Source organism: Canis lupus, chromosome 31, assembly GCF_011100685.1.
Source record: "Canis lupus familiaris isolate Mischka breed German Shepherd chromosome 31, alternate assembly UU_Cfam_GSD_1.0, whole genome shotgun sequence".
Classification (NCBI taxonomy): domain Eukaryota; kingdom Metazoa; phylum Chordata; class Mammalia; order Carnivora; family Canidae; genus Canis; species Canis lupus.
In genome coordinates, this window is record NC_049252.1 from 20,456,086 (window position 1) to 20,600,264 (window position 144,179).

The 144,179-nt window shown below is 35.3% G+C and overlaps 2 long non-coding RNA genes across 13 annotated transcripts; one reads left to right on the top strand and one right to left on the bottom strand.

Moving 5' to 3' along the window:
- Positions 1-29,446: 29,446 nt before the first annotated feature.
- Positions 29,447-47,404, bottom strand: LOC102156356. The gene is made up of 3 exons (XR_005382212.1): positions 47,285-47,404; positions 32,606-32,715; positions 29,447-29,582 (listed from the first exon to the last, which is right to left on the bottom strand). It is a non-coding gene; the product is annotated as an uncharacterized LOC102156356 (long non-coding RNA).
- On the top strand, positions 47,369-95,601 carry LOC102156405. 12 transcript variants are annotated; one of them, XR_005382209.1, is made up of 8 exons: positions 47,369-47,501; positions 63,448-63,554; positions 74,466-74,590; positions 76,196-76,271; positions 76,702-76,772; positions 89,143-89,278; positions 89,622-89,701; positions 95,395-95,442. It is a non-coding gene; the product is annotated as an uncharacterized LOC102156405 (long non-coding RNA). The 12 variants fall into 12 exon arrangements; XR_005382200.1 differs by lacking the exon at positions 76,196-76,271 and adding an exon at positions 86,173-86,421; XR_005382199.1 differs by lacking the exon at positions 76,196-76,271.
- The last annotated feature ends 48,578 nt before the right edge of the window (positions 95,602-144,179 follow it).

The following is a 144,179-nucleotide window of genomic DNA, read 5'->3' on the forward strand; positions in this document are numbered from 1 at the left end:
AGATTCTTTGGATCACCTATTGTTGCTATAGATTGCTCATAAGTTTCTGATGCAAGAAACTGCCATTCTTGACTGCATATTACCCAACATGAGATAAGTAATTGCTGGATACATACATAGATCTTATTAAAATCAATACTTTCACAGGCACTGAACCTTGGACCTTTATATAGAGCTGCCCATTGTGAATTAGGTCAGGAAGAAGCACTCCATAAGGCATGGTCACTTGCTAAATGCAAATAGTACTAATATGAAAGAACCAATCCTGGGTCTCCTGGCATATCCCAAATGCAGGAGGAGGTGGACTCCTCATCTTAGTCCCTTGCCAGACATCATGATGCTGAATGAAGTCATCTCTCTACCACATCCCTTGGGCACATGAGAGTCCATTGGTATCCACTGACTGAATTTCAAAGAAAATTCATGTACTTTATAAATGGCAGCACTACAGTTACATGTTCTAGAACCTCCAGGGGAGTTGCTGTCTTCTGCTCCTTAACCATGGTAGCTCTTATCAAGGACAAGAAAGATGAATCAACACAATTGACCAGACTTTCGGTAGCAATTCTTCACATAGATGCCCTGACCAACAATAGCCCCATCTGCACATTTTTGTAGACTCTTGCACCATTACCAATAGTATGGTCATCTGGTCAGACCAGTCACCAAAGCAAGAATTTCTTTTTCAAGTCGGCCTCATCCAAAATAACACTAGAAATCTCTTCCATCACAGATATCCAAAATTAAAAGCACAATATAGGGATGTCTGAGTGGCTCAGCAGTTGAGCATCTGCCTTTGGCTCAGGGCATGATACCGGAGTTCCAGGATTGAGTCCCACATCAGGTTCCCTGTGAGGAGTCTGCTTCTCCTCTGCCTGTGTCTGCCTCTCTCTGTGTGTCTTTCATGAATGAATAAATAAAATCATTAAAAATAAAATAAAATAAAATAAAATAAAATAAAATAAAATAAAATAAAAGCCAAAAAAGTCTCATTAAGACACTCATCCCTTTTGGAGCTTAAGATATTATTGACAGTAAACAAGGCCCATATTTCGTTTCTCAGGAGCTGGGCTCTTGACAAGACATTCACTGGAACTTTCACTTCCATTATTGGCCTCAGCCTACCAGCCTCTAGTTAATGAAAAAGTGAAAATGAAAGATTTAACTTGAAACTACAATGAATTTTAGGAATTGGAAAGGAAATTTAAAATGTTTTGTTTTTTTTTTTAATTTTTATTTATTTATGATAGTCACAGAGAGAGAGAGAGAGAGGCAGAGACACAGGCAGAGGGAGAAGCAGGCTCCATGCACCGGGAGCCCGACATGGGATTCGATCCTGGGTCTCCAGGATCGCGCCCTGGGCCAAAGGCAGGCGCCAAACTGCTGCGCCACCCAGGGATCCTAAAATGTTTTAAACATTGTAGTTGTATGTAAACAAAGAATATCCACAATAATACAAATAAGATTATATCTAATGGATATCAATGGAGTTTGAATTATTCCTCATCTATCCATCACATGGCAATATTATTTTCAACACTGAAAAAAATTATGCTTTTAAAGATTTATTTATTTATTTATTTGAGAGAGAGAGAGAGAGAGAGAGAACATGCATGGGGAGAAGGGCAGAGGGAGAGAATCTTCAAGCAGACTCCCCACTGTGTGCCCAGCTCTGTGTGGGTTTGATCACATCACCCATGAGATCATAACCTGAGGTAAACCAAGAGTCAAATGCTTAACCTACTGAGCCATCCAGGCGCCTCGTCAACACTGAAAAATTTAAAAGTTAAGGCAAACTAAAGTACTTTTGTGTGACTCAGGAAAAAAATAATTTAATAAAACACTAAAAGTGCACATTTTCAATGTGCTTTATGCAGATTACACTTTTTATATACTATAAAATTATGATTGAATGTCACTAACATATTATGGATTTAATATCTTCAAGTGTTTAGATTCAAAGTCAGAGTTCACAGGTAATATCTTCGCCTGTGCTCAATAATTTCTATGTCCCTCCATTTCTCCATCCATAAAACAAGGATAACAAAAACACTTGCAAAAGGTTTCCTATAAGGAACAAAAGATAATAAAAGTGAAAATGACTTTCACAGTGTCTGACTTACATATGGTATTCAATAAATTTTTTGGCATGATTTAGGAATGCTCTTAAAAATAGAAAATATTTAAAATATATATGTGTGCTTCAGTGCTCCCTAATGAAATATCCTAGAAATGGGTCCTGCCTCGTAAACATCGCCATGAATTTAGACTATTAATTAAATGGTCACGAGTTTAGGACTAACCAGAAGGGCAGCATGATGAATTTGGTAAGACAGGAGTCAGTGAATTCTTAAGAATGAATAATATCAGGATTTCAGTACTTTATGCAAGGTCTCAGGAACACAAATTTATTTATGGGAGTGGGAGGAGTGACCAAAGATTGGCTCCTAGTTCTGGTGAAATTTATGCAAGTTGCCATGAGAGTATTAAAGCCTGAGCTCATGTCAGACTTCCTGACATCTTGGCTTGATTCCATGTCATCTCTGATTCATGTTTCACCACACTACTCCTACCCTTAACATTTTTTATGTATCTGTCTTTCCACAGCGATTTGTAGCTTCCACCTGATTTCTATAAACTGATTAAGATTTCAAGCAGAAAAGAATGGGAATTCTAAGTCTCCCTAGGGCAGAGGTCACCTCCAGCGGAGGCAGCTGTGGAGCTTCTAAGGAAAGATGACCAGGTGGTCAAACAGAATGAGGTCTGTGGGGTCAGCTGCAGTGAGAAACAGCAGCCCTAGTGCGCAGTCTTTGTGGAGATCATCATTGCCTTGAGGGCAGATGCCCCTGCAAATTCCTGCCTAATCTGAATACATTTAAAATTGAACTCCAGTGCTTTTTGAGGCCCACTGGGAAATGCTTCCATTGAATAGGCTTAAAGAGATGCTGACTTATATTGATCTTCATTCCTGTCCTCAGCTCTATCCTGGCATAAGACATTTGGGCATTGCGAAAGAAAGAAGAGAGGTTGTTTGTAGCTTTCATGTGAAACTTTACCTTTATTCCCTAAGGCCTGGCTTAAAACCTTTTTTTTTTGTCATTTCTGCCCCTGTAGTTTAGCCACGGTTCCCGACTCCCAAGTGGAATTTTTAAAGTGTCTAAAAAGGAATGTGATTCGGAAGGCTATGGGGAAAATAATTGACTATACTATAATCTGTAAAAGAGAAAACTATGGGTGTTATGGAATTCATTTATTCTCTCTCTCCATTCATTGTCCCATTCCTCCATCTATCATCTCTTTAACTCCCCATCTATCCTTCTATTTGCTTAGATGATGCTAACATATTTAGTCTATTTTCAGTTCTAGTAGTAAAACACAGAAAGAGACCTCACTCATTTAGAATAGATAAAATTAACTACAGATAAAAAGGAGACTCATAAATGCTTTAAGTTAGAAAGAACTAATAAATTGTTTCTCTTTGGAAAGTGGGTAACATCATTCTAAGAAAATTTCTCTGAAAATTTAAGATCCTTATAAATTCTTTCAGGGAGGTTCTCAGTGTTGTAAGAAGGATTCCCTTCAAAGAGGGAAACAGCCTAATGCATCTAAAAATGTTAGTCATATCTACTTGTAGTTTCTTCTTTTTGTGTACTAAATGAGTATTTTTTTCTTGGGTAGAAATAATATTATTAAATGTTGGAATTAGCCTCCAGAAAAATGGCCTCCGAAATTTCATATTAATTTTTTATCTAACTAGACATTTTTAAATGCTTCATATATTACTAGTATTATTAATTCATGTTTTTCAATAAAGTTGAATATACAATGCAATATATTAACATATTATATTATCATTGCTTTAAATATCTATAACTGATAATTGTCATTGGTTTAAATATTGATAATTGATAATTGTAAAGGAAATACTGGTAATTATTTTAGATCTTGACACACCAAAATATATAGTTTGTTAGGTACATATTTTTTTTAACAAAATGCAATTAATCAAACATAATTTGAAGGCTTTAAAATATTTTTTGTCAAAAGGATAGAATCTAACAGAAGATCCAGGCTTTGATGATGTCATTAGTGCAAAATGAAGACTTTCAGTGACTGGTGAGTGAAAATTAAGAGCCCTTGAGCATGGCTGATTCTAGAAAAATATTTGCCCATAACTAGTGAATTGGCTTGAAAAAGAACATTTCTAGTAAAAAAGAGAAAAGGCACAGTACTAAAATGATTAAAAATTACTGATCATAACTATCAAATCTATCATCATCATTGGTGGGAAAAGGCTGCAAGGCATGCACCTTCTTAGTACTCTCACTTAGTATAGGTTTTCTGAATTTTTCAGTCCTTAAAATGCTTAAATGTGAAATCTGTGAACAGATTATCAAAAGATAGCTATTTCTCCATGCCCTACATGCATATTTTAAATAATAACTGGCTGAAAAGCCTTGACTGAAATGCCTTAGCAGATGCTTCTGCTCTCTCTTTTGTAATTAAATATGCAAAGCTTGTTTCTTTTGGCCTCTATGTTTCTTTATTATTTACCGTTTTGTGAAGTTTTTAAAACAGTCTGTCAAATTGAAAAGACCTGCTCTGCCCTTGGTAAAACAATACAGAGAAATGTTTATATTTTCAAGCTTGATAAAAATGACTTGAAATTAATGAAATTTGTTCCAAAAGAAGTCAATAGATCACAAGCCACAGAAGTTAATTTAATTGATTCTAGGAGTTTATTGTTACTGAGACTTCTAATGTCTCCCCATCGCCCAATTAATGATATTTCCCCCCTCTAGGTTATATGGTTATCTTAAAATCCAAATTTCTTATGTGATCTGAGTTTTACCCTGCACTGATCCAAGATATTAGCTTCATTTCAAACGATCAGAGCTTATGACAGTGTCCTTCAGTATAACACACCTTTTAATACATATTTCCTTTAACCGCTTGAGAGACATATAATGTACTCAATTTGTGTGCGTTTATAAGATCATATCCATTTATGAAAAGCTTATTTGGATTTATAGTAACCACAAACACCCATTTTTTCTTTACACAACATAGATTTGGTAGTTAAATGATTTCTCTGCTCAAACATAGCAGACTAACAAGTTGTTATGTTTGAATAATATATTTGAAAGAGACGAGCTCTAATACACTCTCTCAGGTACGATATTTTTTTTTTAGCTTCACAATTTTAGAAAGCAGTCAGTCTGGCTGATTTCACTACCAATTAGTGTCAACATCCAGTTACTTTCTCGTCTGTCTCATTGTAAAATTTAAACCAAATTTCACTGATTTTACTCCATGGAGCTGTTATTTCAGCCATAGATACATCATTAATGCATTTCAAAATGTTCAGTGCTGGACTCAGACTTTTTTTTCTCTCTCTCCAGTACTTTAGCATGGAATTTGTTTTTCTGTGCCTGTATTTGAAAATTCATTTGTAAACAGATTTCTGTCTTTTAAAGAAAATTAGAAATTTTATAATCAATTATAAAAGTAACATTTGGTTGAATTTTACATATGAAGGTTTTTTTAGCTATAATCTCAAATTTATTACAGATTGGATTTATATAAATTTATCATTTTATCTGGTTTGTCAAGAAAAAAATTATTAATCATTTACCAATATGCAAATAGTTTTGCTTCTTCACAGCTGCCATTAAAAATATCTTAAACTTGTATAATTTTTCCAGTTATTTTCATGTAAATCATCTGTTCACATACTGTGTTGAAAAAATACATAGTTACTTAACATATTCTCAACTCTGTTATAAAGGTAAGTAAATAAAGTATCATTGTTCCACTTTTTAGATGGAATGTCTCTGAAAAACAAGAATTTTCAAAACAATTTACAGATAATATGTATCATATCAGGATATAGAACCTTAATTCAGTATACTTTCCAGTAGACCAGGGTGTAATGTAATTCAACTGCCCTTAGAAACTGTTTTTTTTTTTTTCTTTTAGTGGCAGAAGATATTGGTTTTAAAATGCATTATTTTTATTAGAATTTTTAAAAATAGTGAGCTACACTTTTGGCTCTTTTTACAGTAAAAACCAAGATGTTTGTAACTGATTTTTCTTAATTTCAGTTTAAGAATCAAGAAAATTTTTAGTTAATCAAGAAAATTATCAGGAAGATATTACCCAACAGTGCATTTGAACCCAGAAAAATATTAGATATGTGATTTGATTAAAGCCTATTAAATTTTTTTCTAATAAGTATTAGAAAATAAGTAATAAGCATTAACATTTTTTTTATAAAAGACATTTATAAGCACCTGTTACTGAAACTAGCAGCTTCTCCTTACACGTATTCCCATACCCAGAGGTTTGTTTAATCCTTTCTACATGTAGTTCTTCTAATTACTTCCTCCATAAATATAAATGTGACCAATGTTAACTAGATATAAAAACCCTAAAAAATATAAGCAAATATAATCTGTCTGTACATGTTTTTATATCATATGTAGATATGATATACATGTATATACTGTACTTATCTTAAATTCATATACACTTGAGAAAATATATCATGAATGTAAGGTTGGTTTGATTTTCAAACATCAGTGTACTTTGCTGCATTAACATTAATGAAGAAAATTATTTCAAGGATGCAAAACGTTGTCTCTTTAGTTTTGTAGATGTGTAGGTGGTGAGGACTTCTGCCCCAAGAGCTCCACATAATGGATTCTACTTATAAGTCTGCTGTACAGATTTAACTGATTTAGATGATATAATTTAGATTTTAGAAATGATACCGAGGGAAAAAAAAAAAAAAGAAATGATACTGAGATGGCCTTTAGACTTTGAACTAATGTTGGAATGGGATGGTATTTGGCAGCTTGAGGAGTCGTAAGTGTATTTTGCTTTTGGAAAGGACCAGAGTCACTGTGGGCCAGAATGTGGACTGCATTGGACAGAATCCTAAGATGTCTTCCATATCATATGCTCCTGGAGTACACACCTTGCATAATCCTTGGGACTATGACCCTAATGAGTTTTACTTTCATTTGATAGGTTATATGTTACAATTGACCTTAATACAAGGAGATTATCTAGGTAAGACTGACATAATCACAGGAGCCCTCTAGAAAGAGAATTTTATCAGGCTAGTTCCAAGAGAAAAAATCAGATTCAAAGCAAAAGGAAGAAGTGAAATGAATTGCTGACTTGAAGATGGAGTGAGCCAAGTGCTAAAGAATCTGGCCTTGGGATCCCTGGGTGGCGCAGCAGTTTGGCGCCTGCCTTTGGCCCAGGGCGCGATCCTGGAGACCCAGGATCGAATCCCACATCGGGCTCCTGGTGCATGGAGCCTGCTTCTCCCTCTGCCTGTGTCTCTGCACCTCTCTCTCTCTCTGTGACTATCATAAATAAATAAAAATTACAAAAAAATTTTTTTAAAAGAATCTGGCCTCTATTAGCTGAGTGGCTTCTGTTGGTTAGCAATAAGAGAACTGGAATCTCAATCTTAAAAATATAAAGAACTGAATTCTGCCAATAAGAATGAGCCCCTAAAGGAGCCCCTGGGTGGTTCAGTTGGTTGAGTCATCAACTGTTGATTATGGCTCAGGTCATGATCTCTAGATCATGATCTCAGGGTCCTGAGATCAAGCGCCCTTGTGGAGCCCCACAAAGGGCTCCACACTCCACAGACAGTCTGCTTAAGATTCTCTCTGTCTCCCTTGCCCCTCCCCCACATGTTCTCTCTTATTAAAATCAATAAATCTTAAAAAAAAAAAAAAAAAGTAAGCCTCTAGATAAAAACTCAGTCAAGTCTGCCAGGATGATTTCAGCCTTAGGACATGAGCAGAGAACTCAGCCACACCTTTTTAAACTTCTGATATGTGCAAGAGAGCTAATGAATGGATGGATATTGTTTTAAGCCAATTAATGTGTGGTAATTTGTTAGGAAACAACAGAAGTCCTCTAACAAAGAGGACTATTACTATTTTTCTCTAGTAAACTGATAGAATGGGAGTGGATTACTTAAACCCAATCAGCGAAAGGGAAGAATAGCAACCAGTTTTGTAGTTCTATCATTGCAGAGTCCAGGGCACAGTCCTGCAGTGATTCTAAACCTGAGTTTTAACTGTTGACCATGGCCTCTTCTTTTCACAGTTTCAAAATTCTAAAATCCATCATCTCAGTAACATATAATTGCCCAGAACTCCTCATTGCTTCGATAATTAGCCTCCTGCCATATGCAGACTCAGAATTCAGCAAATGTCTTGAGGGGAGCTAGCAGAGTTTAGCAGAGTCCCCTTTAATATGTCTATCTTTGGCCTCTTGTCCTGGCCCAAGAATAAGCCAAATTCTTGAAGGATAATGTAGGTGAAAATACCAGTTCACTGCTCCATGTGGTTTGCCTTTTTTTGAAATTATTTTCTCAAATCTTCTTTGCATTAGTATTCTTCAGTTGCCTTGACAAGTTTTTTTCCCCCATAGTTTCAACATAGGTATTCATTGTTCTATGGCAAGATACTGCATCACAATTTAATGTATAATTTTTGTATAAAATCTATTCATTTAACCAAAAAAAAATCACATGATAATTTCATAATGATAAGGAGAAATAAAATTTTGGTTAATATGCATATTGATTGGGGATCCCTGGGTGGCTCCATGGTTTAACACCTGTCTTCGGCCCAGTGGGTGATCCTGGAGTGCCAGGATCAAGTCCTACATCAGGCTCCCTGCATGGAGCCTGCTTTTCCCTCTGCCTCTGTCTCTGCCTCTCTCTCTCTCTCTTTCTGTGTGTTTCTCATGAATAAATAAATAAAATATTTAAAAATAAATAAATAAAAGGCAGAAAATTGTCTTTAAATAAATGCATATTGATTGCATCTGAAGACATGATGTAGTCAATGTGTAATTCTTAGAAATTTTCTCTACTTCTAAACAAAAAGCATGCTTAAACAATTAGGAGCTTGGAGGCAGTTGTTTTATAGTTGAACTCAGAATCTGTAAATTATTTTTTTAAAGATTTATTTACTTATTTTAGAGAGAAAGAAAAAACATGGGCAGAGGGAGGGGCAGGACAGGGAGGGAAAGAATTCGAAGCAGCCTCCCTAATGAGTGAGGAGCCCAATACGAGTGAGGCCTGATCCCACAACCTCAAGATCACAACCTGATCCAAAACCAAGAGTTGGGAAGCTTTACTGACTGAACCACCCAGGTGCCCCTGTTTAAGCTATTTTTATAGAATTATAAATGCTATTGATGGAGAAGACTCTCAGCACCTCACACCCAATTCTGAGTCACTTGGCAACAGAACTGTGACTTTGGGCCCCTTGTGAAACTTATTCTTCCATAAACTGCATTTGGAATCATTTTCTTTCTTTCTTCTTAATGTGACATTCTTATTTTTTAAGAAAATGTCCATATATTAAATAATAATAAAGAGAAACAAGAGTCAAAAATGTGGAGAAATAGGAACATTTGTGTACTATTAGTAGGAATGAAAAATGGAGAGTCCCTGGATGGCTCAGTCAGTTAAGCGTCTGCCTTCAGCTCAGCTCATGATCCTGGAGTCTGGGGATCCAGTCCCGCATCAAGCTCCCTGCTCAGCAGGGAGTCTGCTTCTCCTTCTCCCACTGCCTGCCACTTTGCCACTTGTGTTCTCTCTCTCATTCTCTGTCAAATAAATAGATAATCTTTTAAAAAAGGAAAGCAAAATGATGCAGCTGCTATGGAAAAGAGTGTAAAGGTTTCTCAAAACATTAGACATAGAACTACCATATAATCTAGAAATCCTGCTTCTGGGTATTTAGTCAAAAGAACTGAAGTTAGAATACTGCAGAGGCATATCTTATGTACTCTTTGCCGCGCTATCCACAGTAGCCAAGACATAGAAATAAACAAAATATCCATTGATGGATGAATGGATAAAGAAAATGTGCTATGTACATACAATTGAATAGAATTCACAGTGTTAAAAAGGAAAATCTGCAATATGTGACAATATTGATGAACTAGAGGATGATGAACATGATGCTGAGTGAAATAAATTAGTCACAGAAGGGCAAATACCACTATGAAGTATCTAACACAGCCAAGTTCTGAGAAGCAAAGACCTAGTTGCCAGGAGCAGAAGTTAATGAAAATGAAAGTCAATTGTTCAATGGCTAAAGTTTTCATTATGCATAAAAAATAAGTTCTAGAGATTTGCTATACAACTTTGTGCCTATAATTAGTGATATTGTATTATACTTTAAATGATATGTTGTGAGAATAGATGTTAAGTGTTCGTAATATAATAAAATAAAAACAAAATTTAAAAATAATACATTGTACTTAAAAATTTATGACTTTTCATACTTTTTATTGACCAATGTCAAAATGTCACTTCTCATTAAATCAAGAAACTATAACACATCTTGCCTTGTAATTTTGGTGTCTGAAACCTCACTATTTTGTAAAATTTATTGTTATACCACCCTTAAAATTATTAGGTGATATTTTTTTCAGTTTTTAACATGAATTAAATATTTGCCTTATATTATACATCACCAACAATTTTATTGCCATATCCTGATCTAATTGCTATATGAATGTGGTACAGTAACACAGAAACTATTAAAACATTTTAAGTCATAATAAATTACAAATGCTCTTTTCAACTTCTATTTGTGCCGAAAATATAGTAAACGATGTAGAGAAAGTCAGTGCATGTGTTTTCTTAGGTCAACTTGTATATGCTTATCTTTTTTCTCCTTTCACAGACTCTCTGAGAAATCTCTAAGCCTTTTAGGACCAAGAAAAACTATTTCCACACAGGAACAGGGGTAGAATGAAGGAGCCCAGGACAGAAGGGAGATGAGGTAATTCTAGAAAGAAAGAGCAGAGATGTTTGCTCATGAATCCAGTTATCAAAAATAATCTCATCAATTTACAACACCCTCTTTACACCATTTATAAGCAATAACTTTAGGGCAAGAACTTACTTCTCTATTTCTTTAATGGAGAGTGAGACATTAATTTAATGTATTCATAATAGAGTTTTATTTAAATTTTATTTCAAGCTAAGGAACAAATTATGACCACAATAAGTGCAATTATAATAGTGATAAAAAAGCAATACTTATTAATGTTTATTAATTATACGGAACTTTGCTTAGACTTTACTTGCATTTACTCAGAAAACTATCAACACCAATAATTTAAAGCCTTTTCATAAGTAATGTAACTGAAGCCTAGACCAATTAAATAACTTTCCTAAGGTCACTCTGAAACCAGCCCCATTCAAGTTATGAAATTGAAATCAGCAGAAAATTTTAAGGTTGTTTTTTAGAGAAGGATTTCTCCCAAATCAGCTATTATGATTTTTTAGACCCCACTGACAAATCCACCAGCTGTCTCTGCAGCAGCCTCTGAACAAGCAAAGCCCTGCATTCCTTCCCCAAAGTAATGACCCCATCCAGTTTATACAGACTCTTGGATTATGACCAGAGCCCCTTCTCTTTGTCCTAAGAGATCTCTTGAAGTCAGGGCTGAATTTTGCCTCGTTCTGGTATTAAGTTTCCATCTCAAAATGAACATGAGATGAATGTTGCTCATATGTCTGCTCAAAGTACGTGTTCCATCTTTCCTCATGAATAGTCATAACTCTCCTCGTCCTTTTTATCAATATGTATGTAATCTCCCATCCTGACTTCCCCGTTTAAAATCTTACTTCTCAACCTAGAACCTTCAAGAGGGTCTTTGGAAATCAGTCTGCCATTGCCCCAGGTTGGTGGCCTCCTAAACACAGTGAACTTTCCTTTCTACCAACATTTGTCTCTGGAGTACTGGCATTTGAGCCATGAGCAGCTGCACTTGGGCTTCGATAACAAATCAAGTTGCAGGCAGTATTGAAGAGTTCGGTAGACACTCTTCTCTAAGAGCATAGTCACTATCATACACTGCATCTTCACCACAATTTGCTAATATGGAAACCTAACAATAAGAATAAAATGGACATTATCTCTTTGAAATATGAATATCATGCAAGAGAATTTCAACATTGCAGCGCATTGGACTTTGGAACTCAGTGAAGATCTTTAGAGACTTCTAGTGTGGTGAAAAATGCCAATAATGAATACAAAATCAAAATAATTGTCTTCCTTGTGGGAGTAAATATAATGTTAAATATGTCTTCATTTCTGGGATATTTTTTACCATGTTGAAAAGTACCCCATCAGTAATACACTGGGCTTTTTTTCCGCCTAAGGATGTAGAGAACTTGCAGATTTCAAAGGGGCAAATAGAAAATAAATGAGTTGTAAAATTGGGAAATAGTCACAGTCAACATCAAAGTTAGAAGTCTGCAGCTCTTTCCAAAACTGAGTAAATTGCAAGAATACATAGTACTAGAAAGTGTGCACTTCATTTTTTTTCTTAAAAAAAAATAAATTCCCTACAGTGATGCTTTTGGTTTCTAAGCATCAGAAAGACAAAGGGAATTGTGGTTTTGATTTGCATTTCCCTGATGATCAGTGACTTTGTTTTTTTTTCTTTTTTTAAGATTTTATTTATTTATTCATGATAGACACACAGAGAGAGAGGCAGAGGCAGAGACACAGGCAGAGGAAGAAGCAGGCTCCATGCAGGGAGCCCAATGTGGGACTCGATCCCGGGTCTCCAGGATCACTCCCTAGGCTGAAAGTGGAGCCAAACCACCCAGGCTGCCCGATGATCAGTGACTTTGAACATCTTTCCTGTGCCTGTTGATATCTATATGTCTTCTTTGGGAAAATATCTATTCAAGTCATTTGCTCATTTTTTAATCAGTTTTTTAAATAATAAGCTGTGTAAGTTCTCTTCCTTCCTTCCTTCCTTCCTTCCGTCCTGTTTTCTTCTTTCTTTTTTCTTTGTCTTTATTAGGAGGGATTGATTCTCTTTCGGTGGTAGGTTTCGGTGGGGAGGTGCGGCTTGAGGGCTGGAGTGATTTGGCGGTCGTGGGGGAGGGAGGATTTCTGGGTTATGTTCTGTTCTGCTTTTCTTTCTTCAGGCTTTTGTCTCGTCTTCTTTTTCTGTTCCTCTTCTTTCTTTCTTTCTTTCTTTCTTTCTTTCTTTCTTTCTTTCTTTCTTTTTGTTCATTCTTTCATTCTTTCTGTCTTTCTGTCTTCTTTTTGGTTTCTTTATTCTTCTTGAATAAGATATCACCTCATGCCCATTAGATTGGCTATTAGCCAAAAGACCAAAAAAAAAAAAAAAAAAAAAAACGTGTCGGTGAGGATGTGGAGAAAAGGAAATCCTTGTGCACTGTTGGTGGGAGTGCAAATTGGTGCAGCCACTATGGAAAATACTATGGAGGCCCCTCAAAAAATTAAAAATTACCACATGATCCAGCAATTTCACTTTAGTGTGGATTTATCTGAAGAAAATGAAAACACTAATTCAAAGAGATATTTTCATCTCCATGTTCATTGGAGCATTATTGACAATAGCCAAGATATAAAAGCAATCTAAATGTTCATGAATGGATAAATATATCATAAACACATGCACACACACACACACATACACACACATGCACACACATGATAGAATATTACTCAGCCATAAAAATGAATGAAAATCTGGGGCACCTAGGTGATTCAGCCACTTATATGTCTTCCTTCTGCTCAAGTCATGATCCCCAGGGCCCTGTAATCAAACCCCTGCTTCCGCCTCTCCTCTGCTCCTCCTCCCCTGCTTCTGCACTCTCTTTCTTTCTCTCTCTCTCAAATAAATAAATAAAATATTTAAAAAAATGAAATTCTGTCACTTGTGACAACATGGTGGACTTAAAGGATGTTATGCTAAGTGAAAAAGTCAGACAGAGGAAGACACATACCATATGATTTCACTTGCATATGGAATCAAAGCAAACCAGAAACAGACTCACTAAATACAAGAAACAAAATGATCATTACCAGGAAAGGGAGAGACTGAGAGCAGCTGAACTAGGTGAAGAGTATTAAGATGTACAAATTTCCTGTTATAAAATAAATCAGGCATGTAATGACCAATGTAGGGACTACAGTCAATAATATTACAATAACTTTGTATGATGACAGATGGTAACTAGACTTACCATGAGAATCACTTTGTAACATATAGAAATATTGAATCACTGTGGGAGAGCTTGTCAGTTTGAGTGATTGATTATGCTATTCAAGGTCAAGAAGAGACAACACAGTACTAGTTGATAACAGCTCTGAGTCTATAGCTAGATTTGCTCACAAAGAGTTGAATTCCTGGTCTCAGGCTAAAATAAGCATATCTCTAAAAGAATATTTTGATTTTTGAATAACTTCATGTTCTTTATTAAAATGAGCACACATTGCATTGTTTTGTTGTTCATTGCAAATACAGGCAAAGTGGTCCATTATTAAAACTTTAGTATAGTAGATTGCTTTTTTTTAATTAAAAAAATGTCAACATCTTTGTTGGGGTGTAGTTAGTACACAGAAAATACAAACATGTTAACACATACAATTTAATGAATTTGGATATATGTACACACCCATGAAACTATTATTACAATCGAAGCAATAGACACAGCCATCATCTCGAAAAGTTGTGATCCTATTTTTTGCAGTAACATGCTTTACATGACATATTACTTTTCAACAAATTTGTAAATTCACAATACAATATTGTTAACTATAGGTGCTATGTTGTAAAACAGATAGCTAGAATTTATTCATCTTGTGCTACAGGGACTTTATACCTATTGAACAACAACTCTTCATTTCAGCCATTTCCCACTCCCTGGCAACCACCATTCTCTTTTCTCCTACTAAGAGTAACTATTTTAGATACCTCATGTAACTGGAATTATGCACTATCTATCTTGCTATGGCTGGTGTTTTTTTTCACTTAGCATATGATGCCTTCTAACTTCAAACATGTTATGGCAAATGGCAGGATTTCCTTGTTCTTTTAAGACTGAATAATAGACCTTCGTGTGTGTGTGTGTGTGTGTGTGTGTGTGTGTATCACATTTTTTTTTGTCCATTTAACCATCCATCAATGGACATTTGAGTTATTTTAATGTCTTACCTAGTGTAAATAATGTAATGAACATGGGATACAGATATCTCTTTGAGATCATGATTTCAATTATTTTGTATATATACCCTGAAGTGGGTAGATTACTTTTTTATTTTTAATCTCTGCAACAGTATCTTTAGAATGCTTGATAGAACAAGCAACACTAACAGGGAAAGAAATTCTAGAAACTTCAGACGAATCTGGTTATGTTTAGCTACATAGGTGATCTTCCTTTAGTTTGTTGTGTATGTTTGTGTTGAACACATATTCAATTAGTGTGTTTTATAAATTTATATAATGGCTAATTAAATTAAAAAACATTACATTTATATATTTGAACATTTGGCTCATTGTCTTCTTGGCCTGACTACCAGGACAAATAATATTTTAAATAAAAAACACATAATGGAATATTACTCAGCCACTAGAAACGACAAATACCCACCATTTGCTTCGACGTGGATGGAACTGGAGGGTATTATGCTGAGTGAAGTAAGTCAATTGGAGAAGGACAAACATTATATGGTCTCATTCATTTGGGGAATATAAATAATAGTGAAAGGGAATAGAAGGGAAGGGAGAAGAAATGGGTAGGAAATATCAGAAAGAGAGACAGAACATGAAGACTCCTAACTCTGGGAAACGAACTAGGGATGGTGGAAGGGGAGGAGGGCAGGGGATGGGAGTGACTGGGTGACGGGCACTGAGGGGGGCACTTGACGGGATGAGCACTGGGTGTTATTCTGTATGTTGGCAAATTGAACACCAATAAAAAATAAATTTATTATTAAAAAACATAAATATCAACATATGTTGATTTATAAATATATTAATATATTTCAAATATAATATATAATAAATATATAACATAAGCATACTCTATAAATATGTTATAAATGATATATATAATTTGCATATAGTAGATAACATAATTATTTTATTGTATTATACATAAACATAAATATGAATAACAAAATTTAACAATGATGATCTATGTGCTGCTCATTAAATTAATTAAAAAGGATTATTCACTGAAATACCAAGAATTTAAATAAAAAGTAGAGTGGAAAAATTAACAATTTAATTATTCAAATTAAATAAGTCCCTTGGATTTTCCTTTTGTGTGTGTGTGTGTGGAACCATTTCTCACACCTGCCCGTATTAAGAGCACTTCCAACCCAGATGAGTGAATTGAAAAAACAAGGCTTAACTGCAGGAGAGCAAATCCTGTGTCTCTTCAGTTCATTTTTGCATTACTAGCTCACAGAACAGTCCCTATTACAAGGTAGGTGCTCAACCCATATTTGGTGAATATACTGAATGAATGAAGTTTCTCATATGCTTTGGGTTCTTATAAAACGATATTTCTTTTTTTTTTTTAATCTAAGGTGAAGAAGTTAAATCCTCAGGTAGATATTGGATAACTTAGAAGTAGAGACATGCTCAATAAAACAGAGTGACAGAACTAAAAGTGAAGTTATTTTTCATCAGGGAACCTCAATGAGGTTTTGGAAGAATTTTTGCAAGGCTACAATTTGGGTGAATATATACACAGAGGCAACAAAAAGGTACGTATGCATTTTTAAGGAATTTGAAAAATCAATTGGCAATGGACTGAAATTAGAATACACATGATAGATATAATCTGTCAGAGGCTCCAATTTTTACTTTCCCAGTTTGATCTGGCGCTCCAGTGCTGGCACAGCATTTCAAAGAAAGTGTTACAACAATTAACTTTAAACAATCTGTGTACCTTCATTAATATTTCCCACAAGCTATATGGATGCTATTGTTAAAGAGGTCAGTTTCAAACCCATGCAGAACTCCTGTCTTCAAAGATAGGAGAATGCCACCATGACTTCACACTATCAGCTCATTGACTGACTCTTTACAAATGTGCCAGCTAAGTAAGGAATTGAGAAGAGAACAGGGTAACAGTGGGTAGATATTTCAGTTTCTTTCTTCAAATTGTTAGATTACAGAAACAAGAAAAAAATCCACTTTATTCTCAGGTGCTGTTAATAGATTTCCTCATCTCCATATTCAGCACTGTTTCATAATAGAATAATGCCTTTAAAAACTTCTGCTAATCAGGAAATGGGTTTATGTATCAGATTTAGCAAAACAGCAACCTGCCAGCATATAGAAAGGATATTGAGGAAAAGACAGGTTTTCTAAAAATCATCAGGTTTGGGGGCACCAGGGTGGCTCAGTCAGTTAAGTGTCCAACTCTTGATTTGGGCTCAGGTGATGATTTCAGGGTCATGGGATGGAGTCCTGTATTGAGCTCCACAAAACTGGGGACTCTGCTTGAGATTTTCTCTCTCCGTCTCCCTCCACCACTTTCCCCACTCACACTAAATCAATCAATCAATCAATCTTAAAAATGAAAACAAAACATCAGATCTGTAAATTAATCTATCCTTTCTCTTCTTCCATTCAGTTCTTCCTCAAACTGAGTTTCCTATTTGGCCCAGACACAAGACATTATCTGTCACCTAGGCCTGCATGAGAATATTCTTTAAAGTTAAGTGTGCATGTGTGGCTTTTAGAGTTTCTTCAAGTCCTCTGCCTACTTCATGAGGAATTTTGATCCACAAGTAAAATTATTTTCAATATATTTTAGATACTTGATTCCTGAATGTTGTGGAAATAAAAGTAATGTTGTTTAACTTAGTTTAATTTCATATTTACTGTGATGATTTCTAGCAATAATCAACTGAAGTGTTTATTTAACCTTCTAGAATGTCTCTAACTTTGTCATTATGAAGAACCTTTCATGAGAAAGTACTTATATTTAAGAGATTGGGGGGAATAAAATCACTCTTAATATTTGACTTTTGATTTATGATGACTCATTATTAACACGAGTTAAATTATTTTAAGTGACTTTAATTGGAAATACTTCAATAGACATTAAATGTATCTAACAAACATTATGGGATTTCAAATAAAATACTCCATTAATTGATTTAACATATGTGTAGTAGGCACCAATTACGTCAATATTTATGTTATAATCACCATTATATTAATTATTATGTATTAGTCACGGTGGCCATTATTAGGGCACAACAAAGAATGAGAGATGATTTTTGCACACAAAATATTTAAACTCTAAGGAGTTCCACTTCATTTTATTGTTGATTAGACTCTGTAAAAAAAAAAATAAAAAAACATAAATAGAAAATATGTGGGTTAATATTGAAACTCTTCCCAGAAATATTATTAAATTTCAGCTGAGAAGCAATGCATCCCTAATCTGCCATTAGTATTATTATTGTAATCATTTTAAAATATAAATGAAATGTGCAAATAACGGTAGTAACAGTCACTAGTAGCTATTGCAATATTTACAGTATTGTGCTTTATGTTATTCTTTAAAAAAAAAAGTCCCAATTTCTGACCCTGGTTAACCTTTTTTTTTCTAATCCTTCTCTAGAGGAAGATATTATAGATATTACTAGATATTATAGAGAATTACAGATCTCTATATGTACAGTCAACTCTTAATTGTTTTCACGTAAGTATTTAAATTATAATGAATAATCCGTTGACTTTCCCAGACTTCCTCATTTTTCCAATGGATTGTGTACCACTGGAGTAGGAGGTGGATTAAAATTGAAAAAGTTAATAGCAATGGCTGAGTAAAATTCTGCATTAAGGAAACTGGTAAGGATCGAAGTGGGACAGACTTTCTTTCTTTTAGTACTGTCTCCTCAGTTCTTTGTTGTCTGAGACACACTACATTCTTTTCAAGGTTATACATTTTTACACATATATTTTAAGTTCCCAAATAATCTCTAAATCATGGTACAAGATTTTTATCAAAGGATTATATTGCTTTTTAAAATGTCAGGTTTTTTTTTTAAGATTTTATTTATTCAAGAGAGACACAGAAAAAGAAATGCAGAGGCAGAGGCAGAGGGAGAAGCAGGCTCCCTGCGGGGAGCCCAATGTGGGACTCGATCCCAGGATCCTGGGATCATATCCTGAGCCAAAGGCAGATACTCAACTGCTGAGCCACCCAGGTGTCCCACACGAAAGATTCTTTAGTGTTAGGCCAGTAGTGGGTAATACTTTCTAGAATATTATGTGTTTGACACTGTTTTGATGAATTCATTTACATAATATCTTCACTCATTTTATCCTTACAATTATTCTATGAGGGAGACTCTATTATTATACCCATTTTAGAGATGAAGAAACAAAGAGGGGAGCTTAAAATAGCTTTTCCAAAATCAAATTAGTGAATAATAGTGAATACTACTTCACTTATTATTCAATAAGTGAATAAATTGGTGAATAATAATAATAATAATGGCCATAAACCAAGAATACCCATTGCACTGTCTGTCAGAAATGATGGAAATGTCAAGAGGGGTTAACCATAGTCAGGAATTCCAATACTACATCTTCCATTAATTATCGATATGACTTTAGTCAGTGTACTGGCCTCTCTGGGTCTCAAAAAATATTCTCAATGGTAACACTGATCTAGAGGCACACATTTCTACTTAATACACAATATTTACCTGGTCAAGCCAGTGTATTCAGTGGACATTCTTCATGCATGCCTTCAAATATGTTATAGTTTTCATTCAAATAAAAATAATTGTTACATGGCATTGCAAATGGGTAAAAAGCAGTAACGAATGCAAAATTAGGACAATTCCTGGCCAGAAGGAATACTTCATAAATCATAACTAGTATAACCATTATTGTTTTTACTATTAAAACTTTCATTCCTATTACTCCTATTATTGCTTGTATTAATAATACTACAAATAAAATTAAACAGATTTTTTTAGGGACACCTGGATGGCTCAGTGATTGAATATCTGAAATAAAATCTTTAAAAATAAATAAAGAATCTATTGTGGAGATTGCTTTAAATAAGTACAGGGCTAATCAATATCCAGAATCATTTACTGGGTATTTGCCTGAAATAGATTAGTGCCTTTGTTTATAAACCTATCTGATAGCCTTAGATATTTAATATATTTTAGACAAGAAGTAGGAATGGAGTACAGCAAATCTGTCTTCTACTTTCAGTTTTGGTATCAAATAGAAGTGAAGTACAAGTAAAAATCAGAAATGATGCATTTAGAAAATTTTATTACATTCTACTAACCTGATGTAGATTTAAGATTTTAGTAGCAAATATATTACCTAGCAAAGGTGATGCTACAAAAAGCAGCTGTTGGCTCTTGTCAAATTATCAGTTATTGATGTGCAAACTAAAATATCCAGAAGAAAGAGGGTGAGATGCATATGAGTTAACCTCAGGCAACAGACATGTATGACTTGCTGTGAATTCTTGTCACATAGATTGAGAGGATTCCTCAAATGATACATATGGTGTTCCACCTGAGTAAGGGAAACAGCACTGCTAAAATACAGAGAAGGCACCTTTGTCTTCCTTATACAGCTGTTCTTGTTAGGCATTACTTCTATATTAGAACAGATGGGTTTTTTTATGGAAAGAAATTAAAGAATCTTTTTCAGGATCTCCAACGTAAAAACACAATTTCTTTCTTCAAGTAAAGAGGATTTTTTCAGCAATTATCTCAATTATTTAAGCAATTTTTTTTCCTTCTAGATGGTTAGGGAACTATCAAAACATTTTTAATACATCTAACTGATAATTTTGCACCTTATGATCCTGTATGGGCCTTACATTTTTATGACAAACAAGAAATCATTTTTTAAAGATTTATTTATTTGAGAGAAAGAGAGAGAGAGAGAGGAAAGTACATGCAAGCAAGGGTGAGGGGCAGAGGAGTGATAGGACTAGACTCCTCTCTGACTGCTTAGCCTCCCATGAGGTTTGATCCCATGATCCTGAGATCATTACCTGAGCCAAAATCAAGAGTCAGAATCCATAGACTAAGTCACTCAGATGAAGCAAAAGTAATTTTAACTTTCAAAGTTTCAAAAAATCATATTGCACTTTTGGAGATTCAGTTAGGGACAAAAATCATTCAACATCCACATGATGTTTTGAGATTAGAGAATCATACCTTGCTAGATATCTGTAGAATTTACAGGAAAAGGAGGAATATATGCCCAGTATATATTTAATATTCAGGTTTGAAATCCCCAACCAAAGAATGAAATTATAAGTTATAACATATATTATAAGACTAATCAACATCTTACTTTAACTTAATAAATGTTAAACTTGCATCCAAAACTTAGCTAATTAGTCATTTTTGGGGGGAGGGGAAATGGAATATTTGATCTAGATCTTGTGCTTGGGAATGTGGGCAAAGGGTTTTTCACTTTAGTTTTCTGAACATTTTTGAAGTTCAATTTCAGTTTCCATCTGAATTATATCCAAAGGTTCCAGAATCACTGCTTTCAAGTGCATTTATCTTAAGCAACCTGCACTAGCTGGTTTGCTCCAGTTGCCAATTCTCTTCTAGGAGAGGGCTATGTATTACAGATAAATCAATATAGGATAAATTCTCTTTTCTCAAGGAATATACCATCTAATTGGGAAATCAAAAACATAAGAAAAAGAAAACATCTTTTGAAGAATACAATATATATTTATACAAAATGATATTGTGTAGAACAGGAAAAAAAGTCAATACTAATGAAGAACGAATTCTTGGAGAAAGAGGTATCCGAAAAGAGAGAAAGCATTCAGGTGTAAATAGGATAGTTTTTAATATTTAAGCACCAAAACCTTAGAAGTACTTATTTCTCAAATCATCCTTTCTCACAATTTTATTATTCAAATAATTTAAGCCAAAGTGTTATAGTGTCTCATTAGAAGTGTCTTATTTTCCATAGTTATTTGATTGATGGAATATCTCCAATGCATTATATTAAATATAATATATGCCTAGTACCAGATATCTAGGTAATACATATTTTGTAAAATTTCTAATTCCTTTGTAGCTATTTTGTAGCCATATGGAAGGTAAGTATTTTTTTTATTTTTATTTTTTAAAGATTTTATTTATTTATTCATGAGAGACAAAAAGGCAGAGATACAGGCAGAGGGAGAAACAGGCTCCATGCAGGGAGCCTGATGTGGGACACGATCCCGGGACTCCAGGATCACGCCTTGAGCTGAAGGCAGATGCTCAACCGCTGAGCCACCCAGGCGTCCCAGAAAGTAAACATTGGTTCATATATTAAAATTTTAAGAGGATTTCTGGATGAATGTTTTAAAATAAAAGTTTTATTTATTCTATTATGACTAATCAAGTTTCCACCAACATTTTACAAATGGTAAGTATTACATACTTGGTGATACTGCTGGGTACATACATACACACATATATATATACACATATATACATACACACAGAGGTATATATATACATATATATACCTATACACACACACACATATATATAGACTATATGTATATACAAAGACATTATTTTCTTTGTACATTGTTCATCTTAGAACATGAGTGTGTGTGTGTGTGTGTGTGTGTGTGTGGAAAGAGGATGAAAAGCTATTTTTCTGGCTTTGGAAAATCATGGAGAAAACTTTTAAATATTTGAGTACTGTAAAATAACCTTGAATGATTTTATTACTTTAGGATATAAAATATTCTCAATCACATCTGCCTAGGGAATATTCTCCATTAACTTCTGATTTTCTTCAAACCATTATTTATGAATGCCCATTTTTAATGCAGAAAGAATTGGAAGAGAACTCAATATTTTTTTAGAAGATTTGTTACCCATACTAACTTATATAGTTGGTTCTAGAAAGCTTAAAAAGTAGGTAGAAGAGTATGTTATGTGGCTACTATGCAGGAAATTTAAATTTTGATTGTTCAGGGTCTCTTTATTATGTCACTGGAGGTTCTATTAGGCTTCCACTGAGTACTTTCAATACTTCTTTCTACACTGTTTTGTTAAAGATGCTTGAATCTTAAGGTTAGTAGTTTTCTACCTACTGCCATTAGGACTTGGAAAATTCCTAAACTAGTTTTCTTTAAGAAGCACACATCCAATTTACAATTCATTGGGTCTTCCGGGAGAAAGTTGCAACAACAGAAATAACTACTTACTCAAGAGGCTGATATTCACTAATTGCCTCATATATATTGAGGCTACTTTGGAGAATAGAGAATAGCAAAATAGAATAGATCGATAAACATGTAGCCCAGTGTCATTAAAATAGAAGGTATTGAATCAAAAATTCCGAGTTCTAATTTTCCTTTTACTCTAAGTTTAATTCTTTATTTTTCATTAATAAATGGATTTTAAAATCTAATGCTCCTTTGAGAATCTATGAATAACAGAAAAGCTACAAAAACATTGAAAATGCTATAAATACTATTGTCATGATAACAAATATGGTCTTATTATGGAATGCACTTCACAGTATGTAACTAAATTGCTAAACATCTGAGAGTATCTAGAAAGTTTGTTTTGTAGAGAATATTTGGGACTGTAGCTAATTCAAGCATTTAGTGAAAATACTAAAAATAGTTGATTTTTTTTTTCTATTTAAACTGCTCATCTTAGAATACTTCTCTCTTTATAAAATTCTCTTGTGAGAGTGTCCTGTGATTTTTTAGCTGGAAAAGATTGGGTTACAGCCTCAACTGCTTGCTCTTCTTGACAAAATGGAGCATGTGGCAAGAGACTTCACTCTTCTACATTAACAAGACAAAGTTTAAATAAAGTGTTTTGTATATTTGAGGAACAATTTACATTGCAAACAGATGTAATGTTTCACTTGTGGTTGTAATTTTTAAAACTTACACTGCTGTCTAGATTTTTACTGATTGGTTTTTATTTTTAAATAAACCTATGAAACAAAAATTCTGTAAAATTACTGCTCTGAAGTGCTATATATTCATATATATATTTATAGTGGTGAATCTGTAAAATTGATTATCTATGCACCAACCCTTTGCTCAAAGAGGAAAAAAAAGTGTGTAAAGTACATGAATGTGTGTGTGTGTGTGTGTGTGTGGGTATAGGTATAAAATTCCAAATTGGGGTTTTAAAAGAAAAATCAATTGATAAAATCTGAAGAGTGAGTCAGGAGCTTGTTGTATCAGACTAGAGAGAAACATTCCAGGTAGAGAGTGTTAAAGTTACCAAACTCTGTGTATACATGAAGGGACTCAGAGGTGGACTTATCAATTACAGTACCAACTACAACAAGATATGCTTGCACTGAATCAAGAAGCTTTGCACAAATTTTGTGGATGGTAACATGCTATTCTCTATTGAAAATGTTAGCATTTGGGGCACCTGGGTCGTTCAGTTGGTTAAGTGTCTGTCTTTGGTTCAGGTCATGATCCCAGGATCCTGAGATGGAGCCCTGTGTTAGGCTCCCTGCTCAGTAGGGAGTCTACTTCTCCCTTTGACTCTTCCTCTGGGGAAGAGTTCCCTCTCTCTCTTTCTCTCAAATAAATAATTTTAAAAAATGTTAGTATTTGATAAAATGCCCAAATTTTAATACCCCATAATTTGCTTAATTTTTCAACCATAATCTATAAATTTATATTAAAAATATGCTAACTAAAATATTATTGGGATTTCTATCTCATCTATAAGGAAATTAGAAAGACCTTAAATTCAAACATCAAAAAGGCAAATTAAACTAACATGCTCACAATTAGCAAGAATAATTAGCCAGAAGCATTTTAATTATAAGTAATATAATTCCACCCTGAAATCATAATTACTTTGTAAAGAATTGTTTTGCCAAAGCAATAGCAAAATAAACTTTGGATACTTAAAAATAATAAAAGTCTTTGGTTTAAAATATAAGTGTAATTAAATCATGTCAAGAAGACACTCATGGTTTCCTTCTCACTGTAATTTCATTATATTTCTTATTATTTAAATAATTTCTTGAGGATTTAATTCATTCTCATTATTTGCTTTCTAAAAAATTTTGAAAATAGAAATGTGAAATATATCACAAGAGAAAATAGCCACACAAAATTTATTGTCATTTATCCTCCAATTTTCTCCCTTCAGTTGAGGTAATAGAGCACTGACTTATTCTAAATATTATACTCAGATAGAGTCTTAAATATTTAAACACAAATATGGACTAGCTCTATGAAAACAGAAAAGTTGATACCATGGCATAGTTAAAAACCAAGAAAAAAAGTACATAAAATAAATTTCCATAGGTCTATTTTGCTGTAATGAGTATTTTAAAGAAATGTAGTTCCTACTTAGAATGAAACCAATGATAATTAAGAGCAGTTACAGATAAATTCAAAATTAATTGTTAATGATGGAAACCTCTAATTCATGTAGTCAGGAGAGTTGATCTCATCTGAAAACTAATTCAAGGTGGTCAACAAAAGCACTTCTCAAATTTTGTTATATTCTGAGTTGAAAACCCTATATTAGTTATGAAAATCAAAGTGACAATTTTATTTTTTTTTACCTTTAAAAATATTTCTAACTAGACAAACCCTATCCTTGCAAGTCATCCATTTGTTCTAGACCTAAGGAGGCTAATATACATCATATGGAGAAATTCTCATATAGTAATTGCAAAGATACTGAGAATTAAACATGATTGTCAACATGTAAAATTGATATGTATCATTTTATCCAAAAATAATTTAAGTAAGATTAAGTAAGACTGAACTAACACTTCCAAAACTCAAATTTATTTATTCTCCCATTTATTAAACAATATGAAGCCCTTAATTGTCTTGCTCCTTTCTTCTCATTGGATGCATAAACAGCATGATAAGGCCAGTTCATACAGGTTTGTGACAGCTGAATGTGTGCATTTCTTTTCAACTCCATGTTTAGTGCTTCTACATCTGTAGCTTGCCATTGGCCATGCTATGAATATTTACACCATGGGAATTGGCAATTCTGAGCCTTTTTTCTTTCATTAGAGAACAAGTTTTTCAATGTTTCCTAGCATATCACTATATACACAGTAGCGAGTAAGACGAGGACATGGACATAGCTATTCTGATATCACTATATACACAGTAGCAAGTAAGACAAGGACATGGACATAGCTATTCTGAAGCCTAATTAATTAATTAGGTTAATTAATTAATTAGTATTAATTAATTTGAATTTGAATTTAATCAAATACATGTGACTAGTCCTACGGTATTGGACAGCACAGCTTTAGGCAATGAAGGATAATAGGGGGATCCCTGGGTGGCTCAGCAGCTTAGCACCTGCCTTTGGCCCAGGAAATGATCTTGGAGTCCCAGGATCAAATCCCACATCAGGCTCCCTGCATGGAGCCTGATTCTTCCTCTGCCTGTGTCTCTGCCTCTCTCTTTCTCTGTGTCTCTCATGAATAAATAAATAAATTTAAAAAAGAAGGATAACAGAAAAATATTCCAGAAAGGAATATGAATGGCAAACACTCTATGGCTGGAATTATATTGAAATATTCTAGAAAAGTTAAGATAAATGTGGCAGAAGCTTAGTGGTGGGGGAGAATGGTTTGAGATTAGAGCAGTTGACTGGGCAATATGAAGGCTCATTTACGACAGGCATAATTGTTTGCTTCTGACAGGTATATATTAAAAGTTATGTTTAATAATTACAAAACTTTTATTTATTATTTACTTGGCACTACTAAGAATTCATTTTGTTTTACTATATTGTCATAGAAAATGTATAGGAAAAAGAAGATATTCCAACATGCAGAAACTTAAAATAATTTTTTATTGTGTATAATGCTAATAGTGAAAATTGCATTAAACTGTCATTTACTGACCACAAACTATGACACTCTGTCTTTGTCATTAAATGAAAATTTAATTTTGAAAATTATAATTTTCACTTTATAAATAAGACTACAGTTTAAAGAACTTAATAGTTCATGAACATTCAAGAAACTGGGGAAAGATATATTTCTATCAAGCGTTCTGGAATTCCAAATGTATGGATATAATGGAGAAGAAGGAGAAAGTATAATTACAAATATGATTACAGATCAATCATTATAAGCTAAAAATAAATATAAAATAAATATTAGCTTAATTTTAATTTTAAGAAAATTTATAATATTTACAGAATTCTCTGGGTACTCATGGTTTTCCTCAATAATCTGGAATTTTAGACTGTTTACGTATATAAGAATGTATTTACTTAGTTACTCCTCCATCCCTCTCCCTGCCTTTCTTGACTGATGGATGGTACAGATACATGAGGGATGATAGACAGATGGATATTTCTGCCATAGTACAGACAGATATTTAGACTGTGATGTTATATTAATAATTATATGAGGGGTGCCTCGGTGGCACTGTTGGTTAAGCATCCGACTCTTGGTTTCAGCTCAGGTTTGATCTCAGGGTGGTGAGATCAAACCCCATGTGGGGCGTTTCAAGTCCACTTGAGTTTCTTTCTCCCTCTCCCTTTGCCCCTCCATGCTGCACCTTAGATCAGCTTATGGAAGTAATTAATAGTCAACTTCTGGCTTACCAAGAAAGCTAGTAACAAATTTGTTATGTGGGAAAAGTAGGTAAAAACACACTATTAATGCCAATTAGTTCTTACAAAAAATGAACATGAAGTTCAATAATTAGAGCCTATTGAAAGATTAGAGTCTGCATGAAATACGAAAACACAGAATACCAACAGAAGAACAAAAAAGGGAGGTAATAGAATACTTAGCATGGAAAAAATAGATGTGGATTACATGTACAATTCCTTTGGCTATGAAAATAATTATAATGGAAATTTGGATAAGGAGAACTTAGAAAATTGAAGAAATTATTTTAGTACTTTTTCTAAAGATATATTAATAAATTTTGAGATCAGGTGATAAAAATGTATGGGATTCTAATTTGAAGTTTTAATTTTCCAAAGACCCAAACATAGATGGCATATAATGGGAAATGACTAATGCATTATCAGATATTTCCTTTAAAAAAAAGGAGGGAAAATTTTTTTAAAAAGCAACTGCATTTGAAATCACTTTGATATCTGAGCTAATTTGAACATTGTCATGTTATGGTTGGCTTAAAATAGGACTAACTACTATGAAATAAAAATTATAACACTAATGAAATCAAATAAGTATAATCTGCTTTACAGATGAATTCCTAGAGGTTCTATTAGTTAAAAGTAAATGGAAATTTTATTATTTATAAGGCTTTCTTCTAATGTCAGTGAAATTAAGGCCAACTTGTATAAAAATATATAAAAGTATCTTAAGTAGTCATCCTTTTTAGGGACATCTGGGTGGCTCAACGATTGGGCGCCGGCCTTTGGCTCAGGTTGTGATCTCAGGATCCAGGATCAAGTCCTGCATTGGGCTCCCTGCAGGGAGCCTACTTCTCCCTCTGCCTGTGTCTCTGCGTCTCTGTCTCAGTCTGTGTCTCTCCTGAATAAATAAATAAATCAAACCAAACAAAATGATAAGGCTGTGCACCATACATTTAAAAAATTATTTCTCCAAAACAAAAAGAAAGACAAAACAAAAAAATTATTTTTCCCAGGGGTGTTTGGGTGGCTGAGTCAGTTAAACTGATTCTTGGTTTCTGCTAGTCATGATCTCAGGGTGGTGAGATCCAGCTATGCCTCCAACTTCATGCTGGGCACATAGTCTGCTTGACATTCTTTCCTCCTTCCACCTCTTCACATACCTGTGCTCTCTCTCTTTCTAAAATAAATTAAAAAAAAAAAAAAAATATATATATATATATATAAGTGTTTTGTTGGAGGGCCTAGATGGCTCTGTCAGTTCAGTGTTGAGTCTTGATCTCATCTCAGGTCTTGATCTCAGAGTCAATAGTTAAAGCCCCATGTTGGGCTCCACACTGGGCATGGAATCTACTTTAAAAAGAATATTTTATATGGTTTAAGCCAAGATATTCAATAGTGGCTTTCCATCAAGATATTAAAGATATTTAAAAAATACATAAATAAGTTACTACTTATAGTCCTCATCTAATTCCAACTAGGAATTAGATGATTCTCAAAATAAAATGACAGGCAAGAATGGTTAAAGATAAGCCCTCAGATGAACATGGGGGGACAAATTAGTAATAGTGCTTGCTTAGTTGCTTGTGAATGAGGATTATTGTTTTAATAAAGGTATTTTCTTATAGAAAAAAATTCTCTTATATTCTTTCTTCTTTAGAGCTAATGTGGCTAATCCTTTCAAATATGGGCTGTCAGATAAATTTGGCATATTCAAGACCATTTTTCAGTCCATTGAAGGCACTTTCTTGCATTTTGTTAAGTTACTGTCAATTCACTGATTTGAAATTAATACAAGTTGGCAGATGATGGAAGTAATACAAAATTTCCTCATAATAAAAAGTACTTTGGAAATACCAAATTGCTTATATTTTAATATAAGCTATTTAATTTTCTTATATCTCTAATTCATTGTGCTTTTGTTTTTGAGACTTTTTTAAAATAGTTAAAAATTACTGAAAAAGAAACAGAATTCTGTTATTAGTAATAATAAATTAGAAAATTTTTACTATAAATATATTGTAGTATACAAAAATGTCAAGAATTTTCCAGTTAATATGATGAATAGCCTTTTATGACAATGAAGAGCAGGGCATTGCTTGTCTTTAGTAAGTGCAAGTTTCATGCCTGAAAAAAAAAAAAGGGGGGCAATGACAAAGGTATATTAATGCAATATGATAAAGCCATGGACATTGTTATGAGTATGAAACATGTCATTTTGACCAAATGCAGATGACATGTTGCCTGGCCATGTTCTGTGCTTTACTTTATGTGAGAATATATTCCAATAACTCATTTGGCCCCAATCCAACTTCTATTCCAGCATACTCACAACCTGCTTTCCAAAAATTTTTGTCAAGGCATTGAGCTATCTTTTATTCTCATTGATGTTCTAAAGCCCTTACTGTGGACAGGAACTATCTTTGCTTGAAAGTTAGGACCTGATGGAAGTCTACAAAACATGAGGAAGCAATGGACAGAAAAGAATTCTTCAAGAGAGAAAGACAGTGGAATGGGGAGTGGTCCATAACATGAACAAGTAAAAAACAAAAACAAATAAACAAAACTAAGCTCTCAAGAATGAGGAAACAACAATTTAGCAGAATCAACTTCACTCTCTATGAATATTTTAGATCGAGGACTAGATCTAACTGAGATCTCATAGGCAGTGACTATTAGTACACATGGAGCAGTAAATCAAGGTTTTTCCCCATAATGAAATATATGAAGAACTTTGGGAAGGAACAAAAGTATCAACATCATTACAAACCACTTTAAATACATGTAAAACATCTTAAATCTGAAGTCCAGAATTTCAATTTGACATTATGGATTAAGAAAGCTTTTATCAATTCTTGAAATAATTATTTTTGGAGCTACTAAATATTCAGAGATCATTTTACAATAATATTGTACAATGTGGCTATATCTTGGATTCTGGTTCTGAATCTAAAAAGATTAAAATGTTTATGGTTTGGTTATTTAAATCCCTCCTAAAGATTCTCTGTGGGTCTCATTTTTTAAAAATTTATTTCATGTAAGTTTACATGTGATCTACTCAATGTGGAAAATTTAAAATGAGTTTTATAATTTTCAAGTTACCAATGTTTTCAAAATATTGTCACAGCACATAAAACATTAGAATTCTGAACACCTTATAAAAACAGTCAAAATCCATGACTACATTAACTGTTTTATCATTGTATTCACCTATGTGTACCCAAGCAACCTGGAACATGTTTTCTTTTAATCTAATCTAAAATGTTACTTTCTTGGTCAAGTTTTACAGTATCCACAGTTCATATAACATGCCGTCACTACAGTAAATTAAATAATGTTTTACTGATCACTAGAATTTTATTCAGTTTGAAAATTCTAATTCACACTCTGTGAACAAAAGAAAATAGTGTAATGTACTATCTGCTCAGTTGTAATTTTATTCAATTAAAAAATTAATCTGAAATACAATTTTTCTAGGATATATAGAATTAAAGATTACAGGTCAATAATTTTGAAATAACTGATATCGAATTTCAACTGAAGTCATTGAAGCACAACAAAACTTTCAGCCAAAGGAATGTCTGCATTACCCTTTTCAGCTACCAGTAGATGACAAATCAGTGCTTTTTTCTCAAATCTTCAGTTATGTTATGTGACTAATAGTTGACAGGAGAGTTAATGGTGCTTAGAATTTCATGTATATCAAATCTACAATCCCAGTAGCTATAGCTATTATTCTCTTCATCCGCATGCATATGATTGGCATTCTGTACTTAGGAAGCGCCAAAGAACAGTATGAAAACAGAGCACTCTTTAGGCTCTGTATTCCTAGCAACCACCCAGTATGTGGAAATGGAAAGCACTTAATCAATTTACAAGTAGATGAATAAATAAATGGATGATTATGGATCATATTAGTGCCATTAGTTTCATGAGGTTCACATCTGTAATGGTCCATAGCAATAGACTTACTGGAATAGTAAATTTTAAATTCAGACTGCAATTAATAAAAATTATCTTCTCAGTTACATTGATTAAACACAATCAATTATTTTATGACTTTATAAACATTTCTAGAGAGTAAATTTCAAATTCAGATTCAAATAATAAATGTTACTCATATTGATGAAACGTAATTATAAAATCACTTTATGTAAGGTGTCCTAAAATGTTACTTATCACATTTAACTTATGTAAATTTCTTCTACTGCTGTTTCTAGGAAGGCCAGGTAATGCATGTTTGATACTGCATATATAAGCAATTAATGCGATTTTTTGAATTGCATATAAGGACTAATAAAGACTAAATAATTGCAAGAGAAAGAAAAAAAATGAAGCCTGTTCTATCCAATCACATTAGCAATAACTATATATAGAGTTTTTACACAATGACAGAATAGAAGTAAAACAGAAATGTGGTTTCCACACAAGAATAAGTAAGGAGAATGGAAATAACATATTGGTTATGAAAATAAAATCTTTAAAATGATTGATTTACTTCTTCAATCATTAAAAACACAGATCTAAGTAAAACATGACCTATCTTCTGCAAAGACAAAAACTAACCAAAGTAACTTTTTATCTCTCAAGTTAACCATTCAACTACTGTTCAGTGCTTTATATCTCCCAAGTGTTCATGATAATCTAAAAGAACTAGTGACTTTTAGACAGCCAGGAGGACAGAATTAACAAAAATTATTGTGTTTTTTCTCATTCCTTATTGCTTCATAAGGTATGCTGGTGGATATTATTTACTGAAAGTTTCATTTTGGTGAAAGGGAATTGGCATCAGTGAATGTTTTCCAAAGTTTTTAAGTTTTTCACTCACATCCCACAAAAATTAGAGCGTGAAAGCTTAATCTTTGGATAAAGCTGCAATTATTGGTGTTTTACTCTTATTTCACTTACCAATTGCTTCAGAATAATCTACTCCAAAATTCAATGGCTTAAGACAACATCATCGCATCTTATTGTGGGTCCAGTGATGATAGCTCATTTCTGCTTTACATAATGTCTACTGGGTTACCATATTAAATATGATTATTCTTATATGTCTATTTTCTTATCTAGGGTAGCTGAAATGCCAGGGGGCAGGGGTGGTAGATAGAATGTTTTTATTTAGGTCATATGTTTGGAACCTTTCCCATTACCTGTTCGGTTCTTCTCCAGGTGGTCTTTCCATGCAGCTGTTTGGGCTTCTTACCGCATGGCAACTGAATTCCACCAGGCAGGAAGTGGAGCTTGTATACTACCATAATGCCTGCATTCAGAAATTCCAAATGATCACTTCTGGTGCATTTCATTGGCCAAAGCTAGCCACAAGAATGGTGAACACTTAACAAGAGGGAAAAATAAGCTTTATCTCTCAGAATGAGGTACAAAGTACATCATAGAGAAGAATTGGTATTGGACAGATTCTTTGAGGGTTAATTTGCAAAACCAAAACAAATTTTCCATCTAGTCTTCACTTGTTTTGATTATGTGGAAATCTGAAAGTCATTTAAATGGCTTAATATCATTAATATATAGTATCTAACTTGCATTGCACAAGCTATTTTAACCTTTGAGAATTTGGCATAGAGGAGAAAAATTTTAAGTAAAAGTTTTAATGCATTATGTGTATATGTATAAAATTATGGCTGGTTCTAATTATTACTTTTGAAATGTTTAAATCACTTTCAAATAAAATAAAGTTTAACTGTTATGAATGTTAAAAGTGTAATTTGGAAAAAATCCACAAAATTAAAAGCAAAATTTTAAAAATTAAGAACATTTTAATTGCTTCAGGTCAGGAACAATTAAATTTACCTCTTTTCATGTCTATTCAATATTCACTTTTCCTTTTATTTTTATAGAGCTCTTTAAAAATATTGCTCTTATGGTCTTATAAGCATATAAAGACATATTCATATAGAGGTCTTTTGCCCTTCAAACATTTTTGCTCATGATGAAATCATTTTGCTTGGCTCTAATGAAGTAAATGAACCATAAACTTTAAAGCAACTGACCAACTGAAGAATTCTTGCTGCTGTATTCAGTAGTAGTACCTACGGTTTTGTGTTTAATTCACTCACTACATTTTACTAGTTCATAAACCATGAAAACATAGATTTTATTCAATATTTTTTGGCACACGGACTAAGTTTCTAATGAATAAGACATATGGTTGAGAGACATATCTATGCTATGAATATACTTTCTCACATGAACATAATTCTATAAAATTGCCTGTAAGTTTTTATTTCTAGACACATACGGATATATGCTTATTGCACACAATGTCAATGCTCTTAAATCTCCATATCTCTTGAAATAAAATGAATGACAGAGGGAATATTAGTAAAGCTCTTTTGCCTTTTGCAAAAGAAAATAATTTTAGGTGAATTTTTAAAATAATGATTCAGAGAAGACTTAATTGTTGGGAGTAAAATGATTCCTGTCATGCATAGTCTTTAAAAATACAAACCCTCAGCTCAGTCCTTTTGGATAAGTTGCTTCCTCCACTATGTTTCCTGACATTTGTCTCCTTTTATGTTCCAACATGCTTAGATCCTGAGTGTATGGCAAACACTAGAGTATCAGTAGTTGATTATGGATGAAATTCAGAGGCACCATAAATTTGGCAGCAGGGGCCAAAAATAAAAAAATAAAAAAATACTAGTCTCTAATTGAAATTTCACATTTCCTAAGGGAAGTAGGCAACAGATTATACAAATGTTAAGATTAAATACTACTTTTCACCAGTATAAATCACATGTTTTCATATAAACATACAGCTTTTACAGATATCTCAAAGTAATTAACTACTACACTTTGATATTATGGTAGGTTTTAGAAATGCTACTATTTCTTATTATTTAATGTGTTAATGAATAACTACATATATTGATATATATTAAATTTTGATAAGACTAGTAGATTTCCTAGAAATGTATTTTGTTTCATGAATTTACAAATCTGCTCTAAAAAAAAGGTGCATCGATCAAAAATGATTAAGAATCCCTGTGATTTTCAGCATAGTATGATTGATAATATTCATCAGTTCTTCTCCCCATAGATTTTTCATGTTAGCTAAAACAAATACTTTTCTTAATGGGGTTACGTGGGTTTTAATTTTTGAATTGCCTTGCCCTTGGCAGGACATGTTTGGTAAAATTGCCCTTTAAATGTAATTTAACATGAAAACACATCCTATCTCCAACCTATAGGCAAAATGTATGAGATTTACTTTTAAAAAAATACACTGGACTGTTCTATCCATTTTGTATTTTCCAATATAGCATATTACCTAGTAACTATTCCAATTGTTACAACATCTATTGTGAATTTTTATTATCTCTGTCATACTAGGCATTAAGATTTTGCACATTATCCCTGCTTCTCAACATCTTCAATGTTATCACTTCAGTCCAAGACACTATCATCTCTTACCTACTTATTGCAATGGAAGCCAAGCTGACCTTTCTACTTTCAACTCCTCTAGTTTATATACTATCCTGAAATTAGAGATTTCCTTCATCCACATGATTTAGATCATGTTTCTGTATTTCTAAGAACACTCCAATGTACACCCATCTCATTCACATCTAATAGTCAACATCTTTATAATGACCAGGAATGTTTTACCTAATCTCATTTTATGACTTCAATCTGGGAAGGCTAAACTGGTTATTCTGCCTATGATCCCACAAAGATGAGATCAAAGTGTTGGTCAGGCTGAGTTCTAATCTGGAGGCTTTAGGAAGAATTTGCTTCCAAACTCATTCAGGCAGTTGGCAAAACTTAGCTCCTGTGGTTATAAAGGTTTCCATTTCTTAGTTGGCTGTCTGAAGGAAATCACTATCATTACCTATAGACCACATGGACCCTTGACACATGACACCCTTTCATCTTCAAGCCAGTGCTGTGACATCAGATTCTCCTCATACTTACAATGACTTTGACTTCCTTATCTTCTAGTAGCTATTACAAACACAACCAATAATAATAAAAAAAAAAGCCCACAACTGTACTTTGAAAGAACAGACTAAATTAAGCCCATTCAATTTTCCTTTCAATAGTTTACTAATCAAAGCCAACAAAGTAGTGATCTTTTTTACATTTTCAAAATCTCTTTGCAATGCAACTCAGTATAATCATGGGCTAAGTATCTAACCATATTCACAGTCCTGAAGACCAGGGCTAGAAATCTTAACATAGTCATTTTCAAATTTCCCTTACTACATATGGGAAATACTTGGGAAAGAAGGTGTGTTGAGATTTTTAATTATTATTATTGCATAACAATATTGTCACAAACTTAGCTTATAGCACTCATTTATTATGTCCTAGTGTCTAAGGGTTGGGAGCCCAATATGGTTTACATAGGTCTTTTGCAAGGCTGCAATCAACATGTCCACCATGGCCATATTATAAATCTGGAAACTTGACTGAAAAGAAGACTCTGCTTTAAGTTTATGGCATTATGGATAGAACTCGATGTGTTATGATTATAGCAATAATGCCCTGTTTTCTTGCCGTCTCTTGGCTGGAGGTCACTCTCAGTTCCCAAATCCTACTATCAATGTTTTGTATCTTGTGTCCCCAACATATCTGTTTCCTTCATTAAATGAGCAAGGGAGACTCTCTTCCCATTATGGGCATTACAATCTTATATAATGTAATCCTGTACATGTAATCTCTACATTCCATCATTTTGTCTCATTCAATTGCTTAGAAGCAAGTCAATCTTCAGGAAAGGAGTATGACACAAAGAAGAAATACTAGGTAGAAGAAAACATGGGGGGGGGGGTATTGTTACCTTAAGAAGATTTTCATGACAGGAATATTGAAAAGCAAAAGTAAAAGCAGAGAGGAACATGTGTGTGTGTGTGTTATGAGGTCTCTGTGTGTGTGTGAGAGAGCGAGGGGTAAGTATATCTTGGTGTATGTGAGGTAGGGCATGAGACTAATGATATTTGAACCACATTGATATGTATATAAATTCCTTGTGTTGCTTTATTTCATGGCCATTAAACTGTAGGTCTTTCATTTTGTTTTGTTTCAAATAATACAGGTTGAGTTTGGTTTCTGTCCCTAGCAACTTTTACCAATTGAGAAAGAGTCCCATATAAATAAAGTGTTTTAAATAGTAACTGAACAGTAACCAGCAGCTACATCATTATTATTCTTAGAAATAGAAAATGAATCACAAAAGTACTAGTTAAATTGCCATAAAAGATTAAGAATAGAAGTTCAAATTCACAGTCTTTATGTCCCTTCCATTCAAAAAGTCATTTTAGAAATGTTAATTTTGCCATAAGAAAGAATTTATATCTTTTAGTCAATAACATTTTTAAATTGCTTTTTCTACATCCAACATTATTCTTGAAACTGAAGACAATCCTGAATATGATTATAGGAAATAGAAGGAAACAGATATAAAAACTTGAAACCATGATATTGTAAGTGGTACCTCAGAGAGCAAAAGGAATGATCAAGGTAAGATTTCTCAAAGCTTGTTATACTTAGAAGTTGGATGTGAGTAGGGCAAGAGGTGAAGAATGAATCAAAAGGAAGAGATTTTAATTATGAATGGTGCAAATTTTAAGGGTTTTCAAGATATTCTATTCTGAAATAGTTGGGACATACATAGAATTACTTTTAAAAAGGAATCCAAAGTTAGTTTTCGAATCAGAAACACTGGAGTTGTGACAATATAAAATGATTAGCCCTGGGTAATAAGGCATAGGGAGGCCAGTTAAAAGTTAACTGCAGTGTACCAAAATAAATAATGAAAGTATGCATTTCAGGAATGATAAAGATGGGGAAATGCCTTGTGGACTATTTAAAAGGAGTTATTTATAGAAAGTGACAGGAAACTTTAAAAGGTGGTCAAGTTGAGGGGAGCCTGAGTGGCTCAGTCAGTTAAGCATCTGCCTTATGCTCTGGTCATGATCCCAATATCCTAGGATTGAACCCTGTGTTGAGCTTCCTGCTCAGTGGGGAGCCTGCTTCTCCCTCTCCCTCTGTGGCTCCCCCTGCTTGTGCTCTCTGTCTCAAATAAATAAGTAAAATCTTTTTTTTTCTTTAAGATTTTATTTATTCATTCATAGAGACACAGAGAGAGAGAGAGAGAGAGAGAGGCAGAGACACAGGCAGAGGGAGGAGCAGGCTCCATGCAGAGAGCCTGACTTTGGACGTGATCCAGGGTCTCCAGTATCATGCCCTGGGCTGCAGGAGGCGCTAACCGCTGCGCCACCGGGGCTGCCCAATAAAATCTTTTATAAAAAGTGGTCAAGTCAAGGACTACTTATTGATGTGGAACAATAAGAATTAAGCAAATTGTGCTGAAAACATTTGCAACGGAAATAAAAGAGATAAAGTTTGGTGAGGGCTGTAGATCCAGGCACAACATTCAGCTTTGGATACTTTATGTGTTTGATATTGAGAAACCATCAATGTGCAGAAGATAGCTGAAGCCAAATGAATGAAGACATAGGCAGAGGGAGAAGCAGGCTCCATGCACCGGGAGCCGGATGTGGGATTCGATCTCGGGTGTCCAGGATCACGCCCTGGGCCAAAGGCAGGCGCCAAACCGCTGCGCCACCCAGGGATTCCAAATGTCTTTTTTAAAGGAAGACCTGATATTCAATGACCATTTTTAGAATTCCAGAGAAAGCCACTGGGAAGTCATTATCAAAATGTGAGGAGGAGAACAAAGAAATATCCAAGTAGTGGAGGCCAAGGGAGTTTCAAGAAGGAAGCGGTCTTTAGCCTGTCACATATGCATTTCAGAAGAAAAAAAAAAATCAAGCACTGAAAAATACAAAAAAAAAAATCTATTGAATTTTATATGTAAGAGTCAATATGTTATTTTTAAAAGACCATTTTGGGAAAATTTTTGAAGGCAGAAGTAGTTTTCAAAGTAAATGTGAATAGTCCACATTTAAGTAGGGCAGTAATGATATTTAACATTGTGAATAATTAGATGGGGAGAGAAGGAACAGCATATTCATAGGGGCACCCAGTATGATCCTAAGAAATCATAAATAGGTAATGTAAATGAGATTGAGGAAATTCTTTTGTGTTACTGTTTTACTTACATGTTTTCTAAAATCTTTCCAAAGTGTGCTGTGCAGAATAGCAACACTGACCTCACCTGAAAATCCCAGGACTTTACCCAGACATGTTGATCAGAGTCTGCATTTTAGCAGCCACTCTAGGCTGCATTTTTCTTTTTTTTTTTTTTAATTTTTTTATTTATTTATTTATGATAGTCACAGAGAGAGAAAGATAGAGGCAGAGACATAGGCAGAGGGAGAAGCAGGCTCCATGCACCGGGGCCCGATGTGGGATTCGATCCCGGGTCTCCAGGATCGCGCCCTGGGCCAAAGGCAGGCGCCAAACCGCGGCACCACCCAGGGATCCCTAGGCTGCATTTTTCTAAACTGCACTGGTGTACACATGCCCGAACACTTTGAGGAGGCATTTTCTGTCAGTGGCTTGTAACTATTTATATTAATAATCAAATAATGAGTTTATGATCTGAAGTGATTCAATGTCAAGTTGATATGAAGGCAATTTACTGCTAAGAAAATAATCTTCAAAGAGCACCTCACTGGATATAACAGATATGAGACAAACTTGAGTTTTCTCTTAGAGTAAATACAGTTTAATTCTTACATCTTAAAAATGAAGCAAATTTTTAACCAAAGTCCTGGGAAGGGAAATGTAGTTAAAAGCTGCCATCAGATTATGTATTAAGAGTATTATAAATACAAACCTTTCTGTAAGCAACAGGCAGTTAGATTAGAAATTATGGTTCCTTTGTGAGTAGAACTATTATGCATGCATGCAAGTATTCCCAAAATAGTATGGCCGCAAAATCCCAAACCACCCTGTATGCCAATGAGCAATTATCACACTGGAACCATATGAGACCTCCTTATGAGCTCACAAAAGATGCCATATAATTGCACTCTCCTCTTGATTCCTTACTAATGAAATGTAAACTTAATCTGCTGTTAAAATAAACAAAATATATATGATGCCATCTGAAGTATAAAAAATTACCTTATTCTATATGAGTTAAAAACATAAATATTTAGTGGCACCAGCATGGTGCCATTGGTTAAGCGTGAGACTCTTGATTTCAGCTCAAGTCATGATCTTGGGGATGTGAGATGGAGCCCAGTGTTGGGCTTTACACTCAGCATGGAATCTGCTTGGGACTCTCTCTCCCTCTGCCCCCACCCCTCTAAAATAAATAAATAAATCCTGTAAAAAATAATTTGAATATTTAAGATAATATTATGTCAAACAAGTAAATGTAAAATGGAATAGTTGTCAATACCTACATAAGAAAAAATACTTAAGAAACTTCATGCAACTTTTATAACATAAAAATTTAAACATACATTACAAATCATAACAAAAAATCTGAAAGGTCTAGGACATTCCCCAAACTGCTTCTAGGAAATAATAACATTAGTCAATGGTATATTTCTTTTTTTCACAAGTATTTTAATATTTCCTGACCATGTGCTTTGAAATAGGCAACACACTATTCAACTGAGATATATCAGAAATTGTGAAAGAGAAACTTTGCCTGCATGGAGCTTGACATTTAGGAGATGCATTAAATTGGGGAACTGTTTTTCAATTAAAGGAAGGGTATTACACGGAAAAAAATTCCTTTCAATGTGGAAGTAACTATTACAACTCATTACTAGAAAAAGGATTGAAGGGGCTCCTGAGTGGCTCAGTTGGTTAAGTGTCTGCCTTCAGCTCAGGTCATGATCCCAGGGTGCTGGAATCAAGTACCACATAGGGCTCCCTGCTCAGTGTGGAGCCTGCCTCTCCTTCTCCCTCTGCCCCTCCCCTCACTGTGTTCACTTGCTCTATTTCTCTCTCTCAAATGAATAAATAAATTTTAAAAATCTTTTAAAAAAGGACAGAAAATGAATTAAAAAGGATATGTATAAGGTATAAAAATGAAGTAGTTTTTCTTTTTTCTTTTTTTTTAAGAAATTAAGTTATTTAATATATACTAGGGAGAGTGTTTGAAAACGATTTACTACTAATAAAATCCATGCCCGAAATCATCTTGTAGCAACACTCTCAAATTTTAATATGCATGTAATTTAAATGAAGATTCGAATACAGATTTGATGGATCTGTACAGATTTGATGGATCTGTAGAGATGCCCAAGATCGTGGATCAAGTTTTCAGGTTATACCAATGCTGCTGGATCACCCCTTAAATGATTGACAAGGTGGTATTATAGACTAATCACTATTAGTTAAGTTTTTTCATGAAGTTACTTTTCCTAAAACATAAATATTCTGTCCAGATACCTTTAAAAAATTGCTGAATGTCTCTTTCTATTAAATGTATAAGTATCTGGGGTGAAGGCTTTTGCTCTTGGCTTTCAAGGAGCTCATTTCCCCAGATCTCTTACTGAAGTATGAGGAATGTCCTCTGTCCTTGCCTCACCAGGAAGCTGCTCTATCACTGCCTAGGGTAGTTACTATGTGAGCAGGTGCATGCAATGCCTACACTGGAATTAAAAGCAAGATCAAGAAAATTAAATCCAGATTTCCTGTCCTTTACTGAAGCACCTGACACAGTTAAGAGGGACAAAAGAAATATCAAACACTCTGACATTTTATTTGTGTCGAGAATAATTTACTTCTAAAAGAACCACTTGTCTGTAGAAAAGATAAAATACAGCTAAAATCTTCACAGCACAGCACACTGAAATTGAGTGTGATTGTGTTGATGAAATATCCTTCATCACAACAGACTCACAGTTCTGTAAATAGGCTTTATTGTTAAATATAAAGGAAATATTTTTACTTGAGGCAGCCCATGTTGCTGTACTCTTTGACTGAAATACGTAATATGTATTTTTTTAAAAAGTTGGCATTTTGTATTAAAAAGAGACTCTTTAAGTATTCTTAAATCCCATTAAAAATATAAATTAGGGGCCTCCTGGGTGGCTCGGTCAGTTAAGCATCTGCCTCTGCTCAGGTCATGAGCTCAGGGTCCTGGGATAAAGCAGGCTTCTGGTTACCTGCTCAGTGGGGAGTTTGCTTCTCCTTCTCCTTCTGCCTGCCACCCTGCCTACCTCACATGCTCTTTCTGTCTTTCTGTCACATAAAAATATAAAGTTTTTTAAAAAATGCAAATTAGAACTGTAAGTATGATGGACAAGAGTTAAGAAGATCCAGTTTGGATCTGCACTCTTCTGTTTATTTATTTATTTTTAAAGATTTTATATATTTATTCATGAGAGACAAAGAGAGGTAGAGACATAGGCAGAGGGAGAAGCAGGCTCCCTCTTGAGGAGCCTGATATAGGACTCGATACTCGATCCCAGGACCTCGGAATCATGATCTGAGCCAAAGGTAGATGCTCAACCACTGATCCACTCAGGTGCCCCATACTCTTCTGTTTAAAATCATGATAAATCAGGGACACCTGGGTGGTGCAGCGGTGGAGTGTCTATCTTTGGCTCAAGTCATGATTCTGGGACTTGGGATCAAGTCTCGCATCAGGCACCTGTGAAGAGTCGGCTTCCCCCTCTGCCTATGTCTCTGCCTCTCTTTCTGTGTCTCTCATGAATAAATTTAAAAATCTTTTTTAAAAAATCATGATATGGGTAGCCCGGTGGCTCAGCGGTTTGGCACCACCTTCAGCCCAGGGCATGATCTGGAGGACCAGGGATCGAGTCCCGCGTCGGGCTACCTGCATGGAGCCTGCTTCTCCCTCTGCCTGTGTCTCTGCCTCTCTCTCTCTGTGTGTGTCTCATGAATAAATAAATAAAATCTTTAAAAAAATAATAAAAAATAAAATTAAAAATTAAAAAAATCATGATAAATCATGAAAGGCACATATTTTCTGAGTCTCAGTTTGATCTTTAAAAATTTTGGAGATAAAAATGTGATTTTCTCTCTTTGAGATTATGAAAGTTAAATTAAAAATAAAGGAAAAGTGTTTTATAAATTATAAATAATCATATAAGTGAAAAGCATTATTACTATTATTGTAATATTTGAAACTGGAGAAAATAAAACAAAGCCTAAGTTCAACAACAGCTAATTGCAAAATGTTCTATCAAGATGGCTTCTAAGTGTTATTGATTCACTCTGCAGGGAATTTTCTTTTTTAATGTTCATATGTTGCCTTCTGGAATAATACATTTCACCGTAAAACTAAATATTGTGAAATTAAGGTTTTCCTTTTAAATTCATTGGTTTTATTGCCATAGCTTGGTATTTTAATGTTTAGCAATAAACTAATATTTTCCATTCCCTTATACAGCATTAAAATGAGATATAACTTTTTCATAAAAATGTATCACTTTAATATCTCTTAAAAAAGAAGCTTTATAATTGAAAATAATTTTAATTGGGAAAATTATTTTGATGAATAGGATCCACATAAAAATATTTTCTACCTTAGTATTATGTAATGGAATATTTTATTTTAGATTCAGAAGGAGAAAAAAATAATAAATTCAGTTACTGATTTCAAGAATATTTACACAATCTGAAAAAGAAAAATCCTTCCCCCCTAAAAAAAACCATCCCCTAAAACTACTAGGGCTGGACAAAATACAACAAACATTTTTTTGTTTTGTTTTGTTTTGGAAGCTTGCAATAAAATCAAGGAAGATCTCAGAAACCAAAAGCAAAGAAAGAACCAGAGAAAAGTTGTCAGAAACAACTTGAAATGGGGACTCTCCAAAGAAGTTTGCTGATTCCATAGTCCTAACAGCAGCCCAGAGTAAGGGAGACAAAGCATTATGATCTCCTAAGTCCTTTACGACAGTATCATAAGGTGAGAAGTCAGAACGATGGCTCTTCAGAAATCATCGACTTCAAAGGGATACAAGCTCAATGAAAGGGTAAAGCTTTAAAAATCCACCCACTACTAAAAGGATAAAATGAGATCTTTATTAGTCTTAGCTGAGGGGGAAGGAGATTATCCTCTGAAGAGAATATGAAACTATATCTGTGCTCTCACTCATATTTAGATTTTGAACTTCTAATGGAAAATGTAGGTCAACGAACAGCTTTAAAGTGTTTCCATGTTGGTGGGAACCTGTGAGCGACTCAAAATGGAGCAATGATGGCTAAGAGGGTTTTTTTTTTTTTTTTCGAAAGTTATTTTTAAATGGACCAGAGATGCCATTAGAGAAGTGGAACTTATGCATGTCTTTATATCAAATTCTAGAAATCATTGCTGAACTCAGCCAAAGCCAAGGGGTCTGCTGCACGTTAGAATGGACATAAATGGACTTGCTGCCTAGCACTGGCCCTGGCAACCAATCACACAGAGAGTAGGATAACTGTGTCCTAGTACACAGGACCAATCACACTTCATTCAAAACATAAATTCCCTCTGTCCTCTTTAAAAACTCTACCTCTGTGAGGCGCCTGAGTGGCTCAGTGATTAAGCCACTGACTTTTGATTTCAGCTCAGGTCATGATCTCAGGGTTGTGAGAGGGAGCCTCTCTCAAAGCCCTGCCTGGAGCCCCTGTTGGGCTCCACATGGGGCTCCCTGCTAGGCAAGGAGCCTGTTTAAGATTCTCTCTTTCCCTCTGCTGTTCCCACACTCCTTTCCCTCCCTCTCTAAAACAAACAAACAAACAAAAAAGCCAAAAAAACAAAAACAAAAACCAACCAAACAAACAAACAAAAACAAATGAATAACTCTAACCTCCTCTATCTCTCTGGAGCACACTTTGATTTCTGTCAGTTCTGTGTCTTGCAGATTGCAATCCCTAAGACCCCAAAGAAATGCACACACTTTATTTTGCAGCATGCAGTTTTGTATTTTGTTGGTTGACACACTACAGCAGCTGGCAGCAGCAAAACCTATCTACCCAGATCCCAGGAATTCCTACTGATTAAGATCATCCAAATATCTGATGGCCAGCCCCAATTTCAAAACATGAGACAAAGTCATAATTGAGCGTCTATAAAAATATAATTGGGGCACCTGGGTGGCTCAGTAAGTTATGTATCTGATTCTTGGTTTTGGCTCAGGTCTTGATCTCATGGCTTGGAGATGAATCCCAGGCTGGCTTCTGGGCTCAATAGGAATCTGCTTAGATATTGCCCTCTGCCCCTTACCCCCAGCTCATGCTTGCTCTATCTCAAATAAATACATAACTATATATTATATATAATAATTATATAAATTGAATTAATTATATAATATACATTTATATATAAATATATAATATATATAATTTCAAAAGTGAGTCTTTGAAATTTAAATTAGCATACACAAGCTATAAAATATAATTAAATATTATTTTTTTTAAATATTAAAAGTTAAATACAGAATTGATAATGTGAGCAAGGAACAAGAAACCATAAAATATTATAAGACTGTTTTAAAATTAACTGAATAGAATTTGTAGAAATGAAAAACATATCCACTGAATTTAAAAGTTCAATCAGTAGTTAAATCTGAAGACTATGCATAACTAGCTGAAAGAAAATCAGTGTATTGGAAAACAGATCTCAGCACATTACTCCACATGTAAAAGAAAGGTAAGAGATGAAAATTCTGAAAGCTGAAATGAGTTCAGAGTTAGAGAACTGAATGGGGTCTAAGGTACTTCCACTAACATTCTGAAAAAATACAATTCGGAAAAAGAAAGAGGGAAGAAGTATTATTTATGTAGCATTTATCAGCATAAAGGCTGATAAGTCAGAAACTGAATAAAAGCATGAATCTTATTTTTAGGATTCATACTGTATAATGATGATGCCAGTTCTATCACGTATTTTTTATCCACACCACCAAGGAATTCTCTGAAACCAGCAGCATGTCCTACAATGCAATTCTGACACTATCTGCTTGGAGATGACATCAAATCCCAATAGGTTAAGGGATCAGGATCAATCTCACAAGTTAGCCTCCCCTTCCCACTTCAAAAATTGATTGCAAGTCTAGGTTATCACCTGGGCTTCTGATTTACCAGCTATAGACTGGAGGCTTCAAAAGCCCCCTCCTTGGGTTCCATTAATTTGCTAGAATGGCTCACAGAATTTAGAAATAAACAGATGGAAGAGATACAATGGTAAAGATATATGGAAATAGGCACAGGAAATCTACTCCCTCTCCTTACACCATTCTCCTGGAATTTCCAAGTACTCACCAACCCAGAAGCTCTTTTAGTCTCATCCTTCTGGCTTTTTATGGAAGCTTCCCTACTTAGGCACAATTGATTAAATCACTAGCTATTTGCCTTAGATTCTACCTCCAGCCTCTCTCCTCTCTCTGGAGAGAAGTCTCAATCAACATCATCGTTGCTTCCCCTGGCAATCAATACCCATCCTTAGGTTACCTAGGGTATCCCAAAAGTCACTCATTAACATAAAAAAAAAAAACACTTTTATCTCTTACCCCTTAGGAAATTCCAAGGGTTTTACTCTGAGCCAGGAACAAGGACAAGGTCCAAAATATATTTCTTATAAATGATAATGTCATGTAGTAAAACCAAGAAAAACAAGCAAATAAATAAAACAAACAAAAGAAAAACTTTACCCAAATTGTAGTGAAAATTTATAATACCAAAGGAGATAGAAAAGCTATTCATATTAGGCAGAGGGGAAAGGCAGTCTACTTATAAAGAAGCAAAAATTCTCCCTCTGCCTGTGTCTCTGCCTCTCTCTCTCTCTCTGTGACTATCATAAATAAATAAAAATTAAAAAAAAAAAAAGGGATCCCTGGGTGGCGCAGCGGTTTGGCGCCTGCCTTTGGCCCAGGGCGTGATCCTGGAGACCCGGGATCGAATCCCACATCAGGCTCGCGGTGCATGGAGCCTGCTTCTCCCTCTGCCTGTATCTCTGCCTCTCTCTCTCTCTCTGTGACTATCATAAATAAATAAAAATTAAAAAAAAAGAAGCAAAAAAAAAAATTAAACAAATATACAAAAAGATACTTCAAAGGTACTGATTAGATATATTCAGAAATGAATAGAGATTGTAAAGTAAATGTTCAAAACATCCACTAATTTGGGGTGAGGAAAGATGTGAATGTGATCTGTAAGAATTTCTGGGGATTTTATTTATAAGGCTAATATTATTTATCCTAAGTAGTGTGATGAATTTCTGCTATCTTACTTTTTAATTTTTGCTATGTCTAAATTATTTAATAAAGTATTTAAAAATCCTGCAGTACTAATTGAAGTATTACCAATTGGTTGGGAAAAAGGTATATTTGGATAGACACTTGTAGCAGTTAGTGTCTGATTCTAAAATTGGTGTCATCTCTCATTTTCTGTGCCAGGCCCTTTTCAAAGAGACATGAATCCATTAACTCAATAAGTTACATTTTATTATTTCCCATTGTACTGATAAGGACAATAACAGTAAGAAACAGTACAATTGCCCATAGTATACTATTACATGGCTAAGACTTTTTTAACCCAAACAGTAAGCGGTGTTCAGGAAACCTATCTTTTATTATTAATCTATATTAACATTCTAACCAACATTTCATATAAATTGCTATAAACTTAGCTAATCATGTACTCATAATAGTAATATTCTGTACTAGGAATGATAATTTAGTGTTTTAGAGTAAAGGCTCTCAAGATTTAGAATGCATTGGAATAACCTAAGGTCTTATTAAAACAAACATTGATTGTCCCACATTCCAGAGTTACTTTTTCAGGTAATCTGGGGTAGGATCTAATAATTTACATTTCCAAAATTCTCCAGGTGATGGTGATGCTCCTGGTCCAGAGAACAAACTTTGACAATAGCTGTTCTAAAACATAGTGAGGAACACTGTATTATGCTACAAGAATTAAATACTCACTAGCTGGCCAATTAACAGGTGTTTTACAGACAGCAGCTCCTCCTCTAGGTTACCCATAATTTTATTTACCATGGTCAACCTGGGTCAGGAAGCAGATGATCCTCCTTCTGATATATTGTTAGGTCAATATCTAAGATGACATCACAATGCTTCACAGTGTCTTTGTGGTGGACCTCCTAGATATTTTATCATCTCAGATCATCATCATAAGAACTAGGTAAATAGAGTGTATTAAAATTTTCTGAGAGAAGGAGCTCACATCCACATAACTTTTATTAGAGTATATTATTATAATTGTTCTATTTTATTAACAGTTATTGTTGGGAAGGACATATTTTTCCTCTACCCTTCAAAATTATTTTGGCTGACCTAAGAATTAAATTGACTTGAGACAGATTAATAGGAGACAGACAAATTTAATTATATATGGGGAATCCACATAAATATGAGAGATGGTAAAGGCTATCAGGCATGAGGTATATGTATTATCACGAACTAAGGAGAACTGAGAAGGGTTCTGGACTTCAAAGGGAGATAAAGCAATTCATAGGGAGATGAAAAAGAGTAGATAGTAAACAAATAGTTACTAGGTCACATAGAAACAATGGAGCAAAGAGGAATTTTTTTTAAAAAACTGATTTTGCTAGGTTTCCCTCTGTCTGCCACACCTTGTTCATATTACACTGTAGTTATCTATGGTGGTAACTTCCTTCCTAAAATAGGAAGAGGAATTCTTTTCGGTGGTTAAGGGGAAGGTAAAAAAAATTCCTGGGTCTTCTGTTTCTTAAAAATAATTAGCCTAAAATTATTCACATGTCAAAGAGACATTTTGGGTGTCAAAATTTGCTCCCATACATTATTATTGTTAATCTCTTCCTTTGCCCAATTTATAAATTAAACCTATCATAGTAATTAATATACATATAGAAAAAAAGTATATGTAGGAGTCAGTACTATTAACATTTTCAGGCATCTGCTGGAGGTCTTAGAATGTATAGTCTGCATATAAGGAGTGACTACTATACATCCATTATGATATTGTATTTTAGGTATTGCAAGAGTTGTTGATTAAGTTTGTTTTTATTTTACCAGAGATTTGGGGAAAGAAGGTACTAAGAGAAAGAATCATCACTATTCTCATAGGAATCCATTTTAACTAATTCTTATTGATATTGCATTTATAATTATTGAATTATATTTTATGCTATTTATATAAAATTCAAAACAAAATATTCTCCCTATTACATAATATATAAATTCTGTACCTCTTTAACCTATTTCCTGATTTCATCTTTTCTGATATTTAAGCTTTATAGTACATTTGCTTCACCTCATCCCAAAATATAAAATGTAATCAATGAGAAGATTTTATTGTCCTTATAATTTAAAGATTTTACTGTTTTGCATTTATGATACTCTCCTGAAGTGCTAGATTCTGGTGTTTTTGGGACATTGCACTGTAGGACCTCTTCTTCATAGTTATTACTTTCAAGAGCAGAAGACCCAGTTGATATTTTAATATGCAGAAATAAGCATGGAGAGGCAGACAAAATGAGGAGACAGAAAAATTTATCCCAGATGAAAGAACAGAACAAGGCCACAATCAAAGATAGAAGTGAAATAGATATAAATAATATGCCTGATAGAGAATTTAAAGCAATAATCATAAGGATACTACTTGAACTTGAGAAAGGAGTGAAAGACCTAAGTGAGACCCTTAACATAGAGATAAGGAATAACACAGCAGAGATAAAAGCTCAATAAATAAAATGAGAAACCTGCTTGATGGAACTAACAGCAGGAGAGAAGAAGCAGTAGAACAAATTAGAGATCTAGAAGACAGAGTAATGGAACATAATCAAGCTGAACAAAAGAAAGAGAAAATAATTATGCAATATAAGAATAGACTTAGAAAACTCAATGATTTCATCAAACATAATAGCATTCATATTATAGGAGTCTCAGGAGATAAGAGAGATAAGGGAGCAGAAATTTTATTTGAGGAAATAGTAGCTGAAAATTTGGCTAATCTAGAGAAGGAAACAGATAACCAGATCTAAGAGGCACAGAGATCTCTCATGAAAATCAACAAAAGCAGACCCCCACCAAGACATATTGCAGTTAAATTGGAAAAATATCATGATAAATAAAAAATCTTAAAATCAGCAAGACTTAAAGAAGTCATTAATTTACAAGGGGAAACTCATTAAAGTAGCAGGAGATTTTCCAACAGAAACTTTGCAAGCCAGAAGAGTGTGGCATGATATAGTCAATGTGCTGAATGGAAAGGATCTGCAGCCAAGAATATTCTATTGAGCAAGGCTATCATTCGGAATAAAAGGAGATAAGAGTTTCCCAGATAAATAAAAACTAAAGGAGTTCATAACCACTAAACTAGCCTTGAAAGAAATATTAAAGGATACTCCTTGAGCGGAAGGGACAGACTAAAGTGACAGTACACAGATAGGAAACACAAGAGCAGTAAAATGAACATTTCTGAAAAATATCAGTAAAGGAACTAACAAAAACGGGGTATTAAAATATAATAACATATACCTAAAATGTAAGGACTAATATACACCTAAAAAGAAAAGAATGAATTCAAACTTAAACAACCATTAAATTAATATAGCTGCTATGCACAGAAGAGGTTATATACAAGCTTAATGGTAACTATATATCAAAACTAATAAATATGAAAAGAATAAAGAGAAAGAAGTCTGAATATATCACTAATGAAAATTAGCAAAACATAAAAGAGAAAGACAAGGAAAGATAAAAGAAAATCTTCAAAAACAAGCACAAAACAAGTAATAGCATGGCAATAAAAACATATCTGTCAATAATTACTGTGAATGTAAAAGGAATTAAGGATCCAATAAAAAACATAAAGTGACAGAATGGATAAAAAAAAATCACCTAATTACATGCTGCCTACAAGAGACTGATTTTATTTTATTTTTTAAAGATCTATTTGTTTATCTTGAGAGAGAGATAGAGAGAGAGTGTGTGCATGCAGTGCATGCAAGGGAGGAGTAAGCAGGGGTAGAGGGAGAGAAATTCAAACAAACTCTGTTCTGAGCACCAAGCCCTACCTGGGGCTTGATCCCAGTACCCTGAGATCATGACCTGAGCTGAAATCAAGAGTCAGATACTTAATCAACTCAGCCACTAAGGTGCCCCAAGAGACTCATTTTAGTCCTAAAGACACCTGCAGATTGAAAATGAGAGGATGGAGAAACACCTGTGTGGCAAATGAATTTAAAAAGAATAGCAATACTTATATCAGACAAAAAAGACTTTAATTTTTTTCTTTTTTTTTTTAAGATTTTATTTATTCATGAGAGAGAGAGAGAGGCAGAGACACAGGCAGAGGGAGAAGCAGACTCCATGCAGGGAACCGGATATGGGACTCGATCCGGGGTCTCCAGGATCACACCCCGGGCTGCAGGTGGCGCTAAACCGCTGCACCACCGGGGCTGCCCCAAGAAAGACTTTAAAACAAAGACTGTAACAAAAGACAAGAATGACACTATATAATAATAAAAGGAATGATCCAACAAGAAGATATAACAATTGTAAATATTCATGAAACCATCATAGGAGTACTTCAATACATAAAACAGTTAATAACACACATAAATGAATTAATCAATCAATGATAATACAATAATAGTAGGGGATTAATGTCCCTCTTATATCAACAGACAGATCATATAAACAGAAAAATCAACAAGGAAGGAAAAGCTTTGAATGACACACTGGATCAGAGAGATTTAACAGATATATTCAAAATATTCCATCCTAAAACAGCAGAATGCACATTCTTTTCAAGTGCACACAGAACATTCTCCAGAATAGCTCACAAAACAAACCTCTACAAATTCAAGAAGATCAAAGTCATACCATGCATATTTTCTGACCACAATGCTATGACACTGGAAGCCAACTACAAGAATAATTCTGGAAAGACCACAAATACATCGATGTTAAATGACATACTACTAAACAATAAATGGGCCAACCAGAAAATAAAAGAAGAAATAAGAAACTACATGGAAACAAATGAAAATGAAATCACAATGGTTTAAAACCTCTCAGATGCAGCAAAAGTGGTCTAAAATGGGAAATTTATACCAATCCAGGTCTACCTCAAGAAGCAAGAAAAATTTCAAAGAAATAATCTACCCTTACACCTAAAAGAGCTATAAAAACAAAACCTAAAACCAGCAGAAGGAAGGAAATAATAAAGATTAGAGTATAAATAAATAATATAGAAACTAAAAAAATAATAATACAACACATCAGTGAAACCAGGAGCTGGTTCTTTGAAAAAAAAAGAATCAATAAAATTTATATACCTCTAGACAAACATATCAAGAAAAAAAGAGAAAATACCCAAATAAATAAAATCACAAATAAGAGAGGAGAAATAACAACCAACACCACAGAAATACAAACAAATATAATAGAATATTATGAATATTGTTATCATAAGAGAATATATGCCAAAAGATTGGACAACCTAGAAGAAGTAGATAAATTCCTAGAAAGATAAACCTGCCAATACTGAAACAGGAAGAAATAGAAATTTTGAACAGACTGATTACCAGTAATCAAAAAACTCCCCACAAACAAAAGTTCAAGACCAGATAGCTTCACAGGTAGAATATATCAATTTAAAGAGTTAGTATCTATTCTACTCAAACCATTCCAAAAAACAGAAAAGGAAGGAAAACTTCCAAATTCATTCTATTACACTGACACCAGAACCAGATAAAAACACTACACAAAAAAAGAACTATAGGCCTATATCTCTTGAACTTATATGTAAAAATTCTTAACAAAATACTAGCAAACCAAATCAAACAAAACATAAAAAAAAAAGAAAAAAACCACTCACCAAGATCAAGTGGCATTTATTCCTGGGTTGCAAAGATGGCTCAGTATCCTCAAATCAATCAATGTGATACATCACATCAATAAGAGAAAGGGTAAGAACCATATGATCATTTCAATAGAAGCAGAAAAAGCATTTGACAACACACAACATCCTTTCATGATAAAAGCCCTCCACAAAGTGTGTTTAGAGAAAATATATCTCACCATGATAAAAGCCATATATGAAAAATCCACAGCTAACAATATCCTCAGTGGGAAAAAAACTGAGAGCATTTCCCATAAAGTCAAGAACAAGACAAGGATGTCCACTCTCACCACTTTCATTCAACATAGTACTGGAAGTCCTTGCCACAGCAATCAGACAATAAAAAGCAATAAAAGACATCCAAATCAGTAAGAAAGAAGTAAATCTTTCACTGTCTGCAGATGATATGATACTATATATTGAAAACCTGAAAGACTCCTCCAAAAAACTGCTAGAACTATACATGAATTCGGTAGAGACACAAGGTACAAAATCAATGTAGAGAAATCTGCTGTATCTCTATACACTGGTAATGAAGCAGCAGAAAGAGAAATTAAGGAATAAATCCTATTTACAATTGCATCAAAAATAGTAAGATACCCAGGAATAAACCTAGCCAAAGAGGTGAAACACCTATACTCTGAAAACTATAAAACATTGATGTAAGAAATTAAAAAGGACACAAAGAAATGGAAAGACATTCCATGCTCACGGATTGGAAGAACAAATATTGTTAAAATGTTTATACTACCCAAAGCAGTCCACACATTTAATGCATTCTGTGTCACAATACCAACAGCATTTTTCACAGAACTAGAACAAACAATCCTAAAATGTGTATGTCAAAAGACAACCCTTAATAGCCAAAGCAACCTTAAAAAAAAACCTAGAAAATCCAAGCTGAAGCCATCACAATTCTGAACTTCAAGTTATATTACAAAGCTGTAGTAATCAAATCAGTATGGTACTGACACAAAAACAGACATATATCAATGGAATAGAACAGAAAACCCAGAAATAAACCCACTACTATATGATCAATTCATCTTAGTGGAAAGAATATTCAATAAGAAAGACAAACTCTTCAACAAATGATGTGGGAAAACTGGACACTTTCTTACACCATATGCAAAAATAAATTCAAAATGGAATAAAGATGTAAATGTGAGACAGGAGACAAATAAAAGTCCTAAGAAAGAGGATAGGCAGTAATTTTTCTAACATTGACTATAGCAACTTTTTTCTAGATAAATCCCATGAGGCAAGGAAGACAAAAACAAAAATTAACTATTGGGACTACATCAAAATAAAAGTTCCTTTAAAAAAATAGATTTTATGTATTTATTCGAGAGAAAGCAAGCATAAGCAAGGGGAGGGAGGGGCAGAGGAAGAGGAAGAAGCAAACTCCTCACTGAGCGAGGAACCTGACATCTGGCTGGATCCTAAGACCTGAGTTCATGATCTGAGCCGAAGGCAGCCATTTAATTAACTGAGCCACTCAGGCATCCCAAAATGAATGTTTCTGCACAGTGAAAGCAACAATCAACAAAACTAAAAGGCAACCTACTGAATGAGTGAAGATATTTGCAAATGATGCATCCCATATAGGGTTAATATTCATAATATATAAAATACTTATAAAACTCAATACCTAAAAAACAATCCAATCAAAAAATGACAGAAGATATGAACAGACATTTCTCCAAAGAAGACATACAAATGGCCTACAGACACACGAAAAGATGCTCAAAATTACTGATCATCAGGAAAATACAAAATAAAACTACAATAAAATATCATCTCACACCTGTCATCATGGATAAAATCAACAACAGAAAGAAACAGTAGGTATTAGTGAGGATGCGGAGAAAAAGATACCCTTGTGCAATGTTGGTGGGAATGCAAACTGGTGCAGCTACTGTGGATAGCAGTATGGAGGTTCCTCAAAAGTTAAAAAATAGAACTACCCCATAATCCTATCAATCTCACTACTGAGTATTACCCAAACAATATAAAAACACTAATTCAAAGGGATACATGCACCTCCATGTTTATTGCAGCATTATTATAATAGCTAAAATATGGAAGTAGCCCAAATGTCTATTTATGAATAGATAAAGAAGATGTGGTAAATGTGAACATGGAACACTATTCAGCCATAAAAGAAATGAAACCTTGCCATATGCAATGACATGGATGGACCTGCAGAGGATAATGCTAAGCGAAATAAGTTAGTCAGAGAAAGACAAATACCATATGATTTCACTTGTATGCAGAATTTAAGAAACAAAACAAATGAACAAAGGGAAAAAATGAGAGAGAGAATCAAACTAAAACAGTTTCTTAACTAAAGAGAACAAGCTGACAGTTACCAGAGGGGAGGTGGATGGGGTAATGCGTTAAATAGGCAAGGGGGATTAAGGAGTGCACTTGGGATGTTGAGCCCCAGGTGGTTAAAATAAAAACTTTTAAAAATGTTTTAAATTAAAATATATATGCTTACCATTCAGCAATGCAATTGGAAATCTTGATTAATTATAACATAGTAAACTAAAAAGTTCATTTTGTGCTCTTACGTTTATAGTTTTTGAAGTAATTGCATGCTTTAAAATTTAATCATAAAGCATCATGGAAGTCAATATAATTCAATAATTTTTAAAGTGTATACATTTATACCATATGAAAACATATATTAATATAAATCGAATTTGTGCTTAAAATATTAAGGATTATGCTGATAAGTATTCATGTCACATAAGTATAATTGTGCTTTATGAAAATCACTAAAATGATAAAATGATGTTACATGATTTTTGAAATACAAAATATATTTAAATTACTTTAGGGATATTTATATTAAGAAGTAGTATATAGCAAGAAAATTATGGCAATCTCAAAACATATTCAAAATAGCATATATTTTAACTTAATAGCAAAGGTCAATACAAATGAGTATAAATCAATGTTCTTAATATAAAATAATCTTCTTACAGCATTTTACACTCTATAAAAGAGTTTGGCAATAAATCATTTCAAAAGTAAAGAGTCATTGAATCAGACCAAAACTTAACCAATTGTTCACATTTTATTAATTAAAACTTTGTTTTCGGGATGCCTGGCTGTCTCGGTGGTTGAGCGTCTGCCTTTGGCTCAGGACATGATCCCGGGATCCTGGATCAAGTCCTAAATTGGGCTCCCCACAGGGAGCCTACTTCTCCCTCTGCCTATGTCTCTGCTTCTCTCTCTCTCTCTGTGTCTCTCATGAATAAATAAATAAAATCTTAAAAAAAAACTTTAAAAAATATTTAAAAACCCTTTGTTTTCTGTTTCATAATTTCATTTTTCTCTATGTAATGAATATAGAACTTTTTAAGAACCAATGATATTTAATAATCTCTTTTTTCTTTATAGCTAATTTGTATATTTGCCAATTCCCAGAGATTATGCTGTAATGTTATTTTAATGTCTCATTGAAATCTGTACTTGTTATGAATTTCTTTAAAAGTTGATAAGATACTATGAACAATTGGTCATGCTTATTACATATTCTGTAATTAAAACAAACTTGCTGGCATGAGATTTTCACCACCTTGATCATTTAGGAAAATATCACTTTAAGAGCTCATTATTAAGGAAAGGCACTGCCACTCTTCCAGGTGTCCCTAGAGGAGCTCTCTAAGCCTTTTAAAATCCAAGAATAAATTGGTGCCTTGTCTTTGCTTCTTTAAATAATTATTAGACATGCTTCAAATCATTGTTTTACATCTTTACTCCAAACCTATGATTCCAAGCACCCTTGACCATAGGCATGAGATTATAAACAATTTAGTTCAAACTTCTTATTTTACAACTGAAAATGATGACAAGTAGAGAAAAGTATTTGTACAGGGTTATACATAATTTGATCATGGGACACAGATAAGTTCTCTTCCACTGTTTTGATTTGGTTTGATTTCTGCTACCAGACTTAGTTTACTCTTTTTTTTTTTTCTTTAAGATTTTATTTATTTATTCATGAAAGACACAGAGAGAGAGAGGCAGAGACACAGGCAGAGGGAGAAGCAGGCTCCATGCAGGGAGCCCGATGTGGGTTTCAATCCCGGGACTCCAGGATCATGCACTGGGCCAAAGGCAGGGGCTAAACCGCTAAGCCACCCAGGGATCCCCGACTTAGTTTACTCTTATATGTTGTTTGGTCTAATATCAATAATCTAATCCCATGACTCCATCAAACTCATTTCTTCGTATAGTCACAGCAGAATCTTAAATCTCAGGATGTTTTTTATCCATCTAAATCTAGGACCTCCAGTTACACTTTTATTCCAACAAATGGACAGTGTCCACTAACTCTTGTCATTTCTGAATATATATTGAACTAATGAATGAGTGCATTTCAATCACCAAATTGACTTAAAGGTTTGCTAAGTAGTAGCTTAGAAAGAGAAATTTTAAGACACCAGGAAATAACTATCAGAGCTGGAGAGTACTAAAATATATGAACACACAAAATTATAGTTGTGCAATTTTAAGTTAATTAAAATATCTATTTCTTTGTAATGTGTTTTTCTATAGATGCTTTAACATGCGTAAAATTATTCCAAATGCTATAATTTTCATTTATCACGACCTCAAGGCTTTGAATTTATAACCTCAGACCTAGTCATAAAGTGTTTTTATTTATACTATATTTTACAAAATATATTTTATTTAGTTATCCATGTGAAGTTATATGATTTTGGTGTAGTTTGAAATGTTATGCTACAATTAGCTTTATACATTTTACCTTTGGCACATGCCTTAGGATTTCTTGCATCTGCTAGGCACAACTGCATTATACTCAATGAATAACAATGACTGCAAAATATTCAAAAAGGTAAACTCCTTCATATAAATTAGAAATGGTAAGGCTTGATAAGTTTACTTTAAGCCAATGTATCTTTATAATCTCTCTACAATTCTATAAAAACTAATATCTGAAAAGTAATCTTAGGAGAAAATCAGCGCCTCAAATAAGATACTCCTTACCACTTATAAACAGGTGTTTTATAAGAGAATTTCAAGCCCAGAAAGTAGCGATTTTCAAGTTATTTATAAAACATTTTCATCTCTCATAGAATATGATCTCAACATAAACTGCATCAAATGAGACAAAATATGTGAAAAAATGTAAAAGTATAAATTATTTCAGCAATATATTGTTACTATAGCTTTTATTATGCTATTGTTTTTCTTATCTTTACAGATTAGCAGTAATCATAGATAATATAAAGTATGTGTGTTACTCTGCAGTCTTTGAAGCAATGACTGTTCAAATTCTCTTTTTCAGAAAAGAAACTATCGTATTTCAAACAGTGCAACATCATGGCAGTAATAGTGCATTCATTCACTGAAATCTAAAATAAAAGCTATAGATGCCATTAACTTTTATATCATTTCTTATTTCTTATTTTTTTAAATAGCCAAGTAAAATGAGATGATCCCCAGATTTTATGGATAATATTCCCTTTATTATTTTTGTTTGCTTAAAATGTGAGAAAAGGCCTAAAATTAGAAGTCTTTATAGAATTAAAAAAATGTAGGAGATGCAAGAGCTTGAAATGGTGCAAGTCGACTGGGATAATAAAGGGATATTATGAGCAACATTGTGACAACAAATTTCAAAATTTAGCTGAAATGGACCAATTTTTTGAAGAACAGAAACTTCCAAAACTCACACAAGGGGAAATAAATCATGAATAAGTCTATATCTATTAAGGATTACTTTTTTAAAGATTTTATTTTATTTATTTATCACACACACACACACACACATACACACACAGAGATATAGGCAGAGGGAGATGCAGGCTCCCAGCAGAGATCCCAATGTGGGACTCAATCTGGGGACCCCAGGATCGTGCCCTGAGCCAAAGGCAGATAGATGCTCAACTACTGAGCCACCCAGGCATCTGTCTATTAAGGATTCTTAAGCAGTAGTTAATAACCTTCTAAAAAGAAAGCCCCGAGTACTGAAGAATTCACTGGTAAATTCTACCAAACATCTACAAAAGAAATGAGAGTTTGTATTCTTCACAAACTATTTCACAAAATATAAGCAATGAACACTTCCTACTACATTTGATAAGGCTGGAATTACCATCATAACAAAATCAGATAAAAACATTCTAGTAAAAGAAAATTATATATCTTATATCTTGTGATCATAGATGCAGTAATGCTCAACAAAATATTGAGTCAAATCTAACATTATATTAAAAGAATTATGCTCCAAGTGGGAAATATTCTAATAGGCAAGGATAGTTCAATAAATATTCATTCCAAGATCTTTCAAGGTAACCTCTCATTTTAATAGGCTAAAGAAGAAAATTTATATGATCATATTAATTGATATTTTTATTTTTTTTAATTTTACTTATTAATGATAGGCACACAGTGAGAGAGAGAGAGAGAGGCAGAGACACAGGCAGAGGGAGAAGCAGGCTCCATGCACTGGGAGCCCGACGTGGGATTTGATCCCGGGTCTCCAGGATCGCACCCTGGGCCAAAGGCAGGCGCTAAACCGCTGCGCCACCCACCCAGGGATCCCTAAATTGATATTTTTTAAAAAGCATTTGACAAAATGCAACACCCAGTCATGATGAAAACTCTACTTAAACTAGAAACAGAGGGACACTTCCTCAACATGACAAAGAACATTTACAACCAATCTGTATCTAATATCAACTGGATGGTGAGGAAATAGACAATTTCCTTATAAGCCTGAAAACAAGACAATAATGTTCTCTCACTACTCCTATTCAACATCGTATTGGCAGTCCTAGTTAGTATGACAAGAAAAGGAAATAAAAGGTATACATATTAGGAGGATGAAAAAAGGTCTTTGTTTGAAGGGCATTATTATATCTATGTAGAAAACCCCAAAGGAAAAAAAAAAAAAAAGAAAACCCCAAAGAGTCCATCAAAATCTTCTGGAAACTAACTAGTTAGTATAGCAATGTCACAGGGTACATAGTATACATACATAGGAACCATGTCACAGGATACATAGGGTTGATTTTTTCCCCTAAAAATTATGTTGAAATCCTAACTCAGCTGTCTCTGAATGTGACCTGTTTGGAAATTGGGTTTTTACAGACGTAATTCAATGAAAAATAAGACCTTTAGGGTGGGCTCTAATTCAATATGACTAGTGTTCTTATCAGAAGAGGAAATTTGGACAAAGGCAATCAGGAAGATATCATATGACAACAGAGGCAAAGAATGAAGCAATGCATCTGTAAGCCAAGGAACATCAAAGATGAAAATCTAATACTTGAAGTTGGAAATAATCAAGGAAGTTCTACATAGACTCTCAGAAAGAGCATGGCTCTGCTGATACCTTGAATCTTGACTTCTAGCATTCAGAACTGTGAAAGAATAAATTTCTGTTATTTTAAACCACTCATCCAGCTCATAGAACTTTGTTAGTGCAGCAGCCTTAGGAAACAAATACACATGGTTTAGATTAAAAAGTTAATCATTGGGGCACCTGGGATGCTCAGTGGTTGAGCATTTGCCTTTGACATGATCCTGGGCCTGGGGATTGAGTCCTGCATCAGGCTCCCTACAGAGAACCTCCTTTTCCCTCTGCCTATGTCTCTGCCTCTCTCTCTCTGTGTGCTTCATGAATAAATAAGATAAAATATTTTTAAAAGTTTATCATTTTTCTCCATAAAAGCAGTGAATAATTGGATTTGAAATTGAAAATCAAAACCATTTATAATAGTACCAAAATGAAATATTTAAGTATAAACCAAACAAAGTATGTGCAAGATCTATATGCAAAAAATTACAAAACTCTGATGAAACAAATGAAAGAGAATCTAAACAAATAGATGAATATCAAATGTTTATACATAAGACTAAATATTTTTAAGATGACAATTCTCTCCAACTGGATCTCTGGATTCAATGCTACCCCAACCCAAATCCCATTGAGCTGTTTTATTCTTATCGACAAACTGATTCCAATATTTACATGGAAAATAGATCCACACAAATATATAGTCAACTGACCTTGTCAATAGAGCAAAGGTAATTGAATAAAAAGAAGACTCTTTGTTTAAAATGGTACTAAACATTTTAATGTGCCTATGTAAACACAGAAAACAAATACCTAAACATATACTTTACACATTTCAAATAAATTAACTGAAAATAGATCAGAGACTTAAGTGTAAAACACAGAACTGAAAAACTTCTAGAAGGGCTCACATGAGTATATATAGCTAATCTTTTTTGGCAATTAACTTTCAGACACATTACCAAAAAAATGATCCAAGAAAGAAAAAATAGGTAAATTTGACTTTCTTAAAATTAAAACTTCTGCTTTATGAAAGATAATGTGATGACAATAAAATGGCAATCCATGACTCAAATAAAATCCTCGCAAAAAAACACAGCTGAAAAGGACTTGTATCTAAAATATACAAAAGCCCCTTAAAATCCAACAATAAGAAAAAAGAACTCAATTAAAATTGAGCAAAAGTGAGAGTGGCTGTGAGTATAAAGAGGCATAGTATATATGGGAACTGTCTGTACTTTCCACTCAGTTTTGCTGTGAATCTAAAATTGTGGACCCAAAATCCACAAAATAAAATCTATTTAAAAAAACAATATCGACAACAAAGAATTGGCAAACGATCTGAACAAACATCTCACCAAAGAAAAAAAGTTGGCAAAAAGGCAAAAGATTCCCAACATCACAATAACAATGTGATACTGTTATGCATCTTATAGGAAAGCTAAAATTAAACAAACAGAAAACACTGACAATTGCCAGTGAGGATAGAAGCAGTAGGAACTCTCATTCCTAGTGGGAATGCACAATGAAACAACAACTTTGCAAGACAGCTTGTCAGTTTCTTTCAAAGCTAAACACAGCCTTACCACATGATCCAGTGTTGTGCTGCTATGCATTTATCACCTGGGTTGAAAACTGTGTGTATACAAAAACCCACATTTAGAAATGTATATGTCTTTATACAGAATCATCAAAACTACTAGAAGCAACCAAGATTTCTTTCAATAGGTAAATGTATATACAAACTGTGGTTACTCATGCGATGGAATACGATTCAGAGATAAAAAGAAATTCACTATCAAGCATAAAATGTTATGAGTGCATCTTAAATGCATGTTGTAAAGTGAAGAAAGACAGTCTACAGAGGAATACTGTGTGACTCCAATTATATCACATTCTGGAAAAGGCTAACTATAGAAACACTAAAAGATGAGTGCCTACCAGAGGTGTAGGTGCAGGGAGAGAGAGTTGAATATGTGAAACATAGGAAATATTTTATGTGATTATATTCTGTATGATGCTGTAATTGTGTATTATATGAGACACTATGCATTTGTCAAAACATACAAATTCAAAGCACAAGGAAAGAGCAAATCTTAATGTATGCAAATTAAAAACATTATTACAACATGATGATTTGAGACACTTCTATGCACCTTAAATTTCTACAGTGTTACATGCCAATTATAGCTCAAACAAACTGGAAAAAAATAACTTTAACAAAACATATTCTTTACAAGGTTAGGGAAATCATGAGATTACGTGCAAAATGTTATAAAATAAACCAATAGTATTGCAAATGTATAAAATGTCACTGAAGGAGGCAAAAGAAAAAAGTTACTTGATCTAAGTAACTTTGGAAATGAGTGGAGTCTGCACAGCTAAAGGGCAAGAAGCTGTATGAAGCACTCCTCTTTCATGTTAAAGTTGTGTTCCATGGAAGCAGGGTTAACAACTCTAATACTGCTATAGATGTATACATACTAGAATGAAGTAAATGGATGCCAGATGGTAGGAGCCATGTTTTTCACTGAAGGGGAATTTACAAACAGGAGGTATGGTAAATGATCTGTGTGGTAATGGATTAAAATCACATATATCAATATGAATTGATGTTTAATCTAATATAGATACCAATGGTCACACATATCAATATTTATAGAGATTGGGATACCCATTGGCTAGTATACATGCATATATTTTCTTGCTTTGTCGGCTAAGAGAGCTTAGAAGAAAGATACCCTAGTGGCTACAAATATACCTAGCGCCCAATTCTTGGTTTCTAACAATTAAAAGAAATCAGGAATCTTTGGAGAAATAGTAGGAAGTATACAAGATGAGTCTGAAGCATCAACTATTGGGTATGCCAAAGAGACATAGGAACCAACAGAAAGAGCTCCTGATGGCCAAATCGGAAAAAAACTTTGGCAACAAATAAAGTAATATTGGATCATAATCCAAAAAATAACATATATCCAGGATTTTATGTTGATTATCAACTGATTATTGAATAAATAAATATATAAGAAGAAAGAGAAAATCCCTTATGCAGGAAATGGCCAAATACTTTTTATAGATATTTTGTTCTCAAAGAGGTGGATAGATCCCCACTCCCTAAGTGTGGGTTGTGCATAGTGACTTCCTTCCAAAGAGTATAGAATGAAGAGCTGAAAAAAGTTTAACTTTACAGTGAATGGACCTCACAAACCCTATCGTAGGCAGGTGATTAAAGTTATCATCAACAACAATGTCATATGGAAACCATGTGTCCTTCATAAGATGTGAGTAAAATGGCCCTTCATCTTTATAGGTTTTCTCTCAAATATCCATAACTCCAGCCTAATCACAAGAAAAACAAATGCTAGTGGTGGGACAGTCTGCTAATTATCTGACCAATGCCCTTCACAAGTATGATGGTCTTCAGAAACAACCACTGTCTGAGAACCTACCACAGACAACAGTAGTCTAAAGAAATCAGACAACTCAGTGCAATGTAGTATCCCAGATTAAATCCTGGAAGAGAAAAGTACACTCAGTAAAAACTAAGGAATTCCGAATAAAGTATGTACTTTACTCAATGATAAGTTATCAATATTGGGTTTATTACTTATAACAAATGTACTACACTAATGTTAGATATTAATGAGAGGAAACTGACTATAGGGTACATGAGAACTCTCTATTCGACCATTGAAAACAATCCATAAATAAATCTAAAACTGTTCAAATAATAAAATGTGTTAAAATGTTTTTAGTGATTAAAATACCATGTATTTATATGGATATTTGGGAAACATTTCTATGCTGTAGTTTTACTGAGATACACAGAAATGGGTTATAAATTAAGGTACTCACAAGGTAGTAACATCTAGTCTACTTTCTCTTCTTTTACAGTAGAAATGACATAAAGTGATGTAATTTCCTGCCAGAGATCTGAAGTTTCAAACACGGTGTATCATTTGAGAAGTATAACTAAAACTATTCAAATAATGCAAAACAAGGTAGGAAATGAAGATTTAAAAAGAGCAAATAGAAAACTTATAAAATGTTATACTCAGTTGATACTTTATCAGTGACCATATAAATTATGAATGGACCAAACACTAATAAGCAGAGATTTATTAATCTCTATTTACTTGATAAATTCAAATTTAATGGTTACTTTCCCTCTTACAATGGCTTATTTTAAATGTTTATTCAGGGAAGGAAAAAATTGATTCTCTAAGTATACAGCATGTACCAGTGTATAAATTATCTAAAATACATTTAATTTGATCTTTTCAAAGATTTTATTCATTTATTTGAGAGACAGAGAGAGAGAGAGTACAGAAGAGAGTGAGAAAGAAGCAGACTCCAGCCTAACATAGGGCTCAATTCCAGGCCCTGAGATCATGACCCCAGCAGGGAACAGATGCTTAACCCCCTGAGCCACGCAAGCACCCCCAATTAATTTGATTTTAAATCATAAATGTTTCACATCAAGGGGATATTTTAAATATATATATATATTTGCAAAATGCCACCATTATTAAGAATGAAAATAATTTAGTAATATATCTGATAACCATTTTTTAAATATGCTTTTTTAAAGTTGAGGGGCGCCTGGGTGGCAGTGATGAGAAGCATGGGACTCTTGGTTTAGGCTCAGGGAGTGATCTCAGGGTCCTGAGATCCCACTGACTGGGGCTTCCCTGCTTAGTGCGGTGCCTGGTTAAGACTGTCTTTCCATCTCCCTCCTCCCCTCCCTGTGGAAAGTTCATGCTTATTATCTCTCTTTCAAATAATAAATAAATAAATAAATAAATAAATAAATTCTTTAAAAAAAAATCGGTTGAAGTCTACTTACCATCTAGGAGACTTAATTAATTTATTTTTATTAATTCAGATCCAGAAATTGTCAACAATATATAAATTTTTAATTGAACATATAAATGTAATCTCTATTTGTGTATCAATATAAAAAATAAGTCAAAATGTTGAGGTTTTTGAATTAGGTGTGTTTGAAATCTGCACTCTGAAGAAGGTTGCTTGAGTATACAAACACACACACATGCATGCATCTTTATGTGTGTATGTGTTTAAGATATTTGTTTCAGGATATTTTGGAAGGAAGGAATCTATCATTTGGTTATTTAAAAAGCTGTTTAACTTTTCCAAATGAAAAGTGGCAGAGTCATTTGGCCTTGAGATGACTGACAACATCCACTGTAAACTGTAATGAACTATATTTATGAAAAGCTCTATTTAAATTTACCTTAATGAAACCACAAATTGAAGCTATTACATGACCTAAGTAATTAATGTTTCAAATATTTTCAGAATTTTTTTAATATTTTGTATCTAATTTCTGATATTCAAAATTAATATAATTAAATGATTTCATTTAGAATGAAATACAAAAATGTGACTTTAATAAATATATAGTTTGTTAACTAACCGAGAGTAAAATAAAAACTTAAAAATATTTTTCATGTTAATATCTATTTTATTTGCAGGAATTTAAAAAATAATGATTATTTATAAAATTTGACAATATAAGAAATATATTAAGTATATATCTGAGGTTATACTATTTCTATTGGCCTCATGATGGTAAAAATGACCCTCCCAACTTATATATTTTTTTAAGATTTTATTTATTTATTCATGAGAGACACAGAGAGAAGACAGAGACATAGGCAGAGGGAGAAGCAGGCTCCTTGCAGGGAGCCTGTTGTGGGACTCGATCCCGGGACTCCAGGATCATGCCCTGAGCCAAAGGCAGATGCTCACCCAGGAGTCCCTCAACTTAATATTCTTAAATTCTGGATAAATGAGGGCAATGTTGGAGCCTAAAAGTGATTCACTTTTTATGTTACAAAGTTTAGATTATTCCTTTGTTTTGGTAAATTTTGATAAATTTGTATGCTCAGGTCTTCAGTAGTGTTTAAGCAATAATATAATATCAATGAACTCTTCACTCAGAAGTTGCCTGATAGGACTTGCTGCATATTGCAGAGCTGCATTAAACGCACAAACAAACCAAATTTGCTAATTAAAAACAAAAACAAAAAATAAAACTAACACAGAATTCAGCTCTGAGCACCACAGATGCCACAGTGTAGCTTGATTAAGAAACCTAGCAACTTAACAAATGTAGATTCCTTAGACATGAGTCAGCAGGGGATTTCAGAATGTTTACAAGTTTGTTTTCTTTGTTTTTAATGAATATTCTTGCCTGTAAACATAAATATTGGAAATAAAGCTATTTCAACTCACATTTCTTAATGTAAGTACTCAGACAGAGATAAATTAACACCATCAACAGAATTATTAAACATTGAAATGTTTAAAATTCAGGTTCAAACATTATTACTTTGCCCTTGGACTATATCTAAGAAGCCACTTCTGAAACAGTTTTTGAAGACCCAAGAGATAGAAGAGTGAACTGTGCATACCAATTAGAATTTTTATTTCTTTAGTTTTGGGTAATTCAAGTTTTTTATTGCAAAATGGCTATTATTTGCTATTTTTCATATTTAGACTTCCTATTATGATATAATTATCTTATTTTTTGAATATCAAATATTTTTAGAAAAGTACCCAATATGATTTTATCGCCTATTTTTCCTGAAGATTGTAAAATGTTGTGTATATTTTTTCCTAATGAAAGTGCTTCCTAATTAAACTTTTCCATTTGGTGATTTTCAGATACCATAGGCTCATATCTCACATTTGGCTGTTCTATCCACATTATATAATGGATCTAACGCTTCTCCAGCCACATAGATATAAAGACAAAGACCAGTGAATGGTCAGTACTGGGTTACTTGGAGAGAGGCATCACTGAGGCTTTTGTAGAACACAGAGAATTTTGAAGAATCTCCTGCAACATCTTAAAATTCATGTGAAAACTGTTCTACACTATTTTATTCCTCTGCCTGCTTTTATATAAAAATTGGTTGCATTTCTCCAATTTTCTCCCAAAACTGATTTTAAATAAGAGGCACCAACTTAATTTTGCATCATCTAGCACCTCTTGCTAGGTAGGACATGTATGCACCTGAGCTTATATCAAGCCCTTTTTAGGAGCAAAACTCAGAGGATACAGATTATTAGCTTCTGATCAATAATCATAATTAGAAATATTAATCTCTATTGGAAAGCAGACTGTAGAAGACAGAATTCTAAGATGCTTACGAAATTCCTACCTCTGATATATACAATGGAGGTGATCCTTTCCCCTTCAGTGTGAGCAGAAACTCTGAGAATGATGAGATGTCACTCTCTGATTATGTTACATTGTATGATAAAATGATTTTGCAGAGGTAATTAAGTCCCACAAACAAAGAGCAGATTGCCATTGATGGGCCTCACCTAATCAAGCAAAACCTTTAAAATAGGACCTAAGGGGGAGAGACTGGAAGCAACAGACACTCCCTCCCTGCCATTACCCACCTCTCTATTTCTCATCCTCACTCACTTGTGTGTTTTTTGCTGACTTTGAAGAAACCCATCTCCATGTGTTCTACCACTGTGAGGAAATAAATTTTGCTAATGACCATAGGAAGAGCACCTCAAACCCTCATGAGACCACAGCTCCTGCTGACACCCTAATTGCAATCTTGTGAGACCCTGAGCAGAGGATCCATATAAACCATATCTGAAATTACGACCCATGCAAATGTTAGGAGAACAAATGTATGTTGTTTTTAAGTGCTAATTTTGTGGTAACTGTTATGAAGCAATAGAAAAACAACACATAAGCACCTACCGTATTTAAAAACTATTAAAATAATATTATAGGGCAGCCCGGGTGGCTCAGTGGTTTAGTGCCACCTTCAGCCCAGGCGTGATCCCGGAGACCCAGGATCGAGTCCCACGTTGGGCTCCTTGCATGGAGCCTGCTTCTCCCTCTGCCTGTGTCTGTGCCTCTCTCTCTCTCTCTCTCTCTCTCTCTCTCTCTCTGTGTGTGTGTGTGTGTCTCATGAATAAATAAATACAATATTTAAAAAAATACTATCATAAATCTTAGTTTTCTCTCTATGTTTTTCTTGTCTCTTATTCTTTCCAGGAAGCCTCATCCAGAATAGTGTATTATCTTATAGTACAGTGTATTTTCCAGTTCTGCACAGCATAGGGAGTCATGCAAGAGGCTAGAATTCTGGGCCGTGTGGTGGAGTGCTAGTGGATGGCTTCGCATTTGGAGCTTTTCTGCTCTGCTCCCTGTACTTCCAATACAACAAGTCTATGTTTATCTTTACAAGTCTTATTCTTTCACAAACATTTTTTTTCTAAAGGTTTTATTTATTTATTCATGAGAGACACACAGAAAGAGAGGGAGAGACATAGGCAGAAAGAGAAGCAGGTTCCGTGCAGGGAGCCTGATGTGGGACTCGATCCTGGGACTCTAGGATCACTCCCTGGGCCGAAGGCAGGCGCTCAACCACTGAGCCACCTAGGCATCCCACAAACATTTTTTTTAATAAAGCAGTTTCACCATTAACTATTAACCAAAATCCTGTTACAGGACACTTGATATAAAAGCACAGATTTTATATTAATATTCCCTGTCCTATCAACCTGTGTCCTATTTTACCACAATGCTGTTTTTTTTTTTAAATCTCAATCTGTAGAATAGAGATAAATCCTAATTCTTAGCTATGCTTAAAATTAAGTGGTTCCAACAGGTATTGTCCTTAGATGAATTTGAAAAATTAAGTAAGAAAGTAAGTAAAAGGTTAATCCATAATTGGATTCACCGTTAAGTATTTCAGGGACAATGTTGATTTCTAATACCTCATATATCATTATAAATAAAACATAATCTTTCTCTTCTTTGTAAATGAAAATAATTTAAACAAAGTTATAGTGCCATATGTTTATAGAAATGGTAAATAATATTTTATGTAAGCATGGTACAAATAATATAATTAATTTCAATATAGTTTTATTGTTTCTTACATTCTCTCTCTTTTTTGTTTTAAAGATTTTACTTATTCATCCATGAGAGTCATGGAGAAAGAAGCAGACACATAGGCAGAGGGAGGAGCAGGCTCCCCATGGGGAGCCTGATGCAGGACCCAATCCCAGGACCCTGGGACCATGACCTGTGCTAAAGGCAGATGCTCAACCGCTGAGCCACCCACGTGTCCTACCTAGACTAGACCCTCTTTAATATTCAGTGAAGTATTGCTTTTCTTCTATCATGGTGTGGAAGTTCCAGCAGACTCAAGAATTTTTTGATCATTCTTAGGTGAGACAAAACCTCACAGTTGCTTTAAACTTGGTAACATGGGCTGAGTTTAGAAATTAAAATGCTCATCCAAATACATTTATCAGAAATTTTATCTTAATTAAAAATAAGGTGCCCCTCCCCTACCTTTGATGAGAAAGGGTAGGGCAGCAGATGACCCTCTCAACCTTCAATCTCCCTTAACCTCTTCACATAGCTACTGTGTTCAAACTCACGGGATTTAAGTATGAGGTGGACAGCACAATGTTAAACTCCTCTGCTTTAACAAGAGGAGGCTACACTTTCATGAGTATATTCACGGCTTCTTCACAGCCTTCCACCTGTGCCCTTGCATTGTTGACTCCTCTTCATGATGATCTCTTGACTTCACAGGGGCTGTTCTATGTTTCTTTCAATTTGTGATTTTCAGACTTTGTTTTTTTTTTTTAAGTTTTTTTTTTTTAATTTTTATTTATTTATGATAGTCACAGAGAGAGAGAGAGAGGCGCAGAGACACAGGCAGAGGGAGAAGCAGGCTCCATGCACCGGGAGCCCGATGTGGGATTCGACCCCGGGTCTCCAGGATCGCGCCCTGGGCCAAAGGCAGGTGCCAAACCGCTGCGCCACCCAGGGATCCCTGTTTTCTTTTTTTAAAAAAAATATTTTATTTATTTATTCATGAGAGACACGGAGAGAAAGGCAGAGAGAGAGGCTCCTCACAGGGAACCTGATGCTGGACTTGATCCCTGGACTGCAGGGATCATGTTCTGAGCCAAAGGCAGATGCTCAACCACTGAGCCACCCAGGTGTCCCTGATTTTCAGAATTTTTAACCCATGTGACATCTCACTGTTTTGTTGAATTTTTATCTAGCACATCTTCTTAAGGGGGTGCTAATTTTAAGTGACTCAGACTTACTTTGCTGCTGTGAGTCCCTATCTGGTTACTGGGGTTCCTGGATGGAGGCATCTGCAGTTATTTACACAGACAGCACCAACTGTCCCTCAGACTCAAGCTCTCCCTCTATCCTTCCCTTTCAACTGCTCCATCTGATAGATAACCACAGACTCTCAAGTATTCTATCTCAGCAATTCAGTAGAAACTCCCAAATTAACAGCCTGCCATGCATCTCCATTTTTCTGTTCCCCACCATAAGAGAAAGTGAACACAGGAGAGTTTGATATTATTTGCACATAAATTGGAACCAGAAGAGTTTTTGCCCATACTCCTTACTACTAAATTTAACTGAAGGAAACAAATGAACAAAATAGAATCTTACTTACTGTTGAAGGAGATCATGGAGAGGATGTGATCTGCTGGTTGACCCATGAGCTGGAACTGGGTATTCTGAGGTTCCTCACATACTCCCTGGTCCTTGGGATGACCATCCTGCCTGCCATTCCCACAGTGAGAAACATTTTCAAGAATACATCCTTGAGAGAGCAATGTGTTGTTGAGACCATATGGATGGTGTCAGTTAAAGCCACTGTATAAGCTTTTAAGATTTGGCAGGTGGGTGCAGTGATCTACTCAACTCACCACCTACAAATCTGGAGTGGCCTGACTCTCTCTTCCATCTCGTCCTGTCATCCTGGATCTGGGGGCTGGTTGCAAATTTCACATGGGAAGCTTCTAGATATTGCAAAGAGCCAACAACTGGTAGCCTGTCAGTAGTCAGAAAAAAATGGGTCTCGAGAAAGAAGCAACCTTGAGGGCAATGCATAAATGGCCATCCAATTTGGTGTGGGGAAGTGTGGGGAGGGTTGGCCCATTTGCTGGATGCTCATGAACCCCCGCCTGAGTAGGATGCCTTGAGCACACCAGCTGCTCTGATGCACTTGTTGGGAATACTGCACACAGCACACGGCGGCCAAACTGGGAAGCAGGGGCTGCTGCGGTGGGCTGGACTCTACAGTGGTCATTCAGCTGCACACTGATTACCAACTAGAGGCTGAAGCCTGAGTTAAAAAGCTGGAAGCAGAGCTGAGATTACAGAAGGACATGTGGTTGTTCATAACTTTGCGGCTTCCAGGTGGGCAGACAGGGTAGAAGAGCAAGATAATTAGCTGGAGAGCTCAGTGTGCAGTTCTGCAAGGTCGGAGGGCAGATTTAAGGCCTTGAGCCCTGAGCACTTGTGATTGGGATGATAAGAGGTGAAAACCCTGGGAAGGCGTTAAGAACTCCGAGGAGTATGGTACAGTAATTGACAGTGGAATGGACAAAATGCCCGGTGTCTGACCCCTACTGCAAAAGAAAGCAGAAGCACAGCAACAATAATTCCAGACAGCAGGGCAGTGCCCTATTCAAGGAATGTTCATGATGAGAGAATACACTCCCACTGAGCTTGTTGGTATAGCTGCTGGGTCCCAACCAAGGCCACGGAAAGTATCCAGGCATGGATGGAGTGGTGTGGGATATGGGAGTGATGACATTTCTCTGACTAGGCAGGAGGCAGAGAAAATAAATATCACCACATATCCTGTCCCACAACACCTGAGTGGCATTCCAGGGATTCAAGGCATTCACTGTCTTGTAGATTGGATTACTCCATCCTGCTTGGAGGCTTGGCCAAATGAGAGGTACCTCCCTGGGCATGTGGGACCTTGGAAATCTACAGAGGAAGACAACAAATTCTTAAGAAGTTGCAGCCCAGGTGGCTCAGCAGTTTAGCGCTGCCTTCAGTCCAGGGCATGATCCTGGAGACCCGGGATCAAGTCCCACGTTGGGCTCCCTGCATGGAACCTGCTTCTCCCTCTGTCTGTCTGTCTGTCTCTCTGTGTGTGTGTGTGTGTGTGTGTCTCATGAATAAATAAATAAAATCTTTAAAAGAAAAAAAAAAGAATAAGGAATAAGACAGGCCATCTAGAACCCCGTTTCTGAAGGCTCTGATCAGGTCACATTCAATGCAGAAATGAAAGCCAAGGCACTCCAGTACACCCCTCAGCACCCAGTGTGGGACACTGATATTCATGCTGAATCCAGTTGTAGGACAAGAAATTTATGATATTAGGCAAGCCATTGCTGATGTGGGGGAAAGTGACAAATCCTGAGAATGGGTACAAGCTTTGGGAAAGCCCTAAGATGGAGAAGGAACTCAAAAAGTCAAAAGGCTATTCCCAGATGGATGTAAAATACTCAATAAAAGTAACCTGAAAGCAAATGTGATTTGATCACCTCGCTGCCAGGAACCCAACTGGAAAGACATAATGGCCACCTCACACGGTACTGGTAAGCCTAAGAAAAACCTCAAAAGGCTGGACAAGAGTTCAGACTTGCCCCACCTGCCCCTACCAACCCTGATGGTCCACCTGCTCCAGCAGAGATCTCCGAGATACAGTCCTAGTCCGGGTAGTCTGGGTGGGTACCTCCCATGCCCTGGGTATAAGACCTATAGGTCAAGACTGCCTACCAACTGGGAATCCATAAGCCTGCCACCTCTGTGAAAACTGGTAACTCTCAAACAATATAAGTTGCTGGGCAGGGGGGTAGAAGGAGATAGGAGAAACTATCCAAGAACTGCACTGAGTGGATATTGCATATCCTGCCCATAGTGCTTTCAACAGCTCAATAAAAAAGCTAAATGGAGGGACGCCTGGGTGGCTCAGTGGTTGAGTGTCTGCCTTTGGCTCAAGACATGATCCTGGGATCCAAGATCAAGTCCTACATTGGGCTCCTTGCATGGAGCCTGTTTCTCCATCTGCCTGTGTCTCTGCCTCTCTCTCTCTCTCTCTGTCTCTAATGAATAAATAAATAATATCTTTAAAAAAATAAAAAAGCTAAATGGACTGCAGAGAATTGAACAAGATAGTAACTCCCATCCATGTGGCTATGCCCAACATAGCCTCCATCTTGGATGCCTCTGCCAGAGTCCTAGGAGTATCCCATGCTGTTCTGGAGTTAGCAAAAGCCTTTCCCTGGCCACTTAGTCAAAAGATCAATTTGCCTTCATGTGTGAAGGACAATATCAGATCTTTCAAGTGCCTCCCTAAGGTTACCTGCATAGCCTCCCCATATGTCATGAGATGACATCGTCCCCATGGCTGGGGGTCTGTCCCTGTTATCCTTCCCCACATCAGTAAAATGAGCCTTACACTGATGATACAGTGTTAACATGTGAAGATTTGCCTCTGCTGTAGGATGCTATTCAGGCTTTGCTGGAACATCTATGAGGAAATGGAAGTGGTGAGGCCATAGAAAATTGAAGGTCCAGACACTACCATAACATTCTGGGAGTCATTTGTTCAGGATAAATGTATGTTGTCCCAAAAATTAAGACTGATAGGATGCAAGCTTATTTAACTCCTAAAAATGTGAAAGAGGTATAAGACTTTGTATGGATTTGGGGATTTGGAGGATTTTTCTTCCCCACTTGGCACAGTGCCTCCATCTCTTATCCCACCTCCAAGATAAGGGCCTGTGTGGGACAGATAAGAGAAGCAAGCCACCTTTGCAAAGGCAAAAATAGTATCGAGGCAGATGAAAGTTCTGGGCATCAACCAAGCAGAGCCACCATTGAGTCAGATGTGTCTGAGACCCCAGAAGTTATGGGTTGAGCACTGTGATAGAGACAACAAAAAGGAGAGTGCTGCTAGGATTTTGGCTCTAGCTCTGGAAGGGGACAGAAACAAGATCTACCCACATAGAGCAACAGCCCCCTCATAGTGTACACAGGAGTCCTCCAGATAGAGCCTTTCATGAAGGAACCATGGCAGCTAATGGGCTCAACTTAGAATGGTTTAGCTGGTCATCACTCATGAGCCCTGGCTGGTAACTCTGAGCTGACAGTTGGGCTGTTCCAAAGGGATTAGCTGTATGGCTTAGAAAATGGGAAGTAGAGAGATAGAGAGATGATCATAAGTAGGTCCTGTGGGACAGGATATGTGGTAAGACATTTGGGTTCAACTTTAAGACCCATTGTCTCAAACTTCACTGTTTTTCATGCCTTAGCTCATAAGTTGTTGACACCCCCTGACAATCAGCAAGCTGATGCCCTAGCTGGGGTGTGAGCCCTAGCAACTGACCTTTTAGTATATACAGCAGATTGGGTGCATAGAAAAAGGGGCCATTGTGGCACCTGGGGGGAATGGCACATTGCTAAGGATGCTGATTGCCTTTGAAATACAAGAACTTGGTTAATGCAGTAACAACATGCCTCATGTGTCCTAAGCAATGCTCAAGGCAACTGCCAAAGTAGTCTAGGGCCATCATTAAGAGTTCCCAACCAGTAAAGGATTGGCACATTGGTTACATTGTATATGTGACCGCCCAGTGAAGGCCTCTATATAAACTTTTAAGATTCTGGTGGGTGACCTTAGGGAGATATTCATTTTGTAGCCTCCTAAAATAAGCCTTGTGTGTAAGTTTCCTTGCTTATTAAAACTGTCACTCAGCACCCTGGAGTGCCCTGTCTCTTTCTCCAGTTGTCTTTGCCCTCCAGGTATAGGGCCACTTTCAGATTTTATCCAGGAAACCCCCAAAGTTGCAACCAGCACTTACTATATTATAGATTTATGGATGAATGTTATATTTTCCTTATATAATCTATATTATTTAAGCTAAATACAATGATAATGTAGTAAACTCAAATTAGAAATCAGAACACAATATTTTTTAAAAGACAAACAATTTTAAAGGAAAAGAAGAGATTTCTGATTATGCCTTTCAGAGCTTCTATCATTATTCTTCATTTATTTTTTCAGGTTATCACCTCAATTTCACAAATGTTCTTCATGGAAGCCTAGGAAGTAAACCTGGGTCATGGAGGACATGGTTCCAATGCTCAGTTTCTTTTGAAAAATTTTCATCCAAACATGAATTCACAGAGGTATATGCTGGTGTTATACTCTGCTCCTTTGTCCAAATACTAAAGTTATAACACTTGTAAGCTTCAAACAGAAGTTTTCTTTTAACTCTTATTTTTGAAACATGGCAAATATGCCTAGCTAACTACATTTGTTAAGGTTGGTATTTTAAAATGCTATCAAACCTGCAGAGTGTAAAAAAAAAAAAAAAAAAAAAAAAAAAAAACCTGCAGAGTGTAAAGGATTTTCTTGCACAGCACACAGAAGTATACAAAGAAAATATATTTGTTTCTGATCAATTAGTGTAGTTAGTTATCCTACAAAATACAGAATTCCTTCAAGGCAGTGTTTGCTTATTAAAAAGTCATTTTTGATAAGGGTGAAATGCCACAATTCTGAGTTTCTTCTGCATATATTTAATATGTGACAAATGAGCATCCTCAAAGATCTACTCAATTAGAAAAATGGAAGTGTGGCATTAATTTAGCCTCATAAGTATCAAGTGTGTGAAGAACGGTTCATGAGTTTACTCTTGTTTGGTGGCCCAGATGTCTGCCTCATCTAAGGGAGATTAAATTGTAAACTGAAGAATGAGTAGAGAATATTTAATTTTGGTAGATGTGTGAGCATGCGTGGGTCCGAAGGGTAGTAAAGGCTTAGCACCAAAGCAGGGCATACTTGCTGCAACTGGTGTCATGCATCCAGGGAACTGAAAGAAGCCAGTGTGGTTGGGAGGAGAGAATATGGCCCTGATGCAAGTTTAAAATTGACAAATTCATATAGCCAGATATCAAAGGCTTTTTCAAAGTTGATAGTAAAAATGATTAATCTTCAAAGAAGAGAAAATCATTATATGTTGCAACACTTTTCTCAAGAAACAATATTTTGTGTATCTGCCTCATCTGAATGTTGTAAAATCCTCCCTTTTTTCTTTCCAAAAGGCAATTATTGGAGAGATGCTTTGTGTTACAACTGTCTATAAAAGTCTCTAATTTCAATATGTAAAACAATCGTGATGCCATACCAAACTGAGTTTGAGATTTCTTTTTTTACATGCATGCATATTTTCATTAAAATGAAAAAAAAAAGAAAAAAGGGCAGAGTTTAAAACAAAAATCATAGTAGAACAAAAGGGATACCCACACAATAAGAAGGACTCTTGCAATGGGTTATTGAAAATACATATGAGTTGCCTATTAGACATGAATTTAATGGTGTCAATGGACATTGACAAAGTCTCTTTTTTTTAAGATTTTATTCATTTATTCATAAGAGACACAGAGAGAGGAAGAGGCAGAGCCGGAGGGAGAAGTAGGCTCCTCTCAGGGATGTGGGACTTGATCCCAGGATCCTGGGGTCATGCCCTGACCTGAAGGCAGACACTCAACTACTGAGCCACCCAGGCATCCCCAGAGTCTCTCTCTTCTGATAGAGTGGTGATTTGGGCCTAGTTCTTAGGATTCTGCACTCCACACATTCTAGATTTCAGGTGATCTCCTTGTGCTAATTCTCCAGACATCATCTCTCACTACTTAGTTTTCTTCTCAAAGCATGAGGAACAGCATCTTACTCCGCACTCTTTGTTGGCCCTTGGGGAACTGATTCTGATTTGAATCCCTTTGTTTCAGAAGAACTGCTTAGCGACATTTAGGGTGTCTGAAGACACTGGAACCTACCGTTCTTTCGCAAAACAGCTGCATCTAGGTTTGAGCTGGATCTCTTTCCTTATGTTCTATCATAATTTATTCACCTTCAAAGTCAGAGCCACCTGAAAAATTATAGTATCTTTATGGTACATTGGAGTGAACTCCTATCTAACTCTCAAAGGCATTCTCATTTCAGAAGACAGATTCCTCTTCTAAAACTAAAAAAAATTAATGACTCAGTTGCCTACTTCATGTGATCAAGGAGGCAGTACCTTTCAGGTAGATTCATAAAACAGGTTGCAAATATTATTGAAGAAATAAAAACTCTTAATTTGCTACCAGCATGAGGCTACACAGCTATATATTGATTAACTCTCACCATCAGTTGTCCCTAATATGAACCAAATCCACTCAGCCTCTCATTTCTTTATTTATTTTGCTACATTTCTGCAATTATAACCAAGTTACAGTGACCTTTTCCTTTCCAGTGGAAAGTGCACAATCTATGAAGTCTACTTAAACAGAGGTTGTTCAACATTTTACTGCAAAAGGCCAGACTGTAAGTATATTAGGATTGTAGGCCATATGGTCTTTTCTTAACTATTAAAACCTGTCATTGTGGGGTGCCTGGCTGGCTCAGTCAGTTAAGTGTTTGCCTTTCCACTCTGGTCACGAACCTGGGGTCCTGGGGTGGAGCTATGTGTCGGGCTCCCTGCTCCTCCTAGCTCGTGCTCTCCCTCTCACTATCTCTCTCTCAAATAAGTAAATAAAATATTTAAACAAAACAAAATAAAACCTGCCATTGTAATCCAAAGCAATCATAGACTATTTACAAATGACTGAGCAGGTATGTTTTCCAATTAAACTTTATTTCCAACAATAGAGAGAAAACTAGACTTTGCCTGCAGGGTTTTTGTTTGTTTGTGTGTGGGGGGTTGTTTTTTGTTTAGTTTTGCTTTTTACACAGAAGCATTTTAGTCTTGCAAAATATAATTTGAGAGAATCTCTTTCTTCTCTACCTCAGCAATGTGCCAGTATTATATTTCAGGCATATGATTAACCCTCAGTTTTAAATTATCCTGTTAAGTTTTTTACCCCACATTTTGAAAATTCAAAACAAACAATGCCTAGTTTTAGTGTAATGTAGCCTCTACCGAGAGTCACCTGAAAAATACAGGAATTTGTATTCCTCCATACATGTCAACCCACTCATGGTTCATGTGTAGCTGAGGTGCTTCAACATATGCAAGTATCCAACAGCTAGGCGTACCCACATGAGACCTGAGGAGAGAAATGAGTTATAAGAGACAATAATTTCAACTATGCAAATGGAATCAGTCAGCAAAGGCAATGGTTTTCCTTGGGAGCAGCAGTGACACAAGTTTTAGAACTTCCTTTTGAGGCAGATCAGTTCTCACTACAAATGGCATCAAGATTGTGCTTCTCAAGAACAGCCCCCTGATTTACTTTCTCTGAAACAGGAGAGAAGTCTAAATGAACATTTAAAAATCTATTTCATGGAATAGAGATCTTTTCCAATATGGAAATTTAACCTCCTTAAAGGATATTTTAAAGCATAGGTCACGAAGAAGACTATTGATTCTAGAAGAACGATATGAGTGTTAAAAAAAGAAAGCAAAATTTTAGTATACTTATACATATACAAATGAGGCATTAAAGTTGTAAAGACTAAAACTGAGGAAAAAACTGTGGCAGTGGCCTTTGAATTAATTTAGAATGATGGTTTGGTTTCCTCATATAGCTTCCTGGAATGGCCATGCTGTTGCATAACTATCATGTTAAAATTTGCTATATTTACATTCCAAGAAATTTCTACATGACCATTAAATACAAGTAATTTTCTAATAAAAAGTTTTGCTTTAGCAATGAAAAGACATAAACTTTGATCATTCTTGCCAAAATGATTATGTCTCTTGTAAAAACTATAGAGTATCATCAGTCCATGTGGTATTTTCTAGTCTTTGAAGTAAGAACCTTCATAAATTGTATTTGTGTCATTTGGTGCCAGATGTTTTGGCTCAATTTTTCTTATTGCACAGATTTTTTTTAAGTTAGAGGTACAACTGACCTCATTATTTTATTAATTTATTCACTTATGCATGCATTTAGTGAACTACTTCCTTTATGAATACTAGGTTGCAAACAGTGTGCCTGCAGGACCAAATGTTTAAAATGGAAGGAAACCAGGGCACCTGGGTGGCTAAGTTGGTTGGGAATCTGACTCTTGATTTATGCTCAGGTCTTAAGGGGCTGGGATTGAGCCAGCCTCAGGCTCCATGCTCAGCCAGGAGCCTGCTTGAGGAATCTTTCTCTCTTTCTTTACTGGTTAGCATTCTCTGTTTCCAATCAATAAATAATCTTTAAAATACAATAAAATATGTATCTTAAAAAATATACAGTCCCAGCATACATATAAACACATCACTGTCATTTTGTGGAGCAAGGAGCCACTGATCTCTCCTTAAACCTCACAGGTGAGATTTTTCTCTCTTTGAGGTTTTGAGGGTCAGAGATCCAACAGGCTGTATTATGTATTCCATTCCAGTGACTGAAATAGAGAATAATAGAGAAAGAGGAGTTGACAAGTACTTTAACATAAAGCTATTCTCCTAAATCTTAGGTTTCCACTATAAAAACTAAAGATGGTCCTTCTTGTCTTCACTGTTTCAGATAACTATATTAGTTAAGGCAAACTTTAAGTGCTCTTTGTTGTAAAATAAATACTTGCTATGTGGCATTCTAATGAAACATGGTCTGCAAGTTATTTGAGAGAATGCAATTACTTTTGCCTATTAAATTTCAGAATTGCAGCAATTTATCATTCTTATCAAAATGATTTTTTTATGGTTCACATGGCTCATGAAACCAAGGGCAAAATAATCAGAATAGTTTAATAAAAAAATTAAACATTAAGAATTATGTATTTTCCATCTTGTATTTTTTTAAAGTTAAATTTTCTTTACTATCAGTTTCTCAAAACAATTTACAGTTAAATTATCTACTATTGATATGGGAGAGCTTGGTTCTTGTCTCATGGAGTCAAAGAAGGAATCTCACAGACAACAGAGAGTAAGCAAAGCAATAGAAGTTTATTAAGCAAAGAAACAGAGAAATCTCTCAAAAGTGAGAGGGGTCTTCACAGGGTTGTCACTGAGGGCTTTTTTAAATCTCTTTTATAGGAAACTGACCAGGGAACTTGGTAAATTTCTCGTCAATATCAGGGTGGATTTGTAAATATCATGTCTATATTTAGAACAAACAGGGTGGCCTTGGAACAAGATGGTTCTTTATAAATAACATGAGCACAAACAAGGTGTTCCCTTTTCTCTGATTAATATCTCCTCCATAATATTCCTCTACATCTGGGGTTTCTGTGACCCTAGTAGCTATGAAAGGGGATACTCCCTAATGTTTTGGAGCTAGGGAGCCAGGTTTATTTTTCTGTTTTTTACTGTCTTACCTCTGTTTTTTTTGGGATGGGGAGGACCCTGACTCTGGGACTCTTCCCTTATCTTTCCCTTCCTAGTGCCACCTACCCCTAACTTGTCCCTACATCACTATCACATAATTATATGCACAATTGTGATCAGTGGTATTTCCCTGATGACATATCAGTATTATAAACATGAAAATTGAACTCGAGTCACAAATGTTTAATTACTAAGAATGTATTTTAGGGGTATCTGGGTGGTTGAAATGGTTAAGCATCTGCCCTCAGCTCAGGTCAGGATCTTGGGGTCCTGAGATTGGGGCACACAGCAGGCTTCCTACTCAGTGCGAAGTCTGCTTCTCCTTCTTCCTCTTCTTCTGCCACTGCCCCTGCTTGTGCCTTCTCTTTCTCTCTCTGTCAAATAAATAAAATCTTTTAAAAATAATATATTTTATTTTAGAGACAAACTTAAACTTTATCAACCTTGCAGGGTCTTTGAATATTCTGGAACATATGGATTTAGGTTTCAAAAATATGACAGTTTCAGTGTTAGGATGGAATTTTGAAGGATTGAATAACAATGCGACTTTGCTTAGAGGAGGGAAACATATAAGCTATAATAATTTTGTTCTTAGTCCCTTTTTGTCATTTCAATTTTTCTTTCCACTTTTATTCTATCTTCAAAATACACTCACCCTGACAACTAGAAGTATAAGTAAAAATTAAGGAAAATCCACACAAGAGCTGCATTTGCCTTTCCCTTGCTCCCATGCCTAGAAAGGTTGTTAGCATTCTCCCCCTCTCTCTTAGTTGCTCCTTCATTCCTCATAAACTTGAGTGGTTTGAAACAAGTTCAGCAGAAGGATCAGTTTCAGGGCCAGGTGACCCAAGCAGCACATATAACCTCTTTACTCTGCGGATTAACTTAGAAAATACTGAAATATCATTTACTGACATTCAAAGGTCATCCATCTATCTCCTAAAAGTCACATTGCAGGGGTGCCTGGATGGCTTAGTCCATTGAGTGGATGACTCTTGATTTTGGCTCAGCTCATGATCTCAGGGTCCTGGGATGAAGCCCCACATCAGGAATCCTCACTCAACAGAGAGCTCTCTCCCTCTCCCTCTGCCCCTCCCCCATGTGTGTGCAACCCCCCCAATAAATAAATAAATAAATAAACCTTAAATATAAGTCACCTTGCAAATGGTCACCTTGTACAGGTGAGGATAGAAGATGCTTTGTTTTCATCCCTGACATAACTTCAGAGCTCTCATCTATATTACAGTTTTTTGGTTTTTTGTTTTGTTTGTTTGTTTGTTTGTTTGTTTTGTATTTTTTTGGCTATGTAGGGAGGTGACAGGAGATACATATTTGTTTATTTCGGAACTAAAGTTGTGACATAATAACTCCCACTTGGCAGATCTAACCACAGTGGAATTCCAGGTCCTCAGCCACAAGATGCCACAACAACAAATAGCTACCACCTGCTTTACAAAAGAGTATGAGTTATTTTTCCCAGGTGCATTTAAAATTTGGCTAGCTACACTGGTTTTCTTTGCCATAGTATTCATGAAGGTAATATTATAGCAAATAATCATATATATTACATTTAATGGGATAGTCTTATTTGCTATAATAATACTAGTTGTGTTCTTAAAAATACTAAATTGTCCAGAAACACATTATTAAAAAAAAGGGGGGGGGGGGTTAGAAGCTGGTGAGAGTCACACTTACAAAGCAAGGTATTTGCCTTATAACAAAAGTAAAAATATTTTTTCAGTAGCTATGTTTGGATTTTATGAAACAAGAAGTTGGTTCTTTATAATTAACAAGATTAATGTTATTGAGAGGTCTCCTTTAAATCTCAGTTAACACCTGGACCTCTTCCCTTTCAGCAAGCTACAATGTTGCTGGTGTCACAGAGCCAAATCTCTATACCTAAAAAAAGAAACAAGAAAAAAAAAAAAGAAAAGAAAACAAGCTGAAGATGTTTTATTCCTTGGTGTAGTCCCCAAGTCTATTTTTTTTCTCTTCCTCAGGTGCTGATCAGGAGCCAGTTATATCAAGTAATAATGTGAGACATTGCAAATTGCAGGTCTCATTTGATAGCTTATTTAAATACAACATTAAATCTCTTATACTTGTAGCTTATCATGTAAAGTTCATTTCATCACCCATTGCCATTGGTTGCCCAATACAGTCAGCTTTGAATTAAAAAAAAAAAAAATGTGTCATTGAGAGAAGAGCATATCATTTTATTAGAGTAATTTCTCTCAACTGTTTTCTCCTATATAGTCTATTTAATAAACAAAAACATTGTCAAGAGCTTTCTTAATCATTCTATATTTATCTACCTATAGGCTTCAAACTACTCTGTGCATACAAACCTCACGGAACTCTCAATCCTTATAAGTTTTCTGTGGTTGTTATAACAAATTACCAGACATTTCCTGACTTAAAAATATACAAATGTATTATCTTATGGTTTTATGGGGTCACTCTGGGTTAAACATCAAGGTATTGGGGGAACTGTATTTTTTTTTCTTAGAGATTCTAGAGAAAAATGCACTTCTTTTGTTTTCCAGCTCCTATAGGCTTCCAACATTCTGTGTCTCATGGCTTTCTTATTCCAACTTCAAAGCCAGCAGAGTTGTATTTCTCTGACCATCTCTTTGTGGTCTCATTTCCATTTGACTCTCCTCTTCTGCCATCTGATTCTACTTTCAAGGATTGGTGTGATTACAGAGTGCTCATCTGGATAATCCATACTGCTCTCTCTGCTTAAGTCTAGCCCATTGATACCCTTCATTCCATTTGCAACTTTAATTTACCTTACATAATTTATAGGCTCTGGAGATCAGGATTTGGACATTTTGAGGGAACATTATTCTTCTGACCACTCCTAACAAATGAACTCCTTATATGCATTTGTGGTTAACTACAACTTGCAGAATGATCATAAATGCAGTCTGGGGCATGTGGATGGCCCATTGGGTTGAGCCTCCACCTCTTGATTTTGGCTCAAGTCATAAACTCAGGGTCCTAAGATCAAACCCTTTGTGGGGGTTCCCACTCTGTGCAGAAACTGCTTGAAAGCCTCTCCCTCCACCCCTTCTCCCACAAGCACACATAAGGCTCTCTCTCTCTCTCTTTCTCTCTCTCTCTCCCTCTCAAACAAATAAAATAAATCTTTTTAATGTAATCAGATACTTTTTCTCCGTACCAAATCCTAACAGGTGATAAAGAGAAAACAATAGAGAATTCCCTCACTTCATCATCACTCATGGAAAATAATAGACAATTCAATACTTTGAATAGACAATTCAATACTTGAAAGAATCTCTAAGTAAATAGATTACTTACTTATTGTTTCTCTTCCATCTCTTTTAGACACAATTAAATAAATTTCTCTTGCTACATTTGATAGTATTAATTTAATATCATCATGTATATGTTAAAGTGCATTTCATCACATTTGTTTATATTCAATTATAACATAAGTATTAACCCAAATATTGAAAGATTTAACCCAAATACTTTCAATGTTGTGTTTCACATTTGACCTTAGGTTGCTTGAAATAAGTACTGTAACTTATCCACCTCCATGTTCATCATGACTCTCATATTACAATGTTGCATATTACAGACGTTTGCTGACTGATTGAGGGGATGAATTTAGGAATGATTGCCAAACAATAAAATTCTTTCCTAGCCATTTTGTCCAATAGGAAGCTTTTAAAATATTTTGTAAATATTTATCCTGTCACTGGATACAATTTCCTTTTTTCCCACTTATCTTATAAATATTTGAAATTGAATTCATTTTAGAATAATTTAAAACATGTTAAACCATCACTTTACCTTGAATTCCTAGTTTATATTCTAAGTGAAAAAAAGAGCAAATTTTAAAAAAATGCTGTCTTTCATGGGGCAGTTGCAATATGAATATTTTTTGTACCATGTATTTTATTTCACTTGCTAGGTAATCATCTTATGTTCCCAATCATTTATATAACCTTAAAGTCGAAGGACCAAAGTCACATTTAGAAATGATAAAGATGAGCGATAGCTGCCACATTCTAAATTAAAACCAAGTTACTTCTGGGGCCCAGCTTGCAGCATTCTTTATTATAGCATATCCTATTGACAAGGGAAACGTTTTTTGAGTTTCTTAAACCTTGAGAGTTATAAAGCCCGGAATGCCTATCTCAAGCTGGAGTGTCATTACATTTCTATGTGTTAGGCATTGGATTTCAACAAGAACTCATTTTCAAACCAATAGCTGCTTTTTGAAAAGGGATGTGGCTAGTAGCTTTATCAAATCCAAGTACAAAACCCCAAAAGCAACATCTCCTGCTGCTACCTTTTGCACACCGCTTCCCTTTTTTATGGTAAGTATCCAGAAACATAGCAATTTTTTCCCTGACTACTAGACCTCAGAAATTACAGGTACTTGCATTAAACCATAACTCATTTGCTGTTTTAAGTGACAAAGGAGCTTGTCCCATAATGTACTTCTCTAATTGCATCTTTCTTCTGTTGAGATGTTGGGATGGTCCCTTCTGGCGCTTATGAGATGGGAAATTTACAAGCAAAGAACACATCAATTCAAATGTACATACAATTGGCAAATAACATATATTAAGTAGAAGCAATGAAACTATACAATAAAACATTGTAACTTTTTATGTTTTGCTTTAGGCCTTAGCAATGAAAGTCACTGCTTCAAGAGTTAAGTTATAGCTGCCCAGAGATCCTGTTATCTCCGGGCCAGAGCTTAGAGAATAAATAGGTGGAATTGAAGTGGCAAATGCTAGGTGAGGGATAGCTAATGCAGGCAAAGACTTTCTCTCTCTCTCCGTTGATTCCTTGCCCCACAGTTTGTTTTCATCTGTGTAGCATCCACATCTCAGCATCTGTAATGCCCAGGCTTGAGGGATCATAGATTTGCTCCCTCATATCCAACCTTACATTTCTTGATACCTCAGCTATCTTTGCACCCAGCATCCACAAGAGGGTGGGCATTTGAGTGCTTGTACCAAATAGAGCTATAAATGTGGGACCCAGGAAATTTAACAAAAATCCCCTACCCCTGGACAAGCAGAGCAGGACTGATTCCATTTTGTGCTACACTGATTCCCACCTCTCGTATGACCCTCACATGACCTGCTTATTGCTTAAGGCGCTGCCCCACCCTAGTCAAGCCGCTGGGCACATCCTAATCAGAAATCGGCTCATAACAATGTAACCCTGCTTTGTGCCCGCCAAAACTGCACGCTAATTCTGACCAAAGTAATAGGGCAGCTCAAATGGATACTATAGGGTAAGGTGTAATTCAATTGGCCACCTGCGTGTGGACCGACATGACTGTGCAACTTTCTGTGTATCCCATTGGCCACTGGCCCCTATAAAGCTGCTACACCTCTTAGTCTCGGGGTCCAAGTCCCTGCTCCGCTGTGTCGGGTGCACTTGGACCCAAGCTCGAGCTTGTAAATAAACCCTCGTGTGTTTGCATTGGTGTCGGCTCCTCGGTGGTTTCTTGGATTCGCAATCTTGGGCACAACAATAAAAAGTCAAACCCTTCTCTCCTTGAAGTTCCCAAGCATATTCAGTTGAGCTACACTTAGGTGAAGTCTTGACCCCAACTCGAATCTTTACAGCAGCTGAAATCTTGGTAGAATAGTGGCCAGTGATCTGGGAAACATAGAGAAAGTAATCTTTGTACCAGTAAATGATACACATTTCCTTCAGGCTCTAGAAGAGTAACAGCTGCTCTAGCCCAAAGCCTTGCCCCAGTTCCAGAAATCAATGAGCCATTTCCCTTTCCTTAGGAGGGCATGAGCAAAAACAGAAGCCAACAATCAAGTTGCCTATGGCCTCCTTCCCTGCACCCTGCTAGCAACCATTTCCTGATTCTTCCTTAAAACAAAAGGCAGAAATGGGGCATAGAAAACTCATGTTAAGATCTTCTATAAATAAATAATCTTTTGGCCTCTGATCCATGAACCTAGTTTTTGCTGTCAGAATACAATAAATTAATATAGACATAAAAAGTATCCATTTAATGGTGAGGGTGGAATCCTGTAAGAAATGGGATTTATGAGAAAAGAAAGACAAGGGCCCCACTAGCTGGTTGAAATTGATAGTAAACCTATTGACCAAACTTCTCCTACTTTCTGTAATTTCATAGCTTTAAACTTAGGTAAGTTGCTTAAACATTAAATGTTTTTATTTCTATTAAAAAAGAATATGAAGAGAGCAGTTCACATAGAGCCTAGTATATAATAAGCTCTTAAGAAATGCTACTGATTGTGATTATAAATAATTTTAGATTTTTTAAAGGTGATGATGATACATGAAAAATTTATATAAAACACTTGTTGGTACCGGTACATAACAAGAGCATTTAAGTTATGCATATTTTGAATTATTCATTGACTATAGCAGAGTCATCATAATGTACTAAGAATATAAGAGTAATAGTTTATTTTATTTTATTTTTTAAAGAGTAATGGTTTAAAGTGATGCATGGAAAGTGCTGTTCAGAAAGAAAGATAACATATACAAAGGACATATGCCTAGAGATTATAAAGAACATGAAAGGGGAGCACCTGGGTGGCTCAGATGTTTAAGTTTCTGCCTTCAGCTGAGGTCATGATCTCCATCCAGGTCCTGGAATGGAGCCCCACGTCGGGGGGCTACCCCTGCCATTGGGGAGCCTGCTTTTCCTTCTCCCTCTGCCACATCCCCACTTTTGTGAGTATGCACATGCTCTCTCTCTGTAAAATAAATAAATAAAAATCTTTTAAAAATGGAGAGGAAATTAGAGGACAGGCCACAAAGGGACTAATGGTCATTTTTAAGGATGTGCACTTTTATTTTTTTAATTTTATTTTTTAAAAAGATTTTATTTAAATTCAATTAGCCAACACATAGTACATCATTAGTTTCAGATGTAGTTTTCAATAATTCATCAGTTGCATATAACATCCAGTGCTCATCACATCCTGTACCTTCCTTAATGCCTAATTCCCAGTTACTCCATCCACCCCCCAACCCCACCTCCCCTTCAGCAACCTTCACTGAGGGATGTGCGCTTTTAAATTGATTATTTGCAAACTCAAATACTTTCAAAGAATGGGCAAGAGCTATGACTGTGTGAAGAACCTAAGCAGAAGGTGATAGAAGTTATGGCATTTAGATGGGGCACCACTTAGATAATTTATATTCAAGGACTAGAGTTGCCAACTTCCACATCCCAATTCAAGGATCAATCATGAGGATAAACCCGTGGCTATCCACTTGATTTGTTAGGGGAAAAAAGAAAAAAATTCCAAGGAATCATCCCCTCAGTTAAAAATAATGACTACCTATCAAAGTTTCTATTAAAAAAGTATCATTAATTTGTAGCAATAAAGAGTAATAGATCTCCCTACATCATTAATATTGAAGTCACCCCCATGAGGCTTACTGATACTTATCATTGCCAAATCCATATTAATTGTTAACTGAAATTGAAAAGGGTAACATTGACATGAGATTTCACTATATTTTATGCTTAATATCAAGATTTGTCAGTGAAAAAAAAGCTATTGTGTTACTTAGAACTTTTAGTCCTTAAAGATTCTGTTGTGATACATTATCATTTGCATAAACATGACCATTTAAACAAGTAAACAAAATCAAAATGGAAGCATTATACTCCTTCTTCAACTAAAATCAGGAAGACTTCAGTACAGTATACTTTACCTAAAATTCAAAAAATCATTGTACTCATATCAAATCATATCATATCATATCAAATAAAGTTGCCCTGTATTAGGAAGTGCTTCACATTTAAAGTATCTCTTTAAAAACTAATTGGCGATCATCTATAATGATAAACTTTTTCTAAACTAAAATGACACCTCCTGTGTTTTAGAATAACCCCAGGGGACAGCCACACTGAACATAATCAAGTGGAATATTTAGCAAGTCAGTAAATGCCATGTTCCTGGGTACCAGGAGAAAAACTTCACCTATAGAGATGCGTACTTTATGCATCTTAATGTGCAGAACTGGAAGCATGAAACCTAAGGATGGTCAACAAGAAGTATCAAACAAGCCTGAAAATCATGGGAAAACTAAGGCCTTCTGAGAAATGAGTATTTGGGGCAAGAGTAAATAAATAAACCCTTTACCAGTAGAAACCCAGTGCCCTGAGAAAAAGGATACTTCTGACAGCAAAAGCCCCAGAAAGAAATAGCTAGAGGAAGTCATAGAAAGTGAGTTACAGAAAGTGACTCGTAGATTTAGATCAGTGAAAACCCCTTACTAATTCACAACTATTTCTTTCCCCTTTGGAATGATTAAGGGCAGAAGTAACCTAAGAAGCACGTTTTGAATAGCACACACTCTGATGTTGAGGGTCATGGGTTTCAAAGCTTTGAAGAAATAAAGATATGAGAAAATTTGCCTACTATTATTCTGGCCACTTTGAGCTCACATATTCCATTATTTCAAAGTGGAACTAAAACAAAACATAATTTTTTAAAGTGGCCATTTCCAATCTGAGAGAAAAAATTAAGGATATCAACTTATGGTTTATGATACCTCATAAAAGTTTAGGAGAAAGATAAATGGGTATACCTTTCAAGCAATTAGCAAGTAAACAGGAGAATGGTTTTCTATTACTGACAGATTATTGTTTTTAGTGTGACAGTTTAATTTTGTCTGGATGTACAATGGCTTAGTTTTATTAAGTTTGTTGAAATAGTTATTGAAACAACAGGTCTTATTGCTTTTATTTATATTAAAATCTATTTCACAAAGTGGACCATTAAAATGAAAAATATGTTCCCCCCCCTTTTTTTAAAGATGTGAATTGAATCTTAGACTCTGAGTTGTGTGATATTTCAATTTGAAAGCATATTCTACTGATATATCTTTATAATCAAGTTATTGCTAGCAGTTATTTTATTTTAAACTATTTTTCTTTAAATAATCTTCTGTTAGATGTGATAGCCTGAGCATTTCATGCGGAGAACAATGCTGTCTTTACCACAGTGTGAATGAATGTACAAAATTACGCATTTGTGTGGTCATCTACACTGTGACAAATATATCATTGTGCCATGCCTGAAATGATCAGGGTATTGCATGAGATTGTAAAAATTGTTATAGGTGGTATTTGCTACAATAGCTGTGTTATTATAAAGAAAGTCATGGCGATTACAATGGTAGCATAATAAACTTTATTGAGCACTAATGTAAAATATAATTAATTTAAAGTACCCTGATGACTGTTGTTAATACATTTGGAAGTGGATATAACCTGAACAAAAACCCAAAAATTACAAATGCTTCCACCAGACATAATTTTTAGAGTTTGCGATAAAATGTGTCAATAAAAATATATGCTACATCCGCATGTTGAGCTGATAAACACCATCATCAACTGGTTGGTCACTATGGTATATGTTTACGGCTTCTATTCAGACAGATTAACAACTTGTGGAGATAATGATCACATGCTTTACTTGCATCTTTATGGTACTACAAGACCCCATTCTCTGAACAAGAAGCACAGCAAAAACACTGAAGGAAAATAATGTTGGTTTAATGCAAATTTCAGGTAAGACAGCCAGCCAGACACAGACATAATGGAATTTTTAAATAGTGAGCATGAATATGAGTTTCCCCTGGATCCTACAGTCTACTCAGGTGTAAGATCAAATATACTAGTGTAGGGTATTTTTTGTCTTTCCATGTAATTTCCATGATGTTCAGAATCAGCGTCAATAATGCCTGGGGCATCAGCAATGTCAACAACAGCATGACTGAAACAAAATGTGTGTGAGCAAGATGGCTGAGAAGAAAGGATTGGGGCTTGTAGGTGATGCAAGCATTTGGAATTAGCCTAACTTACAAATGCTTTAAACCACTGTGTGGCATAATTAAGGTCACTTTCTCAACAGTGTGGAAGATGAATGTGAAAGAGTCGAGGAAAGAAACTGAGCCATGGTGGACCAGCAGGGTTGGAGGAAAAGTGCCAAACGTGAGAACTATTTAAGAGACATGATGTAGTGACTTATCAAGTCTTTTTTTTTTTTTTTTTTTGACTTATCAAGTCTTGTAGAAGAAAACAAGAAACTATCAATTCCTGTCTGACAATTTGGTGGCTGATGTAGCCATCATCTTATGAGAGTGTTTAAGAGGAGAAGAATATTTCCTCTCTCATGTATTTTTATGAAACATTTTACCCTGAGTGTTCTCAAAGGCAATTTCATGTTCGTAATCTAAATCTTAGTAGAGATAAATGGGAGGTGCTATCGTGTATCACCTGGTACAACATCTCATCCTGTTATTGTTCTAATTACATGAGTGAACAGCTTAATGTACCATAAACTCCCAGCACATAGAGAGAAACATCACCAGTTTGCTATTCAAATAGGATTTTTAGAATGGTTTTACCTATGACTTTTAAATTAAAAACCTAATGTGCTTTCATCTTCAATTAAGTTCAATTGCCAAGTATAATTGACCATGGTAATGTAACTAGCAATTTGAGGACATTCAAACACACACATGCTGTACACATTTTTAAATGGGTTTAGCTTATTTCATGGAGCTTTAAGCCTAGAAATCACTTCATGAAAGAACCTAGTTCAATCCTTTTTATGACAAAAGGAGACAGAATTATGAAATGCAGAGAGATAATCAGGAAGTATATGGTACAACGAAGGGGAAAGACTAAGTCTAGCCCTTACATGTATCAAGGTCATGTGTAAGCATTGTCCATTGGACTTTGTCTCCAGAATTCACATTAACTAGCAACCCCCTTCTTCTCCCTCAATCCCCATCAATCAGTTAATATCTCCTACTCATTCTCTCATCTGGCTACCTGGCTAGGAGCCATTAGCAGCTGATCTGGAACATGTCACCATTGCATTGTTAAAATGAGAAGTTTTAGGCACAGAAGAGTAAATCTGATATATACACTTGGAAAATGCAGGTGAGAGAGAGAAAAAAAATCTTGTTATTAATATAATTCCACAGAAGGAAATACTAAAAACTAAGGTGTGCTTAGGCGGTAGGTAAATGGCAGGTAAAAATATCACTAAATTTTACCACACCAAAGTATTACCAGTTTTAGAATTTTTCAAAGAACTATTTGTTTTGTTCATTCTATTATACAATTTTTAAAAATGTTTAACTCTGTGATTTCATTTTTCTTATTTTCTTCTTTCTAGATTCTGTGGACATATTTTGGTGTTTTATCCTAACTTGTGGAATAGATGGTGTTTTCATTGATTTTTACATTTATTATTTTTAACCACTATTGATAAAGCTTTGATATTTCTCTTCTATTAGTTTAGTTTAGTTTTTTTTTTTCCCTATTCTGAGTCTTTTTTTTTAGTGGTACATGTAGTCACTTCCAGTTAGTGTAATTTTAATACATGTAGATTTAAATCTGTCATCTTAATATGTGGTTTTTGTTTCTCTTGGGGCATATTTTTCTCTTTCATGTGCTTATTTTGTATTGCTTCCTGTTTTTCTACTTTTATTCCATCTATTCGTCTAGATCTTTCATGTAACATTTTGTTATTGTTTGATAATAACGGTCTTATTGGAGATGATGACACATAAAAATATCTCTGACTTATAAGAGTATTACATAAATGGCAACCTTGGACTATCTTCCCAGGTGGTGTGCTGACCTTTCATTTCCTCCTCCACAAGAATATCCTGCTACTTCTCTGTGTTTTAATTAAGTCTATATTTTAAATTCCACATGGCATTTCTATTGTTTTTCAGTCAATATTTATTTAAATATATCTTATTTACCTTCCATTTTTCTCCTGCTTAAAGAGTACATTCCAACATTTTCTTTCATGCAGTTACTAATTATCTGTCTCTGTTTTTCTGTCCCTTGCTCCTTCTGTCCCTCTGTCTCTCCCTCCCACATCCTCCTCTCCCTTTCCCCTGCTCATTTGGCTTTTAAATATATTTATTTTACCTTAATTACAAAAGAATATTATTACTGGCAGTAATTTTTTGGTTAGTTTTCTGGTGAATGGAATATTTATACCATTCTCATCTTGCTTCAATATTTTTCCAGTTTTAGAATGATCTGTTTTTCTGTTTCTGTCATTTTAAATAACACCTCTTTGCCTTTGATTTCTGCAGAAATAATAGTGATGGATTTACTTTTTTTTAACTATTTATTTATTTATTTATTTATTTATTTATTTATTCATGGGAGACATGCACAGAGAGAGGCAGAGACATAGGCAGAGGGAGAAGCAGGCTCCCTGCAGGGGACCTGATGTTGGACTCAGTCCCAGGACCCTGGGATTACAACCTGAGCCAATGGCAGACGCTCAACCACTGAGCCACCCAGGGGTCCCTACCCAATCTTTTAAAACAAAAACATATGTATATTTTGGTTTAAGGCAAACAAAAAAAAATTAAAGTCAAAAGTTTAAACACATATATTTTAGGAGTAAATTTAAACTTTAAAGTTAAAACCATTTGATAGATACTTATAAAATATGTAGATTAAGAAATCACTGTAAGGGTGGCTAACTGGTGCAGTTGGTTTAGGCTCTGACTCTTAGTTTCTGCTAAGGTGTTTGAGTCCCATGTGGGGCTCTGTGCTCAGTGTGGAGTCTACATAATTTCTCTCTCCCTCTCCCTCTGCCCCTCCCCTCTACCCTCTCTCTGTGTCTCTAGAATAAATAAGTAAATCATAAAAGAAAAGAAAGAGAAAAAAGAAAGAGCAAAAGAAAGGAACAACTTTATAGGGACCTGAGTGGTTCAGTTTGTTAGGCATCCAACTCCCAATTTTGACTCAGGTCATGATCTCAGGGTTGTAAGATTGAGCCCTGCATCTGGGTTCTGCACTGGGTATGGAGCATGCTTGAAATTCACTCCCTCTCCCTCTACTCCCATCCCCTTAAGAAAGAAAAGAAAAGAATAAAAATGAAAAGAGAAGAAAAGAGAAATAAAACTTTTCAACAGAAGAAAATATGAGGAAGCAAATAATAATAATAATAATAATAATAATTAACAATAATAATTTTGGTATTATAAAATAGACTTGAGGATAAAATGTAAATTTGATTTTTAAACTTGTGCTTTAAAATATAACAATCTAAAGAGAAATTGAGAGAGAGGAGACTACTATAAAAATATCCAAAATACATTATTCCAAATACAAGGAGAAATGATTTTACAGTAAGAGGAACATAAAACACAACAATAAAAGAAACCAAGTCCAATAACTGCTATACTGTGACTTTTCTCCCTACAGAGTAATTATTAAGATAGTTGTTTACATGCACACTGTGACATTATTTAAAGCTGAAAGTTGGGCAGCCAAGGTGGCTCAGCAATTTAACACTGTGTTAGCCCAGGGTGTGATCCTGGAGACCCGGGATTGAGTCCCACGTCAGGCTCCCTGCATGAAGCCTGCTTCTCCCTCTGCCTGTCTCTCTCTCTCTCTCTCTCTGTCTCTCATTAATAAATAAAATCTTTAAAAATAAATAAATAAATAAATAAATAAATAATAAATAAATAAATAAATAAATCTGAAAGTTTAAAATCAGTGATAGAAAAGATTAAATCAAAGATCCAAAAAAAACAAAAAAACAAAAAAAAAAAACAAAGATCCCTTATTATAGAATTCATTAGATTTCTTTACATATAATGCTTAATTGTAAAATAAATAACCCATGAAATTGGAGTAAAACAATTTCTATGCATCCATGAGAGTAAAAACCAACCAACAAACAAAAACTTCTGTGGCTTAAATCAGCTATAATTGCCATCTATGTTTATCAAATTAGTGGGAAAATTGTTCAACCAAATTTTTAAAAGTCCACATTTGCAGTCTACATTTAAAGGTCTACAATCATTCAACCAAAATTTTAAAAATTGACTGATTTATTGACTTTTTGAAGGTGTGTATGTATGTGTGTGTGCTTGCACATTAATTAGTTCTCTGGAGCAATGAGACCAAGAAGTCTATTAAGGGATTAATGCACATGAAAAATGAAATGTAGATAAAACATATTAGGGCAATGAAATTCTTCAGACTGCATTACAGATTTGATACCTGTAAGTATGGAAGCAGTTTAGACACACAATTTCCTGACTTTTAAATAGGGAGTTCCAGAGCAAAGACTGTTGGAGTCCTATGGTGAGAAGAAATGGCCAGACTCCAGTATCAGATCAAACACTGGCTTTATGAAAATTTTGTAGTACAAGTCTGCCTATGGTGAATTCTTCCAGCTTTTAGATATCTGAAAACATTTTAATTTACCTTCATTTCATTTTTAAAAATATTTTGCTTCATATAAAATTCTAAGGTGACATTTTTCAGTACTTTGAAGATGTTGTTCCACTGTCTTTTACCTTCCATTGTTTATGAGAGGAAAACATCTGTCATCCTTACCTTTATTTTCCTCTATATGCAATGTGTTTTTTACCTTGTTGCTTTATTTTTTTTTTCTCTAAACCACCAGTTTTAAGCAATTTAATTATGAGTTTTGGTTAGGAGGCAAGAAATTCATGTTCTAATTTTTTTTCCATGAGAAAGTGGTTTGCAAATGGTCTTAAAACTAATGAGGTAAGTATATAATATTCTAAAATTTACTTTTGGGGAGGAAATGACCAAATTTTAGCTTAAGTGAAAAATGAAGAGGAAAGTAGTAGAATTTAACTCTCCCCTTAAAGTTACCAAAAGTTGAGCAAGAAAGAGTATTTCTTTTTTAATTTTGAAAATGGGAAGCTTCAAGTTAATGTCATATAGGTATATATATTTTCAGAGTTGGTACTTGAATGACTAGCATATGAGTGCCGCTTAAATTTTTTGCCTTAGATGCCTTAATCACTTCATCTTAGTCTTGACCTTGATTCATAAATCAAGACCAAATGCAAATGTAAAGATACCATATTCCCCAAGAAACAGGTGGAATGGCAGAATTAACTCAATAGTACACAATTTGTACAAGAAGTTACCTCTTCCACAATAATATCACAGAAGTCCACAGAATCTTCAATTCAATACTAGAAGAGAAGAGAAGAGAAGAGAAGAGAAGAGAAGAGAAGAGAAGAGAAGAGAAGAGAAGAGAAGGAAAACCTTCTCAGAATGGTTGAGTTTAACTAAAGATGCTTAAGATTATAGTTTCTTCCTCTAGATAGTATAGGGACTCAAAATAATCATTAAGTGGAGTTAAATAACAACAAAAAAATTCTAATTTATGCATATGTGAAGTTTGGTATTGAAAATATCATTTTGTAAATAATAGCATTCATCTTTTTAGTATAAATATTTTGAGAAAAAATGATATTGTCAACAAGAAAAAAAATGAGTAATCTAAAATATCATTTAGGGTTCTAAAATATTTATAAAAAATAGTGTCATATATTTCTGGAATTTAGTTACTTAATACGTTTCTTTTGGTATATAATAAAATTAAATTCAGTGGTTTAATATCTGTAATTCAACATAATCTGGTGGATTCATAAGCAACACTTTTATTTAAAGAGCCCATATTGTTGAAAAAATATATTAAGTGTAATAAGTACAATTTAATTTTTAACATTACTGAAATACACTCCTTTTTTTCTTTATTTAATAGTTTTGTATTATGCCAAGGGCAAGAAAGATTGTCATTTGTATTAAATATTTTTTGTCATTATACTGGTTTGAAAATGACCCAAATAAATTCTTTTTTTTTAAAGATTTTATTTTTATTGGAGACAGAGAGAGAGAGAGAGAGAGGCAGAGACACAGGCAGAGGGAGAAGCAGGCTCTCTGCGGGGAGCCCGACGTGGGACCCGATCCCGAGTCTCCAGGATCCCGCCCTGGGCGGAAGGCGACACCAAACCACTAAGCCACTGGGGCTACCTGACCTAAATATATTCTGAAACATATCTGAACTATTAAAGTTTGTGTCAAAAAAAATAAAGTTTCATTTAATATTTGCTTAAGTCACTGTGTAATTTCTAGCTGATTTTTAATACATTTTCTAGAAAAATTATTCACTCATTGGAATATATGTTCACAGTCTTCTAGGTTCTTAACTTGATACAATTAAGTGTCTTATCCATATGTAGATTAGTTTTATTACTGGAAGGTTAATTTATTAACTAAAACTAGAATTAATTCCTTTAAGAAAGAGAATATACTTCAAATTTTCAGTTAATGGTTGCTTTCCAACACCTGTTCACCATAAGCCCCCAACTCTTCAGTAGGGGTTGGTCAATATTAAGACTGTCATTGGCAATGAGAAGAGAATGGTCCCTTGTGCCCTTTAAACATTAGGTGTGTAAGTTTCACCATTTTTACAGAAAACAGTAGGAATAATAGCACCAAATAGGGATAGTTTTTTTTTTTTTAATGGATTAAAGCAACAGGAATTTTATTATATCTCATGACCTTGTAGATCAAAAACTCAAGCAGGGCATGGCTATGTGAGTTTTCTGTTCCACTTAGCATTAACTGGGTGTGTTCAGCTGAAATTTGGTCTGGTCTTGGGGCAAATATTTGCTATATTTTGACCTGTGTGTATTGAGGGCCTTGTGGGGAAGCTTGTAATGGTCAGGATGTAATTACATTATCTTGGTGTCTAAGGGCAAAATACCATTCAAAATACCATTAATTCTTCATGATTATATAAGAGATTCCTAAAAAATCATGAAAAAGAAATAGTTGGTTGCTTTTCATTTTCTTGTATTACCTCCAAAGAATATACTGGCTAATTCCTGATTTTATTCATCTCTGACATTAAGAAACCAACCTCGAATATGTGTTTCTTAGTGCCAGTCTTAATAATAAGACCTTGCAGTACATATTACTATTTATATGAGGGTCATTAAATCTGGCTGGACTGTGGTCATGGGAGCCTTCTCAGTGAAAATAATCAGGACCCAGGGAAAATTAACAGAGAATATTTAGACAACAGATTGCTATCTTACCTGTCATGCCTTGTGAAGAACAACATAACTATGGAGCTGCATCAAGGGACAACATCCAAGACTGGAGTAGGGGAATACATTAAAAGATCAGGGAAGATGACACTAGATTATGTTACCCCTTACATGCATCTAATGCCTTATAAACAAAGATGAAATGTGGTGTGTTAAAATTTCAAATTAGAGCACAAGGTAGATCGAGGAGTGAGGGCATTGTTCCATAATGATGGAGCAATTAGGAACTTGCTTTTTAAAAAATGCATATCTAGGTTTAATTACTTACTTAAAATTCAGTGGAGGCCAGCTGTCTGTGAATTTGAGTTACACTGAATAAAAGTTATTACAAGACAAGCCTAATGACTCCAGAGAAATTGAGTGTAGTGTTAGTATTCAGTTCCTGAACAGAGAAAATATAGTATACGGTGGAACCATGGGGACATCTCCTAGATTACCAATGGTAATTGTTCTCCAGAAATGTCCAAATTTCCCTAACTAATATGTTTACTTGTCAAATCAAGGAAGCTAGTAGTGTATGACCTGGTTGCATTTGTGGGACAGGCACCTAAGCAGGCTTTGCAGGTAAGATCTATTTTTCTTTTTTTTTTTTTTTTTTTTAGTAAGATGTGATGTTTGAGTTAAGATATAAAGACAGAGTACTGTCTGAGGAAAGCAGGCAGAGGAGAGTGCTGCAGGCATTGGTATCAAGTCAAGAAATAACTTGGCATCTCCAGTGAACTAAAAAAAGTAAAATTAGAGCACTACCTATGAATGAGGAAGTTTTGAGGGCTGACTACAAAGGGAAGCAGAGGCCAGGTAATCAATTTTCTTACTTGGACATGTTTTAAGAAATAGAGTAGTGAATAACTTGATTAGATTTATGTTGTGGAGACAGCAAATCAATAAGAAGGTGCTTGTAGTAATTGGAAAAAAAAAAAAAAAAGACATGATGCTTGTCTGAGCTAGGGAACAGGAAGACAATTTGGAAACCGAGGATTCCAAGATTTAAGAGCTAACAGACATCCTTATATACTGGAGAAGAGCAGAGACTCCGAACTAAGGTAGATCCAGTTTGAAATACCATCCTCATCATTTAATGATTTTTGTGCTTAACCAAAATGTTTCATCTCTGTAATTGTCAATTTGCATTGGTAAATTGAAGATAATAGCAGTACTTTTCAAATTCTTACAAGAATTCATTGTGATATTGTATGCAAAGCTCTTGGCACAGCACCTGGTATGAATTCTCAAAGCACAATAGCTATTTTTACTATAATTCACTGAACGTGGCAGTTGATCAGATCTTGTTATTAAAAGGAGAAAAAAAGCATTCTGATATCTGCTGAAAATGTTAATCTTTTTATCATGAATTGTTCTATCTAAATGTTTCTTCATATGATTTTGTTTGTGTTTTAATTGAGCAATCTTTGCAATCTTCTATAAATTAGAAAGGGATGAACAGTGTTTTCCTAAAGAGAACAGAAATTCATTTACTCCCAAATTGTTCAGGAATATTTTATCTCATACAATATATAGTGTTCATTTTTTGTTGAGATTTAAGTGCCCTATATATGTAACAGAGTCATGGATCATAAGAAGGATGGTTAATGGCTATGAAACCTATGCTTTAATTTTGAAATACAAATGTTAGCAATGTAATTTTGAGAATTGCAATATGGACCATTTGAAATTTATAGGAAGAATGATAATCTTTAAATATTAGTTTTAAAATGGAATATACATGAATAGGGTTGAATTGTTTTTATACTACTTCCTTGGATCCTTGTTTTGAGAGTACTGGGGGTGGAGAAATAAGTATTATTTTCCTATAGATGACAAAAGGTAGCCTCTTATAAAGTTTTCTAGTTTTTAATTTGCAGTCAAAATTTTAAGTATGATATCTAAAATGTGTTTTTGATGCTCTCCAATTTCACATAGGTTGACTTTCCTCAAATAAATCCAGAAACACTGATTATTTGTGTTTTGTGCATGTGATGTCTCCTGTAAGGTTGTGGGTTGATTTATGAGTTTATCTCCACTGGTGGCTGAGTATATCCTTCCTCTCTAGCTAATCCAGTGATGCTCATTGAGTGAGAATAGTGTTAGTAACCTGTTAAATTGTTAAATTTAGCTATTCAAGGCAAGAGATCTTAGATGGAAGATGATTGTAAATCAACTGGGAATGGCTATATTTCCCTTCTGGAACCACAAAGATCACACATATACTTCCTGGTGAGTCATTCTGATTTATTGCAAACTAGCAAAAACACTCATGAATGTTAGCATGGACTAGTATATAATTCTAAACTCTTTCTCTGTCTCTGCCATCTCTCTCTCTAGAGAACAGGCTCAGAAATCTTTGGAAACCAAGTAAAACAGATTTAGCAAATCTTGAGGATGGCTTCTCAATTACTTTTCCTTCTCTAGTGATCTTGCAGTTATGTTCAAAGTCGTTGTTCTGCAAAAGTGGATTTGAGGTTATAGCCTATGTATTTATTACACAGTTTTCAGTATAATAATCTAAGTGGCTAGATAAAATCAAATGTTCAATGTGTTGATTGTCTATAGCATATTTGAAAAATGTGATGATGGCCTTTCAAAATGATAATATTAGTTACTGAATATTGGCTTATAATCTCAAGAAAATTAAATTGAATCCCAAAAGAAGTCCTCATATAATGTAAATGTTGTACCTGAAATACTGTATAGTAAGGATTCATACGAAAACTATATTTAGAAAATGCATATTATGTACCTATCTTCTGAAAAGTTACAATAATTAAAAGAATAAAATACTGAGATAAAAACAAAAGAAAAGAGAAAGATCTATGAAATAAAATAGCCTCTCCTCTCTCCCCATATGTATATATGTGTATTTTCATAGGAGCAGGGGTGGGTGTGTGGTGTGTGTGTGTGTGTGTGTGTGTGTGTATATATATATATATATATATATACACAAACTAATATATCATGATATATAACTATAAAATATTATATATAATGACATTTTGTTATGTCACTATAATTTTATCACACCAAAAAATCTACTGTTGTAATTGATGATGTCTTCTCAGACTAGGTAATCATAGTAGGTAGAAATGTGTTCAGAAAGACACAAATAGAAATCAAAATGCCCACGGAGGCTGAAAAAGAACAATGCTGTACTATATTGACTGACTCCAAAAATGATCGGAACCAACTCAAACAAAACAAGACAAGAAAACAAGCAACAACAGCAAATAATATCTATATTCACTGAATGCATACCAGCAAGCAGCTGCCCTTTTTGTAGGTCCTTTAGCTGAAAATAGCTCATACAATCTCAAAATAACATTCTATTTGAATAAAGGTCAATATTATCACTGATTGCATGCCAGGTATCAGCTGCCCTTTTTCTGAGTCCTTTTTCTAAATTAGCTCATATAATCTCAAAATAACCTTCAATTTAAATAAGGCCAACATTATTCTATGATTTCAAATTTGAGCAAAACAAAGAACAGAAATATTAAGTCTTTTATTCAATGTTAACAGAGTTAATTTTCAGATTTGAGATTTGAATCAAGGATGTTTGCTCTAGAGGTTATAGCCTTAATTATATAGAACCTGGTCTGTCAAGGAACCATTAGTAAATTAGGTAGTGTTTGAAAAAAAATAGGAACATTTCCTTTAATATACAATTCTCAATTCTGAAGGATATTAGTTCTAAGTAATTTATAAATTGGCAAATGCATTCATCTTTGTTTTTATGATTGTCATATCAATTTTTATTCATCTGCCTGGTGAAGCAGACAGGCATACTATAAAGATTCATTTGTATTTTCATAATTAGTGGCATTGCAAGACCAAAAAATCTAATAACTTTTTATGGTATACACTACTTATAAAATTCACACTATATGCCATAGGAACTGAAGCAGAGTATTGATGAAACTCAAGAATATGAGGAAACTGGTTCATAACTGGTCTGCAATTCTAAAGTACTTTTCATATTTTCTTTATTAAAAAGTAGAGAATCCGAAACAGTTTTACCTATGGTATAGCAAAACAAAAATGTAAACTTCATTGGGTATATGACTATGGTGTTATCATTATGTTTGGGTAAAAGCTCAGATTACGGATAATTAGAGTTACAATAAAGTGTTAGATAATCTAGGTTTTAGATTTACAAAATTCAGAGATTTTAGCTATCTTTGTAATGATTTTCTGATGAAGTCATAAACTGAAAGAATTTGGATTTTATCCCTCAAAATTACTTGTAAGGAATTTTAATACAATTCTGTTTATTAGAGCTATTATCTCAGAATGTGTACCTTTGAGTAATGCTGGACATGTTTTCATGTATGTGTTTGCCAACGGTTTGTTGGCCACAAAAGGTACAAAAAAAAAAAACCCTACGAAAGGTCTATTGAGTTCTTCTGCTCATTTTATTTATTTTTTTTAAAGATTTTATTTATTTATTCATGAGAGACACACACAGAGAGAGAGAGAGAGAGAGAGAGAGATGTTGAGACACAGGCAGAGGGAGAAGCAGGCTCCATGCAGGGAGCCTGATGTGGGACTTGATCCTGGGTCTCCAAGATCACCCCCTGGACTGAAAAGGGTGCTAAACCGCTAAGCCACCAGGGCTGCCCTCTTCTGCTCATTTTAAAATTGGATTTGTTTGTTTGGTTTGGTTTGGTTTGCTATTGAGTTGTAGGAGTTCTTTGCATGTTTTTGGATGTTAACTCGTTATCAGATATAGGATTTGCAAAAACTACTATTCCATGGGATACCTTCTCTCTCTCTTTTTTTAAAGATTTTATTTATTTATTCATGAGAGACACACAGAGAGAGGCAGAGACCTAAGCAGAGAGAGAAGCAGGCTCTATGCAGGGAGTCTGATGTGAGACTGGATCCTGGGACTCCAGGATCATGCCCTGGGCCTACGGCAGGCACTCAACCACTGAGCCACCCAGGCATCCACCATGGGTTCCCTTCTCATTTTGGTGGTCTCCTTAGCTGTGTAAGTTTCCTATATACTTAGATATGAGTAGCTTTTAGTTATTTGATGTGTAGGAATCCCTTATTTTCTGGATTTCTCCCAGAAACACTTGATCGATACATGGTCATTTACTACTTGCATCTCTAGGAAGAAGGAAAGCCAGGAGGTTTATATCCACCATCTTTCTGGCAGTCCCTCATCCTAGTTTTCCAAATAGGCAAATAATGAGTCATTGTTTATGAATCTTTTTGTAAATATTTTCAGAGTGATATTTTTCAATGTTCTTGCAATTCAAACTTGCCTTCAACAACATACAAATTAATTGCTTTCCTCCCTAGTTTCGGTCCCATCGTGGATCATCGATCGATCACAGATCAGGATAGGTCAGGTGTGATGGAATGACAGCTCCCAAATCCCTGGGGTTTACATCAAACAAGGTGTTTTGTTCCTGCTATGATGTCCACCATGGATCATCTGTGGCTCTTTCGTATAGTATCTTCATTCCAGGATTCAAACTGAAGTGGCAACCAACAGCAGGACCAGTGTTAGTCTTCACAGGAGAAAAAGGAAGCATGCTGGTTCTGTGACCTATCAGTGACATATTTTACTTCCTCTCCCCTGTCATCAGACTAAACAAATCATATTGTCGAGCCTATTTTTATTGGTGTAGGAGGATAAAATCTTCTCCCAGGAAGGAGCAGTAGATACTGGGGAGCTGTGATGTAGTCTATCACAGACAGCAGCAGCGATATTTCTGCTAAATAAATCTGAGAAAAAGAGCATAACAATTGTTTGAGTTTACTTTGTTGGATACAGATTTGGTTTGGGGTTTTTATAAGGTATTTTGGCAGTTGCATTTTTCCTTTGGAAATGTTTGTTACACATCTGTGATATGTAAGGCTTTTGTATTTTCTAAGCATATCATGGCAATGTGAATTCTCCAAAGTGCCATCTGAGGATGAGGATCCTTAGGAGGTTGGAGTATCTTTAGGAAGGGTCAGAGGGCCAGAACTGACTAGCATGCAGTGGGCAACTTGGCTGTAGGGAAATTGATAACGGGTCCTTAGGAAAGCCTCTTCCTAACACTCCTGTGGACAATTGCAGGTTCCAGGAAGGTTCTGAATGGATTCAGGTCACTACAAAAACACACCTCCATGTACACTTCTTGACAACCTGCAAGTGATTAAGGTTTGCTTCTTTTTAGCCTTTTATAACCAATACATACAGCAAAGCTAATATGGAATGAACATTTGACTCAAAATGTGTCAATCACAGTTCTGAGCTTTATTAATTCAGATCCACTTTTTACAGAAAAAGAAACTATTGAAGTGGCCCAACATAAGTGTATCTTCACTAAAGAAATTGCTTTCTGAGCAGAAATTTTTTCTCTATTTCAGTGTTTAACACCTCTCATCATAATTTAAATGTTTACATTTTTCTGCATTTCAATGTGTTGTATTATTCCATGCTAAAATATGGATAGCTCCATGTAATAAATTTCTAGATAATTGATAATAGGCTGCATCACATAATACCATGCTGTTTGAAAATGTTAGTAAATGTTAATAACTTTAGTAGTTTGTATTTGATTATTATTGTTTTTATTTTCCTAGATGGAAAATAGTTATCTTCTATTAGAAAATGAAACTTTGGGCATCTGCGTGGCTCAGTGGTAGAGCATATGCTTTTGGTTCAGGTCATGATACTGTGATCCCGGAATCGAGTCCCACATCAAGCTCCCCGCAGAGAGCCTGCTTCTCTCTCTGCCTATGTCTCTGCTTCTCTTTCTCTCTCTGTGTCTCATGAATAAATAAATAAAATATTTTAAAAAAGAAAGCTTTATAAAGCACTAAGTAGGAATTTGCAGTAGAAATTGAAATATAATAGCGAGGTGACATTTATTAATACTGATTATTTTATTTTTTTTTATTTTTTTTTAAATGTTTTTTTTTTAATTATTTATGATAGTCACACACACACAGAAAGAGAGAGAGAGGCGCAGAGACACAGGCAGAGGGAGAAGCAGGCTCCATGCACCGGGAGCCCGACGTGGGATTCGATCCCGGGTCTCCAGGATCGCGCCCCGGGCCAAAGGCAGGCGCCAAACCACTGCGCCACCCAGGGATCCCAATACTGATTATTTTATGATGACAATATCCTTGCTAAAATCAACACCTTTATGTTGGGAGCACATAATTTGAAATTGTAATATCATATTAGTTTTACTGAGACAATTTTTTTAGAAGTAATCATAATTTTTTGTTTAGCATTGTTTTCATTCCATATGTAATTACTATCATCTTCTTTGTGATAGATCTTAAATATAATATATTGAACACTTCTAAAAATATGTTCCCTTTGAGCATATACCATCTAGGATATGAAGGCAAAGAGTGAATAAATGAATGCTTAAACATATCAGGTCGTTGTAAGTGTTGAAAAACAAAATAAAGCATTATAAGGATAGTTAATTAAGGGATTCCTGTTCTTATAGTTAGTGAACATTTCTGTAAGGGGAATATATTTGAGCAGAAAAGTAAATGGCATTATATCATTTAAGTATTTCCATTGATTGAATAATATTACAGATCCAGTTCAGATTGGAGATAACGGGGGAAGGAAATACTCTCTGTTACCAAACTGTCAAGTAAGTACTTGAGTAATCAGAGGACAGAGTCTTCATGGAGTATTTATCCATGCTATCCATAGTCTAAATTCTTACATGCATCACTTTCTTCCTATTCTCCCTATATCAAAATGGGAATTTTCTGGTACTTAGTGAGTTTCAAGTCATTATGTCATGAGACAAAAGGTGATATTTTCTTTTTTGAAATAATAGGAAAATATAAACACAAAGCAAAAGGAAATGAAAAACTCTCAAGATGGTAAGAACACGACATAAATTTCTGAATCATAGCTCACAGTGCTAGAACACGGGATTGCTAACAAAAGATAAATCATGGGGAGAACACGTTTTGAAAGAACTACTGGCCTTGAGGATTTCAAATGAAGATCTGAGTAGAGGGAAAATGCCAAATAAATAAAAGACAATGGTTTTGAAGAGGAAAAAAGAACCAAAAGATGATTTCTGCATTAGGTTGAGATTATCTTTAAGGGATCTTCTTCCTGTAAGACTGCCAATAATTTTTTTCACCTGACTTTTAAAAAGGCATTTGACTTTGGTTTAGTATATAAAGAGTGTTTCAGTAAATTGTTTCCATAAATAAGTATTTCTTCACATGTTTTTCATTATTATCCTACTAAATTGCCTTTAAGATTTTTTTCTAATTCATCTTCTTAAAATTTTAATAACACATTCTGTGCATCTGTTTATATACTGTATATATTTGCTTTATTTAAAAAAATATATTTTCTCCACTTCTAAGAACCATTTTTTTTTTTTTTTGCCCACTTGTAGTCAATATGTCTCCCATTGATAATGATGCTGGAAATTAATAAAGAAAATTTTATTTTCATAGTTTATTGTGCACTTTCTAGTTTAGTGTATTTTGAAAACAATAATTATTATCAGAAAAAAATTAAAGCTACATCAAATCACATGTTAGTTTTGTTAAGGATTACTTAAAAAAAGATATGCAGCATTTCAGCTAAGCTGGAAATTAAGGGAATACTTTACTCGCAGATCCTAATGAACTTGATGAACTTAATGATAAATAAAATGGACATGAATTAAAGTTTTTTATAAAATGATAAAATATCTTTAGCTTCAATATTCCTTCAAGTATAAATTTTGCCTCTAGGCTCACTGAGGACTCATTTTGTTAACAACAACTATGACACCTCGGAACCTATTGTCCCTAAACTCATTTAACTAGTGTCTGAAACTTGTGTCCTCATTAACTCAATTAACTACCTGTCTATCATTAGTCAAATCACTTAACCTTTAGGAGATGGCAAGACTTTTTTGCTTAAACCTAAATACACTTGAAACTGACAGGGGGCTCTAAGACTGAACTATCAAACTTATTCTGGGTCTGAGCAAGTACATGTTTGACACTGCCATCAGAAAACTAAATCATACAAACTACTCTCTGGATATTTGAGCTATATACTTATCAGTCTATTAATTGTAATTTTTATTCTCACATATCTTAGCCCCAAAGAGAATTCATTGGCCAAAGGGCAGCAGAGTCAATTCCAATTAATAGTTATAATTTTCATTTTAAATGAATACAGTGCATTCTATTTTTATATTAGTGTCCACTATGCTTGAGTACTAGACATTTATCTGCAAGTGTCTAATTCACCTTCTATGTGCTGCTCAACCATGTGGCCAGAGATCAGAATTTGAATTTTGTTGAATTAATCAAACCAATTCCCTAATCTTATGATTAGTAGCAACCAACTATGGTGCTGCCCACTGAGGTGTCCTGGGCTTGCCTGGGGATTCTTTCTAAATGCTACATTTTCTAGTTATGCCTTTCTATTATTACTGATATAAGCCCAAGTAGACTATTAGAGTATAACTCATTACAGTAAACAGAGGCTCTCATCCTATAATAAGCAGTGAATTATCTATTTAAGATTCTTATTTCCTCAGAGTCCTGCAAAGACAGTGGGGGAAGGAAGTATCACTTATCTTAAACATAAGTTGCAATAAAATCATTCTTGTTAGAACAAAAAGAAAAGGAGAAAAGAAATGAAAGGACTATATTTTGTAAAGCTCAGGAATTGTTGTAAACATCATTGCAATCATAGACTTATTGGATTTCATTGCTTACCAAGCATAGCCAATAAGTACACTTTAAAAAACTAGGAAAAATTATTCTGGTTTCCCCTTATAGATTCTGCAGCCCTGTGGCTGCTTCCATTCAAGTGGCTTGTTTGGAATAGGATAAAGTGTTCTTTGAAAAAACAGAAGTTGGGGGTGGGGCAAGATGGCAGAGGAGCATGGTCCCCAAGTCACCTGTCTCCACCAACTTACCTAGATAACTTTCAAACCATCCTGAAAACCTATGAATTCGACCTGAGATTTAAAGAGAGAACAGCTAGAATGCTACAGTGAGAAGAGTTCGTGCTTCTATCAAGGTAGGAAGACTGAAAAGGAAAAAAAAAAAAAAATCCAGTGAGGGAGGGGCCTCTGGGGGAACTGGGCTAAGACCGGGGGCAAAGGCCTAGAGGACAGGTAAGCCCAGCCCCGGAGAAGCAGGAACTTTAAAAATCTTCCCGGATGGAAAGGCGCTCAGCAGGGAACTCGAGCAGGATCCCAGGAGAGGCAGTGGAGCCCCCAGGCTCCCGGGGTCTCTAACAGAGGAGGTGCACCCCGGGAAGAGCGCCACACACCGCGGGCCAAGTGCGGTGAAGGGCTGGAGCGGGCCCCAGGGCCTCGGGAGCAGCTCGGGCGGTGCTCCATGCAGAGGGGGCTGCGTGGCCCTGAGAGCGATTCCAGCAGTACAGGCCCCGGATCCCAGGGATCCGGGGAACACAGCCCAGGATCCTGCACTCCCCCCGGGGGACAGGCGGAGGCAGGGACACAGTACAGCGAGGATGCTCCTGCCACCGGGCGCCCCGAGCTGTTCAGATCAGCGCCCCCCGCCCCCTGGGGCATCCAGGCCCCTGCGGACTGGGAGCTGCAGTAGTTACTTTCAGTCAATATGTCAGCAAAGTTTTCTATAAAATGGAGCTGACTCCAGGGCTGGAGAACTGGCCGCTGCCACTGTTGTCGTTCCTCCTGGTGTCACCCTGTGCCTTGGCGTGGCAGGCCGCCAGGGAACAGGGGCCTCATAAGGTCAACAGCTCCCACTGAGCCCTGAAACTGGCAGGGGGTGGGGCAGCTCCCCTAGGTGCACACACCTGAGAATCAGCGCAGCAGGCCCCTTTCCCAGAAGACCAGCTGGAAGGACAGAGGAAGAGCAAGTTCTTGACCAAGCAGCACTGGAAAGCACCAGGGGAAGTCCAGGGACTTACAGTATATAGCACCAGAAGATACCCCTCCTTGTTTTGTTTTTGTTTTTATTTTTTCTTTGTATTTTCCCTTTTTTTTTTCTTCCTTTTTCCAGTACAACTTGTTTTTAGCCACTGAGTAAAATGACTAGAAAGAACTACTCACCACAAAAGGAAGAATCAGAAACAGTACTCTCTCCCACAGATTTACAGAATTTGGATTACAATTCGATGTCAGAAAACCAATTCAGAAGCACAATTATAAAGCCACTGGTGGCTCGGGAAAAAGCGTAAAGGATTCAAGAGACTTCGTGACTGCAGAATTTAGATGTAATCAGGCTGAAATTAAAAATCAATTAAATGAGATGCAATCCAAACTGGAGGTCACAACGACGAGGGTTAATGAGGTAGAAGAATGAGTGAGTGACATAGAAGACAAGTTGATGGCAAGGAAGGAAGCTGAGGAAAAAAGAAAAAACAAAAGATCATGAGGAAAGGGTATGGGAAATAAATGACAGCCTCAGAAAGAAAAATCTACTTTTAGTTGGGGGCCAGAGAGTGCTGAAAGGGACAGAGGACCAGAAAGTGTATTTGAACAAATCATAGCTAGGAAATTCCCTAACTTGGGGAGGGAAACAGGCAATTCAGATCCAGGAGATAGAGCGATACCGCCCCCTAAAATCAATAAAAACTATTCAACACCCTGACATTTAACAGTGAAACTTGCAAATTCCAAAGGAAAGAGAAAATCCTTAAAGCAGTAAGAGACCAGAGATCCCTAACTTATATGGGGAGAAGTATTAAGTTAACAGCAGACCTCTCCACAGAGACCTGGCAGGCCAGAAAGGGCTGGCAGGATATATTCAGGGTCCTAAATGAGAAGAACATGAAGCCAAGAATACTCTATCCAGCAAGGCTCTAATTCAGAATAGAAAGAAAGATAAAGAGCTTCCAAGATAGGTAGAAACTGAAAGAATATGTGACCACCTAACCAGCTCTGCAAGAAATATTAACGGGGACTCTGTAAAAGAAAGAGGAAGTCCAAAGAAACAATCCACAAAAACAGGGACTGAATAGGTATCATGATGACACTAAATTCATATCTTTCAATAACTCTGAACATGAATGGGCTTAATGACCCCATCAAAAGGCGCAGGGTTTTCCAGACTGGATAAAAAGCAAGACCCATCTATTTGCTGTCTACACGAGACTCATTTTAGATGTAAGGACACCTACAGCCTGAAAATGAAAGGTTGGAAAACCACTTGCCATTCAGATGGTCTTCCTTAAAAGAAAGCAGGGGTAGCCATCCTCATATCAGATAAATTAAAGTTTATCCTAAAGACTATAGTAAGAGGGATCCCTGGGTGGCGCAGCGGTTTGGCGCCTGCCTTTGGCCCAGGGCGCGATCCTGGAGACCCGGGATCAAATCCCACGTCGGGCTCCCGGTGCATGGAGCCTGCTTCTCGCTCTGCTTCTCTCTCTCTCTCTCTCTCTCTGTGACTATCATGAATAAACAAATAAAATCTTTAAAAAAAAAAAAAAAGACTATAGTAAGAGATGAAGAGGGACACTATATCATACTCCAAGGATCTATCCAACAAGAGGACCTAACAATCATGAATATTTATGCCCCTAATGTGGGAGCTGCCAAGTATATCAATCAATTAATAACCAAAGTTAAGACATACTTAGATAATAATACACTTATACCTGGATACTTGAACGCGGTGCTTTCTGTAAATGACAGATCTTCTAAGCACAACATCTCCAAAGAAACAAGAGCTTTAAATGATACACTGGACTAGATGGATTTCACAGATATTTACAGAACTTTACATCCAAATGCAACTGAATACACGTTCTTCTCAAGTGCGCATGGAACTTTCTCCAGAATAGACCACATACTGGGTCACAAATCAGGTCTTAACTGATGCCAAAAGATTGGGATTGTCCCTTGAATATTTTCAGACCACAGCGCTTTGAAACTAGAACTCAATCACAAGAAGACATTTGGAAGAAATTCAAACACATGGAGATTAAAGACCATCCTGCTAAAGGATGAAAGGGTCAACCAGGAAATTAGAGAAGAATTAAAAAGACTCGTGGAAACTAATGAGAATGAAGATACATCCATTCAAAATCTTTGGCATACAGCAACAGCAGTCCTAAGAAGGAAATACATCACAATACAAGCATCCCTCAAAAAACTGGAAAAAACTCAAATACAAAAAGCTAACCTTGCACCTAAAGGAACTGGAGAAAGAACAGCAAATAAAACCTACACCCAGCAGAAGAGGAAAGTTAATAAAGATTTGAGCAGAATTTAATGAAATGGAGAGCAGAAGTACTCTGGAACAGATCAACAAGACAAGGAGTTAGTTCTTTGAAAGAATTAATAAGATAGATAAACCATTAGCCAGCCTTATTAAAAACAAAAGAGAAAAGACTCTAATTAATAAAATCACAAATGAAAAAGGAGAGATCACCACCAGTACTAAGGAAATACAAATGATTTTAAAAGCATATTATGAGCAGCTATACACCAATAAATTAGGCAATCTAGAAGAAATGGATGCATTTCTGGAAAACCTGCAAACTACCAAAATTGGAACAGGAAGAAATAGAAAACCTGAACAGGCTGATAACGAGGGAGGAAATTGAAGCAGTCATCAAAAACCTCCCAAGACACAAAAGTCCAGGGCCAGATGGCTTCCCAGGGGAATTCTATCAAACTTCTAAGAAGAAATCATACCTATTCTACTAAAGCTGTTTGGCAAGATAGAAAGAGATGGAATAGTTCCAAATTCATTCTATGAGGCCAGCATCACCTTAATTCCAAAACCAGACAACCATCAAGAAGGAGAATTATAGACCAATATCCCTGATGAACACAGATGCGAAAATTCTCAACAAGATACTAGCCAATAGGGTCCAAGAGTACACTAAGAAGATTATTCACCATGACCAAGTGGGATTTAGCCCCGGGGAAGCAAGGCTGGTTCAACACTTGTAAGGAATCAACGTGATAGATCATATCAACAAGAGAAAAAACAAGAACCATATGATCCTCTCAATAGATGCAGAGAAAGCATTTGACAAAATAGAGCATCCATTCCTGATCAAAACTCTTCAGAGTGTAGGGATAGAGGGAATATTCCTCAGCATCTTAAAAGCCATATACAAAAAGCCCACAGTAAATATCATTCTCAATGGGGAAACACTGGGAGCCTTTCCCCTAAGATCAGGAACAAGACAGGGATGTCCACTCTCACCACTGCTATTCAACATAGTACTGGAAGTCCTAGCCTCAGCAATCAGGCAACAAAAAGAAATAAAAGCCATTGAAATTGTCAAAGAAGAAGACAAACTCTCCCTCTTTGCAGATGACATGATACTATAAATAGAAAACCCAAAAGCCTCCACCCCAAGATTGCTAGAACTCATACAGCAATTTGGCAGTGTGGCAGGATACAAAATCAATGCCCAGAAATAAGTGGCATTTCTATACACTAACAATGAGACTGAAGAAAGGGAAATTAAGGAGTCAATCCCATTTACAATTGCACCCAAAAGCATAAGATACCTAGGAATAAACCTAACCAAAGAAGTAAAGGATCTATACCCTAAAAACTACAGAACACTTCTGAAAGAAATGGAGGAAGACACAAAGAGGATGAAAAAATATTCCATGCTCATGGATTGGAAGAATTAATGTTGTGAAAATGTCAATGCTACCCAGGGCCATTTACATGTTCAATGAAATCCCTATCAAAGTGCCATGGACTTTCTTCAGAGAGTTGGAACAAATTATCTTAAGATTTGTGTGGGAAAAAAAAAAAAAAAAAAAAAGATTTGTGTGGAATCAGAAAAGACCCCAAATAGTCAGGGGAATATTCAAAAAGAAAACCAGAGCCTGGGGCATCACAATGGCCGATTTCAGGTTGTACTCCAAAGCTGTGATCTTCAAGACAGTGTGGTACTGGCACAAAAACAGACACATAGATCAATGGAACAGAATAGAGGACCCAGATATGGGCCCTCAACTCTATGGTCAACTAATATTCAACAAACAGGAAAGACTATCCACTGGAAAAAGGACAGTCTCTTCAAAAAATGGTGCTGGGAAAATTGGACATCCACATGCAGAAGAATGAAACTAGACCACTCTCTTGCACCATACACAAAGGTAAACTCAAAATGGATGAAAGATCTAAATGTGAGACAAGATTCCATCAAAATCCTAGAGAAGAACACAGGCAACACCCTTTTTGAACTTGGCCACAGTAACTTCTTGCAAGGTACATCCATGAAGGCAAAATAAACAAAAGCAAAAATAAATTATTGGGACTTCATCAAGATAAGAAGCTTCTGCACAGCAAAATAAACAGTCAACAAAACTAAAAGACACCCTACAGAATGGGAGAAGATATTTGCAAATGACATATCAGATAAAGGGCTAGTTTCCAAGATCTATAAAGAACTTATTAAACTCAACAGCAAAGAAACAAACAATCCAATCATGAAATGGGCAAAAGACATGCACAGAAATCTCACAGAGGAAGACATAGACATGGCCAACAAGCACATGAGGAAATACTCCGCATCACTGGCCATCAGGGAAATACAAATCGAAAACACAATAAGATCCCACCTCACACCAGTGAGAATGGTGAAAATTCACAAGACAGGAAACAACAAATGTTGGAGAGGATGTGGAGAAAGGGGAACCCTCTTGCACTGTTGGTGGGAATGTGAACTGGTGCAGCCACTCTGGGAAACTGTGGAGGTTCCTCGAAGAGTTAAAAATAGATCTGCCCTATGACCCAGCAATTGCACTGCTGGGGATTGACCCCAAAGATACAGATGCAGTGAAACAGCAGGACACCTGCACCCCAATGTTTTTAGCAACAATATCCACGATAGCCAAACTGTATGGAAGGAGCCTCGGTGTCCATCGAAAGATGAATGGATAAAGAAGATGTGGTTTATGTATACAATGGAATATTCCTCAGCCATTAGAAACGACAAATACCCACCATTTGCTTCAACGTGGATGGAACTGGAGGGTATTATGCTGAGTGAAGTAAGTCAACCGGAAAAGAACAAACATTATATGGTCTCATTCATTTGGGGAATATAAAAAAAATAGTGAAAAGGAATAAAGGGGAAAGGAGAGAAAATGAGTATGAGATATCAGAGAAGGAGACAGAACAAGAGAGACTCTTAACTCTGGGAAATAAACAAGGGGTAGTGGAAGGGAAGGCGGTTGGGGGGAGAGGGTGACTGGGTGACGGGCACTGAGGGGGGCACTTGACGGGATGAGTACTGGGTGATATGCTATATGCTGAAAAACTGAACTCCAATAAAATTAATAATAATTTAAAAAAGAAAAAAACAGAAGTCATGGGCAAAGAACAACACAAATGTCCATTTCACCTTTGAACAGTGAAAACTTCAACAGGACCAGGTAACTATTATTTTCAATAAGCAGAATTCTTTAACTATAAAATCTAATTGGTTCTAATTCTCACTTCTGAAATGATTAAGGTTAAATTTCCATCACATTCCACATATTCTAAATCACATGTGTTCCAGTGTTTGAAGCAGTCCACATTATACACCACCTAGTTCTTTCAAATGTATATTTACCTCATGCTGTTTTGCATATATCTATGTGAGTTTGATTTCAAGAAATGGAAAACATACTCAAAGTGTAGAAAATAGACTAAAATGCAATAATGAAATTCTATTTAACTGATGATATTATTGTTTTATGATTTCTGCTGATATTTTATTCATGGGCAGTGAAGACATAAAATATTTTTCATAAAGTTTTCATATATTTTTCACACCAAAGATTTTTTGCCATTTTTATGTCACATTAATACACACACACACACACAACACAAAACAACTCTGAAATGTGTTTGGTAGTTAAGATATGCAGAGGAGTATATTTTATTGGTTAACCATTTAGTAGCTATGTGTAACTAAAAATACATTTATGCTCAGTAAAACTTCCATGCATCCTAGTAATCACTGCTGCTGCTTCCCCTTCTCTTCCTCTCCTCCTCCTCCTTTTTCTTCTTCTTCCTCTCCTTCTTTCTTTCTCCTCTGCTTCCTCCTTTTTCTCGCAATGTCCAAGTTAATATCCAGCCAATTGAGATTGATATAAGGAAATCCCTTGGTTACACACTCTCTCTCTGGGACCATTCACTCCCACCTACTTTCGACTGGCTTTCCCACATTCCAGAGACTGCAACTGCACGTGGCATTTTAAAACCTGAGAATGTAATCTAATTTGGCTAGAGAAAACAATATCTTAATGGTGCTAAATAATCTCATATTATTTTCTTTCCTGAAAACATCTTGAATTATTTTACAGTATACTCAAAATACTTTTTATGGACTGAATTGTGTCCTCTCCCCACAAAGATCATGAAATCCTAACCTGTAGTACCCACGAGTGTGATCTTATTTGGAAATAAGATCTCTGTATCTGATCAAGTTAAGACAAAGATATTAAAGTTGGCCCTAGTTGATCAAGATTGGTGTCCTTATAAAAAGAGGAAATTTGGGACAGTGAGAGAGATGTAAAGAGGGAGAATAATGTGAAGACACAGAGCAGCATCTACAAGAAACTCTTAAAGATACCAGAAACCATGAAAGGCATGGAACAGATTCTCCCTCCCAGCCCCTGGAAGGAAGCAACCCTGTCTGCCCTTTGATTTTGGACTTTGAATTTTTTAGCTCTCAGAACTATGAAGCCACACATTTCTGGTGTATAAGCTACCCACTTTGTGCTACTTACTTAATGTCAACCTAAGAAACTAGTAAAATAGTTTTTTAATATTCCAGATTTTTTCCTTTTGAAGAATATGGATTTAATGTAGTTGAGTATATTCATTTTAGTGTATTTCCTTTTTGAATATGGCATATCTTTGAAGACATTAATAATTTATAAAATAAAAATGAAAATCTTTAAGCCCTATGCTTTCTATTTTCCTCCAACAATCATTTTGATTGAAGTTCTTATTGTTCCTGGATATTTTAGAATGGGTAAACATTCAGAAATCCCCTTTTCTTATTAAAACATTATGATTTATGTAGGATTTTTAAAATTCAAGGTTATTAGTCACTCTCCTTTTGAATACAGTGGATTTATTTAACTCTTTATCTTTTATTATCATCAGTTTAAGTGGCCGAAAATATTTCAATTTCAGAAATTTTAATACTATTTAAATTTAACTTAAAATTTTAAAACTTTTTAAAAAATTGTTATTTATTCGTGAGAGACACAGAGAGAGACAGGCAGAGACATAGGAAGTGGGAGAAGCAGGCTTCCCACAGGGAACGTGATGTGGGACTCCATCCAGGGACTCCAGGACCACGCCCTGGCCCAAAGGCAGGCGCTGAACCGCTGAGCCACACCAGGGATCCCCCTCAGGGTTTTTTGCAATACGTGTCTCCCTCCACCCCTGGACTCAGCAAATGTCTATCTTGCCTTTGGTCACTATGGATTAATTTGAATTTTATATGCACTGTTTTGCTCCTATTTTTATTCACTGTAATTTTGAGATTCATCCATGTTTCTGTGTTTATCAGTAATTTGTTTCTTTTTGTTGCTAAGAAATATTTCATCAAAAGACATACTACATTTAATTCATCAGTTTTTTTTTTTTTTATGTCGCTGGACTTTCAGATTATTTCTCGTTTTTTACTACTACGAACTTTGCTGTTGTAAATAATTGTGTACATGTCTTTGTGTGGACACATGTTTTCATTCATTTTGGATGAGTATCTAGGAAAGGAAAGCCTGGGTCACATGGGAAGAGGATATTTATTTAAGAAACTGACAAAATGTTTTCCAAAGTGTTATACAATTTTATACTCCTAGAAGTTTATGAGAGTTTCATTTGCTGCAAATATTTGGTCATTTTAACATTGGTCATTCTAAAAGATATTTGGTATATATTTTTGGCTTTAATTTGCATTCACCTTATTTCTATCTTTGTTGAGCATCTCTTCACTTCCAAATGGCCAGTTTTAACAAAATGAATCCTAAGTATCACAAAAGCTTGAGACAGGTTATTTTTAGGTCTGGAAATGCTACAAAAAATTTTCCATATCAACTAATGGTAATTGCTTTTCACTTTATATCATTTTGACTTGTGAAAGTTTTCATAGGAACACTACTGCAGATAATAGGGGAAATGCATGCTACTTTTGGTTTTTTATTCACATTTAAAATATTTTCCCAGCTTCTACCATTTCTGCTACATACATTTTGAACAAGTGCTTTTAAATAATCAATGTTTTTATTTTAGTGCCAGTAGTTCATAAAACCAAAAAGTAGACAAGACAAATCATAATACATATTATGGAAACTACGCTCTAGGCTTTTACATCAATTATTGATGGGAAAAATAACAAAACAATCTCATGTCTTTTATAGATTGTCTTTTGAAACAACAGTGAGTTGAGCCATTAAAAGGTGAAACACCCCATTGAACTGAAAAGTAAACAAAGGATGTGACAACCAATACCTAAGGAAAAATATGTTGTCTGATCTCTGCTTTTATGCCTTCTTTTGCCTCTGGTAAACAATGAAGAACTAAATTCAAAATTAAAATGCCAGGGATTGGAATACTAATATTTTAACCTGTTTTGCATACCAGTAGAGCTTACGAAAATTTTTAAAATAAAATACATGAGATGATATCCAAATGGAAAGTGGGTGGACAGTGATGCAAACAATCCTACCAAATCAAGTAACTTTTTCCAATGGTAAAAATGACTTATTTTATAGTCATTCAATTTAGTTGGGAAAGACATGCTAAAACATGTAGAGCCTGGTCACATTTTATCATTAACTACTCAGTCTTTAAGCACTGGATTTTTTCTTCCAGCCTGTCTGAATTTTGGGCTGTGTGTGTGTGTGTGTGTGTGTGTGTGTGTGTGTGTGTTGGCTCCATGATAAAGGGCCTGGATTTCTTCAGGGACCTCAATCTACTAAAGTCAGAGGCAAAGAGAATTGACAGGCATTTTAGTCTATCTCTGGGGACTGTAGTTCATGCTCATAGGCTCCAACTTGTTCTTGCCAGCCATACATTTCTCTGCCTAACCCAAATGCTTGCCCTGTGGTTTTCAAGTGTTAGCATCAATCCAACAGGAAGACAACCTCTTTAAAGAGACTTCTTAACTGGCTCCCACAATTGCCTTAGGTCAAATTTCTCATTGAACCTTGACTGATCCACCACACTTAGCCATGTTCCTAGTATAAAAGAGTAAGATTTTTTTTTTTGTGGAAAACATAATAAGGATAAGCTTCTAAGATCTGACCATGTACGTAGTAATGTCAAAATCATCTGTACACTTTCTTCTTTTCACTTTCTCAGACTGCCTACTTAGTGAAAATGTATCCTACCCAAGAAATGAGCAATAATGTATACATGCATAGCATTTCTCTAAATCATTATTGAGTAGAATATTTATTCTTTGAAATAATTGAATGATTATGCTTACAGCTACCAAACTATTAATAGGTAGAAGAAAGCAGAAGCATATTTATTTGTTTTTATATGAGGTATAGTTTTTACTAAAATTATTTAAGTGCATTGCAACTTCATCCAAAGGGTTAACAGATCTGTTTAACAGATTCACTATAGTTTATTGACTCAGACTTCTAAGAATGAAACTTAGAATGGTCATAGAAAAGATGCCTCTTCTTTCTCTTCAATATTTTTCAAAGAATATGTTATCAATTTGTGTCATTCCCTTGCCCTGGAGGAGATAACTTTGTTTTGATTTCATATTGAAAATGAAAGAGGCACACTAGAAAACAAAATGATTTTGACATGTTTTACTCTCAAGAAAATTTCTCGACTTTAGTGGCACTGAATCTTATCAGAACAATTCACTGTAGAAGGCTACACTCTGGACTTGAAGCAGGATTTTGAAGCTCTACAGATTTGGGGGAAAATAATATAGGGAAGCCTCTAAGTAGTCCCTTGCTAAACCACAGGATGAATGGTGTTTGTTTGACCTACTTTTACAAACCGTACAGAAAATAGGAGCCCTATATGTCAAGTTGTTACAAGTAAGAGGGTCTTAAACTACTTTTTCAATACAACTACACTAACCAACCAAGGTCATTAACTTACAATAGAGAGACCTGAAAACTTAGAAACTTGACTTCATTGGAATTTATACAAGGTGAAAGTGATAAAAAAAAAAAAAAAAAAACAGCACTGTGTTCCTCTCATTTCCTCTCATTTCTTTGTCCCATCTCTACCCTTAATCTCACATTCTTTTGTCCAAATTACAGCATAAGATTATTTTCCAAAATACATCAAATAGGAAGCTAAGGCAATTCCATGAGAATGTTATTGAAAGGTTACAATGAGGGGAGTATTGATTAATGGGGGGGGGGTTCTATTGCAATGAAGAGAGAAAAGGATTAAATTTAGCTAGCTAAAATAAGACTTAAATTAGTAAAATAAAGAGAGAAGTGGTTCCGTTCAATAAGACCTTGAAAGTCAGGACAAAAACACTCAAGAAATCAGTCCTATGGAGTGCATTTTATTCTTTTAGCCACAAGAATAAAGGTAGGCAGGGCAGCTTACTATTCAGATAAATTAAAGTGAAGTGTTGCTGGAAGGGAGAAGATTACGGGGACAGGGTAACTGGTGATGAACATGAAGAAGGGCACGAGATGTAATGAGCACTGGGTGTTATATAAGATTGATGAAGCACTAACCTCTACCTCTGAAACCAATAATACATTTTATGTTAATTAATTGAATTTAAATAAAGTTTTAAAAAGAATATGGTAACAGAAAAAAAAATAAAGTGAAATGCCTCATTCAGAGTTGTAGTGTACATGCTCCATTCCTATTTGTCATTGGAATCAGAGCCCTCAATGCAAGCTATAGCAATGCAGTGACAAAATGCAAGTGAGTTAGATAAGCTTAATCAGGACCAGAAACTCAAGTGATCTATTTATAGAAAAGCTCAGAATATTTTATTGTAGTACATTAAAAACTTTCCAGTTAAAACAAAATATACACTATGTTTATTATCAGGAAGATATGGCAAAATAACAATTACCCAGGACTAAATGTGCAAACTCAATAATTCCAAATAATGATCTTTGTCAAACTGAATCGAAATATATTTGGAAGATTAGAACTCAAGCAATACTCATGGCAATTCTTAAAAAGAAACAAAACAATCTATTGTAAACTAACATAGGAAATGAAATAAAATAGGGAATTGATGGATCAAAATACAAGCATGCCTCAGATAACCACCATGATAAAATGAATATTGCAATAAAGTAAGTCAAATTAATGTTTTAGTTTCTCAGTTATGTTTATAATATAATGTAGTATATTAAGTATGCAATGGTGTTATGCCTAAAACAATAATGCTCATGCTTTTAATTTAAAAACACTTCATTCCATGGATCCCTGGGTGACACAGCAGTTTAGCGCCTGCCTTTGGCCCAGGGCGTGATCCTGGAGACCCGGGATCGAATCCCACGTCAGGCTCCCGGTGCATGGAGCCTGCTTCTCCCTCTGCCTGTGTCTCTGCCTCTCTCTCTCTCTCTCTGTGTGACTATCATAAATAAATAAAAAAAAAATAATAATAATAAATAAAAAAACAAAAACAGTTCATTCCAAAAAATAAAAATAAAAAAAAAATAAAAACACTTCATTCCTAAAAAAAAAAAATACTAGCTATCATGGCTTCCAGTGAGTCATAATCTCTTTGCAGGTGGAGAGTCTTGCCTCTGTGTTGACGGCTGCTGACCAGAGAGGTGGTGCTGAAGGTTGAGTGGCTGTGACAATGTCTTAAAATAAGATAACCATGAAGTTTTTGGCATCAATTGATTCTTCCTTTCATGAACAATATCCCCATATCATGCAATGGTGCTTGATGACATTTTATCCACAGAACTTCTTTCAAAATCAATTCTCTCAAACCCTGCCACTGGTTTATCAACTGAGTTGATGTAAAATTTTAAGTCTTTTTTTTTTTTTTTTTAACATTTTAAATCTTTGCTGTCATTCTGACAATCTTCAGAGCATCTTCGCCAGGAGTAGATTCCATCTCAAGAAACTACTTTCTTTGTGTATCCATAAAAAGCACCTCCTCCTCTGTTCAAGTTTAATTATGAGGTTGCAATAATCCAGTCCCATCTTCAGGGTCCACTTCTAATTTTATTCCTCTTGCCATTTTCACCACATTTGTAGCTACTGTCTCCACTGATGTCTTGAACCCCTCAAAGTCATCCGCAATAGTTGAAATCAACTTCTTCCAAACCTGTTTATGTTAATATTTGGAACTCATTCCATGAATCAGAAAGATCCCTCATGGCATCTAGAATGGCAAATTCTTTCCAGAAACTTTTTTTTTCTTTCCAGAAACTGTTTAAGTTATTTGGCCAGATCCATCACTATAATATGCCATCTATAGACTAATAAAATGTATTTCTCAAATAGAAAGACTTAAAAGTCAAAAGGACTCCTTCACCCACAAGATGCAGATGGATAGTGTGTTAACAGGCATGAAGACAATATTCATCTCATTGCACATCTTCATCAGAGGTCTTGGGTGACAAGGTGCATATCATTGAGCAGTAATATTTTGAAAAGAATATTTTTTTCAGAACAGCCGTTCTCAACAATGGACTTAAAATATTCAGTAAACCCATGTTATAAACAGATGTGCTATCAACCAGGCTTTGTTGTTCCATTTATAGAGCACAGATTTTGACAAATTACAAATTTTTTTAAAAGTTATATTTATTCACGATGCTACTTTATTGCATTCCCTTAGAAAAATGGAGAACTGTTTATGTACCCAATTTGCGCATATAAAACTTTATACAAATTATGTGTAGCACATAAAGGACTCTGGTACAGCTAAAAACCTGACACTACAATTTGGGTAATCCGGCTTTAGGGTCTCCAGTTTATCAAGTCTGTCCATAGAAAATAAAAACCGGTTATTATATGCAATCTTGCCATTCACACTTAAAAATTATTTTAAAATATAAAATTTTCAATTACTCTAAAAACTCAAAAAGGTAAACTGGAAGGGGACATACATTCTGTTACCAATTTCAATTTAACAGTATGACAAATCCATACCTTATTTTGACTGGTCTTTAAAAAAAAATCACCTTAGTTTCGACATTATCTTTCTAAGTTGTGGCTGCTTCAAGAAGGTAATTTGTCAAATTATAGTTAGCAGAACTCATAAAGGCCCTAGGATTTTCATAATGACAAAAGAACATCAGCTTCAGTTTAAAGTCATCAGTTACATGAGCCCCTAGCAAGAGAGTCTTTTGAAGAAAGGCATTGACTTCTCTTCTCTAGCTATGAAAATTCTAGATGGCAGCTTCTGCCAATATAAGCCTGTTTTGTCTACATTGAATATCTGTTGTTTAGTGTAACCACTTTCAGTAATCACTGTATCTCAACTAGATCTTCTGGAAAATTCAGTGCAACTTTACATCAGCACTTGCTTCTTCTACCCTGTACTTTTATGTTATGGAGAGGGCTTCTCCCTTTCAACCTCATGAACCCACCTCTGCTAACTTCCAACTTTTCTTCTGCAGCCACCTCACCTCTTTCGGTCCTCACAGAATTGAAGAAAGTCAGGGTCTTGATCTGAATTAGGCTTTGGCTTAAAGGAATGTAGTGGGTGGTTTGATCTTCTATCTGGCTACTCAAATTTTCTCCATATCAGTAATAAGGCTGTTTTACTTTTGTATCATTCATGTGTTTACTGGAGTGGCAATTCAAATTTCCTTCAATAACCTTTCCTTTGCATTCACAGCTTAGCTGTTTGGCACAAGGGGTCTACATTTTGGTTTGTCTTGGCTATTGACTTGCCTTCCTCACCAAGCTCACTCATTTCTAGCTTTTGATTCAAAATTAGAGGTGTTCTATTCTTCCTTTCACTTGAATGCTTAGAGACTATTATAGGGTATTGTTTGGCCTTATTTCAATATTGTTGTGTCTCAGAGAACAGGGACACCTGAGGAAACGGCTAGAGATGGGGAAACAGCTAGTCAGCGTAGCAGTCAGAACACACATAACACTTAATAAGTTTGCCGTATCACATCGGTGCAGTTCATGGAGCCCCCAAAACAATGACAATAGTAGCATCAAAGATCACCGATCATAGATCACCGTAACAAACACAATAGAAATTTGAAATACTGTGGGACTTACCAAAATGTGGCAGAGAAAAGAAGTGAGCAAATACTATTAGAAAGATGGTGCCAATACATTTGCTTGACACAGAGTTGCCACCAGGCTTCAATTTGCAAAATATGCCATATCTGCAAAGCACAACAAAATGAAACACAATGAAGTCACATATGCCTGTAGGTATTTCAGAAATGAATTGATATATCTGGCAATTCGCTAAAGGACAGAAGTTTCATTTTATATCAGTTGACAAAAATGTTTTCTTCAAACACTAGTATGGCTAAAATTAGCTATACAGAGAATATTCAATGCTTTAATGTCCAGAATAAAAAATGAAGTACAAATTAAAAAAGAAACAAACACATTAGAAGAAAATGGCAAATTATACAATGAGAACTTTTAACACTGACTTCATAGTAAGGTAGAGGTTGTCTTATACACTTTATCATTATTGATTCATTTAATCCTCACAGCAATAATATGTTGTAAGTACTGTTATTATTCCCATTATTTGTAAGAGCTTTGGTACCTCATATGATTTTTTTTTTCTGTTTCACACTATGTCAACCAATGCTAACGTGGTCAGCTCTGCACTACAGGCTTTCATAAGGTTAACACTGACGTTACTCAACAATCCTCAGTTGAGGTCATTAGACTTTCCCACTGGTTGTCTGATGCTTAGGTATGGCATTAAGTAAGGGAATACACTAGACACACATATGCAACCTTTGAATATAAGACCTTTACCAATGTGTAGATGGGGGATGGGAGGCACTGGGTAAATTCTTCCCTTATGTCAAGAACTGAAGGAAGCTAAGTGTTAGAATCATGAAGAAAAGTGGGTGTGTGGAATAAAATGAAGCTGGTATTGAGAAGCCTGTGTATATAAGATTTTTGTAACACTGCAAAAAGTGTAGATCTTTAGCGTAAAAACAATGGGAGGCACAAAGAGAATTTGAGTTTCTTTTGAGACATTACCAGGTCTGTGTTTTACAAAAAAAAAGGTGTAGAACCAACACAGTGAGAAGAGGGAAGGAAGGAAGCATGAACGACTGATTAAGGGAGAACATATATTAAGCTATTTATGTGCTATATAAGTAATTAGAAAGATAATACAATGTTGAAGTAGAGTCATAGCAGTAGAGGTGGAGGGAATTGGACAGATTTGGATGATGAGTTAAAGAAAAAATATAGCTAGGTGGGTAAGTAGACAGGTAGATGATGATAGATGATAGATAGATAGATGATAGATAGATAGATGATAGATACTTAGCCTATTTGAACTTCTACAGCAACAACAATAAAAAAAATATTCTGGATACCTTACAAACAACAGATATTTATTTCCCTTAGTTCTGGAGGTTGGGACATTCAAGATCAAGGCCCTGGCAGATTCACTGCCTGGTAAGGACCCACCTTCTTCCCAGGGGGCATCTCCTAGCTTTGTCCTTTATGGTGAAAGTAGCAAGGGAGCTCTCTGGTGTCCCTCTTAAAGGACACTAATGCTGTTCACTAGCGCTCTACCCTCATTATCTGATCATCAACCAAAGATCCCCACCTTCAAATTCCATCACATTGGGAATTATATTTTAATATGTGAATTTGTGGCAGACACATTCATTCAGTCTGTAGCATGTTAATTTGTAATACAACTATCATTTTTAAAATTTTATTTATTTAATTTTAGAAAGAGAGAGAGTACAAGCAGGGAGAGGAGTAGAAGAAAGGGAAAGAATCTCAAGCAGACTCCATACTGAGCACAGAGCCTGATGCAGGATTCCAGCTCATGACTCTGAGATCATGACCTGAGTTGAAACCAAGTCCATTGCCTAACTGATTGAGCCACCAAGGTGCCCCATGTTTTTTTTTAAAATTTTATCAATTTTTTAATAAAGAACTTTCTTGGTTTTTTTTTTTCTACAAGTAACAAATAAAATTAAAGTTTTTATAACATTTATTGGAATGGCAAAATGTGGTTCTCTAGAGAAAAATTAGCAAAAATTAAGGGGAAAAAACTATCTTATTTCTTATGCACACAGTTTCTCATGTTCAAAAACAAGTAAAATTATAGGAACAATTATAATGTTATGGACTAACATTCTTTAAAATATTACTTCATGACCGAACAACTGAAAAGCATTCACACCCTTTAGGGCAGTGTTAACCAAGCTCACTGAAATGCTATTTTTGAAAACAATGCAGCACTGAATGTAATCTTTTCTAAGGTATATTCTGTTGTGGTATGCCATTTTGTAATATTTTTGACTGATGTGATACTGACTCATTTCACAACTCTTCAAATTGCTTAGCAATTCTATTTAACAAGTAAATTCATGCTAAAGATTTTGTAAACATTTGTCAGATACTTATCACACACTTTAAAGTTATTAATAAGCTTTCACGTTAATACTTTAGGGGGACGTCCTATCCCCATTCACTGCAATAAGCTAGCAACCTCCCACTCAGAAATATTAAAAAAAAAAAAAAAAGGAAAACTGGAGGTGAGGGAGGAGCAAAAAGAATTGGCAAATATGACCACCATGGCCGCCTTTTTAGGTCAGTTTCCCAGGCATGAATGTATCTACTCTAAAAACTCTACTGAGAAATAAGAAGTACTGCACTAGTGTTATTTCTGATGGATAGGCATGAACTGGACAGATTGTTTACACTCAGGACATAGCTGTTGGTAAACATAAGCATGAGACATAAACAGCATGAGTTCTAGTATATTGCATCCATAAAGAGCAAAACTACTGCACAGAATTGTATATTCCAGACACATGCCCAAATACATATGCTCATTTAAAACATTCATCTCCAAATAAATGTGTTGGTTCATTGAAATTTGAAAATGAAATAAAATAAAAAATGAATCAATAAGATTAGCTACTTGTGCCCCCTTCCTCATACCCATAGCCATTGTAGTGCACATGTACATAGGCACCATGTTGGAGGTTGGTTGGTCTACAGGCCTCTTCCTAGTTCATAGTGGTTCTACCCTGTAACCTGTTGCAGACACCAGTGGCCATGGTGCATGAGGTCAAATTCAAACAGTCTCCTTGCAGGTCACTCCCTTCTCAGGTATCCATGATGAGTTCTCTATTTTTTTTTCCAATCTAAGAAAGAAATGTGGGATCCCTGGGTGGCTCAGAGGTTTAGCACCTGCCTTTGGCCTAGGGCATGATCCTGGAGTCCCGGGATCGAGTCCCGCATCAGGCCCCTGGCATGGAGCCTGCTTCTCCCTCTGCCTGTGTCTCTGTCTCTCTCTCTCTTTCTGTGTCTATCATGAATAAATAAATAAATCTTAAAAAAAAAAGAAATGTATGAATATGAAAACAATCCAAATACTTTTTATGATAGTCCATACCTCCTATAACAAGTAAGGCAGTACCTCAGAACCTAAATCCCCTCCCTTTATTTTCTTTCTTTTTTTTTTTCTAGAACAACACTTTCTTTTGGTGTATGATATTCCTGGAAAGAAAAGTTCTAATAGAACAGCTACATTCATCTCAACAGAGCATTTAGCTTCACTTTTAAGTTTTTGATGAGTGAAGTTCACATCTGTGGTGGAATTAGAAGGCACAGCAATGCTTAGTGCATTACAAAATACCTCCTTTACTTCTAGACATTAAAACAAATAGGGTTAGAGAAGGAAGCATGAAAGGCTGATTTAGAAAGAACAGATATTAAGCTATAAAATATATAGGCAGAGTTAGGGAATTTTTACATTATTAAGTAATGACTTTTATGAATAATGTATATGCTTTTTAGAAGAATAACTTGGCCTGAAGTCATAGATGTTATTTCTGGAACTGTGAATATCCAAAGATGTTCTTGTGACAAGGATGAGTTTGCTTGTTTCAATTTTTGAACTAATGAACACAAAACCTTTACTGCAACTCTTACAGGAAACTCTGGGTTATTTGGAAAATACAAAGGCTAATTCTAATTTTGAAGCTCAATTTCTATTTTTGATATACTTAACAACTTCATTGACATAAAATGAGATTTAAACTGTACAATCTTTCTGGGCCATGTTATCATAATTTCTCAAATATTCATCATTGGGTAGTACATCAATGCCCATTCACACAGAAATTGAAAAATATCTTCAGAAAAAAATGTGTAACTAAAATATCTGAATAATTAAACAAACACAAGGGCCCACATCTTTCTTTGTTTCTTCTTCCCCCATTTGAGGAAAGTAAGGTGCCACTATTTCTCATACGCAATACACTGTCTGGCTCATATTTCACTAGAAACCAAATCGGCAGCTTTAAAAATTATTTTTGTTGCTATTGTTAAATCGACTTGGAGTTTTTGGGGCTGGGTGAATAATTTTTTTAAAAAAGATTTATTTATTTATGATAGACATAGAGAGAGAGGCAGAGACACAGGCAGAAGGAGAAACAGGATCCCTGCAGGGAGCCCGATGTGGGACTCGATCCCTGGACCCGGGGTCACACTCTGGGCCAAAGGCAGGCGCTAAACCCCTGAGCCACCCAGGGATCCTCTGGGTGAATAATTTAATAGATAAATCTGGGTACGAGCCTTAAGGAAATCATGATACAATAAAAATTAAATAATAATAAAACCCTACCAATTCAAAAGCAGAAAAATAGTCATAGAATAGTCATAGAAATCACATGGACAGATACATAATAATTATATATTATTAGTAGCTAATGATGGTGGCATCACTAAAAATTGGAATACATAGTGATGCTGGAAAATAGACTTGGTTTAAGAAGTAAAATAAAGTACCTTTAACTAATAACAAAATATAAATATGGTCTCTAGACGGTTATTGACTTCAGTCTAAAAGTAAAATTATATATTTAGCAAAGGCAAATGAAAGCTCCTTGTGAACCACGGAAGATGACTTCCTGAAAAATATGTTCAAAAGTACAAATCCCAGAACAAAAATGACAATTCTATCAAAATTCATGTTCAATAAAGTATTTCATGGATATCAATAACTGACCACCAATAGTAGAAAAGACTATGGTTGCCATATCTAAAATTTGTATGTGAATAATAACTAGGATATCAATATTGCACAAGTAAACAAGAAAAAGGCAGAAAGCACAATGTAAAATTTTGCAAAAATAAAAAGATGAAAATGTAAAAGGTAAAATGTATTAATTCTTTTTGCGGTTGTAAAAATTTACCACAAACTAGTGGTTTAAAACAATAAACATTTATTATTATATAGTTCTGAAGGTCAGAAGTTTAAGATCAGTTTCAGTAGGCCAAAGTCAAAGTATCATCAGGGATGGTTTCCTCTGGAAACAGCTGGGCATGCAGTGTAGAGAATAGCATCTGGGCAATGGTTTCTGTGTCATTTGGAGAAAGATGTATTTGATTTTACATCATACCAAAACGTACTTTTTAGAAATTCCAGAAACACTTGCTAAAAATATGACATGGTTTAAACAGATCAAAACAAAGTTTTCACAGAATCCCAAAGGATTTTTTTTTACTGTGAGCATATACAACTTTAGAACATACTCGAGGCTCCAGTTTATAGATCCCCTCAAGGAAAGAATTCAACCAGGTATTTTAGTCATACAGCTCTGTTTTATTTTAGAAATAGAATATTCTGGCATAGGTAGATAAAGGATAACTTCTGTTCTTAATCAGCTCTAAATATTCCTTGTCATATGTATCTTTGGTTCCTGTGCTTTACCTATACTGCTCGATGGCATATATAGAGGTGGGTGACCTTGGCATGCTTTCTATATTCCAAGGAAGTTTCTCAAGACAAGAGAGAATAAAATCCTTAAGCAGAATCTTTCATTCAGCATAAACTCTTCTCTTCTACTTCCTTTTTGAAGCTAACTTTAAAGTTGTAAATGACAACTAGCTAAGGCGAAATTGTTTCCTCTTTCTCTGCCCCTGCTCCCAGCTATTCATATACAACATGTGTGCAAAGGGTGTGGCAGTGGCAGGGAAAAAGGAGCTGGGAGGGAATGGAATGTTCATGTGTGAAGAAAAGAGTTGCCAGCCAAAGAGAAAATAATGTCATACCTAGAATATGTGTGTTTCCTCAACACAAAAGTTAAAATCAGTTCATTGATTAGGGGAGTGTCAATCCTGGCCACTGAACCTTCTGGAGACATAGTTTACAGTGGTTATATAGGTATTTTTCTCTTTGTCATCTGGATACTGCAAAATCTTTAGTGTACCCAGATTTCCAGGTCAACTCCGAAAGAATTTTCATCAGTGTCGCTCAACATGGGGTTTAAAGACCCATGTGGGTGCTAGACTTGTTTGTTACTAATTCAGGGTGAGATAAGGAGTTGCAGCCAGCATGTCAATCAGCCAAGTTGCAAGGCACACTGTTCAGTTCGCCTAATGTTTTTTACTTAGCAAAGCTTTCTCGATTATTTCCTGGAGAACAGGTCATAAACAGTTCAAATACAGACTGTTTTGAGTAGCGGTGTTTAAGATCTTTCTTTCAGTATAATATTAATGTTAAATATATGGAAATGCATGAGTACTTATATGAAAATAAATGTTTGCTAATAAAATTGGATAGAACATAGGGGTCAGAGAAACTGGGTCTTGATGTGACTCTTGCTCCTTACCGGTGTGACCTGAAATGAATCTTTTATTTTTTTTATTTTATTTTGTTTTTATTTTATTTTATTTTATTTTATTTTATTTTAATTAATTAATTAATTTATTTATTTAAAATGAATCATTTAGTATCTGTGAGTTGCAGTCTTCCTCATTTGCAAAATGAGCTGGAAACATTCTGGATTAAGTAGCTGAATGAAATGGGGAAATATAAAGGAACTGAATGCATGGAAGCATCACATTCTTACAACTAGACCCATGTCAGTGGCATATGAATACTGACTATTGATTAACTGAGAAGACAGGTGCTAAACACATTTATTTTTAATTCAATTTGAAAACATCCTCAACCCTCATCTCTTGAATATTTTCCATCTTCAAACACATATTTGATGTTCAAGAAACCTCTTTGGCTATGGTGTGTCTTTGTTGAGTACAATAATGTTCTGGGGTTCAACCTGCAAGTTCACGACTGTGTTTGAATAAGGTAGGTGTTCAAATAAATATTTGTTGAATTATTGAAAAGCAATCTGCTGAAAGCTAGAAAAAAGAATTAGTCTCATTAGGCTAAAGTCAAGGTATTAGCAGGACTGACATTTTCTGGAGGTTCTGAGGGGAAAAGTATTTCCTTCACTTTTTCAGCTTCTATAGGCCACCTGCTTCATTGTCCAACTTCACATAGCTCTAACCTCATTTCTGTCATCACATCTACTGCTGATTCTGGTCTCCCTGCCTCCCTCTCTCGGGAACCTTGTTTCCATTGGGCCCACACCTCAATATCCTTCATTTAATCACATCTGTAAAGCTCCCTGTGTCATGTAAGGTGATACTCCCAGGTTCCAGGGATTAGGAAATAGATATCTTGGGGGAGCAAGAGGATTTATTCAGTTTACATAAGAGAAGCCCAGACAGTAACCCTAACTAAAACTTTGAGATGCCATTTTGTATGCATTGGGTCAGAAAATATAAATATCCAAATACTGCCAAGCATTGGGGGGAATGTAGGGAAATTAGAATGCTCAGGCTCTGCTGGTGTAAATATTCAGTAATGTACAGAAAAACCTATTAATATTTCATTGTCAAATTGTGTAGAGAAGCATGCAAATGACTGAGCTATGCCCCCCCTCATTGTTTAGCTCTGGGAAGTTTTTACTTAAGTCTATACATTCTCATGAACCAATATGTTCATAATAGTAATGTTTCCTGTTGTGTCTTTTCTGTTCAGTGGTATCTGGAGGCAATCTGAGCAGTCATCACTGACAGAAGAAAGATATTATGAGAAAAACTAAGGACTATCAGGCAGCAGTCAGAAACAACTGATTAAATAGATATTCACAGAGAAATTTGAGGGACTGTATTTAGTGTCATGGTGTTTAGTGAATTGAGTATATATTCACACACATACACTCATACATCAATGTAAATATGTATGTATGGTACATATGATTAGGTAATTGCATATTTTTTAAAGATTTTATTTATTTATTCATGAGAGAGAGAGAGAGGCAGAGACACAGGCAGAGGGAGAAGCAGGCTCCATGCAGGGAGCCCGATGTCGGCTCCCGGATCACACCCTGGGCTGAAGGCAGGCGCTAAACCACTGAGCTACCCTGGGATCCCCTGTAATTGCATATTTTATATTAAAATATATGCATGATACTTTATAATTTAGAAAACATATTCAGATAAAAAATAATATACACAAAGGACTTTATAATGTTTATGCTGTTGGGGAGAGAAATGGCTTCCTACGGTATGGAGATGGAAATGAATGAACAAATGAATGACCACACTGCACAGACTAATAATACTAATACTCTATCCATTGGATAATATGATTAACTCAATCCTATGCATCTGAGATGGAAAAATAATTATGAACTGATGTCAAGCTGGTAATAACTCCAAAATACTCTGAAAATGTAATCTTTTAATTGCATTACTACAAATCTGTGGAATACATACACTTGGTGCTTTATTTTAAAATTTCCCGATCAGTTAGTAGTTACTTTCATGTGGCAGAGAGAATCTCCAAAACGTTTATCAAGTGGTATGGCTCAGACACTAGCCAATCAGAACAAATTCACAATGTAAATAGACATACTAGAGTATACCTATTTAATGTGAGTGCTGCAGGTAAATTATATGACAATAACCACTATATACAAACTACAGTCTCAGGTAGGTACCCTGCCCGTCCTTTAAGTTCAATTTTACAAAATATTTCAATTTAAGATATGCACCATCCCAGAAAATCTATTTTATGTAGTTAACATTGTGGTAACTATGAAATAGGTAATATTTCAGGATGCCTGGGTGGCTCAGTAGTTGAGTGTCTGTTTTTGGCTTAGGGTGTGATCCCAGGGTCCTGGGATGAAGTCCTGATTGGAGTCCCCTCAGGGAGCCTGCTTCTTCCTTTGCCTATGTCTCTGCCTCTCTCTGTGTCTCTCATGAATAAATAAATATAATCGTAAAAAATACACAGCATTTAAAAAATAGGTAATATTCCAAACGTTTGCATGGAAAATAGGAATTTCCAATAATGTTGACTCTAACAATACTGGCAGATTTTTTCCACTGGCCTGCTGTGTATTTTCACTCACGACACTTTTAGCATCAAATGTGTGAGTTTTTTCCACTACCAAATGGTTGTTTTCCAATTTCTAGGTGCCAACTGAGCATCCTATGACTCAGTTCTGACACTAACTACCCAGAGTCAGTGTCCCATGCCACGGGTTAAGGGCTCATTCCACAAAACTGCCCTACTGCAGGTACCAGTTGTAAGTCCTAAGTTGCCACCAATGCTTCTGACCAAGCAGCTATAAATTGCTGCTCTTTTCTCAGGGCCTGTAATTGGCTAGAACAACTTACAGACTCCAGGAAAATGGCTCTACCTACCATTACTGCTTTATTGTAAAAAATGCAGCTCAGGAACAAGTTGATGGAAGAAATGCAAATGATATGTTGTGGGGGCAGGGCAGGACATCACACTGAGCTTCCTGCTCTGTGGGGTGTACCACTGTCACAGTACCTCAATGTGTTGACCAACCCAGAAGCTCTCTGAACCTTGTTGTTTAGAGTCTTTATGGAGGTTTCATTACTTAGCATGGTTGACTGAATCATTGGACATAGGTGATTAATTCAATCTCCAGCCCCTCCCTATTCTCACTGGAAGTCAGAAGATGGGGCTAAGAGTTGAAACCCTCTAATTACACAATTGGTAATGAGCTGGCAACCAGCTCCCATCCTTAAAGTATCAAGAAGCCCATCAAAAGTCCCCTCATTAATATAAACTCAGAAAGGGTTTATTATGAATAACAAAAGATAATCCTCTCATCCTCATTGCCCAGGAAATTCCAAGCATTGAGAAGTTCTTGTGCCAGGAACCGGGGGTAAAGACCAAATATGGTTCTTATTATGTGATAATATCACGTCTACATTATAGTGATTTGACTTAGCTGTATTTATTTAGCTCCACAATTGAATAAAGGGATATTAGGGGACATCCAGGATCCAGTTGTACTTACTATTTGTAAAATGTTGTCCTTCTATTGCTGTCTTTTTTTTTTTTTTTTTTTATTGCTGTCTTATGCAAGGGAATTGGAAGACATCTTTCATATAACTTTGAACTAAAAAAGGTAAGTGAAATATGAGATGATCATTTAATACAGTCTAAAATATGCTACTTTAATTATTTGGACAATGGGAAGAACTTTAACCTTCACTGATTTAATCCGTATACTTTTGCTATAATGACTTGTAACCCAGGTAGGGAAGTTGAAGTTGAAGTTTTATGGCTTCTTATTTCATTTCTCCCAACTTTTCCCCCACAATTTTAGTTTTTAGAACTCTTGGCCTTATATAATGCACTCTTTCTTATATAATATCCTATGTTTTGTTAAAAAAAAAAGCGTTATAATCTACTAGTCTTCACTAAAGAGTTAATTAGTAACAACAGTTTTACCTTTTCCAATCATATTTGAATTTTAAGAGATCCCCTTTAAAGTTGAAAAAGTCCTTTGAACTAAGTGAATAATTACTAGAAATGAAAATCCTTCTACTGAGATAAACAATAAAAACAGTTTTGGAAATGAATATCTCTAGAGCAGTCAAACATTGGGCGATGTTGGGAGAAAATTTTGTTTTTAGAAACTTGGGTGAGGATTTTTTTATACATGCTACAATGCACAGGACAGGTCCCTACACAAGTTGTGACACAGACCAAAATGTCCACAGTGCAAAAATGTCTGTTCTACAGTTATCTTTAATCATTCTGTCTGAAAGCAGAGGAAGAATTTCACACTAGTCCAGGGAAGAGAATAGCATTGAATTTCTCTTATAGAAGACAGAACTCAACCTGTGAGTTCTAATGAATTAGCAGAAATCTACAACACAGAAAGCCAAAAGTATTGAAATTACATGAAGCTTAATTCTAGGTAAAATCAGCTGAAGTATTAGTCTAAATACATTCTGATCTTTTGTTTGGTTAGTATACTTATAATGGAAGATTTTTGTTTTCCCATTTACTAGGTGAAAATTTCATGTTGCTCATTATTGAAACTTATTTGAAAAAAATGATGTTTGCTCATGTGCATATATGAATTTATGGTGGTAACAAAACATTGTTTTGTATGGAAAGAAATTTTTCAGTTGAGAAAATATTCACACCACCTTAAATCTCTTCAAGATGTTTCAGTTAATTTAACTCTGACCTTCAAATTACAAATAAATTTTGAAAATTTTGAGATTAAATTATTATTGCTCACCCTCTTTGAGATTAAATTATTATTGCTCACCCTCTTTAATAATAATTAAATTATTATTGCTCAGGAGGTGAGCTTTAGAAGCTAAGTGTCCTTGCAGAGTATGAAGTCAACACAGTGAATTTCAGGCAATTTTTTAAATCATCAAACTTATTGTCGGTCATATAAACTGTTATCCTTTGCCCTCTATCCATGCACATGAAATTCTGATTGATGTCAATGGGAGCCATGTGTGGCTTTTGAGAGCACTGAAGTTTGAAACTTTATGGTGTATTCAGAATATCTTTGAAGTCCAGTTTCTGAAGAGAGACACAACATTTAAAAAATAGTTCTCCGGGGCTTTTTCTTATCCACTGGGAACAAATTTAGATTGCCTATTTTAAATGCAATGTTAGGCTAGAATTGCAAAACACAATATGGGTTGTGAGTAGTTGATTTCAAATGGATTGTTTCAGTTTATTTCAATTCTAAATTTATAGCCTTGAGGGCCTAACGTGGCAAACAGCCCACCTCTCTTTTAGAACATTAATATTCATGAGTTTCTTTCAATAGTGGTAGATAGTTATTTTATTCATGGTATTGCTATAAATTATGTGCATTACTTTCATTAGCTTAGTCTACAAAATCCATCAACAGAGCAAGTGAGATCACCTTTGCATCAACAAATTCATAGTGAATTTTATTTTTAAATTATGGCCAAGTATGCTTTTATATGAATTCTTAATTTTTAAATTGGTGCTTATCCTGATAAATGTATTTAAGTACTTAGCAAGTATAACCCTTTGAATTTGTTTTTACATCAAGAGATGATTCGTAGAGTAATTACAAGCAACCACCAAAATGCAACTGACAGTGTATCTCAGGAGGTCCTAAGAATATAAATCTATTATATAGCACATGATGTAATATTTATCTACTATAACATAAAATTAAATAAAACCAATTATTTTCATATGAAAGAACTTTTGAATAATTTGGATTTCTTATGTAGGAGGACCAAACATTTCTAAGCATTCAATTACTGAATGAAATGCAACAAATAAGAGTTATTTAATCTTATTCATCAGAGTATTTAGTTGGGTTTATAGGTTTTTGAGTAAAATGCATGACATGCATAGAAATCATCCTACAATTTTTATCAGAATCAAATTTTCTGTTATCTGTAACCTCCACATTTTCCCATTTGAAGATCTACATGCCCTAACCGAGGTAAATACCCTAAATATTGCCTTTCTTAGGTAACTTTGTTTTTCCTGTTGGAGCATAATTAAGTTGTGCTCTGAACTCCTGAATCTGAAGCTTCTCAGATAACTCTGCCATTTTGCTATGTTCGTCTTACCACCTCCATGTAGGGTCAATGTTCTTGACAGCTCATCAAGCATGACCCGGATAATCCAACTCAGCCATAACTGAAGGAAAGTATTGAAGAAACAATCAAGAAAGAGGATGTTCGACAGAGGAGAAAAAAATGACAGGTTGTCATTGAATCAGGAGCTATCTTTTACATGCAGAGAGATTTTAGGGTGAAGTTGTGGATGTGAGGATTAAAACAATTGTAAGAAGGCAAGGAGTGGAGTGTAGAAATTGAACCAGGGGAGGGAAGAAAAAAGGAAGCAGAGATATCAGTTAGTGACTTTTCAGTTTTTTTTTCTTGATCAGAGAAAGATAATGGGTTTTAAACAGACAAATGAGTTAATAGATATGTATTATTAAAGGTTGGTTTTGAGTTGTTGAGAGAATGCACTAGAATAAAGACAGAAGTCTCTGAAACAAGTTAATCTTAACCAATTAAGAGATGTTAGTGTCCTGAAGTCATGCAGAAGATAAAGTTAACATCCCTAAGAGATAGGAGTAGTGATTATCTATGTGGTAACAGCTGATTAGATTTAATAATTGGATGAACAAAAATAGGAGGAAAAAGATAACCAAGGAAAATCTTAAGTCTCTGGCTTCGGCCAAGTTATAGACAGAAATGTGATTTGATGAGAAATACAACTCAAGATTATAAACATATTTTGGAGTGCAAGATAAATTTGGTTTTAGGCATGTGAAGTTTGGGGGTTTTATAGACATGAAAGCATAAAAGTTTAGTAGTTATTTTTTAGTTTTTTGTCCCACAGAATATTGCCTCTTTTGGTACATTAAGTGTGCCTTCAATAGATTCCTTGTTACTGAGTACCATAATCGAAGAACACAACCACATAGCTCATTTTCCTTGGGTATGGCTTGTCTCTGGGGTTCTGCTAGATAACTCTAGGTGGCTCCAGCAGATTTACTCCATTCTCTTCTAATCTGTTCTGTGCTCCTAGACTGGATCAAGGAATCCTTTGCATTCTGACTGCTGATCAGTTTCAGCCAACAATGAGTTCAAAACGAAGGAGGATAGTTATTAGCCCCCCTCCCTGTGGAAATTATACTAGCTGGCTGCAATGGGGTAAATGTTTGTCTCCCCGAACCCCATCTCCAAATTCATATATTGAAATCTTAATCCTAAATGTAATGTAATGTTGGAGGTGAGGCCTTTGATAGTTGTTAGGGCATCATGGTAGCATCCTCATGATAAGATTAGAATCCTTATAAAATGAAGAAGAAATGGTAGCGCTCTCTCTCTCTCTCTCTCTTTCTCTGGATGTGTGCACTAAGGACAAACCATGTGAGGACACAATCAGGGGGACAGTCCTCACCAAGGACCTGACCAAGTTGGCACCCTGATCTTAGAATTCCAGCCTCCACAACAAAAAAGATATTTGTTATTTATGCCACTTAGTCTATGATATCTTTGTTATAGCAACCCAGACTGACTAAGATACTGGCTAGGGAAAAGTCAGCGACTCCTATGGTACTCTTTTTCATGTTCTGAGAGCAAACCATCCTTCTTGTTTAGTAAAGCTTAAATGTTGTAAGCCACAACCCAAACCCCTCTTTCTGTCCTCACACACACACTTGCCAGTTGTCTCTGGTTTTCCTACATTCTTTTGACCTCTTTGTAAATAGTCCCTTTATTAAACACTTCTCAAATTACCTAATTTGAGAGCATTACCTACTATCGGCCAGGACATGACAAATTAGAGGCTGAGATTTTTGTTGTTTCAATCTTGCCAACATTTCCCTTACAGAACCTAGTTACCTTTTGTTCAGGAGGGAAAATAAGAGGGCAAGTATTAGTAATAGAAAGAAAATTACATAATATGGGGAAAATCCAACAGGGTGACAAAATTTGTCTCCCTATGTTTCACAAATGACTAATATAATCTTAAAATTGTATTATTTGTCAAATGGGAATTCATTATGAAAACAGGATTAGTAGTACTCCACTTGGATAAAGTGTAACTACCTTCTAACCTACACAAGACCAAATCGCCACATGAGGTGTGTGGTTCTACCCAAAAGCACTGTTTCTATATATTTAAAATAGAGAATTACCTGAGAAAGACTTTTCTTTGATGACAGAATCCCAAATGAATACAATTTTAAAGTTCAAATACAGTGAAAACAGAAAACATTTATTTCACAATCCTTCTGGAAATGAGTAAATGGCTTTCTCACTTCCATTCCAACATTTACTGTTTGATTTTAACATGTCATTTTTTTAACCTTGTACTATAATAAATTATTTAAGATGGCACGATGAAAATCTCTGCACTTACAAAACCAAGGTTAGATTGGCATACGTGGTCATATTTTCAGGTTACTGAAGGCTTTTGACTATAATACTTATGTGCATCACTATTTTCAGACCCTCATCAAGCTATAAGAGGTTTGCAAAATTCTCTCCTCAAATTTTCCTTTTTATCTTCACTCTCTAGGAATTAAGTTTGCATTTGTTAACTTCCCAGCTTATTCTCAGTAACCTTGCCATTATTCCCTCTGGGCCCCAATCATCTGTCACACTGTCACACTGTCACACTATCCACAAGTGCTTTTCCATGTATATTTCAAGTTGAGAAGCAATTTGCATATGTAGTTAAGTCGAAGTCTTAAGAAGACCACATTTTTAAACTTATGTGCTATGAGTGTGTATAAATAGATACAATAAAAATCCTTACAAAACCTTCCATAACATCAATATTTTCCAAATACTTACAAATGAAAAAAAAAATGGCACTGGTTTTCTCTAGTGTCCTGACATCTTAAGCATATGAACTAGAAAGACTGCTATCACAATGTCCACAATAGCCAAACTGTAGAAGGAGCCTCGGTGTCCACTGAAAGATGAATGGATAAAGATGTGGTTTATGTATACAATGGAATATTCCTCAGCCATTACAAATGACAAATAACCACCATTTGCTTCGACGTGGATGGACCTGGAGGGTATTATGCTGAGTGAAATAAGTCAATCAGAGAAGGACAAACATTATATGGTCTCGTTCATTTGGGGAATATAAAAAATGGTGAAAGGGAATAAAGGGGAAAGGAGAAAAAATGAGTGGGAAATATCAGAAAGGGAGACAGAACATGAAAGACTCCTAACTCTGGGAAACGAACTAGGGGTGGTGGAAGGGGAGTTGGGCAGGGGGTGGGGGTGACTGGGTGATGGGCACTGAGGTGGGCACTTGACGGGATGAGCACTGGGTGTTATTCTATATGTTGGCAAACTGAACACCAATAAAAAATAAATGTATAAAAATTTTAAAAAAAGAAAGACTGCTATCTGCTCTCCAGGCCAGATGGATTTTCCTTTCACTATCAATCTTCAAAAAAGTATTGCCCCATTTTATCTCTCCTTCTAGGATACCAATAAAATGGTCTTCAAATTTATATATATATATATATATATATATATATATATATATATATATATACAAAGTCATTGACTTAAGGCAACTTCCTCTTTTTGATCTTTGAGTGTTCCTAGGAAATACAGAAGCTCTGCCTACATGCTTGTTTGGAGAGTGTATGCATGAAGGGAGTAGCTCTGTGGTTCAAAAATATATGTACAGTAACGGAACTGTGCCTGCCATATAATCCAGTTATAGATTAGAAAACAAGTTGTCAAGCTTGGATGTGGATGGAAAAAGAGACTTCTGTATAATTGAGTCTCATGATGCAGCAATTGCAGAAAAATAGTGACTTCAGACACGCTCTATTGTTAAAAGAATGCTAAAAGTAAAGGTAAATATGTTTGATTTCAAAATGGGGGGAAATAGGGAAATTAGAAGAAGCTGCTTTGATTGTGTGTGTGTGTGTGTGTGTGTGTGTGTGTGGTTTCCCTCCTCTTTATTTATCTTTATTCCACCACTACAAAACGCACATAGAAACTATCTTTGCAAAGATGTTTCTCACCTGCATATTCATCATAGAGTGTGAATCTTACAGTGATCTAAAGCAACACTGCCAAATCAGGACTAGGGCAGGATTTCTCAACCTCAGAACTATGACTATTTTCAGCCAGATAATTCTTTGTTGTAGAGGCTGCCATTTGCATTGTAGGATATTAAGTAGCATCCCTGCCCTCTAATACATTAGAATCAGTAGCATTCCCCTTCATTTCCCCATCCTTTTATTACAATAAAAAATATCCCAGATATTTCCAAATGTCCCCTGGGAAGAGGGAGGTTATAGTCGCTTCCCAAATGAGAACCATTGGTATAGGCTAAGGAGTGGTCAAGGATCTTGGTGATGCCCTCCGATCTCCTGACTCTATTTGAATGAAAATATTTAAAATCTGCAAAAGAAAGCACACATGACCAGTCATTTTGCCAGTAAATATGGTCTTTTAATTGTTGAAATAAAACCTTGGCTTTCACTTTAAACATCATTAGCAAACAGGAGGCAGCATAACTGAATGGTTGAAGTACTTGCTTTATGGATCTAGGTTACCACTTACTGTGTGAGACCCTGGGAAAATCATTCAACATGTCTGTCCCACCATTTCCTCATTGGATAGATGGGCCAATTAATAACTATTTTATATTGTTGAAGGATGAAATCAGTTAACACCTGTAAACTACTTAGACTACTGCTGGGAACATAGGGTGAACTCTTACTGTTTAGAAATAGAAGAATGGGTCTTGGTGAGATTGGTTAAGGTAGCTGACCTGCAGTGCCAGTTCTATCATGCATTGTATAACCTCAGAACAATCACGTAACTTCCCTAGCCTCAATTTCTGTATGTGTAAAACATGGGCTTGAATGATATTCCAAAAGTCATAATATTCCACATTCTTAGACTTTGATCATGAAGTCATATTTTGCTAGCAATTTTCAAAACAAAAAAGACTGCATTATTATACACACCACAGTAGAAATGTGTGTGTATATGTCTTAGCTGCTTTGATCCAACATTTCATTGTAACATGAATAATTTCTAGCTGCATAGAACGTGTCTCAGTGGTCTTTACCACAGATGCACTTTTTTTTTTCCTATTTGCTCTGATTTTCCTTTAGCAGTTGTTACTTAGATAGGGCTGATGCTCATGATACTGTCAGGAATGAATACCAAATTGAAAAAAAAAAAGCCAGTACTTGAATTCTCTCCAAGTTCTTGGTAGCTGTTGATCTCCATAGTATTTCAGCTAAGTCATAAGCCAACAAGCAAAATGGAGAAGTAGTAAATCTAGGGAAATGAGATTATAAATAGAACACAGACTAACACAAGGAGTGTTACGTGGGGATTTTCACATCTAAAACAAAATCTCTAAATCTTTGAAATTGAAAGAGGAGAGAATAATTTTATCTATTGCATTTTTAGGTAAGACAAAACATTTCTGGAGAGTAACCAGCCAGAGACCTGGGGAGAGGCCATCTTAGTTTCTGGGAAGGATGGCAAAGGTGAGAAGGAAACCTTAATGATTGGCATGCCTCTTTAAAACTGTTGAAACAATAGTAATTTTCACTGGCTACTGGATTTTCCATCCCCTAGTAAAAACTTCTGAACACGGTTTGATCACCATTCTGCTCACACTTTCTACGATGTCCACTAGAAATAGTCAGGTGGAGCTAGATGGCCTCCATGCAAAACACCAGTTGTCTGCCATATTCCCACTCATTCCTGCCACATTCCCACTCATCATTTCTTGGGGGTGGAATATAGTATAAAGAACAGACTGAAGTAACTTCTTTTAAGCAGTCCCTTAAAAAGACAAATTTGAGCCAATTTGAAAAGAATGACAGGCTGTGTCTGCCAACCAGTCAGAGTGCCATTTTGGAGGCAGTGTGAACAGTCGTCTTCTAACTGCTCTGGGTCCCCATTGACGAATCTCAGCAATAGTAAACAGCATTTTCTTTCCCAGAGGCACTGTTCTTATGGAGGCTGGGCATCAACCAATTCTCTTCCCAAAACTTTATGACTTCCCTCATAAGGACTGTCTGAAGAGTCCTCAAGGGATGTAAAGAAAAATCACCAGTATATGATGTAACCTTCAGCTGATGTGAAGGTTTTTACCAGTTAGACTACCTTAACTTAAGTGGAGCTTCCCAAGGCATAACTGAATGCTAATTTATACAACTCAGAACAGTTATCACTGCAATGGGAGTCATTCAACTAGAAAGTAGGAATGAAGTTCATCTCTGACTCCAGGTGAAATGATCAATGATATCCCTTTACTTCATAATATCTAGGGTTGTTATGAAAGACAGAACTGTCCTACACATCCTCCTTGTGGAATGAGACAGATTCTATGCAATTTCTATACCTCTACATGGATTAATGTCTCAGGAAAAGCAGAAAAGTCACTTCAGAATATTAAAGGGAAGGACATCTATCTTTCTAAGGTATAACCCCAATAGTTAGGAAATTTGTCCAACTAGTGGGTTTGAGACTCTGTGGAACATTTTTTGAAGATTTTATTTATTTATTCATGAAAGAAAAACAGAGAGAGACAGAGACATAGGCAGAGTGAGAAGCAGGTGCCCTCCAGGGAGCCTGATGTGGGACTCGATCCCAGGACCCCGGGATCATGACCAGAGCCAAAGGCAGACACTCAACCGCTGAGCCACCCAGGTGCCCCTCTGTGGAACATTTTTGAATCAGTACCTCAGATTGCCACATCCTATTGTCTAGAGTTCTGTGGAAGATGGCCTTAATTAATTAAACACTTTATATTTTTTAAATGGATTTTACCAGAGTCTCTGTTGGTTGGATTAATCCAAGTGGCCAATAGAGTGGCATCTTTATGTCCAGAAGACAAGATGGAATAGAAATGAGGAGTAGATGTTGGAGCAATTCTCTATGGACTTCTCATATTTTGGCACATCCTTGCAAGAAGAGGCACTGTCCCTTGGTTCCAGATTACTTTTTCTAAATATGTTTTGTATCCAGCAACCTTGGTCGACAAAGTATTTCCTTCCAGAGCAAATGACAGATTTTTTTTTTAATTGTCCAGTATAATATTGTCCCTTCAGTGCCAAAGACAAGATTGGTTGCTTGAAGCCTATTTTAAAATATGAGAATTTCCTAAACTTGGGATTATTTTCCTATAATGCAACCCATGTATATCCAGGTGTCACTTGATGCTCTTTTAGTCACCTTTTGAAAGAGGGACTCAGAGAAACATTACAAGAAAAGTGCTGTATCTTGGCTATAGCTACTGCTATGAGTAATAAACCATCTTTTATTATTGTCCCAGTGGTCTCATGCTTTCTGCCAACATCAATAAAAACCATGGCACACTAACTTGTTAGCTTGCAAGTGGGATACATCTCAGACCCTTTAAGATTCTTGAGACTAATTAGCAGAAGTATACTTTTGTCCTTCATCCATAAAGGTATGTTAGATAATTGTGTGCTCTATTTTCCTTTTTGACATTAGACATTCTATTCTATTTTGGTTATCCCCTGACCATTCTCCAGCCATGAAATTGTAGGATCCAAGCAGTTCCACCACTTATAGACAGAATAAGGAAATACTACTGTGTAGGACCCACATTTACTTTCCTTTGCCTGATCTTATCTGTTTTATGTCTTTTCCCCCTGTTTTTGTCTTGTACTCCTTCCTATTCTGTGAAAGTGGTGATGTTTCTCCAATTTAAAAGAGTAAAGAGGGGATCCCTGGGTGGCGCAGCGGTTTGGCGCCTGCCTTTGGCCCAGGGCGCGATCCTGGAGACCCGGGATCGAATCCCACATCAGGCTCCCGGTGCATGGAGCCTGCTTCTCCCTCTGCCTATGTCTCTGCCTCTCTCTCTCTCTGTGACTATCATAAATAAATAAAAATTAAAAAAAAAAAAAAAAAGATTTATAAAAGAGTAAAGAGTATAACAGGTAAATGTAAATAAAAAATAATGTTGGGGTGCCTGGGTGGCTCATTGGTTGAGCATCTGCCTTTCATGATCCCTGGGTTCTGGGATCTAGTCCCACATCAGGCTCCCTCTGGGGAGCCTGCTTCTCTGTCTGCCTATGTCTCTGCCTATCTCTCTGTGTCTCTCATGAATAAATAAATAAAACCTTTAAAAAATAACTTAATGTTTATAAACATAATTTTAAGAATTAAAGAAAAAACACAAGTTTTTTCATAAAAAAAAATCCAAAATTCCACCAAGCTCTTAAAATGCTCTATTCTCAGCTGCTGAACCATCTTTGTGAGAAATTCAGTTCTTATGGGAACACTGTTTCGGGGATGTGTTATTCTTTCTGTTTGTTTTGTTTTGGTTGATATTCATTATGGCAATAATTTAATTCTTTCTGAGGTTCCGTCATTTACTCAGCTTAGGGAAGTGAAAATTTGTATCTTAAAGCCTCTCTAGACTGTGCATCTCATTTATTCAGAATCAAAATCTGAACTTGAAGTTAAATATTGTCAGTATTGTTAATTTTGTCAAGTAAAAATATTAACAAACAACAACAAAAAAAGTTAAAAGAAAATGTCCTTGTCCTTTTAATTTAGATATGCATGACCATGATCCTACAATTCAATTAAATAGTGACTTATGAACAACTGGATACCTGTGCTATATATCATGTATATATCACACATAATGTTTATATGTCTTTATTCACTTTCATCAGTTAAATAACAAGTTATCTGGAAACATTGGAACTGTCTTTTCTTTTGTTGATTATAAATCTCTGCTCAGGAAGCTCATATTTTTGACCAACTGCTTGTTGTTTAAATTAAATATATTGACTTATTTATGTTCCTTACATCCTACAGGAGATGTTTTTAAATAAACATTTATGTCAAATGAGCCATACATTTTTAAACAGCTTGAGGAAAAAAATAAAAGAAAATGTGTATTAACATTAGAGATCATCTTATGTCTTAGTTTAATTATCCTTTATAGGGTATTACCATGTTTGTTATCTAACAGTCACAGAAAGGAGACTCATGACCTTTTACGTTTTTCAAGATCTGAAAAACAGCAATTTCAAAGCATTTTTATCTGTGACACTGCATAATGCAACAAAATGTAAAATTCAGAAATTACATCCTATGACAAATCTCCAAAGAAGTTCCTTTATCACCACATTCATTGACATTTCTGCAGTGCACAGATGAATGTATTACAGAACTTTTACCCAATAAAATGGAATTAAATTAATGGAAGAGGAAAGGAATCCTAATTAGGTATAAGCATATTTTGTGAATCTATTTCTATTAAACATTTTTTGATAAAAATTCTTTTTTTAAATGTCATGGAAAAATCTGAAATAATTAGACTTTGTATATCTAGATATGTGTTCAGAATTCTTTTTATCCATTTGAAATGAAATTTAATTTTTAATTATATCACAATTAATTGTGCTGATTGGCATATAATTAAAGATCACAGGCAAAAAGGCCATTTTTATTTGTGCTATATAAAAAATAAAGTTTTCCTTCCTAGCTATATGATACCTTTGAGAATAGGATATTTTTATTTTTTATAAAGATTTATTTATTTATTTGAGGGGGAGGTATCATGAGTGGGAGAGGAGAAAAGGGAGAGAGAGAGAGAGAGAAAGAGAGAAACAGAGAGAGAGGGAATCTCAAGCAAACTCCCTCTAAGTGCAGAGTCTCCCAGGACCCTATCATGACTTAAGCTGAAACCAAGAGTCAGATGCCTAACCAACTAAGTCAACCTGGCACTACAAGAATAAGGTATTTTTAAACACAAGATTCAAAAGGATATCATTCTATATAGATATATTTCTCTTATCTGAAGAATATTTTGATGAGTA